The sequence below is a fragment of the Pelodiscus sinensis genome, chromosome 5, assembly GCF_049634645.1.
Source record: "Pelodiscus sinensis isolate JC-2024 chromosome 5, ASM4963464v1, whole genome shotgun sequence".
Taxonomy (NCBI): domain Eukaryota; kingdom Metazoa; phylum Chordata; order Testudines; family Trionychidae; genus Pelodiscus; species Pelodiscus sinensis.
In genome coordinates, this window is record NC_134715.1 from 119,345,007 (window position 1) to 119,489,185 (window position 144,179).

The window sequence follows — 144,179 nt, forward strand, 5'->3', positions numbered from 1 at the left end:
ATCTACCAGAGAAAGATTCCAATTAGAATTTAAATGTGCTCCTCAATAGTAAAATGTAAGAGTTCACAGATACCTGGAGTATAAGGTATCCAGTGAATATTTGTGTATCTTTTCTGTGTTTTTATTATTGTTTCTGATTGTTCCTAATTCTGCCTAGATAATCAATATTTTTGTTCAGATTTGCCTGTTAAGTAACTCCTAAAATATGTGTAAAGTTAAGTAGATTTTGTTCCTATTTGTGGATTTTACCTTCTCCAGACAAAAAGCAATTTCAGTGAAGTTGAAAAGTATGGATTTGGTTTGTGCTACCTCACTCTGACATAAAACTACTAAACCTTTATTGAAATATGTATGATTCCACTATAAACACCCCCTTTATTGAGTGCACCTGGCTAATATAATGGGAAACATATTTGGCTTTCCTAAATAACATAGACCTACATCTTATTACAGAACAGTCTATTTCATATTTAAAATGTTATAATTTTATGCAATGAAAAGAAAAAAAATTCTAGATGGCTGGAGCAATTGCAAAAGCAGTTACGTAGCTGGACATGGATGATGCCATCAGATTGCCTTCTGTAGTTTTTTATCTTGGACATTATTTCCCCGCTGTTGATTACGGGCCCTTCTGGCCACTTCCATAGCAGTCTCATGTCACTTCAGCTTCATTCCAGCAACCTTTCATGCTCCTTGCATCCCCATTCTTAGGACCTCCCTCCGTTTAGTGTTCCTTCTCCTTCCTTTGTTTTCCTTTTAACTAACCCCTTCCTGTTTTCCCTCCTTAGTTCTATTTACGAACACACACATGCACCCACCACGTACACAACTATGTACACATAAATATATAAAATAAAATAATCTAAAACCTACCCAAGCAAACAGAAAAATCCCAACTAGCTAAACATTAAATAACTAAATCATGGAACTGACGTGATGTTTGTAAACCATATTTCCAGTCATGCTGCTTGTATGTACTGTTCCTTTCCTTTACTCTTTGCCTGTCTTGTCTATTTAGACTGAAAATGCTCGAGGGCCATTCCCTCCATCTGTGTTTGTGCAGTGCCTACCTCAACATGGTCCCAGCCGTTGTTAGCCTCTTCAGGTGTGCTGACATTGGAATGAATGAATGAATGAATGAATGAATGAATGAATGAATGAATGAATGAGGCCTTTTTACTACTTCACTCCCACTCAAGCCTCATTCACTTTGGCACACAGAAGAGGAAGGATTATCAGGCAGAGTGTAGGCAAGGTAAAATGCATGAAGGGAAGAGTGGGAGGATAGCAAGAGTGGAAAAGTTAAAATATGGGGAATCCATAGGAGAGTTGAGTAGAAAGTGTTAAGACAAGGAAGAATTTCAAAGCTACACTGTGGTACAGACAATGACATTGTAAACTTTTCAGTGATAGGGGGAAAGGAATCCCATTTGCCCACTCTAAAATCAGAGCCTCTGCTATGTATTAGCAGTATAGGTTCCATGGTACAGAGCTGAACAATTCTCATTCTAGCCAACAGAGGACACTAATGCACAGACACATCAGCCAGTTCATTACATTACTTACCTATCTCAGTGGATGCGACTTCCGCTATGTCTACAATGGGAAGGTTTGGAGACAACAGAGCTGTCGACATGCAGAAGTTGCCAAAAGTGAAAACCAGTCAAATCAGTTTAACTGCCTCACATTGTCAGCATTTCATGGCCACATTGCTAGCTCCCCTGTCAACAGATAGAGCAAAGTGCTGTGGGTAAGCATCCCCCAGTGCAGCATTGTGGGAAGGCAGAGTTGATCCCTGAGCTTCTTGGGATTCCCTCATAGCTCTGAGAGCTCTCTGTGCTAAGCAATGTCAAAGCAGCAAGCAGTCTCTCCAGACGTCCCCCTGCAGCAACAGCCTGCCTGCCGCTGTCTTCCTAATACAGGGCAGAACAGAATCATTCCAATGATTTGTTCTTTGTTTCCAAATGGAGCAGCTCACTCAGCTGTCAGATACTTTCTGGAGCTTTGAGAGGGGAGGGCAAGGCAGCAGAGCTCACAGAACACTGAGCACAAGTATCAGGGCAGGCATTGTGGGATACTGGAGGAAGCCAGTTCTCTTGACAAAACAAGCAGCATAGTACACACTGGCTCTTTGTCAACAATAAAGAGAGGGAAAAGACAGGAGCAGAAGGTTTTTTTCTCCTGACAAACTAGTCTGGTCAATGGTAAATCATGGGTGTTTGAAAGAAGACAGCTGGATTACCCTGGACAATATACCATTGCAATTGATAACAGGAACAGGATAAAAAAATAGAAGAAGCTAAGCTTCCTTTTAAATCTTCATCTATCACTTCCCATGAAATGACAAAACATGCTGACAAAGCAAGGTAAACAATTAGGACCTGAACTGATGCCCCTTGAAATCAATGGAAAGACTCCCATTGATTGAACAGGATATTATATCTGGCCCTTAGTGGTCACAAATGCAGATGTTTGTGCAGAAGCTCTAGAGGAGAATTCAAAAGTTAAGTTCAGGTTTTAATATAAAGGCAGGTGTTTGAAAACAATGAGCAGTCCTGTGGCGCCTTAAGGTACGTCTACACAGCAAGCCGTTATTTCAAAATAATTTCAAGATGGAGGACTTCTTACTCCGACTCCTGTAACCCTCATTTCACAAGGAATAAGAGAAGTCAAAGGAAGAGTGTTCTTCCATGGACTTCGTGCTGTGTAGAGAGCACCAAAAGTTGAGTTTAGCTATTTCGACTTCAGCTACACAATTGACATAGCTTAAGTTGCATAGCTTAATTTGACTTTTGCTCTTCAGTGTAGATGTGTCCTTAGAGACTAATATAAGCTTTTGTGGGCAAAACCCACTTCATCAGCTGATGAGCTAGAGTAGAAATAACAAAAAGTAAGTAATTTATAATAGAAAAAAAGGTACCTATTAATTGTAGGGGCTAATAACCGGTGCTAATGAGGCTAAATGAGCTGGAAAGTGGCCTATGCTTAGCTTTTGATGTAAAAATGCAGTGTTAAAGGCAGGGGAAACTGGGTTTATAATGTGACATCCAGTTAATGTCTTTATTCAAGCCCAGGGAAACAGTATCAAATTTGCAGATGAATTGCAATTCCGCTCTCTCTCCCTCTGTAATTGTCTGGTGAAATTCCTCTGTAGAAGAATGGCTACTTTTAAATCCATTATTGCATGTCCAGATAAGTTAAAATGTTCCCCTACAGGTTTGTGTGTGTTACCATTCTTAATGTCTGATTTGTGTCCATTTATCCTTTGTCATAAAGACTGTCCAGTTTTTCCAATATACATGGCAGGGGACATTGCTGGCACTTGATGGCATAGATCACATTAGAGGATGTGCAGTTGAATGAGTCACTCTGAGTCACAAGATCTTCTTTTCCAAATATGACATCCAATGAAGTGAGGAAAAACTGATTTTGCTTGTGTACTGGAGAGTGACATTGGTTTGCTCTGTCCTGGCAATTCTGATACGTGTATTTCACACTTTTTTGCTGGCGACAATTATCACTCTCCGACTAACAAATATGCTACTCCACACATGTCCCAATGTGACTTCTTTTCTGCCCACAGCTGGATGCTATGTACTGACATGCCCTGTAGCTTTATGTAATATGGATGGTAATCCATTTTCAAATGATAGAATGTGTCTGGCATCACAAGACTGTGTGCATAAGAGGACAGATGACACTAATGTGGACCTAATTCTTTTGTTACCATTGGGAAATCTATTTGAGTTCCAGATTGGACAGCGGAGACAGGAAATGACCTGTAGCATGAGCATTAACTCCTTTGGAAGGTGGACAAGCACAGCTGAGTACACAAGCTCATTTCCTGTCTCCCAGCTGTCTTACTGCTCTGGTGTTCAATGTCATTCACATTGGACACGACTCCTAAGTAGTGTCCCATGGCTCCGCTTGGAATACAAAGCAATGCAATAGGGTCCTGCTGACAGATGACAACATGTAAACCAGAAAACATCCAGAAAGAGAAGTCTCTCTTTCTATTGCTATTTCTATTTTAAGAGAACCTGAATGTCTAGGCAACGACCCAAAATACAAAGCTGGTCTCACACTGCCAATTAAGTGGCCAGTCTAATGTCCACTGAAGTCCATTTGGTTACTGTTCAAGTTCTTTGGGTCATAGTCACCTCTAGACAGCGGATCAGCACAATATCTATTCCTTAAGCCATCTTAAATAGTGTGTAGGACTTACGTTCTAGAGATAAGCTGTCAAATTTTTATGAAGACAGAGTGGTGAGATTATATCTTTTATTAAATAAACCTTCTATTGGTGAAAAAGACTAGCTTTCACTGAGTTCTGAAGATCTGAAAACAACATTTGGATAAGACCCTGTTCTTCTGTTCCTTTGTAACTCTTAACCCAGTTAAACTGTACCATTTTGAACATGCAGAGGGTGAGAACATCAGTGATTGTAAATCAAAGCATCGTTCCACCAAAATCAGTGCATCTATATCAATTTACACCAACCTGAGAATGGGACCCAAAAAGTTCACATTTCTTTCCCATATAGTAAGTGCTGAGGTCTCCTGTCACTTAGCCCAAGGGAAATCTATGTGTTTCAGATGCTTGATTTTTCTTTGGTCTAATTCTTTCTAATAAAAATTGCACAGATGTTTGCCTTGGAGCTTGAAACACCTTTCCAAAAAGTGCTTTTTAGGTAGCTCCACAGCAGTAAATGTTTAATGTGTGGGCTCTTGTGTCAAGCAAATATAATGTGTGTATGTTTTTATTTGAATGTTATTTTCTGAGGAATTAAAGTATATGACTGAACTTGTATCTATTATATTGTTGAGGAGGGAGGTAAAAACTGTCTTCCTGATTCTTAGCTGTAACATTCCACATTTGAACTTAACTGATGCTTTTGAAAATCCCACCCTGAAACTGGTTCTATAAAGTTATAAGTTAATATGGAGCCAACTTTTCAATCGGTGTAATCAGGTGAAAATTCACTGAAAGTTAACGGAGTTGCACCAATTTACATCAGCTGAGAAGTTGGCCCCAGCAGTAAAATCCATCCGTATGCAGAGGACTCAGAAATGGACTATGTGCTAGTTAAGTTTTACATAAGAAGTCTTAAGCAGGACTTAAATGCTGCATGGGCATTATGCTAGCCCTCTGCACAGAGCTGAATTTCAACTAGTACCTCTTAAGCCCCTGAACTGCTTGAAGAATTGGGATTTTTTTTCCCATTGGAACTTTAAAAGAACGAATGTGATCTTCCATTTAATTTTGAAGTTTTTATTGTACACACACACACACACACACACACACACACACACACACACACACACACACGAATCATGTTTCAGTTTTGGGCTCTGCATATCTCACCTTTTTCCCCCGTTCATTTATTTTTCCTCTTTTTTGCATTCATTGGGAAAAATGGGAAAGAGGAAAAAAAAGGAGAGAGAAAATAAAACATTTTTCCCAGACTAGTTTCACTTTCTCTGTCTCCCCCCCCCCCCTTTTTTTCCAATCCAAAAGGTTGGAGGATTTCTTTTTCAGATTCATAGATTCTAAAGTCAGAAAGGACCATTGTGATCCTCTAGTGGTATGCACTTCCCATAAAACTTCCTAAAAATAGCTCCCAGAGAAGATTTTAGAAAAATATCCAATCTTTATTTCAAAATAGTCACTAACGGAGAATCCTCCCTGACTCACGACTAATTGTGACAGTGGTTATTTTAGCTTTAGCTTCCAGTGATTGGATTGTGTCATACCTTCTCTGCTACATTGAAGAGCCCATTAATTAAATATTTATTTTCCAGGAAGATACTTATATACAGTACTCTAATCAGATTGCCCTTCCTTTCTCTGTGTTAAGCTAAATAGATAGAGTTCCTTGAGTCTATCAGCATAAGGGATGTTTTCTAATCCTCTAATCATTCTCATTGCTCTTCCCTGAACTGTCTCCAATTTATCAACATCCTTCTTAAATTGTGAGCACCACAGCTAGACACAGGATTCCAGCAGCAGTTGCACCAGTGCCAAATACAGAGGTTAAAAAAAAAAACTTCTTAGCTATGTCTACACTGAAGGTTTCTTGTGCAAGAACCATTTTGTGCAAGAGTTCTTGCGCAAAAGTTCTTGCACAAGAGCGTGTCTACACTGGTCAAAGCTCATCTCAAAAGTGATGCGCTTTTGCGCAAGAGAGCATCCACACTGGTGGGACGCTCTTGCACAAATACCTCCGGGTATGTCTACACTACCCCCCTAGTTCGAACTAGGGGGGGGTAATGTAGTCATACGGAGTTGCAAATGAAGCCCAGGATTTGAATTTCCCGGGCTTCATTTGCATAAAGCTGGCCGGCGCCATTTTTAAATGCCGGCTAGGTCGGACCCCTGCCGCGCGGCTACACGTGGCACGGACTAGCTAGTTCGGATTAGGCTTCAAACTGGTGGGACCGTCTGGTCCTGGAGCAATGGGACGACCAGCAATGGCTCCAGAACTTCAGGATGCGGAAGCAGACGTTCCTGGATCTGTGTGCCTGGCTCACCCCTGCACTCCTAAGATGCGACACCCAGCTGTGGTCCACCATCCCCTTGAATAAGAGGGTCGCCATTGCCCTATGGAAGCTGGCCACCCTGGACAGCTACTGCTCGGTGGCACACCAGTTAGGGGTAGGCAGGTTCACAGTGGGTGCTGTCTTGATGCAGGTCAGGCTCTCGGGGGGGCTGCACTCCCTGTCCAGGGGAAGGGAAGGCTCCAGGATGGGGGGGGGGGGGGGAACAGGGAGAATGTGGGAATCCCCATCACCCATGGGCTTGTGCCATCCCTCCCTCACATAGCCCTGCTGGCATGGGCGGGGGGGAGGTGGCTCTGGGAAGAGGGGCCCTGGTGTGTTTGGGGGGAGAGAGCATCTCAGGGGGGTGGGCACCCCACAAGAGCTCATGCACCTGCCCTGCCTAATTCTGTGCATTCCCTGTGTTTCTGTGTGCCCTTCGGCGGGTATTCAAAGCCATCAACGACATCCTGCTCAAGAGGGTCATCCGCCTACAGGACGTGGATGCAACCGTGGCTGGCTTTGCTGCCCTGGGGTTCCCCAACTCCAGGGGAGCCGTGGATGGCACCCACATCCCCATCCAGGCACCAGAGCATTGAGCGGCCCACTTCATCAACCGCAAGGGGTACCGGTACTTCTCCATGGTGCTACAGGCCTTTGTGACCACCGTGGCTGCTTCATGGACGTCTATGTGGGGTGGTCGGGCAGGGCACATGATGCCCGCATCTTCAGACAGTCCAGCCTGTATTGTAGGATGGAGAGGGGCACTTTCTTTCTCCAGAGGAAATTGACAGTTGGGGACATCCATGTGCCTCTGTGCATTGTGGGGGATGCAGCCTACCCTCTCATGCCCTGGTTGATGCAGCTGTACACCGGACGCATGGACCCTGGCCGGGAAACATTCAACCAGCACCTAAACTGAGCCTGCAACCAGGTGGAGTGCGCCTTCAGATGGATCAAGGAGAGATTCCGTTGTCTGCTCACCCATCTCAAAATGGGTGAGCAGAACATTGCAGAGGTTGTGGCAGCATGTTTCATGCTGCACAGCATAGTGGAGCAGAAGGGGGAGGCGTTCGTCCCGGGGTGGATGTCAGGTGAGAGCCGGGCATTTGAGCAGCCCCGCACAGCTGCCATCTGGCAGGTGTACCGTGATGGGGTGCGCATCCGGGAGGCCCTCAAGGAGATGTTCTGCCAGATCCACAGTAGGGTCACTTCTGTCTCCCATCCATATCCTCCTCTCATCCCCAACCCTTCCCTCCCCCACTTCCCTAACCTCCCAATAAACACAACTTTTTGTTAAACAAACCCAAAACTGTATTATTTACATGCTGATGAAGGGTGGGCAGTGGGAGGAGTAATATTAGTTCGAACCAAGGGGTTTGGTTTGAAATAACACATCCCGGCATGTACTTCCTGGTTTGAATCAGCTGTTGAGTGGAGTAATGCGCCGGCGAGATCATGCTAATGAAGCACGGGATATTTAAATACCCGCTTCATTAGCAATTTCGGTTGCCTACATTTGCATCCCTAGCTTGAATTTGGGAGCAAGTGTAGACGTACCCCAAGGGATTATGACCACTCTAAGTCAGTAGTCTGTCCTCTTCATTTTTGGGACTTCTCAAATTTTTTTTATCAGTGATGATGTTATGTTTTCTTCAAGTTCACTGATAAAAATGTTAAATTACCATAGGGTAGGTTCTGTCGACGGAACCATGTAAATTAGTTTATTCAGCATAGTCAAAGAAGCAGGGATTTAAATAATCCCCGCTTCATTAAAATAAACATGGCCACCGTGCTGTGCCAATGATCAGCTGATCCAACACAGCGCAGCAGTCTAGACGCGGATCTGTCAGCTGGGGAAGCCTTTGCCGACTGATCCCTTATGCCTCATGAAATGAGGTTTACAGGATCGGTCAGCAAAGGCTTCCCAAGCCAACAGATCCGCGTCTAGACTGCCGTGCTGACTCATATTAGCTGATTGTCAGCACAGCGTGGCGGCCATGTTTATTTTAATGAAGCAGGGATTATTTAAATCCTCGCTTCTTTGACTGTGCCAAATAAACTAATTTACATGGCTCCGTCGACAGAGCCACGTAGTCTAGACACACACGTAGTGCCAAAAACTGATCGCCATGAACCCACTGGAGTTACTTCTGCTTGATGATAATTCTGCAATTACAGTTCCATTCTGAGATCTATTAAGTCATCTAGTTTTTAATCCATTTAATAAATGCCATGTTATATTTATATTATTCTGGGTTTTTTAAATAAAAATATTTTGAGGTATCAAGTCAAATATCTTAAATAAGTCTAGGTATATTTCAGCAACTTTATTATCTTTATAACTAAATTCATAATCTCGTCAAATATATCAAGTTAGTTCAGCAGAATCAATTTTCCATAATCCCTATGTTGATTTACATTAATTATATTACCTCCTTTAGTTCTTTTATGAATCAAGTCTACATTAGGTTTTTAATTTGTGGTTTAAAAAGTGTTAATGCACATGACTGTACATTCTAGTGTTGATGTCACAGAGCCTTTTGTTCTTAGTCTATCTCCAGTCTACCCTATGACTAAGGGCAAACATAGTCATCTCTCTAAGATAGGATTTATGATGCAGCACTTACAAACCCCAACCAGACTCCAGTGTCCATTGAATTAGCCACCGAACACAAACACACAGAGTAAAAGAGACACAACTCTGAAGAGTGCAGATTCTAAACTGATTAGAGCAGTGTTTCTCAACCTTTTTTTATAAAGTACCCCTTTAAAAAAATAAGTACCCCCCAGTACCTACAGTTTACAGACACACACAATTTTTTTCTACCATTGCAACACATTTGTTTAGAGTATATGTGTCGGGGGGAAATGAGACATTTGAAGTGACTTGCCAAGATTACACAGCAGACTTGGGAACAGAATCCAGGTGGTGCCCGGTCCACTTTGCCTCTTGATCGTGTTTTTTAATATTTATTGGTATTATCATAATCTGTTGTGCTAGGTGCTGTACAAACACATGGTTCCTACCACAAGGAGCTGACTTCAGACTAATTAATAATTAATTTTATCTAGTTCATTTGGAACTGTCTTAGTTGCCATCTGTTAGAATACAATGAAAATATTAGCATAGAAATACCTGGTGAGAGTTGGGGTGGCTCAGAATCTCATAGGAATCTGGCAGGAACAAGTCTATAAGTGGTAGAATTTTAGAAACAATTTCCAGCTTGTATGGCTGTACAATATGCTCCAGGAACACAAATCCACAGACACCTTGAGGTTTCTCTGCTTAAACTTTCATGGCATCTGTATCAGACAGTAGATTTGACAGCAGACCTGTTTTCTTTTTTCCATGCCATCTATTAGGTACTGACAGTATTGGAGAAGAAAGGTACTTCTACATTTGGTAGATCTGCTAAGGAGGCCCTTAGGACCCCACACTCTGTTCATTCTAATTGCAACAGCATTGTCTTGTTTCATGAACCTTTCCAGCTCTCTGTTTCCTTTCAAAGTATATTTGTTTTATATCTGACATGTTTATATATGTTAACTGTTTGCTATAGATATCTGTCAGCCCCAACTGGCAGGCCCAAAAAAACATTGTGGCTGTCAGCCAGAGGTACGTTTCTAAAAAAGCACTTAGCTTTTATCACATGATTTTGCACAGAAAGAGAAGGGAGTTAGGGAAGCTACAAGAAATATTAAGCTTTAATTACTGCAGATGAATTTCAGACTAACGTCTATTGTACCTTTCAGATATTAATCCAATAGCTATAAAAAGTTATTTTATAGTCTTAGAAATGATACACAAACATCGGTATACTGTTCACCATAAAAACTGATCTAAGGAGGGAATTGTGCATTATGCTTTTCAAAATATGACATTTATGAGCTGCCTCTGATTGTTTCCAGAATGTTCTTTAATAAAAGGGAAAATGAATATGTTTATGTGTGTGTATATATATGCATCAAATATGGGAATGGGTTGCTGAAAAAGACGCTACTTTTTAAAAAAAGGGTATTTTACCCATGTCAGGGTTTTTTTGTTTGTTTGTTTGTTTGAAATTTACAAAGGGGTGAAAATTCCCTCTGAGCCTAGGTACAACTTCAGATCCAGAATTAAGGCTTAAATGCAACTTGAGTGAGGCATTGGCCTTTTTCCGGACTGCCTCACAGATGTGAATTTCACTAAAAGGGCACATCTACACTGCAGGGTGAAAGTCGAATTAAGATATGCAACTTCAACTATATCAATTGCATAGCTGAGTTGAAATAGGTTAATTTGGCTTTTGGCGCTGCCTACACAGCAGGAAGTTGAAGGAAGACACTTTCTTTGACTTCCTTACTCCTTGTAAAATGAGGGTTACAGGAGTCAGAATAAGAAGTATGCCATCTTGAAATTATTTCAAAATAAGGGCTTGCTGTGCAGATGTGCACTTCGTTATTTCAAAATCATGTCACTTATTTCAAAACAACGCTGCACTATAGATGTGTCCAAAGTGCCCATTCTCTCCTATCAGTGATCTCCACTGCTGGTACTTGGCTAAGTTTGTGGCTGGAATGAAAGAAGCAGACCTTTCAGGCTGAGGCTCTCATTCCGGTAGGTACAGTTCATTCAATTGCCCCTTTTTGTTCATTAATCCAATCCCCTACTGTCACATCTCACTGCTCCGGGTGTGGTGGCATAACCCTGCCTGCTCTCTAGTCCATCTGCCATTGAGCTCTAGCTCTTTATAAGCAAAAGCCTGCTCCAATGAGAGGATGTATTACATTGTCTGGTCATTAGAACTAAACTGTATTTGAGCAGTTGTGCTCACCTTTAAGGCTTGCCTTATTGTATGAGACTAAGGAGGGTAAGATTAGCTCGAGTAGTAGAAGCTTCTATGATTTGAATTGTGGAATCAGGCTTTCTGGTTCCAGCAAGGGTCTAATCTGTTGAACACTTGTGTCTGTGATCTGCAAACCTTGATTTGTTACAAGGCTGCCAGACACATTAAATGTAGGCTCCCTCCCTCTTCTGGACCTCAAAACACTGATAAAAAGCAAGAATGAAACTGAGCGAATGTCTGACAAAACATTTGCAATGAAATCAAGGTTTTCATGAGTCGGAATAATAGCATTAATCACCCTGAGAAATGAATGCTGATCTCAGCAGACCACTGCCCTTGTAATTACTGCATAAAGAACTCATGTTTATATTCCACACTGGCGTGGGTTGAACCACTATGTGGAGTTGGTTCACTTGGCCGGGGCTACTTATGAACACCAGGGTCCAACATGGGAGTGTCAATGTTGAAGGCTGTGTAGCTTCACTGAAGGTTTATGAATCAGTCATATTTCTTGCAAATGGGTCTCTTCCCTTCTAAATCAGGCACTCTGAGGTCAGTGAACCATAGATGTCCATGTATGTTTGAAGAAAGAATAGAAGATTTATGGACAGTGGAAAAATAATTACACTACACGCAGAAAACGATTTGCATTAAGACCTTAATGTGAAGTCAATGAGTATTTTTACTCATTGGTGAGCAAGGGATGGAAATCAGGTTCAGTACAAATGATCTGATTGTTTTTTTTAAAGCTTAAATATCAGTGAGCACTACAGAAATGCCAATAAAATAAGTACATGAATTCAGGATGGGGCACTAAATATATATGTGGAGATGCAGTATGATGGACTATGTGGACAGCACAAATTTCTATACATTATCAAAGTTGAAGACCAGTCAAAAATACTATTTCAGAGAATGTGTAACATAGTTCCAGCATCCACCTTTATATAACACAATTAAATTTCCTTTCCTACTTAACACACCTCTCGGATATGGTGTTCTGTCTCATGTAGTGGCACCAAGACCACTTAGAGCAGGGAATCTTTTATGGGCTGGAACCCATACACAAGTGCGAAGCAAAGCAAAACAAAACCCTCAGAGATGTGGCCCCCAACTGAGAAGCAGGGGGAAAAAAAGACACCCACCTCACTCCCCTCTAGTTCTAGCCCAATGGGGAAGAGGGGGGAAGGTGCTGAGGCTCAGGGCTTACCCAAGAGGGCCAAATTAACTCTTCTGGGGGCCTGGGGCAAGTAGATTTTGAGGGGTCTCCAGGGTTCTGGGGTAGGGACAAAAATGAGGGGTTCAGTATTCAGGAGGGTGCTCCTGGGAGCAGGCTGGGTGTAGGGGTGTGGGGCCTGGGCGGGAAGTAGGGTGCAGGTGTGAGCTGATGGTGGGGGGGTCTGGGCAGGAAGGAGGGTGTAGGAGGGGGTATAGGTGAGGGGTCTGCAGGGGAGAGAGGAAGAGGGCAGGGGATTGAGGTGAGCTCCCAGGGGCCACAGGTGTCTTCACACAACTCTGCGTGCTGCAGAAATGTGCTGTCTGCAGGCACCGCTCTCCCCTCTCCCCTCCCCCCCGCTGCTCGTGTTGGCCATGATTCCCAGCCAATGGGAGTGATGGGGGGAGTGGGGGGCAGTGCCTGCAGGGAATGTTCCTTGCAGTGCCCAGAGCTGCTTCCTTCCCCCTGCCAGGCAGACTCTGAGGGATGGATCCGGCCCGTGGTTTGCCTTGATCGTGTCCACAAGGCTCATGCTTTTCCCCGCACTGCAGGGAGCCAGTGCTAGCGCACCAGCCAGAGCATCCCCTGGGGTATCTGGAGCACCTGCACTGGTTCACCCGTTTGTGTGTGCACTGGATCAAGGCAAGCTGCAGACTGATTCCCCGCAACTGGTTTAGAGGGAGATAAGTAAGAGGTAGGCAGGTTTTTGCTCATGCAATAGAGGCTCATACACTAAGCTCTATGGCTATGTCTACACTGTCCAGTCTTGTGCAAGAATATATGCAAATGAGGCATGGCAATGAATATCGCTGTGCCTCATTTGCATACTTAATGAGACACCATTCTTTGCAAGCAGCTTTTGCGCAAGAAGGAGAAGTCTACACTGCTCCTTTTTGCACAAAAACCCCTTCTTGCACAAGCGCAAGAAAATAAGTGGCAGAACAGCTCTTGTGCAAGAGGGGGTGTTTGTGCATGAAGCAGCAATGTAGACTGCTCTTTCTTGTGCAAAAGCCCTTTGTGCAAAAATGACGGCTCATTAAGTATGCAAATGAGGCACAGAGATTGCATATATTCTTGAGCAAGACTGGGCAGTGTAGACATAGCCTAGAGGTTTGATCCCACCTGCTGGCAACAAGATCTGTGGTTTTACACATAGATCTTAGCAAAACTGCAGAGATTATTATATGAAATCATTTGCAAAAAATAAGAAGAGAAGGATGGTCTTACGACAAAGTCTGTACTGGAACTCCAGGGAGGTAGAGCTGACACTACCATAAGCTCCCTATGTGTTGAGCCCTGTGTGGACACCAATTTCTGCTGGTGCAGATATCTGTAGATAGAAATTGGTATCTGCTGATCTGCCGAGCTCTGCAGCCAAAGGAGAGGAACGAGGTGCCATTGCTCCCAGCACCAGCATCCAGCCATGTAATTTCACTGCTACCAGCCGCATCTGCTCTCTGAGGTTGTATAGTCCCAAGGGCAGGGCTGGAGGCATTACAGCCACTAGGCATTGGGAAGGGCTGCCAACACAGGACACTGGCTCCTGGAGCAACAGTAATATGTTCCTCTTCTTTGGTAGCAGCGCCTTCTGTGGATCAGTAGAAACCGATTTTTATCTGTGGACATCCAGATCCATGGGTAGAAATTTGTATCTGTGCAGGGCTCTACTTCTGTGACTAAAGGTAAAACACTTAATTTCCTTTGCCTGGTTTCTCCATCTGAAAAATGGGAATAATAGGTTTCCTACCCTTGTATATTTAGGTTGTAAAGCCTTCACCTTGAGATTGTCTTTTACTTTGTGTTTGTACAGCACCCAGCATGATGGGGTACTCATCTCAATTGAGGTCTCTAGCTTCTACTTAAATACAGTAGAATTTAAGTGCCCAGCTGGGTTCTCAGTACAGCATCAACCACGGCTTAATGGTCGAGGAGGTGGGGTGGCAATTGTCTATCGAGATACTATCTCACTGGCTAGGGTTGTGGTCCAACAAAGTGTCAGATTCGAGTGTCTGTATTTGATGTTGGGTGGCCAGGATAGGTTGGGTATACTGCTTGTGTACCGCCCACCAAGCTATACGGCAGATGCTCTGCTCGAGCTGGCTGACGTGGTCTTGGACCTGGTATTGAGGACGCCGAGGTTTTTGGTCTTGGGGGGACTTTAATATCCACGCCGAGCTTGTTCTCTCTGGTCCGACCTGAGATTTTATGGATACCATGATCACACTAGGATTATCCCAAGAAATAACTGACCCAACACATGTTGCAGGTCATACACTCAATTTGGTTTTTTGGGCTAAGGGTGATAGACTTCTTGGGATAAGGGATGTGGCTACACTTCCTTTGTCATGGACTGATCACTACCTGGTCAAGTTTAGACTATCTGCTGACCCTCCCCTCCACAGAGGCAGAGGACCAATTAAGATGATCCTCCCTCAGAGGCTGATGGATCCGTAGGGTTTTCTGAGGTCCCTGAGGGATTGTTCAGCCATTATGGCAAATGGTCCTGTAGATACCTTAGTTGATACATGGAACACCGAGATAGCCCGGGCAGTTTATATGATTGCTTCTAAGCGCCCTCTTTGGACCAGTCGAGCCAAGTTTACTCCCTGGTTTTCTGGGGAGCTGATGGCAGCAAAACAGTCTGTGCGACGGCTAGTACACCTCTGGAGGAGAACTAGAGCTGAATCTGATCGTCTGCGGGTTAGAGCTGAACTGCGAGCTTACTCTGTGATGGTGCTGACAGCAAAGAAAAGCTACTTCTCCACCCGTATCACATCCGCACAATGCCATCCAGCGGAATTGTTTTGAGTAGTGCGGGGCCTGTTGCAGTCTGGCACTCATGACGAAATAGAGGAGCCTTTAGCACCCCGCTGCGATCTGTTTGCAAAGCATTTTGCAAATAAGATCGCCCGCATCCGGTTGGATTTAGACTATGGTTGCTATGTAAGTGGGGCACAGAATGTGTTGAGTGCACCACTCAGTCTTTTTTCTCTGGATCAATTTAATCTATTGCAGACTGAGGATGTGGACAAGGTGCTTGGAGGAATGCGACCGACCACATGCTCACTTGACTCCTGCCCTTCATGGCTTATTAAATCTAGCCGAGAAGGGATGACTGGCTGGGTCCAGGGGATTATGAATGCATCTTTTAGATCTGGTATGGTTCCTGCTGCCTTGAAAGAGGCAGTGCTAAAACCGTTACTCAAGAAGACTTCCTTGACCCACATAACCTAAATAACTATCACCCAATTGCTAATATTCCCTTCTTGGGCAAGGTACTTGAGCGGGTGGTGGCGCTGCAACTCCAAGCTTTCTTGAAAGAAACAGACTACTTAGATCCATTTCAGTCTGGCTTTAGGCTTGGTTTTGGAACTGAAGCAGCCTTAGTTGCCCTGGTAGACGATTTACACCGGGAGATAGACAAGGGGAGTGCATCCCTGTTGATTCCCCTAAACCTCTCAGCAGCTTTTGATACCATTGACAATGATATCCTTCTGGGACGCCTGGTGAAGTTGGGTATTGGAGGCACTGTTTTGCAATGGTTCTGGTCCTACCTGTCAGGACGCTTTCAGAAGGTAGAGCTAGGGCGCTGCTATTCGACCCTGTGGTGATTGTGCTATGGGGTCCCGCAAGGTTCCATATTGTTCCCTATGCTCTTTAATATCTACATAAAGCCTCTGGGAGAGGTCATAAGGAGTTTTGGAGGACAGTGCCAGCAATATGCAGATGACACTCAACTCTATTTCCCTGTGACACTAGAACCAGGTGTGGCAGTGACTGATCTAAATCGGTGTCTGGAGGCAGTGATGGTTTGGATGAAGTCAAATAAGCCGAAGTTGAACCCAGATAAGACTGAGGTCCTGTGGATCAGGAGGCCATCTGTTCGTGAATGTGGCATGGTACCTGTTCTAGACGGGGTTACTCTCCCCCTGAAAGAACAGGTACGCAGCTTGGGAGTCCTCCTGGACCCTTTTTTAACATTTGAAAATCAGATTTCTTCGGTGGCCAGGAGCGCCTTTGGGCAACTTTGTTTGATCTGCCAGCTGTGACCCTTACTGAACAAGCATGACTTGGCCACAGTGATCCATGCTCTTGTTATATCCCAACTGGATTACTGTAATGCACTTTCTTTGGGGCTGCCTCTAAACTTCAACTGGTCCAGAATGCGACTGCTCGAGTTTTAACTAACACTAGTTATACAGAGCACATTATGCCAGTGCTTCCTTGGGATATTCGCATGGTGCCAACACTAGCATTGTTTCGGCATCAGGCTAAAGCCACCCTTTTTACTTGTGCTTTTATTAATGTTTGAGTCTGTATGTGTGTGTTCCTCCTCTTTATATGTTTTTAGATGGTTATGTCCCTCTGGGGTCTCATATTTTAAATTTTTATATATATTTGCATTGTTTTTGTTTGTTTTTGTAAGCCATCTTGAATATTTTAAATAGAAAGGAGGGGTAAAATATTTAAATAAATAATAAATATAATAAATATAATAATAATTTCCCATTTTCATTTTGATCCTTCTCATTCCTTCCACCTGAAATCTTCTGTTTTCGCAGCTTTTTCAAACAAACAGTAATTTTTAGCTGTAATAATGTGGGCTTTCTCTTTGTTAAAAAAAACTTGAAAAGGGGCTGATTTTGGAATGAAAACTTGGCCAAAAGATGGACTAATTTTTTAATTTGTGATAAAGCATGGAATCTCACTGAGAATACTTCATGCATTTCCAATTAAAATGGAGTGGGAAGGCTAAGAAAGTTTGAATGCCAGTCGGTGGAGTTGGTCCAATGCAGAGAGAGTTTACATTGCACCGGTTCAAAGTCATGTGGGACTTCCATGTGCCCCTTTGCAGAGCCAGAATTCCTCACAAAGCCCCCAATGGTGCAAGGCCATTTCTCATCTGTAATCTTTTGCCAGTTCACGCAGACATAGAATGCAAACTGTAGCCAGCATCTACTGTTGAACGAAGGAAAGGGGCATGATTGAAAGAGCAAGACTGAAAGTGTAGAATTGTTCCTTCTTTTCTGAATCTGGTATGCCACAGTCCAGCACAGGTCTGTGGCCTGATAGAATCTGAGTCAGAATGTGAGTTGGTGTGTTTTGGTAGAGCAGTGAGCACAAATAAGGAGTGGGGTCTATTTATGTAGGCTCTTTGTCATGGGTCATTATTTTAGAAACAGTTACCTTGGAACAGTCTTTTCATCTGTCCTTAGGCTTATCTGTCTGGAACACTGAATGAAGTGGAGGAGACAGAGGGAGAGGAATAAAAGAGGGGAGGGTAAAGAGATTAGGTGACTAGCAGACAGTTTTGTTTATCTTCTCTAGACTATTAGATTTATTACGTGATATAATGCACTGCACCAGGTCTGCAAAAGTGAGAACAGCACCTAAATAAACAGGCTGGGGTTCTCTGAGAAAGTGATAAGTTAGCTTGCAAGGACTCATTTACAACCATCACACCCCACTGCTTGTTTGTTAGCACAGAACTTCAAGGTCATAACATCCTGTGTTTCTAGTTGTCTGGAGAACATAATAACAGAGATTTTGCTCATTAAAAATATCCAGAGAAGGAACTAACTGTAGGGATTTTTTTTTGTCTGAGCCTGGAGATCTAAAGTGTATTGGGGAGTGGGGGGGGGGGCGGGGGGAGGAGAGAGAGAGAGGTGCTTGCCCAATCTCCTGTCAAGAGAAACTGTTGCATTCAGGATAATAACCAAATAACTTACATTCATAGAGCATCTGTCATCCCAAAGGAACCCCAAAATTTTACAAAGCTTAAAAGTATCTGGTAAAATTATCCCAGATGCTGGATCTGCTGAATATGACTCCATTGTGTATACGTGCGGCTGAAGATGTGGCAATTGTTTCTCCACATGCTTCTGTCAGAGTGAAATTCAGGCCTTGTCTACACTAGAAAGTACTCCCAGTTTAACATAAAGTGTGAGTTTACACTCACTTGTTGGTGAAAAGTGCTATGAAGACACTCTTCTTTTGGTTTAAACCAAGTTTATGCTGATTTGGCTTGAATTGATTAGTCAAAAGTTGCTCTGAAACTGAAATAAGAGTGTCTAAAAAGATGATTGTGCTGGTTTAACTAAATCAGTTTAAAAAGTAATTTAAGGTAAACCAGGGCAACTTTCTGTGCTGCTAAGGCCTCAGTACTGTGCAGAAAGCCTGTGTAAAAATTGTGTTCTGCTTAAGTCCTTAAATATGCAAACTGGGATCTAAGTGGTGCATAAACTCCATGCTGATAGAAATTACTGTGAGAATGCCTTTCAGTTGTGCATGGAACACATTCCATGCTTTATATTAGAATATAGCTCCATCCATATGTTAATGCAGATGACTCTATTGACAGTTATGAGTCCTCTACAAATATTAATCGTTCTTATACAACAGGGGTGGGCAATAATTTTTGATGGGGGCCACTCCAAGATTTTGGAAAGTGGTTGAGGGCCACACTCTTCCATGGTATTAATGGAGGAGGTGTGGGGTCTAGGATGGAGGTTGGGTGCAGAAGGGATCTTGGGGTAAGGGACTGGGGTGCAGGAGGGAGAACGGAGTCTGGAATGGAGTTTGGGTGAAGGCAGCAATTATGACCTAGGGCAGAGAACTGGGGTGCAGGGTTTTAGGATGGGACCTAGGGTAGGAAGGGATTGTAATCTCGGGCAGGATATTGAGGTGCTAGATCTGGGAGGGATATGGGTGCACGTGGCGTAGAGTGGCAGAGTGGGGGACAGAGAGTTGGGGAAGGGAGAGACTAGGGTACCAGAGGCAAGTCTGGCCAGGAGACTTACCAGTCAACAGCCAAACCAGCCTGACTACCTACAGAGCTAAAGGCTTGCAGAGCTTAAAATGTTTCTGCCTGCTCACCCATGTGCTTTAGTGAGTAACTGAGCAGGAGGGTTGTGCTTCATGGCTGCCTGTTATTCAAACAGGCAGCTCCCATTGGCCAGTTTCTGGACAGACACTGGTCAGTGGGATTGTGCTGGGGGCAGGAGCAGCATCTGAATCTTCCCCCTTCACTCTGGACTCATAAAGAGAAAGTGTTCCGCGGCCACATTTCTGAGAGGCGTGTGAGGCTGTGGGGCAAGCAGAGGAGCCTGCCTGGGGTTCCCCACTGCCTCTGCAGGCTGGATTTGGTGTCTTGACAGGCTGGATCCGGCCCGCAGGCTATATTTTTCCAAGGCCTGTTATACAAGCTACCACTTATTAATGGTGTGATGAGGTAGAAAACGTACTAATGCCAGGTATGGCAGGTTTGGTCACAAAGATCCCCTTGACACTGTCACTTGTCCTAACTGTCCTGTGGAGCACTGCAGCACCCTGTCCTTTTGAGCCAGATTCTCCGGTCCTCTCCAGTTGTGGCATAGAGTTGGGAGAAAGCAGAGAAAAACAGACACTGAAATCAGCTCAGTTGTGGGAAGGCTCAGCCACAAGGACTTGACACATCACTCAGGTGCACAGCCCCAATGGGATCAGAACCCAAGATAAATCCATCTTACTTCGCATAAAATTTTATCCAGAGCAAGCTCATAAGTTGTTCACCCCCTTTATCAATAAAAGAAAAATATGTGCAGCTGTTTCTCTCCCAGGTAACAATTACTTACCCTGGGTATATTAATCAATAAATGTGATTTTAATAGGATTTAACTGATTGCAAATAATAGCAGACAAAGTAAGTTACTAAGCAAAATAAAACAAAACACACCAGCTAAGCATAACACTCAAAGACACTTGTTCTATATAACTTCTTACTCTACAGTGGTTCTGATAATTTATTCTTACAAACTGGGAAGCTTCCCAGCTTGGGCCTGATCCTTCTTAATGTTCATTTTCAGATGGTTGCAGCAGACATCTTAGATAATAAAAAGGGGTAGTTGCTTCTGTTGTTTGGATTTCCACTTTTATGTCCCTTTACCAAACCTTTTTGTTCAGTTTAAACTTTTCACATTTCCAGTGGAAAACTACAACATCCAAAATTGGTTCCAGCATTAGGTGATCTGGCCACAAGTCTTGGCAGAACCAACCATAGTCCAGACTTACAGGAAACATAAGGCTATGCACATATCATTGTCCTGAGTACTAGGCCATTAAATTCCCTGTCCTCACATAGCACATCTAGATTAATAAACGGGTTTATACTTTAGGCAAATATAACTTAGATAGGGCCACGATAAGGTGGGTGCATAATTGGCTGGATAACCGTAGTCAGAGAGTAGTTGTTAACGGTTCTAAATCCTGCTGGAAAGGGATAACAAGTGGAGTTCCTCAAGGGTCTGTTTTGGGACCCGTACTGTTTAATATCTTCATCAATGATGTAGATATTGGGATAGAGAGTACGCTTATTAAGTTTGCAGATGATACCAAACTGGGTGGGGTTGCGACTTCTTTGGAGGATAGGGACATAATTCAAAATGACCTTAGCAAGTTAGAGAAATGGTCAGAGGTAAACAGGATGAGGTTTAATAAAGAGAAATGCAAAGTGCTCCACTTAGGAAGGAACAATCAGTTCCATACATACAAGATGGGAAGCGACTGTCTAGGAAGGAGCATGGCGGAAAGGGATCTAGGGGTCATAGTGGACCACAAGTTGAATATGAGTCAACAGTGTGATGCTGTTGCAAAAAAAGCAAATATGATTCTAGGTTGTATCAACAGGTGTGTTGTAAGCAAAACTCGTGAAGTCATTCTGCCGCTCTACTCTGCACTAGTTAGGCCTCAGCTGGAGTACTGTGTCCAGTTCTGGGCGCCACATTTCAAGAAAGATGTGGAGAAATTGGAAAGGGTACAGAGAAGAGCGACAAGAATGATTAAAGGTCTAGAGAACATGACCTATGAAGCCAGGCTTCATGAACTGGGCTTGTTTAGTTTGGAAAAAAGAAGATTAAGGGGGGACATGATAGCGGTTTTCAAATATCTAAAAGGGTGTCACAAGGAGGAAGGAGAAAATTTGTTCCTCTTGGTTTCTGAGGACAGGACAAGGAGTAATGGGCTTAAAGTGCAGCAGGGGAGGTTTAGATTGGACATTAGGAAAAAATTCCTAACTGTCAGGGTGGTCAAATATTGGAATAAATTGCCAAGGGAGGTGGTGGAATCTCCCTCTCTGGAGATATTTAAGAACAGGTTAGATAGACATCTGTCAGGGATGGTGTAGGTGGAGCTTGGTCCTGCCTTGAGGGCGGGGGGCTGGACTCGATGACCTCTTGAGGTCCCTTCCAGTCCTATTATTCTATGATTCTATGATTTATATTTCTAACTTCAAATACAGGAATGATACATGCCCAAAAATAGAATATACACATTCAGCAGATTATAACTTTTTTAATGATATGTCACATAAAGCACCTTCCAGTTATGCATATTTATATTCATGAGCATATTTTCATAAAGAACATGGGATGCTATGTCACAGCAGGTATGTTAGAGAGCCTGCTAGTAGTTTTTCCATTATACCATCAGATTCACATTAAATAGTGCTCGGGTGTGCTACAAGCCATATTTCCTATTCACAGCCACCCTTGACTTCTGTGAGACCACCAGCTCCCTCCTAGTCTAAGCCACATGATTATTTACTATGGAAAAACTGCTAGCAGGAATTTGGAGACCGGGGAGATGGTTCTAGGTTATGGCCGGATAATGTGTAACAGAAAGACTGGGAGTTTTGTAGTAGTGGTGGTGGCAAAATGGGTTTCTTTGCTGCATTGGATTTACTGAATTTGTCCAGGGCTCTTACTATGTAAGGGTATGTCTACACTACCCCGCTAGTTCGAACTAGCGGGGTAATGTATGCATACCGAACGTACAAATGAAGCCCGGGATTTGAATTTCCCGGGCTTTATTTGCATAAGCCGGCCGGCGCTATTTTAAAATGCCGGCTTGTTCGAACCCCGTGCCGCGCAGCTACACGCGGCACGGGCTAGATAGTTCGAACTAGCTAGCCATTCCGAACTATCTGTACGCCTCGTGGAATATGGTGATTCTAGCTCCTTACTGTTTAGGGAGGACTTACAGGTAGAGGGATGGACACACAGACAGATACACAAACACACTCTCTCTAGTTTATTTTTTACTAAGAGAATGTTTGTCTTTTGAAATGTGAGCATTGGAGCTAATCAGAATATTTTGTCAAAGCCAAAACATTTAATGGAGTTGTATAACTTTCAACATAGTTTTCAGTGTGAAAATAGCTGAAACCCAGGATGAACTGTCTAGTAACTTTTGATAGGCTACGCTAGACTGCAGGCTTCTTTCAGAAGAAGCTTTTCCTGAAGCGATCTTCTGGAAAAACTTCTTTCGAAAGAGAGTGTCCACACATCAAAAGCGCATCGAAAAAGCAGTCTGCTTTTTTGAAATATAGTGTTCACATTGATTGGACGCTATCTCGCATTGTGATTACTATGAACAGAGTGGCCACTAGGACACCTGTGCTTTTTCCTGGAGGCCTCTTCTTTCAAAAAAAACCTCCTCTTCCTCGTCCACACACGTCTTTTTCCAAAAGAACTGTTTCAGAAAAAGGATTCTTCTTTGTAGAAAAAGGTTTACTGCTATCAGAACCCCTCCCCCCTGCATTCTTTTGACTTTCTGTCAAAAGAATGCAATTGCAATATGAACGTAAGTGTAGTTTTCCCAAAAAAATGGCTGTTTTTCCCAAATAAAAAAAAATAAAAATTAAAAAAAAATCCCTGGCCTTTTAAATGGATGTTTTGTCAAGATGTGCAGAAATATTCAGAAGACTTTTATTTTCCTTCCTTCATTTTACTTCCATAATTTTGAAATCTCAAAAGCTGTAATGAATCAGAATTGTCTTCTTCAGACCCTTATCAGGTCTGAAGAAGAAAAGAGCATGGTATCCCTTTGAATCACATGAATTATAAGCAAGCAAAGTTTTGTCTGTGCCCCAAACTTGCCAAGCTTCTTATGAAACTAAAATCCTGCAGGGACTCATTCCAAATCAACATCTTGTTGTTGTTGAGTGCTAATGTGCAAATAGATGTGTACATATGCATATAGAATCATAGAATCATAGAACTGGAAGAGACCTCAGAAGGTCATCAAGTCCAGCCCTCTGCTCTAGGCAGGACCAATTCCAACTAAATCAACCCGGCCAGGGCTTTGTCAAGCCGAGACTTAAACACCTCTAGGGATGGAGACTCCACTACTTCCCTAGGTAACCCATTCCAGTGCTTCACCACCCTCCTAGTGAAATAGTTTTTCCTAATATCCCACCACAACTTGAGACCATTGCTCCTTGTTCTGCCATCTGTCACTACTGAGAACAGCCTCTCTCCATCTTCTTTGGAACCTCCCTTCCTGAAGTTGAAGGCTGCTATCAAATCCCCCCTCACTCTTCGCTTCTGCAGACTAAACAGACCCAAGTCCCTCAGCCTCTCCTCATAAGTCATATGCTCCAGCCCCCTAATCATTTTGGTTACCCTCCGCTGGACCCTCTCCAATGCGTCCACATCCTTTTTGTAGTGGGGGGCCCAGAACTGGACACAATACTCCAGATGCGGCCTCACCAAAGCCGAATAAAGGGGAATGATGACATCTCTGGATCTGCTGGCAATGCTCCTCTTAATGCAACCTAATATGCCATTAGCCTTCTTGGCTACAAGGGCACACTGTTGACTCATATCTAGCTTCTCATCCACTGTAACCCCCAGGTCCTTTTCTGCAGAACTGCTACTTAACCGGTTGGTCCCCAGCTTGTGACTATGCTTGGGATTCTTCCATCCCAAGTGCAGGACTCTACACTTGTCCTCGTTGAACCTCATCAGATTTCTTGTGGCCCAATCCTCCAATTTGTCTAAGTCATTCTGTACCCTATCTCTGCCCTTAAGCGTATCTACCTCTCCCCCCAGCTTAGTGTCATCCGCAAACTTGCTGAGGGTGCAATCCATCCCCTCATCCAGATCATTAATAAAGATATTGAACAAAACCGGTCCTAGAACCGAACCTTGGGGCACTCCGCTAGAAACCGACCGCCATCCTGACATCGAGCCATTGATCACTACCCGCTGGGCCCGGCCTTCTAGCCATCTTTCTATCCATCTTACCGTCCATTTATCCAATCCACAATCCCTTAACTTGCTGGCAAGAATATTGTGGGAGACCGTATCAAAAGCCTTGCTAAAGTCAAGGTATATAACATCCACTGACTTCCCCATGTCCACCGAGCCAGTTACCTCATCATAGAAGCTAATCAGATTGGTCAGGCACGACTTGCCCTTTGTGAATCCATGCTGACTATTCCTAATCACTTCCCTCTCATCCAAGTGCCTCAATATGGATTCCTTAAGGATCCCTTCCATGATTTTTCCAGGAACCGAGGTAAGACTGACCGGCCTATAGTTCCCTGGATCATCCTTCTTCCCTTTTTTGAAGATGGGCACTACATTTGCCTTTTTCCAGTCATCAGGGATTTCTCCCGATCTCCACGACTTTTCAAAGATAATAGCCAAAGGCTCCACAATGACATTTGCCAACTCCCTCAGTACCCTCGGATGCACTAAGTCCGGACCCATGGATTTATGTACGTTTAGCTTTTCTAAATAGTTCCTAACCTGTTCTTTACCCACCACGGGCTGTCCATCTTCATCCCATCTTGCATCACTTGGCGCAGAAGTGCAGGAGCCAACCTTGAATACAGAGGCAAAGAAAGCATTGAATACTTCAGCTTTTCCCACATCATCTGTCACTAGGTTACCTCCTTCATCCATTAGGGGCCGCACACCCTCTCTGATCACCTTCTTCTTGTTAACATGCCTGTAGAAACCTTTCTTGTTAACCTTCACATCCTTAGCCAGTCGTAATTCCATTTGCGCTTTCGCCTTCCTGATAACCCCCCGGCATTCTCGAGCTATACCTTTAAACTCCTCCCTGGTCATTTGTCCAAGTTTCCACTCTTTGTAAGCTTCCTTTTTGTGCTTAAGTTCACCAAGGATTTCCCCTGTAAGCCAGTCCGGTCTCCTACCATGTTTGCCTCTCTTGCTACGCGTCGGGATGGTTTCTTTCTGTGCCTTCAATAAGGCTTCTTTAAAATACTGCCAGCTGTCCTGGACTCCTTTCCCCTTCATGTTAACATCCCAGGGGATTCTGCCCATCAGATCTCGGAGGGAGTCAAAATCTGCTTTTTTGAAGCCCAAGGTGTGTATTTTACTACATATGGCAGACTAAATCTGATCTTAGTTACACTGGTGCACCTCATTGAATTCATTTGCACTGAAATGGCTGAGAGCAGAATTTGGCTTGTTGAAAATGAAAATGCATGCAGCTTTCCTACATATCCAATCTAAAGCTAAATAAGTGGCTGCATGTCAATTGTGGCACTTAGAAGAATAAGAATTTAATTTGTATGAGTCTTCATTTTAAGCCCATGCCAACCAGCATACAAGAATACAACTTGGATCTGCATTGTTTATGGTGCAGCTCTGTGACAAAACACTCCGGCTACATCTACACTGGCCCCAAATTCCGGAAAAGGGATGCAAATCAGGTAAGTCAGAATAGGGAAATCCGCAGGGGATTTAAATATCCCCCGCGGATTTAAATAAATATGTCTACCGCTTTTTTTCCAGCTTGGGGAAAAGCCGGAAAAAAGCGTCTAGACTGGCACGATCCTCCGGAATAAAGCCCTTTTCCGGAGGATCTCTTATTCCTACTTTCCGGAGGATCGTGCCAGTCTAGACGCTTTTTTCCGGCTTTTCCCCAAGCCGGAAAAAAAGCAGCGGACATGTTTATTTAAATCCGCGGGGGATATTTAAATCCCCCGCGGATTTCCCTATTCTGACTTACCTGATTTGCATCCCTTTTCCGGAATTTGGGGCCAGTGTAGATGTAGCCTCCTTTTTTTGGCTAGTTTATGCCTTCTTCTGTGGATGTGCCAATTCTGATATTTAAAATAGTCTCTACTCTGTTCATTTATGCACATCTTATTCTATCTCCATCAATTAACCAGCCTTGGAAGTCTGAGGGAAGCATTTTGCTTCCTTTACCAAAGGTTTCCTTTTGTAATGATGGTTGATTCCTTCATACAGGAGATAGCACTGAAAATTAATGAAGAGTATGATTCTAATCTCAGTGACTTTGATTTAAATCTACATTGGTTTCAGTGGATTTCTCATCACATCACACAGGACTTTTTGAGAGCAACTAAGTCCCTGGGAATATACTTGAAGATTCTCTAGATATGGGTAGAATTATCCTTATTTTAATATGGGCTTGAAAACAAAGACTACCATATGCTTAAAGCTGAATGAGCCCGTTGTTACTCACAAAGAGCCCTTGGTTCCTAGGCTTTCACCATGTTTTCTTAAATTTTCTAGGGACAAAGTCCAGCTATTTTAATGAACCTAACTCAATAATTCCTAATCCTAAAGTTAAACACTAACAGCGAGACTCAATCGTTGGCCTCCCAAGTCACAACCAGAATCCATTTGTAAACATTCCTGAAAATAAGGTGTTTTTCCCCTCATGCTTTACCAAGCCTTGAAAACACTAACTTGCTTCTAATATTAATCCTACTATAAACAGATTAGAAGACCCCCACCAACTCAGCCCCCAAAGAATAAACTGCTCTGAAAATGCAGTTAGTGTTGATGCAATTTGAACACTTGTCTTATTTTATTGATGTTTAAAAACTCCAAGTAGTCTGTTGTTTTTAAACAGGGGAGAGAGTTTCATACAGTGTTGGGGAACCAGGAGGGTCTCGTTTTTCTTATTAACCGTAGGTAAGGTTGTGATTGGAAACAGTATATCCAAAGTACTAATATTTGACATCCAATTTTGGGAACAGCAGCTGGGCATCCAGGTGTGCTGTAACACTGTAACTATCCGTAACATGGCTTGAGCTGGAAAGAATGCTTCTAAATCTGAGCACCTACAAACTGGGGGTAGCTTGAATTCATATCTCATTAGGGAGCTGAACTTCACAGATTGGGGTGTCTCCTATCACTAATGCTCTTTGAGGCCTGATCCAAAGCCTTGAAGTGCTGTAAATGGGAATCTTTTCAATAGTGTTAACAGGCTCTGGATCAGGCCCCGTTGGAACTACCCTCAAGCTCTGCAAAGAAAAGTTAATTCAGTAAACTGCAAGGAAGTATTTGGAAAGCAGAATTAATTCCTGTGGCTGCAGTTCATATATTCTATTGCACAGCCACATGGTCTCCTCTACTAACTGAGTGCATTGGGATTCCTCTGGACTTTCAAATGGGACAATGAGAACCCAGTGGCTGACACATGGTAAATTTATGTTGAATATTAAGACAATATAAAGGTGCAGGGAATTCAAAACAGATTTTAACACATTAAAAAAAGTCAGGGAAAGTTCTCCAAAATAAGCTGACCTCACTGGAAAAAGCTTTGGTCTGCATTTGTTGATTAAACTCCCCTCAATCAGATAATGGGTTTTCTTGTGCCATTCATCATCTTTTCAAAATTCAAACAACGGAATATGCCTAATATTGCTGCCAAAAATGGGTAATTTGGGGAATGTGAAATGCTTTATTTTGCAGTGATTTTGCATTATGTTGAGTCAAACAGATTCTTTAAAAGCCTTCTATTAATGATTGAACTATCTGATTTCAGATGACAAGCTGTAATTAAAACTTTGGTACGGGGACACATTTGAAAAACTTTAGGCCCTCATCCTGCAAATGCTGACAGGTAAGTAACTTTGTGTGAACTTGCAGACTCTATTCCCATGAGCTGCTTATAAGCACAAATGATTGCAGGACTGGTGTCTTTTTTGAACTATGCAAAAAACAAAACAAAAAGCTTATGAATGTTATAGAACAGGAACATTCCCAATGCACGAGATGTTTCACCAGATTCTACCTGGTGACTTATCTTCCACCATTACCCATTCTAAAGGTCAATATCCTCATATTTCTACTTGTGCTGGGTCATACTTTATTTCACAGTATGATCCCATTGAACGCAGTGAGGCCAGTCATGGAATAAAATATTGTTTGACATGAGCAGGAGCATGCAAATCTAATAGATATTTATACATGTGAGGATGCATCAAATTTAGTTTCTTGCCTTTAGTCAAAGTTATTACAAACTGGCAAACCTATCCTAAGCTCCTTTGTATGAGCAGTGAAAATAAAGCTAAGCTTTTATATCATGTTTCTCAGCTGTAGATCTCAAAACACTTCAAAAAGAAAGGTAATTACTGTCATTCCCACTGTTCACAGGAATGTTTGTGGGAAGAGAAAGTGCTCATTCAAATACATATTTTGCAGGTGCGTTTATAGAAGAATAGTTTTAAACGTTCCTGTGAATATGTTTTTCATACAGTTGTTCGTGGGAGTGCCATGATTAGAGTCATCCACCAGCTGAGCAGCAGTTGGCAGTTGATTCTAAGTGCTGAGCCTCTTGTAGTGCGGGAGGAGACTTTGTGTGCTTCTCCCTGTCCCCAGGCCTTGATTGGCCTGGGAGTGGGGGGATGAGGGGGGTAGCACACGATGTCGCTCACTCCCTGCCTTCTAGCGCGCTGCTCATCTAACAGGTGACTCTAAGTGCAACACTCCCTTGCAGGGCAGGGGCAGATGTCACATGCTCCCCCGTCCCTAAGCCCTCATTGGCTTAGGGGCAGGGGAGTGTCAGGACCTCTGTGGGGTGGATCAACCTGCTTGTCAGGCCAGATCTGACCCAGAGGCCCTTTTGCCTGCCCCTAGTATATAGACACAGACACTCACTTGCACCTTATTTATATTGGTGTTATAGACAATTGGGGACAAAAATCTGCTCTTCAACATGCACAGCTTCACCCTGCAGGAGTGTGGATATACCTGAAGGCAGAATCTAGGCTTTTATCTCTCTTTCCGGCCACAGTGTTACAGTATCTTTTAAAAAGTACCTGAACCTATTTTCTTTTTTAACAAAAGTAGTCGAAGGAGAGGACGGAGCAAAAGCCCCTTTGGTCTGGGCTATTGTGTCTTACCTTGAATCTTCTATGTAACCTAGAGCTCCCACCAGCATACTTTTATTTTGATATTCAGGAGGACCCCTTGTGACTACAGGACAGACTTGTTTCGAAGCCTCATGTACCCCTGCCTCCATCACTTAATCACCAAGTGCAAGTCACTCTTCCTAGGAGGCCAAAGCATATTAAAGCCCTGACCTTAAGGAACAGAAAAGCGGCCAGCTGTTGGACCTCATGTTGCTGTTTATTATTGCCCTTCATTATCGGATGTTCCAAACGAGCTTTCATCCCCGGGGATCAGTAAAGTAGCAGTTCCACTCCTGACAGCTAGAAATATTTAAAGACGATAAATGATGAGAGTAACTTGTAAGCAAAAAATGATTTAATAACCTCGGTGAATTCCTTCTTCCATACACCAGAAAAGACTGTGGGAGTGGGTGGCTGAGCTGAGGCCATATTTACACAGCAAGAGGGGAACAGAAGCTTACGACTGGTTAACAAATTGCAAAGAGATGTTTATTGTCCTCATCAGTACTAGCCCCTGAAAGCACTATGACTTAGGACCAGTGCTCCCTGTAAGCTGTGCACTTGGCGGCCACCCAGGATAGATTCAAATGCTGCTCAGCTGATTAGCAGAGCACCCACAACTGACAGCATGTGTTTCTACAGGTGGTGCACATTACACATGACTCAGTACATATAATAAAATTTATTCTGTACATGGATGGAGAAAATTAAAGGGAACAATGCTTAGGACACCTCTTTGTGTCGCAGTGCCTCCCTGCTTCCTCCTGACTGGCAGGCAGTAATTGGCTGCTGGCATACATCAGCCATAAATTACTAGCCCCACCTTCTGTGCTGGCTCAGCTACTCTGACTAGCAAATATAAAGAACAAATGCTTTAATATTATGGTGGAGTTCATTCTGGGGGACATGTGATGATGGTCTCAGGCTTCCACTAGTGAAATATCTTTGGCGTTTCTAAAAATGACAGATGATGATTTCCCAACACAAAAAGTACTGAAAACCAACTCAGACCCACGTTATCCCTCATTCTAAGAGATAAAGATGACTGAATCACAGAACCAAAAACTGAGGGCTGTTCTAGGCACAAATGATCCCAGTCTAATTTCATTTGCTATGTGCAAATAGCATATTGTGCTCAACAGTACTATATATAAAAAAGGCCATCTTTCCCAAAGATGGAAATAGCCATGAGCAAAATTGAGTGGGAAGAAATAGTTGAACATAAAATTATGAATTATGATTTGGAATTGTTTAAGAATGCTTTATTAGTTGCCCCCCGGACCTCATAAAACTGCTAGCAAGAAGGAAGGCTTCTTATGTTTAAAAAGATCCTGATTAAGAGGAAAGGTGTAGTCAGTAATTTTTAAAAATAAAACCAGTCTACACCAAATGGGAAAACAGAGATGATGATGGTGATGAGATCATCAGCAGTTAGGAAATGTCGCTAATGGAGTTCCTCAGAGATCGGTCTTGGGACCAATTTCATTTAACATTTTCATTAATGACCTTGGCTAAAATAGTGGGACCATGTGAATAAAATGTGTGGATGACACAAAGTTGGGAGGTATTACCAGGAGGACCAGAATAGCATATGAAAAGATCTGTACTACCTTGAAAACTGGAATTACAAGCTCTGTCTCCATGGGTGCTGTGGGGTGGAAGCATCTATGGAAAAAAGAAGAAGGGAGAAGTAAGCACCCATTGGCAGCCCTGCTGATCTCTCTCCTCAGCACCCCTCCAGTGCCTCTGATCTCTCCTCGGCACCCCTGCAGTGCCTCTGATCTGCCAGCAGGCTCCGATCAGCTCCTACTCGCCGGCAATCAGCTATTCAGTGGAGTGCAGGAAGCGTGGGGAGGAGATGAGTGAAGGCGGGCTGCACTCGAGTGAGAGGGCGGTATGGAGTGAGAAGAGGTGGGGCGAGTAAAGGCTTGGGGAAAGGGCTTGAGTGGGGGCAGAGCCTTGTGCAAAGCAGGAGTTGTGTGCCCCCTGGGAAATCACAAAAGTTGGTGCTTGTAACTGGTGAAATTTAATGATGCAGAGTGTAAGGGGTCATGCACTCTGGGACTAACAACAAGAATTTTTGCTATAAATTAGGGATGTTCTAGTTGGAAGCGATAGGAAAGGAAAACAACCCAGGTGTATTTATTGATCACAGACTGCCTATGAGTGGCCAATGTGACACAGCTATGAGAAAGGCTAATGCAATCTTAGGCTGCATCAGGAGAGGTATTTCCAGTGGAATAGGAAAGTGTTATCACCATTATACCGGGCACTAGTGAAACCTGAATGCTTTGCAATTTTGGTCTCCCAAGTTTAAGAACGACAAACTCAAGCTGGAACAGGGTGATCAGAAGAATGGAAAACTTGGCTTAAGAGGATACTGAATGAGCTTGACTTGTTTGGCCTAACCAAACAAAAGTCGAGGGGGGGGTCTGATGGCTCTCTATAAATACATCGGAGAATTAAATATCAGAGAGGAAGAGGAGTTGTTTAAGTGAAGTACCAGTGTTGATACAAGACGTAATGGATACAGGGGCGGCCTGCGAGCCTAGGCGAGCTAGGCAGCTGCCTAGGGTGCCACTGGCCCGGGCGCCCGATGATGATGTCATGACCATTGACGGCCGTTCAGGCAGGGGCGCCGATTATGCCACCCCGCCTAGGGCGCCAGCTGCTGCAGCCGGCCTTGGGCTGCTCCTGAATGGATATCAGTTGGCCATCAGCAGTTGAATTAGAAGAAGGTTTCTAGGCACCAGAGCAGTGAAGTTTTGGAACAGCCTACCAATGGGACCAAAAATCCAACTGGTTTCAAGACTGAGCTTGAAAAGTTCATGGAGGGGAGCATATGACGAGGCTGCCTACAGTGGCATGAGGCCCTTCCATGATAGGTAGTAACAAATATCCCCAAAGGCCAGAGATGGGACACTAAGGCTATGTCTAGACTGCAGGCTTCTTTCGAAAGAGGCTCTTTTGAAAGCATCTTTCGAAAGATCCTCTTTCGAAAGATCGCGTCTAGACTGCAGGCGGATCTTTCGAAAGAGAAATCCGCTGTTTCGAAAGAGAGCACCCAGTGAGTCTGGATGCTCTCTTTCGAAGACGGCCTCTTTACATTTAAGAATACCTTCTTTCGAAAGAGGAACTTTCGAAAGAAGGCGTTCTTCCTCATGAAATGAGGTTTACCGCCATCGAAAGAAAAGCCGCGTTCTTTCGAAATAATTTCGAAAGAACGCGGCTTGAGTCTGGACGCAGGGGAAGTTTTTTCGGGAAAAGGCTACTTTTCCCGAAAAAACCCCTGAGTCTGGACACGGCCTAAGTGAGGAGGGCGCCAAGTTACTACAGAGAATTCTTTCCCAAGTCTCTGTTTGGTGGATTTTGCTAACATGCTCAGGGTCCAACTGAACTCATTTGGGGAGGAGGGCAGGAAGGCATTTTTCTCCAGATCAGATTGTCAGAGGCTCTGTATTTTTTTCACCTTCCTTTGCAGCATGGAATTGGGGTTACTGGCAAGGTGGTTCTAATGGGGACCTCCAGGGATCTGTTCTTAACCAAATTCTATTCAACATCTTTATCCATGCTCTGAAAGCAAATATAAAACTAAAGATGGGGTGGAGCAGGTCACTTATACAGACTGATCTGGATTGTTTGGTAAAGTGAGCCCTGCTCATTTGGCCAACATAGGGTATGTCTACACTACAAAGTTAATTCGAAATAGCAGCCATTATTTCAAATTAACTGTAATAGTGTCTACACATACAAACCGCTATTTCGAAATTAATTTGAAATAGTGGAGCCCTTATTTCAAATTTGGTAAACCTCGTTCTACGAGGAATAACACCAAATTCGAAATAGCTAATTTGAAATAAGTGCTGTGTGTAACCCTTCTGCCGGGTAGGCCTGGCAGTAACCAGGGCTGGGGTCAATATCTTGGGGTCAATCTCACAAAGAACAGGCTCGAGCCCCCACCCAGTGATCTGGGAAATTCATGTACCCCTGGGCGCCTCTGAGAGGCAATGCTTCCCCACTCGCAAGCACTGAGTGTAGGAAAAGAACATTTAATGAAACAGAGAGAGAATTCATACGGCATTAGCTTGGGGAAAACACCACAAACAGAGTTCATAACCCAAACATGAGCCAAGCCCCCACCCCAGCCAAGAATCGCCTGAAGTCCACAGAGTCCAACTCCCCAAAAGTCTCTGTCCCTGGTCCGTGCCACCCAGAGTCCCAAAGTTCACCCGCAGGGTTTCACCCAAGCTCTGTCCACTCAACTCTGGAAAGGGGGAGGCTTGTTCTTCCGAGACCTCTTACCATGATGGTGGTGTCTCTCCTGCAAGCACTAGTGGCATGGTTTACAGTTCCCACATTTAGGGGTAGCATGATTAGTTACCCCCACAACAGGCCCAAATTATATACAATTCTCCACATTCCATTCCAACACTGACCCTCCATCAGCCCTGGCTGAATGGGATTTACATAGCCACACCTTGGATTCTCTCCTGAGCAGTATTTACATGTCAACAGTTAACAGTTAATTACCTTGTAGAGCTAAACAACTGTAGTGGGCACACCCACCCCTCCTTTTAGCTGGCTGATAGCAAGCAGCAGTTCAGCCCCTGCTTACATTTGTATAAACTTATTTTGAATTAGGGGGCTTCCAGCCTTTCTCAATTTCCCCTGGTGGCCACTCTGGGCCAAAGCAGGAAAACTCCTCTCCTCTCCTCCAGCCTCAGGGCCCTTAAAGGGGCAGACTCTGGCCATTGGGCACGTGCAAGAGCCAGGCCTGCCAGCAGCTGCAGACCCTCAGCCAGTGGCCACAGGATGGCAGCCAGCTCTCCCCCACCCAGTTCCCCAGCACCCAGGGGCCAGCCAGGGGCTGTAGATGGCGCGCATCCTCATGGACTAGTGCGGAGATCATGGACCTCATTGAGGTTTGGGGGGAGGCCCCCAACTTCCATGATCTCCACACTAGGCAGAGGAATGTGGCCGTCTATGGAAAGGCCACAGGTGCACCCAAGAGCAGGTGTGCCTGAAGGTGAAGGAGCTGTGGCAGGCATATGCCAGGACCACCGGGGCGGCACTGCAGCAGGGGCTGACACCTGCCCCTACTTCTCCGACCTCGACCGACTCCTAGGGGGCAGGGCGGTCCGCACCAGCCCGAGAGGCAGCGAGCCGGGACCAGAGAGCCCTGACCAGGGCACACCAGAGGGGCCATTGCCAGCTGTCCCGGCACCAGAGTCGGCAGGGTCGTCCAGGGAGGCCATACCAGGTAAGTTCCAGCACTGTCCGCTACCCAGGGGGGAGGCAGAGAGGGAGACCAGGGACTGCGTGCGTGGGCCATGCCTCCCACGGATCACACAGCCACCTGTGCACGTGTAAGCACGTGCCATGCCTCCCTTGGGAAGGTAGCTCCAGCTGCGTGACACCCAGGGGCCGTGGCTCAATAGGCACATGCATGTGTGAAAAGACCTGACTCGCTCCTGACCTCGGGGCAGGACCCAAAAGAACACTCTCCCTTCACACACCCCCTCTACACAGAGGCAGGAGACATCTCCCCTCTGCCCCGGCCGCACTATACATGGCACAGGGGCATGGGTGCGGTATTGGGGCAGCTCCCAGTCCCGGGGAGATCCAGACATCCTGACCATGGCCTCTGTGCAAGCACATTGGCTCTGACGGTGCAGGGCACGGTTGCCCTCACGTTGGGGGGGCTGGGCATCATCCACTGTGTCCCCAGGGAGAACTCACCACTTCTCTTCTTTCTCTACAGCTGCACCAGCTGCTCGTGCAGAGCACACCACCCCGCCCGGGACATGCTCCAGACCACCAGCACATGGCAGAAGTACTGGGACCAGCATCTGGGGGCCCTGTGAGCCCTGCACCGCACCATCAAGGCCTGGATGCTGAAGGACATGCAGCTCCGCCAGGAGCAGCTTGCTGAGGACCGAGCCATGAACTGTAACCTGCAGGCCCTGCTGCAGAGCATGCTGCCCCATGCCGGTCCTGCGCCTGCTGCCCCCCCAACTACTTTTCCTCCTCCCACTCCTCTTCCCACCTCTTCCTCCTCCTCAATCACCACCCCCCCCACCTCAACCTCCGCACCCTCCTCCCCATCCACCCAGGGACGCCGAGGCCCCCTCCCCAGCCATGCTGAGAGGTGGTTGGCCCGGCGAGACCCCCAGCCCTGAGTGCTGAACTTCCCCTCCCCCTTCTTCCCCTTGCTTCCCCCTTCCAGCTCCCTCCTCCCAGTTTTTCCTCTCCCCTCTCCCACCCTCTCTCCTGCCCTCTCCCGCCTCCTTTCCCCAGTCTCCCCAGAGTTTCATTCCCCCTCCCCAGTTGTGTTAAATAAAGACAGTTTCTATTTTTGAAAATACGTGTCTTTTATTTGACATCAGGAAGGGAGGCTAGAGAGGGGTAAGTGGAAGGACGTGAAGGAGGAATGGGGCACAAGCCCCCGATGGGGAGGACCAGTGTGGCTCTGAGGGCTCCTCAGGGTAGACGCTCTCCCACAGGGCCTCCTGGACAGCCCCCCGATGGATCTCCCGGATGGCAGCCTGCAGCAAGTGCAGCCAGGCTGATGTCAATGACCCCACGAGACGCACCAGCGTGCCCAGGGACAGGTCTGGTTCCATGTTGCAGAGTGCCGTGGTGCTCCGAGTGAGGGCAAGCAGAGCACTCTAGGGCTATGTCTAGACTGCAGGCTTCTTTCGAAAGAGGCTCTTTCGAAAGCATCTTTCGAAAGAGCCTCTTTCGAAAGATCGCGTCTAGACTGCAGGCGGATCTTTCGAAAGAGCAATCCACTTTTTCGAAAGAGAGCACCCAGCAAGTCTGGATGCTCTCTTTCGAGGAAGCCCTATTTACATTGAAGAACGCCTTCTTTCGAAAGAGGAACTTTCGAAAGAAGGCGTTCTTCCTCGTGAAACGAGGTTTACCGCCATCGAAAGAAAAGCCGCGTTCTTTCGAAATAATTTCGAAAGAACGCAGCTTGAGTCTGGACGCAGGGGAAGTTTTTTCGGGAAAAGGCTACTTTTCCCGAAAAAACCCCTGAGTCTGGACACAGCCTGAGATACAAATGCTTTGCTGTCCCTTAGCGAGGTAGACCAGCAAGAGAGAAACCTGAGAATTGTCTGTCTGGGATGGGGAGGGTCAGGTCCCTTTAAGCACAGACCTCAGCTAGCCTGAGGCAGCAGCCCCACACACTAAGTCCAGGCCTGATGCCCTTTTGGCACTGGTTCCGGCCAGCCTTACCTTCGATTCAGGGTCCACTCAATGTGGATGAGTTATTTTGAATGAGAAAAACACTATTTTGAATTAGTTTTTGTCTAGATGCATTATTTTGATTTAGCTTATTTCGAATTAACTAATTTGAAATAAGTTAATTCGAAATAGCGCTGTAGTGTAGACATACCCATACATTTTGAACACCGCCAAATTCAAAGTCATGCATCTAGGAACAAAGAATGCTGGTTACATTTATCATATAGGGGACTATATCCTGGAAAGTGTGGCACTGAAAAGTACAATCTTTTAGTGTATATAACCTGTGGGTTATACACGTTTTTACAAACCCCAATCCCCCGTGGGATATACATATCCGCGGGGTATACAAGTTTATTTTGACTCGCCTGCACTGCGCTCTCCATTCCCCCTGCCTGGAGGAGGTTGGGTTGTGCCTGGCTGCGGCTGCACGGAGCCTGAGCTCGAGCGTGGCTCCCCTCCTGCAGTCTGGCCAGCTCACCTGCACTGTGCTCTACTTCCCCCCCGCTGGCAGCAGGTCTGTGTAATTACCTTAAAGTAGCATATATAACCCGCGGGTTATACACATCCGTATGTTATCTAAAACTTTTTTTACACACTGAGGAAAAAACTGCGGGTTATGCACAGGTGCGGGTTACATATGTGTGCAGGTTATATATGCTAATTTATGGTACTTGACAGTAATGGCAGAAAACTTACATGAATATGAGCTCCCAGCGCAATGCTGTAGCTTAGAAGGTGAATACAAGATGTAACAGTAGGGGAAAATGACACAAGACTAGGGAAACAATATTATTTCTGTATATAGCATTAATGACTCTTACTTTTCAATGCTGCTTCTGTTTCTGGTGTCCATACTTCCAAAAGGATGTTGACCATTTCCGAAAGAAGAGTTCCAAAAAGAGCTACAAGAATGATTCCAGATCTGTCAAAACTGTCTTATAGTAAGAGGCTAATAAAGGTGACTGTTTTGATTATAGAAAATAATGTTATAATGTGTCTTTATAACGGTCTGAAAACAACTACATGGGGAAGAAATTTCTGATAGCATGAAATGCTTTAATCCAGCGTAATGAGATCCTTAGCTGAAGATAGACGAAGTGAGAGTAGAAATAAGGCACACATTTTAAAAGGCTAAAGTAATTGTCCTTTCCCTAGGGATGTAGTTGAGTCTCCATAATTTGCAGTCTGTAAGTCAATATTAGATGTTTTTCTAAAAGATAGGCAATAGCTCAAATGGAAGTTATACCCTTGCTGTGGAAAGTACTGGGTGAGGTTGCATGGTTTATTATGCAGGGAATCAGATTAGATTATCATATCCCCATTCTTGCCCTAAACTGTGTGAAAGTGGAGAGTAGAATCAAGACTCATCCCATCCACCCTCACCCATCACCCTTCCATCCCTACCAACTAGGTCCTGGGAGGGATTAAATGTACAAATTGACGGACTCTTTATTATGTGTCAGACCCAGGCTCCAGATAGCCCATGGGAGTTCTGAGGAAGGTTCTTTTTCTAATTTCTTTGCATGGGCATGTAGTGGGTCACTATGGCAGTGCTATACCAAACACTCAGCACCTCATGCCCTGCAATCTGCAGTATTCTGGATCTGTTTTACACGCTCTGCCTGCAGAACTCCCACTAATTACTGCAAATGGTAGCAGTTTAACAAAAGGGAGCAGTTTAACAGCACTGAAATACAGCTGCCTTGCTCTTTTTAGCTCAGATCCCATGACATCACTAACCTGTAGGAACACATGGTATTTGGGCCTAGTTTACCTTGCTATAAGGGAGTTCCACAGGGCTGAACCTAGAAGAAAGTTGTAATAAATCTTATGTTTAATATCAAAGCCCCAATTCATCAAAACTCTTATTAATCATTATGAGGAGTATTATCATAGCTGGTAAGAGCTATATTCAGGGCCAAGACTCCCTTGTGCTCCACCTCCCCTTTCCCCTCATTCCCCTGCCCTCCCCCCGGCCAGGGTCTGTTCATAGCCAGGGGGCGGGGCTCAGAGGCACTGTCACACCGCACGTCACTGCCCCGCCCCCCTTCGCCTCCCGCCGTGGCGCTCGGCTGAGTTCTGCGCCACTCAGCCAGGCTGCCGCGGGGGAGCAAGCGGCCATTTGGGCTCCCCCGTGGTGGCCTGGCTGAGCGGTGCAGAACTTAGCTGAGCACCACGGCGGGAGGTGAAGGGGGGTGGAGCGGTGACGTACAACGCTCCCCATGCAGCACTCGCAGACCCCAAACGGCTGCTTGCGCTGCTTGCTCTCTTGTGGCGGCCCGGCTGAGAGGTGCAGAAGTCAGCTGAGTGCCACAGCGGGAGGCAACAGTGCCCCTCAGAGTCAAGATGTAATGCTACAGCGTTACAGAGTCACAGACATTGGGCTACTATCTATATGATACTTATTGTCATAAACACTTTCACAACAGTGATAGAAATGTAGCCGTGTTTGTCTGGGGTAGCTGAAGCAAAATGCAGGACAATGTAGCACTTTAAAGACTAACAAGATGGTTTATTAGATGATGAGCTTTCGTGGGCCAGACCCACTTCCTCAGATCAAATAGTGGAAGAAAATAGTCACAACCATATATACCAAAGGATACAATTTAAAAAAATGAACACATATGAAAAGGACAAATCACATTTCAGAACAGGAGGGGGATGCAGCGGGGGGGGGGGGGGGGGAGGAAGGAAGGTAAGTGTCTGTGAATTGATGATATTAGAGGTGGGGAGAGTGGGATGTCTGTGAGCTAATGGTATTAGAGGTGATAATTGGGGAAGCTATCTTGGTAATGGGTAAGATAGTTTGAGTATTTGTTCATTCCTTCCCGGAGAGTGTCGAATTTTAACATGAATGACAGTTCAGAGGATTCCCTTTCAAGTGCAGATGTAAAAGGTCTTTGTAGTAGAATGCAGGTGGTTAAGTCATTGAGAGAGTGTCCTTTCTGGTTAAAATGGCAAGAAACTGTTTTTTCTTTGTGATCTTGTCTGATATCTGTTTTGTGGGCATTAATCCTTTGGCGAAGTGTCTGAGATGTTTGTCCAATGTACATAGCAGACGGACACTTTCGGCACATGATAGCATAAATTATATTTCTGGATGCACAGGAATATGTGTTCTTGATCTTATAACTCACTTGGTTAGGTCCAATAATGGTATCAGCAGAATGAATATGTGGACAAAGCTGGCAACGGGGTTTGTTGCAAGGGAAGGTACCAGGGTTGGTATTAGTGTGGTATGTCCTGTGGTTGTTGGTAAGAACAACAGTTCTTTGTAACAAGACAACGAGAGTGTAGGAATGCATATGAGATTTTGATCAAACATTTTGTATTTGCATCGCGCAAGTAAGAGGAAAATCAAGTCCACATCATCTGTGTGAAGTGTCTAGGTCGAACAGTCACATTACACACTCATTTTTGAACCTGAAACATGGTCAGTTAGAGTACCTCTACACAGTAATTGACGTAGCTCAAGTTGCGTAGCTTATTTAGACTTTAGCCCTGCTGTGTAGACGTGCCCTTAGTGAGAACTTTATTCCTTAAAACTCTTGTGTGGGTAAAGAAAAATGTGTAAATATAAGGGTATGTTTTGGTTTTTGTTTCTTGCTAATATAAATAAGCAATACAAGATTTCAGCCTCATAAAAATGGTTTGAAAAAGCTGTTTCCCTCATTGCACTGGGACCTTGAAGTTGGACTCAACTCAGAGTTCAAAGGGTAAAAGAAGACTTAGCTGCAAGAAGTCTCAACTTATTTATTTTTATTGGGAAATCACATCCATCCATCCATCCAGACTCTGACTCTGCTGTAGTTATTACTATTTCCCACTTGATCCCAGGTGCAGACCCTTTGGATGGACCTCAGTTTGGTTTCCTTAAATTGATTTTTTTTAAATCCATTTTAATGGGTGTGAAGAGAGTCACAAGATATTGTCCCCAGGCATGTTCTTGTTTCCTGAGAATCTTTCCCATTCCAACCTTATTCCCCAGGGGAGCTGGGAGAATATTTATATTGGTTTGGAAGAGAAATACAGATTACTGGTTTTAAAAGTAGTGTTTATCCCACCCTTGCTCTAAGGAGAAACAAACACATGCATCAAATATGTTGACATCTTGTTTTTCATCTTCCTTCAAACCAGCCTTAACCGCATCTTTGCAGATGTGATCGTAATTAGCAAATACCATGAAGTGCCAAGGCTAGTTTAATATTTCATATAAGTTCTCTGATGCAATAGAGAGACGTGTGGACAGTAAATCTGTAACAACTGTAATAAAAGTCAATAAAAGGCAATGGGTTTTGTTCTAAAGCTGAATGTCAGATTAGATTTGCCAAGGTTCAACCAACTCAGGTCAAGTTTTAAATAAACCCAAGATGAGTTCAAGTGAACATGGACTTATTCATCTGTATGGAAATCAAGCAGAACTCACTGGTTTTGTGTGATGTTGACACAAAATTCCAGGAAAAGTTGAGCGGACTTTTGACTGGATTCTTATGTTGGGACTCAAAACTCCCCAGTCCAAATTCAGGACTTGTGAACCCGGCAGAAGTACAAGGCAAACTACCTGCAGCTTTAAAGTCAAGTCTCCTACAACTACAGATAAGCTCATGAAGAATTTTGAGTATGATGAGCAGTGATATGACTGGCCATTCCGGGAAAGGGAGCACAAATTAAAGCAGGTGGTGCCTGGATTTATTTCTCCTAGAAGTAAGAACTTGCTAAGTGTCAGAGATATTAGGATTTGAAGAAACTTGGGCCTGTTGCTTACCAGTGCGCTACACTAAATCAATAAAGGGATCAAGACTATTAATTTACTAAAAGGGTAAAGGGGGAGCTCCCTGGATCTGAAGCTGGTTGGCTTCAAATGAGGAAAGGACTGAAAATTTTATTTGTATGAAGTTTCTAATCCTATTTCCAGAGAAAAAACAGTTTGGATAAATATGGACAAGTAGCCAGCATTTTGCTTTTTATCTCTGCAAACTTTTGCATTCATTTCAATAGGTTTTGAATCAGGCCCTTTGAGTCTAAGTTACAGGGAACCATAGGCATGGGAACTAGGATGTGGGGGAGATGATGCATCCTGGAGCTCCCTGCCTAGTGCCAAGAGTCTCTGCTGCCTTCCCACACTCTGTGGGCATTGCTGCCGACTTTGTGCCTTGGGACCCAACTGCTGCCCCAGGGCTCTTCTGCTGGTTCTGCACCCAATGTCCTGGCTGCTGCCCCATGCGCCCAGGGCTCTGCTGCCAGCCATGCTCACCAGGGGCTCTGCTGCTGGTTCTCGGCCTGGGGTTCCAGCTGCCAGCCCTGCATGCTAGGGAGCTGCTTCAGCTGCATGTGCTGGGGGCTCTGATGCCAGGACTTTGTTCCTGGGTTTAGCTTGGGATGGCAGGACAAGGTAAGGAAGGGGGATGTCAGCACCCCCACTCTGAAAAATGTCCCCGCATCACTGCAGAGAACATAGTCTATCAGTCTTTGGTGACAGGTAGCAAAATGAGTTTTTAAAGTTTGTCTATTTCCCACCTGTTCCCAGACAGGGTTAACTGAATCTTTAAAAAATAAAAGTAGTCCTGGGGCACCTTAGGGACTAACAAATATATACATCATGAGCTTTTGTGGGTGAAACCCATTTTGTTAGTTTCTAAGGTGCTACAGGACTACTCATTGTTTTTAAAGATACAGACTAATACGGCTACCCCTCTGAGACTTTCGCCAGATCTGGAAGGTTGGCTTAAGGTATGTAACTCCAACCATGTAAATAATGTTGCTGGAGTCAACATACCTTAAACCAAGTTTGGTGCGGTCTTCACAGTGGGAGGATGATGGGAACAAACACTCCCATTGGTTTCCCTTACTCCTCGTGGCTGTGAGGAGTACTGGGGCCAACCAGGGGCGCCCTCAGCATTCTATTTAGCAGGTCTTTACTAGACATGCTAAATAGAATGCCAAAAGATTGATCTCTGATGCATAAGTATAGATGTGTCCTCTGTATCTTTTTAAAAATATCTGAAAATGGAGGTGGAATGATAACACCCATACTAGAAAGCTCTGGAAGACTATAGAGTAGCCACAGCATCTCAGTGATTTTATCTAGAAAACCTTACTAATTGTGTTGCAATCAGAGTACTGGGAAAGAATTAAAAAACCAGACTGCAACTCTCTCTCTAGAGCATCTTTAAAACTTATAAAAAATTGTTTAATATTCACAGTACAGTAGCACCAAATACCTTTACCAGGTGCATCCTCAGTTGATGAGTGAGTTATTAGAAATGTTGTTTTAACTACCAAAATCATATTGTAATTTCCTCAAGTGTGTTCATTTTTCATAAGTATGCAGCAAATATTTTGTTGGTGAATTGCTTTATCTGTGTTGATTAGAGTTCTTGCCTTTGAAATATTTCATATTCACTATTCAATCTGCATTGATCAGTTGTGATTGTGCATATATATCACATGGTATTGTTTCTGTTGCCCAATTGGAATCAGTGTGCAACTACTTCTAAGCAAATACCTCTTTCACATGTGAATTTAAAATTCAGTTCCTGTGAGTATTTGTGCAGGTGACTTTGCAGTTTTCTTCCTGTGAGCATTTGTGCCAGGAGAATTCAGCTGCACAGATGTTGGGAAACTGCACATAAAAGGGCTTGAACATGGCTGAAGCAAATTCATTACAAAATTTAAAAGCTTCCTGCAGTTAGGATGGAGTTGACAGCTTTTCCTGACACTCTTGGCCAACTATTCTTTATTTCTGTTGATCCATCTACACTAAATTTACCATTCTCTGGTTACAGGGTAGGGAACTGAACTCTACAAAAGTGACACTTATTTTTTGTAAATATACCAGAGGTGATCCGGGGAAAAACAGACAGTATCAGGTAAATTGGTTGAAATTATAATCAACCACAAGATTATCAGGTGCATGTATAAACATGTGTTGGGGGAAGTGTCAACATGGCTTTTGTAATGAGAAATCATGCCTTAGAATTCTCTGAGGGAGTCAACAAGGAAATGGACAATGGTGCTCTACTTGGTATAGAATAGATGGACTTTCAAAAATCTTTTGGCAAGAACTCACAACATGAGCTTTTAAACAAAGAAAGGTGACATGGGATAAAAAGCTCCATCCTTACATGGGTTAGTAACTTTGTTAACCCTTGTGGATAAGGAAGAAGTGGTGGATGTGGTATACCTAGACTTTAGTAAGGCATTTGACATGGTCTTACATGACCTTTTTATCAATAAACTAGGGAACTGCAACCTAGATGGGGTGACTATAAGGTGGGTGCATAACTGGCTGGATAACTGTTCTCAGAGAGTAGTTATTAACGGTTCACAATCATGCTGGAAGGGCATAACAAGTGGGGTTCCACAAGGGACAGATTTTGGGAAAGGTTTTGGGACAGGTTCTGTTCAATATTTTCATCAGTGATTTAGATGATGGCATAGATAGTACGATTATTAAGTTTGCAGATGATACCAAGCTGGGGGGGGGGGGGGGGGGAGTTGGAAGTGCTTTTGAGGAAAGGGTCAAAATTCAAACTAGAGAAATGGTCTGAGGTAAACAGGATGAAGTTTAATAAGGACAAACGCAAAGTACTCCATTTAGTACACATAAGAAGGAGTAATGCAGAATGTGATCTAGGTCAGAGTGGCCCACAAATTAAATATAAGTCAACAGTGTAACACTGTTGCAGAAAAAGCAAACATGATTCTGGGATGCATTAACAGGAGTGTTGTGAGCAAGACACAAGAAATAATTCTTCCATTCTACTCTGTGCTGATTAGGCCTCAGTTGGAATATTGTGTCCAGTTCTGGGCACCACATTTCAAGAAATATGTGGAGAAATTGGAGAAGTTCCAGAGAAGAGAAACAAGAATGATTAAAGGTCTAGAGAACGTGACCTATGAAAAAGACCGAAAGAATTGGGCTTGTTGAGTTTAGAAAAGAGAAGCCTGAGAGGGGACATGATAGAAGTTTTCAAATATTTAAAAGGGTGTTACAAGGAGGAGGGAGAAAAATTGTTCTCCTTGACCTCTGATGATAGGACAAGAAGCAATGGGCTTAAATTGTAGCAAGGGAGGTTTAGTTTGGATATTAGGAAAAAGTTCCTAAATGTCAGAGTGGTTAAACACTGGAATAAATTGCCTAAGGAGGTTGTGGAATCTCCATTACTGGAGATACTTAAGAGCATGTTGGATAGACATCTATCTGGGATGATCTAAAGTCTAGACAATGCTTGGTCCTGCCCGTGAGGGCAGGGGACTGGACTTGATGCTCTCTAGAGGTCCCTTCCAGTTCTATCATTCAATGATTCTATGATTTTATGGGTTAGTAACTGATTTAAAAATAGGAAACAAAAACTAGGAATAAACGGTCAATTTTCACGATGAAGAGGCATAAATAGTAGGGTCTACCAAGTATCTGTATCAGGACCTGTGCTCTTCAATATATTCATAACTGATGGGGAAAAAAGAGTAAACAATGGGGTGGCGAAGTTTCAGACAGTACAAAATTACTAAAGATAAGTCCAAAATTGACTTGCAAATATTACAAAGGTATTTCACAGAATTGAAGGGGCAACAAAATGGCAGATGAAATTCAATGTTAATAATTGCAATGTAATACACACTGAAAAAGTAATTGTAACTATATATACAAAATTATCGGATCTAAATTAGCTATTACGACTCAAGAAAAGGATATTAGAATCATTGTGGATAGATCTCTGCAAACATCCAGTCAATGTGCAATAGCAGTCAAAAAAACTTACGTTAGGAAACAATAAGTAATCAAACAGAAAACATCGTATTGCCATTATATAAATGTATAGTATGTCCACACCTTGAACATTACATGCAGTTCTGATCATCTAATCTCAAAAAGATATATTGGATGTGGCAAAAGTACAGAAAAAGATAACAAAAATGATTAGGCAGTCCGAACAGCTTTCATATGAGTAGAAATTAAAAGGACTAGGAATCTTCACCTTAGAAATTAAACAAGTAAGGGGGGATATGAGAGAGGTCTATAAAATCATGAATCATATGAAGAAAATGAATAGGGAAGTGTTATTTATCCTTTCACATAACTCAAGAACCAGGGGTCCCCAAATTACATTGATGGGTGGAGATTTGGAACAAGTAAAAGCAAGCATTTCTTCACACAACATACCGTCAATTGGTTGATTTCATTACCAGGGGATGTTGTGAAGGCCAACATAACAACAGGGTTCTAAAAAGAATTGGAAACGTTCTCCAGGAACTTGTCTGTGAATGGTGATTAGCCAAGATGGTCAGGGATGCAAACCCATTCTCCGGGTGTCCCTAAACTTCCAAATGCCAGAAGCTAGGACCAGAGAACATGAGAGCATGGGATCATGTGAAATTGCCCTGCTCTGTTCATTCCCTGAGAAGCATCTACTGTAAATTAGCATCTATAACCTGCAGGTTATACATGTTTTTACAAACCCCTCTCCTCTCCCCCCCGCGTGGTATACATGTCCGCGGGGTATACAAGTTTATTTTTACTCACAAGCAGCTCCCTCACCTGGAGGAGGGTGTGTTGTGCCTGGCTGCAGCTGCGCGGGGCCTGGGCTTGAGAACAGTGAATGTTTTGAGTGGATGAATGCAGGACCTGCGGGCTATATATGTCCGCGGGTAATCTAAGAGGTTTTTTACACAAAAAAGAAAAACTATGGGTTATACATGGGTGCGTGTTATACACAGGTGTGGGTTATAGTCGCTAAACTACGGTAATGCTGGTCAGTGTCTGGCTAGATGTTCCTGTGGTCTGACCCAATATGGCTATTCTTGTATTATGTCCCAAGAGGCTGGCAAAAAAGCATGAATTTATGCAAAACTTGCAGTTTTGAGTTTCAGGACAATGTTGAAACTCATCCCTTGTTCCCTGAAAAGCATCCTTAGATTCTCACCACTTTCAATTGCTTATGGTTGAGCAAATTTGAGTGTGCCTGGATGATTTATGGCTCTGCACAAAATCTCTGCAAACTCAAAGTTGGCTTTGAGATGAAACCAGGTGAAATATCATGGCTTCAGGAGACTTTGTTTGAAGACTTAATATGAAACTTGGAGCAAGAATGCACATGGGCTGAAACTGTAGCAAATAGTTTTGCAGCTTCCTTCAAAGTGAAGCAGCCTAGCTGAGCAATGTATCTGTCAACAGTTCAAGGTAATTAATCAGTTGAGGTATTTACAAACAAAAATAGTTATAACTGGGTCCAATGAGGGCATCCCAGGTTTGTCACTCATGGAATTTCTGCAGCAACATATATATTTCTAGTGCCTGCTTGTATTACTTGGACCAAGCTCTCTTTTCTTTGGTTTTCCACTATGATGTTACAAACTGGAATGACTGGACTTGTAAGAAATACTACCATGTTTTACATAATGTTGGTCCAAAATTGCAATAACTCTAGTGGATGAGGTAGTGCTTGAAACTATTATTAGTCTGTATTGGACTATTAATGTTTTTATTAATGGGTTCCTGTTACTGACTTGTGCTTCCTTGAATTTGCTCAGAAATGACCGTTTCTCTCCTGGCATTAGGATTTGCAATTGTGATTTGTGGAATAAGCAGGCAAGAAACATAATTATCCAATTGCCATGTAAAATATATAGGAAGTCATATGCTTCCCCCCCTTCAATCCTTCAGATAATGCTTAAGAGTAATGTCTAGGGAACAGGAGCTTTCAGTTTCAAAAACAGCAGATCTATCACTCATCAGCATTAGCAGTCTTTTTTATGCATGCTAAACTTTATGAGTCAAATTGCTTTAAATTGATGTATCTCTATTGAAATCAATGGACTAGTGCCCATTGGTACCAACAGAGAATTTTGCCCCAAAATATGCGAGGATGAACTCAGCTTCTTATTATAGATCAGATTTAAACCTTTCCTTTTAGTTAGTATGAGTCAAATCGATCGCCTGAAATGAGACGCTTTAAACAAAGATACATTTAAAAAAATTGTTTTGGGCAAGTTGACTAAAGGCATTAAAAGTAATTGGAAAGGGAAGGAAGAGTGGGGAATACAGGGATCAGAAGGTCCAAAATGCAAAGGAATTTCCACTCCAGAATGTTGTCCAATTTTATTTTTGGCTCATCGTATCTCCAAAACAATTTGATCTATAAACTCCTAATTTGTTTTAATCTGTTGGTTTTGGCAAGGAAATGATGCCTTTGACTAGTTTTGGGGAGTGCAAAGTGAGTTACTTACTAATAGCCATTTACACATTATTTATGAAGACTGCATGATTCGACATGGATGACTGTGGTGAGATCACAACCTCCTGAATACCTGCTCCTGGCCACCAGCCTGCTCCTTCCTAACCTAGGCAGATCCAGGCACCTCCCTTCCAGACTTCGCCTTTTCATGTTCTCCATCAGAGCGATTATATACAGAATGTTCTATGCACCACATGGGCTTTGTGCAGCTTTGTACCATGTCCTCATTGTACACCAAGTCTACCTGGGCTCCCTGCAGCGTTATCCTGAGCTCGCTGTCAGCCTTTCACTCTTGTATTCCCCCATCTTCCAGGAGCCTTCACTGTCCCTGCACTTCCTTCTCCCCAGCCCACCTGGCCTTCTGCTACACCTCTTGTAGCTTCCCCTCACTTCCCTTCTTCAGTAGGTCCTCACTGATCTTTATAGGAGACAGCTGTCTGTCATAAGGCCTGGTAGGGTGGTAGTTCCTGAACTGGACCTCACTCCCCTTAAAGGGCTAGAGGGCAATGTTTCTCAGACTCCATTGCACCATGACCCTTTTTTACCACAAAAATTACTGTATGACCCTGGGCAAGGAGCTTAAGCCTAGGCCTGCCTCTCTAGACTAATATCTTCAGGCTTCAGCTCCAGCCCCAGCCCCAAGTGGTAGGGCTCAGACTGTGGCTTTAGCCCCATGCCCCTGCAAATCTAGCGCTGGCGACCCCATTAAGATGGGACTGTGACCCACTTGGGGGACCCAAAGCAATGTTTGAGAACCTCTGGACTAGGCCCAGCTACAACAATGACCATAATTGTGGGACTGAGCATAGGGAAGTACACACTGAAGTCTGACAGTGGGAGACACACACCAAGATGGGGTATTTTGGGGATGGGATGCACCTATACCCAGTGTTCCCTCTAATTTTTCTATAAATGTTTGGAATACATTTTGTTATGCACACCAAGGCATGTGCAGATGTGCGCTAGCAGTAGAAACACATGCTGCCAATTGTGGAGACTCTGCTAATCAAGTGGGTGGCATCTGAATATCTCCTGAGGGGCTGCCTAAGCACTCCACTTACAGGGAACACTGTCAGTACCTTCATGCCTTGCAAGTGTGACAGCTGTCACCTTGGCCAATAACCCAGGCTATGTCTAGACTGCAGGCTTCTTTCGAAAGAGGCTCTTTCGAAAGCATCTTTTGAAAGAGCCTCTTTCGAAAGATCGCGTCTAGACTGCAGGCGGATCTTTCGAAAGAGAAATCCACTTTTTTGAAAGAGAGCACCCAGCGAGTCTGGATGCTCTCTTTTGAAGACGGCCTCTTTACATTGAAGAACGCCTTCTTTCGAAAGAGGAACTTTCGAAAGAAGGCGTTCTTCCTCGTGAAATGAGGTTTACCGCCATCGAAAGAAAAGCCGCGTTCTTTCGAAATAATTTCGAAAGAACGCGGCTTGAGTCTGGATGCAGGGGAAGTTTTTTTCGGGAAAAGGCTACTTTTCCTGAAAAAACCCCTGAGTCTGGACACGGCCCCAGAGACTGAACCTGGGACTTCCAGAGTTAAAAGCAGAAGCTGCTAAAACTTGGAATAAAGAGCCAAGATTTGCTAGATGGGCTGAAGCAGAAGAATATCCACTGTGGATCTGGCACATAGGGCAACCCGTAGCTCACACTAACCAGTGGGTTAGAGCGACGAGGAGTCCTGTGGCACCTTATAGACTAACTGAAGTGTAGGAGCATAAGCTTTCGTGGGCAAAGACCCACTTCGTCAGATGCAGGTCAGAGAGACACTATGCAGTGGGTTAGAGAGACACTACAGGGAATTCACTCTGAAAAAATTCTCTGATAAGTTTTTAAAAACTAAGGAAATTCCCAGGCAGAACACAATGTTAAGGTGAAGTGAAGTTTGAGCAGCTATAACACTACTCTGTTTTTAAAATACTTTTAATATAATTTTGTATCTTAAAACATATACATTGAAAACTTGGACATTCAAAGTTAAGGACATTAATTTTAGTTTCCAACATTTTTGGATTTTGCCCTTTGTTTGGGTATTTCCAAAGTTTAGGATATTTAAAAAACTAAGTTTATCAGACACATTAAGAGGTGATGTTCTAGCAGCCTATAGTTGCCTACAAGGGATACCAGAAGGGCCTTTTAATCTCCATAGGCATAACAAGTTCCAGTGGCAAGAAATTAGAAAAAAATCAAAGCAGAAATAAGATGTTTATTTTTAGCCAATAAGTATAACTAAGCTTTGGAATACCTTTCTAAGGCATGTGATACATTTTCTCCATAACTTTCAGTCTTTAAATAACAATTGGATGCCTTTCTAAAAGATAGATATTATAGTTCAACCATGAGTTTTTTGCCTCAGTACAGAAATCACTGAATGAAATTCTAGGGCCCATGTTATAGACTAGATAAACACAATGATAACTTAAAATCTATGAATACCTGAGTCTACTAAGGCTTTTTAAAGAATGTCATCTGTTGTTTCTGTTCTACTTTCAATTCAGCTTAATTACTTTTTTGCCTGTTTTTGTCTAGGAAACAGCAGACAAGAATGATGAAAATCCACCAGTACCAGCAAGGAGCAGAATTCTCACAGATTCCACCCACACCTTCATGAAGACATCTCTCTGTGGGTACTTACATGGTGCCAATCACCGTGGTATCTGAGCCTCTCTGGAGTGTCAGACCTGGATGCAAACAGCAGGAGTTCATGGGAATTTTGGTGTGGGAGGATAGGGAGCAGAAGTTGCCACAAAGTCTGTGCATCAAAAGGGAGAGAACAGAAATTACAGGCAGCCTCCTTAGAAGAAGAGAGGTTTGATCAGGGTATTTGGTCCACATATGAAACAAAAGTGACATGCACAAACTTTTCTCATTAAGAGGCAATAATGTCACCACTTTCATGGTTTATGAAGTCACAAGGGCCTCATGTTGGAATTAAAACCCCATAATTCACATTTGTCTGTTATGTTTTCCATATGCAGGCTCCTTATTATTTATAGTCCTGTTTACATTTCATCACAGATAGCTGTGAGTGTGTTTCATGATGTTATTGTTTGCTTCAATCCAGAAAAAAAACATGTCCAAATATGCATGTTTATATCTATGAATGAATACCATGAATATTCCGGGTATGAAGAAGTGGAAAACACAGCTTTGCTCATTGTACATGGTGGCGTGGAATAGATAGTGTAGAGAATCTCCGTGCTTAATTAAACCCTATAATTCTGACTCATTTCAGATTAAGGCAAAGGAAGAGATGGTAGCTCTGGTAGTCCAGAATGCTGTTGTGTGACTATGTCACAGCTGAGCATTAATTGTCCCATCTGAAGACTATTTATCTCATTTCCTCATCACTGGCTCCTCCTGGCTCCTCATAAATTGGATCCAGCTATTAGTAACATCCACTTTTCCTCTCAACGGTGGTCTGAGGTTACAGACAGACTCACTGGGGTTATGGTTTAGTCTTCCTGAAAGTTATGATGTTTTAAGAATCCTGCCTTTTCCCTCTCTCTAGAGATGAATGAATCTCACAAGGTTCGGTGTGGGTTTCAATAAGGACCTAAAATGTACATGCTTATCTGAACCCAAATTGGCAAAATCAGGCTGGAAACCTATGGAGAATTGGCTCTTTCATGAGATTTCTGGCACCCTTGCTTCCTGTCTCTGGAAACAGAAGTGAAAAGAATCTCCTGAACACTTTAGAACCTTGAAGATTCTGGGCCAGAGTTTCAGATGCAGCCACCGTGTATCCAGCAAAATTCAGGAGGGGTGGTCACAGGTAACCTTAAGCCAGCTTTGTGCTTACCCAGATCTTGAGGTCATCTGGCATTGATCTAGTTCTGGTGTGAATATACTCTGGCTGTCAATGCTCCAAGAAGTCAGGACAGCAGCGAGAGACCAATATTCCCTTTAATCTTTTTCCATCCATATATGGATGTTTTCCATCCACATACAGAATAATTTTTTATGTGCACTGAGGTGTATGCGAATAGCAATAGAAACAAGACTTAGCTGTGAGCACTCTGCTACATAAGCTGTCAAGCTGGGACTTAAAAACCTAGTTTTATCCTTGCACACCTTGTGTGTTCAATGCTACATTTGCAGTGAATTTGAATTTCTCCTGAGTGGCTGCACAAGCACACGGCGTACAGGGAACATCGTGGACTCCCTGGGGTAGAGAGACTCCCTGGCACTACCTCCAGAAATGGGGCAGTGGTACCAGAGTCACAAAAGAGTATTCAGTGGTGGGGAAGTTTTCCAGTGACTTTAGGGCAACTGTGTGCCACTGGTGCTGTGCAGAGCTGTCCTGCCATGCATGAATACTAGATTCTCAGTTTGGATTGGAATTCAGTTTATGATTGATTACATATGTACACACAGCAATTAAAAATGGAAATATGCTCAGTAGGTCTGTTCTTGCACACCTTTTGTGTTCAATGCTACACTTGCAGTGAGATTTTCTCTCAAGCTTGGTCTCCCCTGTAGGATAACACTGGCAAGGAAAACATGGGTAATGTTGGTAGCTGTCATCTCTTCCTTGGGCATATTTGATAATCTCTTGACTTCTCCCCACTTTGGTTTTGCCAATACTTTGCCATTTGACTTTCATGATTCCAATCTGAGAATTATACAGAAACCTGTGTGGAAACTTCAATCTATGCTTTAAGGTTTTACAGAGAAATATTGTTTTGGAAACAGCGACTGGTGAGAAAGTATACAAAGAGAAGCGTATAAAAAGGGCAGTTTTCAAGGATACACTTTGAAACAGGAAAAGTCAGGACTGTTAATGAAGTGGAAACTATAAGGGGAACATTTTGTTTTTAAGTGGTATAAATAAATATTTAAATAGATTTCTTGTTTTAGAAAACACTCAAGTTTCAAGTAAGTTAATTATGTATGTAATTACCTAAGGGCTTTGTTTAAAATGGCAATTTTAGTGTACATATAATTCTCTTTGGTGTGATCTGTGAATTCCTATTTCCTCTTGTATATAAGTTTAGTGGAAATTGGCTAGTAGCCATCACTGCCTGAATGCTGCTTACCTTGGTCCCTCCCTCCAGCACATGCCTTGTGTAATGAATTCATTATCCACTTGCAAGCCTGATAGTCCACAAAATGTGAGGTCATGCTGTACAGAGGACACCATTCCATTTTGTGTCTCCCTACATGAGCAAAGCATCGAATCATAGAATACTAGAACGGGAAGGGATCTCAAGAGGTCATCAAGTCCAGTCCCTTGCCCTCCTGGCAGGACCAAGCACCATTTAGATCATCACTGATAGATGTTTGTCTAAACTGCTTTTAAATATCTTCAAGGATGGAGATTTCATAATCTCCTTAGTGCTTATTCCAGTGCTTAACCACCTTGACAGATAGAAATTTTTCCCTAATGTCCAATCTAAACCTTTTTTGCTGTAATTTAAACCCATTGCTTCTTGTCCTCTCATCAGAGGTTAAGGAGTATAATTTTTCTCCCTCCTCCTTGTAACACCTTTTTAAATATTTAAAAACTTCTATCATGTCCCTTCTCAGGCTTCTCTTTTCTAAACTCAACAAGCCCAATTCTTTCAGTCTTCCCTCATAGATCATGTTTTCTAGATCTTTATTCATTTTTGTTGCTCTTCTCTAGACCTTCTCCAATTTCCCCACATCTTTCTTGAAATGTAGTGCCCAGAACTGGACACAGTACTCCAACTGAGGCCTAATCAGTGCAGAGTAGAGCAAAAGAATGACTTCTTGTGTCTTGCTCACAACACTCCTGTTAATGCATCCCAGAATCATGTTTGCTTTTTTTGCAACAGTATTACACTGTTGACTCATAATTAGCTTGTGGTCCACTATGACCCTTAGATCACTTTCTGCAGTACTCCCTCCTAGACAGTCGCTTCCCATTCTGTAAGCAGGAAACTGATTGTTCCTTGATAAGTTGCATACTTTGCATCATTCTGTACAAAAGAGGGCATTGTGGTAAACAGATTCCTTTACCAAGTATGAAGATCAATCCTCTTTCTGGTACAAAAGACAGGACTATGCAGCACTTTAAAGACTAACAAGATGGTTTATTAGGCGATGAGCTTTCGAGGGCCAGACCCACTTCCTCAGATCAAATTGTGGAAGAAAATTGGAATGACCATATATACCAAAGGGATACTGTGACGGGGGAACTTACCCCCGCACTCCCAGCCACGGGGACCGCGGCCCCGCGCCCCACGGGGAAGGTCAGCGGGGGACAGGAACCCAGCCCCGCGTGCCGGAGCCGGCGGGGCAAGGGGAACCCGGCGTGACTGGCGCGCATGCGCAAGACGGCGCGGCTGGAACCCGGCCAGCACTAGGACCCAGGAGCGCAGGGCCGGCGCTCGGAAGGGTGGGGGCCGGCCAGACGCCGAGCGGGGAATTCAAAAGGGGGGAGGAAGGAGCAGCAGGGGAGGCTTGGGGAGAGCAGGGAGGATTCTGCTCTCAGCCTCCTCCGCAGGACCCGAGCAGGACCCCACCGGGAGCGGCGTGGAGCCCAGCAGCAGGAGCTGACTGCGCAGCGGGGACGCCCGGAGCGGAGAGGAGCCGGACGGAGCCAAGCCCCACCAGGGAAGGAACGGCCGGGGAGCGGACCGGAGAGGATCCAGCACCGGAGCCGAGGCAGAGGCAGTGAGGCTGTCGGCCCCGGGAGGACCGACAGGGGGGGCCCGCGTCCAGGGGGACGACAGGATAGAGACCGGGATCGGGAGGTGCCAGGCACACGAAGGCGGGGACCCTCGGACTCGGGGAGGGGCGTGCCCGGTGGCCCCCGAAGAGAGACTCGGTTACACTGGTGGAGAATGTGGGTACTGCCCCAAGGGGAAAAGGGGGTGTAGGAGTAGTATAGTGGGGGTGCTTTAAAAAAAAATATATATATATATATATATATATAAAAAAGAAAAAAAGGGGGGGAGACAGGGGTGCACCGTAGCGGATAGGGGTGCACCGTATGTATGGATGTATAGACCCAAAGGACGAGGTAGATTGAGGGCAACTGGGGTTACGGAGATGGATGCAGGGAAGCTGCTGGAGTGGCTGGCTGATAACCAGCGCCAGCAGCAGCAACAACAAACTCAGCTCCTCCAACAAATGGCTGAGCAACAGAAAGAACAACAAAGGCTGGTGAGGGAGTTAATGGAGCAGCAGCAAGGGCAGGTCGAGCGCTGGCTCCAGGCAGGGTCAAGGGGCCCGACAGGGGCCACGACGGAGGGAGCCGGCGTAGGGGCAGCCCTGGCACTACCCTTGAGGCTAGTGAAAATGACCCCGAGTGACGACCCCGAAGCGTTTCTCATAACGTTTGAAAGAGTGGCCACGGCAGCCAGGTGGCCCGAGGAGAACTGGGCGACCCTGCTGGCCCCATACCTTACGGGCGCTGCGCAAGGGGCCTACAGGGGTCTGGCAGCACGAGACGCTTTACACTATCATAAAGTAAAGGAGGCCATCTTAGACCAGGCAGGGATCACGCCGGAGACGCACCGGCAGAGGTTTAGGACGGAGAAATATCGGCCAGGCGAGCGACCGAGAGCGGTGGTACAGAGGCTCAAAGAGGCGGCCATGAGGTGGCTGGAGCCGGAGAGAAAATCAGCCATGCAAGTCGTGGAGATGGTAGTGTTGGACCAGTTCCTGCAGATCCTGCCCCCAGATAGTCGCCTGTGGGTCCGCCGCCACCAGCCCACTACCCTGGGAGAGGCTACTTCTATATTGGAGAATTACATGGCAGCAGCAGGGGGAGAAGAGAGGGTGGAAAGGGGTCCTGAAGGCCCTGGGGGTCGTGGGGAGCGCGGGAGAGCACGGCCCTCAAGGGCCCGCGGAGGCTGGGGCGCGCCACCCATACCGTGGAAAAGGTGGGGGGAGCCTTCCACCACACCCCCACCGGGACCCCCAAAGGAGAACCTGCCCCGGGAAAAGCCGGCAGTTGCCCCGAGACCCCCGGAGGCACCGACACCCGGCGCCTGTTTCGAGTGTGGGCAAGAGGGACACTTCCGCAGAGACTGCCCGTTCATGGACTGCTCATACGGGAGGGCCCTGATGGCCGACCAACGGGCTAGGAGCAGGGCCGACGACAAGATCACCGTACAGGTAGGCGTGGCAGGGAAGGAGGTATGGGCCCTCGTGGACACAGGGTGCAACCAGACGATGGTCCGGGAAGCGTTGCTGCCCCGAGGAGGTACAATGGGCCCGACAATAGCGATGCAGTGCATCCACGGGGACGTGAAGCACTACCCGACACAATGGGTCCTGATTACAGAGGGGGGCCAACAGCGGAGGTGCCGGGTGGCCGTGGCCCCGGGCCTGGCTTACCCCGTAGTGCTAGGGCGGGACTGGCCAGGACTAACACGACTCCTCCAAGAGTGGGGAAAGGTCCATCCCACCCAGGCGGAGAGGGCGGAGTCACGACCCCACGCAACAACGCCCCCGCGGGAGGCCCAGGCCGGAGACACGCCAAGCATCGATGATAGGGGAAGAGCGACGGCGGACGACCACGAGTTCGTACGGGAGCAGTGCGAGGACGAATCCCTGAAGCATGCATGGGAGCAGGCGGGGAATACGGCGGAACCAGACAGGACCGGCAAGAGGGGACCTCGTTTCGAGGTAAGAGACGACCGACTGTATCGGGTAGTCTGCCCCCCAGAGCAAAGAGGAGAGGTATGGCAGCTGCTGGTGCCAGCCCGGCGGTAGTGGCGAGTGCTGGAGGCAGCGCACGCCAACCCCTGGGCAGGACATTTAGGGAGCGAAAAAACACTGCAGCGCATACTGCAACGGTTTTATTGGCCGGGGGTTCACAAAGAAACCAGAGACTTCTGCGACTCCTGCCCGGAGTGCCAGCGAGTGGCGGGGAAGAGTGTGGCGAGAGCTCCGCTGGTACCCTTGCCAGTAGTGAATGTGCCTTTTAGGAGAATAGCATTGGACCTAGTGGGGCCCCTCGAGAGGTCAAGAAAGGGCAACCGATACATTTTAGTATTGATAGACTACGCCACCCGCTACCCGGAGGCGGTCCCGCTCCGCAGCACGAAGGCCCCGGTCCTGGCCGAGGAGCTGGTTAAGGTATTCTCCCGGGTCGGGTTACCCCAAGAAATATTAACGGACCAGGGGACAAACTTAACAGGGCGAGTCCTAGCGGAGCTTTGCCGCCTACTCCGGGTGAAGCAGCTCCGCACATCCGTATACCACCCCCAAACGGACGGGTTGGTGGAACGTTTTAATAGGACCCTCAAAACCATGCTACGGAAGTTTATAGAACTAGACCCCCGGGATTGGGACCAGTTCCTCCCGGCCCTACTGTTTGCCGTGCGGGAAGTACCCCAAGCTTCTACCGGGTTTTCCCCGTTTGAGTTACTCTATGGGAGACAGCCTCGGGGCATATTGGATCTTATCAAAGAGGAATGGGAAGAACAGCCCCCCAAGGTACAAGGGATGGTCCCGTACATTTTAGGACTACGAGAGAGATTGAGAGCCGTAGGAGAACTGGCCCAGGGTAACCTCCGCAAGGCCCAAGCGAGACAAGCGCGCTACTACAACCGAGGGGCACAGGTGCGGACCTTTGCCCCGGGAGAGCGGGTTCTGCTGCTGCTGCCGTCGGCAGAATCAAAGCTATTAGCAAAATGGCAGGGCCCCTATGAGGTCATCCGGCAAGTAGGTCCCGTGGATTACGAGATCAAACTCCCGGACCGGCGAAAAGGGGCGCAAATCTACCATGTAAACCTGTTAAAAAGATGGAGGGAACGGGAAGGCCTCATGGTCAGTCTGCAGAAGGCGGAGCCGGAATTGGGACCCTGGGGAGGCGACATCAAGGACGCGGAGGAAGAGGCCCCCCTGGGAGCGGAGCTGACGGAGCCCCAGAGGGAGGGGATGAGAAGCCTGCTGCGGGAATTTGCAGACGTGCTGTCGACTCAGCCAGGCAAGACCACGGCAGGGTATCACCATATCCAGACGCCACCCGGACAAAAGATTCGAGAACCCCTCCGCCCGCTACCTCGGAAGATGTGGGACCCCGTGCAGGAGGAGGTAAGCAAGATGCTGTGGATGGGGGTCATACGAGAATCCCGGAGCGCCTGGCGAAGCCCCATCGTGCTCGTCCCCAAGCGGGACGGGACCCTGCGGTTCTGCATCGATTTCCGAAAGGTGAATGCCATCTCCCGAATGGATGCCTACCCGATGCCGCGGGTAGAAGAGTTACTGGAGAGACTGGGGCGGGCACAATACCTGTCGACATTAGATCTGACCAAGGGATATTGGCAGATCCCACTCACGCCCACGTCACAGGCAAAGACTGCCTTCGCCACGCCATCGGGACTGTATCATTTTATCACAATGCCCTTCGGACTAAACGGAGCGGCGGCCACCTTCCAGAGGGTCATGGACCAGGTGTTGCGAGACCATCAGGCATACGCCGCCGCCTATATTGATGATATCATCATTTTCAGTGCATCATGGGAAGAGCACCTGACACACGTCCGAGCGGTCCTACAGGCGTTAAAGGAAGCGCGATTGACAGCCAACCCGGCCAAGTGCACCTTTGGCCAGGCAGAAGTGGCATACCTGGGGTACGTGGTAGGAAGGGGCCACTTGAGGCCGCAAGTGAACAAGATAGCGGCGGTCCAGAACTACCGGGCCCCGACCACGAAGAAGCAGGTGCGGCAGTTCTTGGGGCTGGCCGGATATTACCGCCGATTCATCCCGCAGTTCGCCACCATCGCGACCCCCCTAACAGACCTAACGAGAAAGGGTTACCCGGAAAAAGTGAAGTGGACGGAGCGGTGCGAAGAGGCATTTCAACAGCTGAAGCAGAGGCTTACCTCCGCACCAGTACTAACACAACCCGACTTCACTAAACCCTTCATCGTGCAAACGGACGCGTCCAATTTAGGGGTGGGGGCGGTCCTGGCTCAGGACCAAGGAAAAGGGGATAGACCCATTGTGTACCTGAGCCGCAAACTACTGCCACGAGAACAACAGTATTCCACCATAGAAAAGGAAGCGCTAGCACTTAGGTGGGCGGTAGAAATGCTGAGGTATTACCTCTGGGGCAACACGTTCCGATTAGTGACGGACCATGCACCCTTAACGTGGATGCACAACATGAAAGAGGTTAACCCCCGGGTAATTAGATGGTACCTGTTTTTGCAGCAATATTCATTTATAATAGTCCATCGGGCGGGGCGAGAGCACTCAAACGTAGACTTTCTGTCCCGGTGTGTTGAGAGAGAGGAGGTAAAAAGAGAGACAAGAGAGACTAGGGGGGAGGGGTGTGACGGGGGAACTTACCCCCGCACTCCCAGCCACGGGGACCGCGGCCCCGCGCCCCACGGGGAAGGTCAGCGGGGGACAGGAACCCAGCCCCGCGTGCCGGAGCCGGCGGGGCAAGGGGAACCCGGCGTGACTGGCGCGCATGCGCAAGACGGCGCGGCTGGAACCCGGCCAGCACTAGGACCCAGGAGCGCAGGGCCGGCGCTCGGAAGGGCGGGGGCCGGCCAGACGCCGAGCGGGGAATTCAAAAGGGGGGAGGAAGGAGCAGCAGGGGAGGCTTGGGGAGAGCAGGGAGGATTCTGCTCTCAGCCTCCTCCGCAGGACCCGAGCAGGACCCCACCGGGAGCGGCGTGGAGCCCAGCAGCAGGAGCTGACTGCGCAGCGGGGACGCCCGGAGCGGAGAGGAGCCGGACGGAGCCAAGCCCCACCAGGGAAGGAACGGCCGGGGAGCGGACCGGAGAGGATCCAGCACCGGAGCCGAGGCAGAGGCAGTGAGGCTGTCGGCCCCGGGAGGACCGACAGGGGGGGCCCGCGTCCAGGGGGACGACAGGATAGAGACCGGGATCGGGAGGTGCCAGGCACACGAAGGCGGGGACCCTCGGACTCGGGGAGGGGCGTGCCCGGTGGCCCCCGAAGAGAGACTCGGTTACACTGGTGGAGAATGTGGGTACTGCCCCAAGGGGAAAAGGGGGTGTAGGAGTAGTATAGTGGGGGTGCTTTAAAAAAAAATATATATATATATATATATATAAAAAAGAAAAAAAGGGGGGGAGACAGGGGTGCACCGTAGCGGATAGGGGTGCACCGTATGTATGGATGTATAGACCCAAAGGACGAGGTAGATTGAGGGCAACTGGGGTTACGGAGATGGATGCAGGGAAGCTGCTGGAGTGGCTGGCTGATAACCAGCGCCAGCAGCAGCAACAACAAACTCAGCTCCTCCAACAAATGGCTGAGCAACAGAAAGAACAACAAAGGCTGGTGAGGGAGTTAATGGAGCAGCAGCAAGGGCAGGTCGAGCGCTGGCTCCAGGCAGGGTCAAGGGGCCCGACAGGGGCCACGACGGAGGGAGCCGGCGTAGGGGCAGCCCTGGCACTACCCTTGAGGCTAGTGAAAATGACCCCGAGTGACGACCCCGAAGCGTTTCTCATAACGTTTGAAAGAGTGGCCACGGCAGCCAGGTGGCCCGAGGAGAACTGGGCGACCCTGCTGGCCCCATACCTTACGGGCGCTGCGCAAGGGGCCTACAGGGGTCTGGCAGCACGAGACGCTTTACACTATCATAAAGTAAAGGAGGCCATCTTAGACCAGGCAGGGATCACGCCGGAGACGCACCGGCAGAGGTTTAGGACGGAGAAATATCGGCCAGGCGAGCGACCGAGAGCGGTGGTACAGAGGCTCAAAGAGGCGGCCATGAGGTGGCTGGAGCCGGAGAGAAAATCAGCCATGCAAGTCGTGGAGATGGTAGTGTTGGACCAGTTCCTGCAGATCCTGCCCCCAGATAGTCGCCTGTGGGTCCGCCGCCACCAGCCCACTACCCTGGGAGAGGCTACTTCTATATTGGAGAATTACATGGCAGCAGCAGGGGGAGAAGAGAGGGTGGAAAGGGGTCCTGAAGGCCCTGGGGGTCGTGGGGAGCGCGGGAGAGCACGGCCCTCAAGGGCCCGCGGAGGCTGGGGCGCGCCACCCATACCGTGGAAAAGGTGGGGGGAGCCTTCCACCACACCCCCACCGGGACCCCCAAAGGAGAACCTGCCCCGGGAAAAGCCGGCAGTTGCCCCGAGACCCCCGGAGGCACCGACACCCGGCGCCTGTTTCGAGTGTGGGCAAGAGGGACACTTCCGCAGAGACTGCCCGTTCATGGACTGCTCATACGGGAGGGCCCTGATGGCCGACCAACGGGCTAGGAGCAGGGCCGACGACAAGATCACCGTACAGGTAGGCGTGGCAGGGAAGGAGGTATGGGCCCTCGTGGACACAGGGTGCAACCAGACGATGGTCCGGGAAGCGTTGCTGCCCCGAGGAGGTACAATGGGCCCGACAATAGCGATGCAGTGCATCCACGGGGACGTGAAGCACTACCCGACACAATGGGTCCTGATTACAGAGGGGGGCCAACAGCGGAGGTGCCGGGTGGCCGTGGCCCCGGGCCTGGCTTACCCCGTAGTGCTAGGGCGGGACTGGCCAGGACTAACACGACTCCTCCAAGAGTGGGGAAAGGTCCATCCCACCCAGGCGGAGAGGGCGGAGTCACGACCCCACGCAACAACGCCCCCGCGGGAGGCCCAGGCCGGAGACACGCCAAGCATCGATGATAGGGGAAGAGCGACGGCGGACGACCACGAGTTCGTACGGGAGCAGTGCGAGGACGAATCCCTGAAGCATGCATGGGAGCAGGCGGGGAATACGGCGGAACCAGACAGGACCGGCAAGAGGGGACCTCGTTTCGAGGTAAGAGACGACCGACTGTATCGGGTAGTCTGCCCCCCAGAGCAAAGAGGAGAGGTATGGCAGCTGCTGGTGCCAGCCCGGCGGTAGTGGCGAGTGCTGGAGGCAGCGCACGCCAACCCCTGGGCAGGACATTTAGGGAGCGAAAAAACACTGCAGCGCATACTGCAACGGTTTTATTGGCCGGGGGTTCACAAAGAAACCAGAGACTTCTGCGACTCCTGCCCGGAGTGCCAGCGAGTGGCGGGGAAGAGTGTGGCGAGAGCTCCGCTGGTACCCTTGCCAGTAGTGAATGTGCCTTTTAGGAGAATAGCATTGGACCTAGTGGGGCCCCTCGAGAGGTCAAGAAAGGGCAACCGATACATTTTAGTATTGATAGACTACGCCACCCGCTACCCGGAGGCGGTCCCGCTCCGCAGCACGAAGGCCCCGGTCCTGGCCGAGGAGCTGGTTAAGGTATTCTCCCGGGTCGGGTTACCCCAAGAAATATTAACGGACCAGGGGACAAACTTAACAGGGCGAGTCCTAGCGGAGCTTTGCCGCCTACTCCGGGTGAAGCAGCTCCGCACATCCGTATACCACCCCCAAACGGACGGGTTGGTGGAACGTTTTAATAGGACCCTCAAAACCATGCTACGGAAGTTTATAGAACTAGACCCCCGGGATTGGGACCAGTTCCTCCCGGCCCTACTGTTTGCCGTGCGGGAAGTACCCCAAGCTTCTACCGGGTTTTCCCCGTTTGAGTTACTCTATGGGAGACAGCCTCGGGGCATATTGGATCTTATCAAAGAGGAATGGGAAGAACAGCCCCCCAAGGTACAAGGGATGGTCCCGTACATTTTAGGACTACGAGAGAGATTGAGAGCCGTAGGAGAACTGGCCCAGGGTAACCTCCGCAAGGCCCAAGCGAGACAAGCGCGCTACTACAACCGAGGGGCACAGGTGCGGACCTTTGCCCCGGGAGAGCGGGTTCTGCTGCTGCTGCCGTCGGCAGAATCAAAGCTATTAGCAAAATGGCAGGGCCCCTATGAGGTCATCCGGCAAGTAGGTCCCGTGGATTACGAGATCAAACTCCCGGACCGGCGAAAAGGGGCGCAAATCTACCATGTAAACCTGTTAAAAAGATGGAGGGAACGGGAAGGCCTCATGGTCAGTCTGCAGAAGGCGGAGCCGGAATTGGGACCCTGGGGAGGCGACATCAAGGACGCGGAGGAAGAGGCCCCCCTGGGAGCGGAGCTGACGGAGCCCCAGAGGGAGGGGATGAGAAGCCTGCTGCGGGAATTTGCAGACGTGCTGTCGACTCAGCCAGGCAAGACCACGGCAGGGTATCACCATATCCAGACGCCACCCGGACAAAAGATTCGAGAACCCCTCCGCCCGCTACCTCGGAAGATGTGGGACCCCGTGCAGGAGGAGGTAAGCAAGATGCTGTGGATGGGGGTCATACGAGAATCCCGGAGCGCCTGGCGAAGCCCCATCGTGCTCGTCCCCAAGCGGGACGGGACCCTGCGGTTCTGCATCGATTTCCGAAAGGTGAATGCCATCTCCCGAATGGATGCCTACCCGATGCCGCGGGTAGAAGAGTTACTGGAGAGACTGGGGCGGGCACAATACCTGTCGACATTAGATCTGACCAAGGGATATTGGCAGATCCCACTCACGCCCACGTCACAGGCAAAGACTGCCTTCGCCACGCCATCGGGACTGTATCATTTTATCACAATGCCCTTCGGACTAAACGGAGCGGCGGCCACCTTCCAGAGGGTCATGGACCAGGTGTTGCGAGACCATCAGGCATACGCCGCCGCCTATATTGATGATATCATCATTTTCAGTGCATCATGGGAAGAGCACCTGACACACGTCCGAGCGGTCCTACAGGCGTTAAAGGAAGCGCGATTGACAGCCAACCCGGCCAAGTGCACCTTTGGCCAGGCAGAAGTGGCATACCTGGGGTACGTGGTAGGAAGGGGCCACTTGAGGCCGCAAGTGAACAAGATAGCGGCGGTCCAGAACTACCGGGCCCCGACCACGAAGAAGCAGGTGCGGCAGTTCTTGGGGCTGGCCGGATATTACCGCCGATTCATCCCGCAGTTCGCCACCATCGCGACCCCCCTAACAGACCTAACGAGAAAGGGTTACCCGGAAAAAGTGAAGTGAAGTGGACGGAGCGGTGCGAAGAGGCATTTCAACAGCTGAAGCAGAGGCTTACCTCCGCACCAGTACTAACACAACCCGACTTCACTAAACCCTTCATCGTGCAAACGGACGCGTCCAATTTAGGGGTGGGGGCGGTCCTGGCTCAGGACCAAGGAAAAGGGGATAGACCCATTGTGTACCTGAGCCGCAAACTACTGCCACGAGAACAACAGTATTCCACCATAGAAAAGGAAGCGCTAGCACTTAGGTGGGCGGTAGAAATGCTGAGGTATTACCTCTGGGGCAACACGTTCCGATTAGTGACGGACCATGCACCCTTAACGTGGATGCACAACATGAAAGAGGTTAACCCCCGGGTAATTAGATGGTACCTGTTTTTGCAGCAATATTCATTTATAATAGTCCATCGGGCGGGGCGAGAGCACTCAAACGTAGACTTTCTGTCCCGGTGTGTTGAGAGAGAGGAGGTAAAAAGAGAGACAAGAGAGACTAGGGGGGAGGGGTGTGACGGGGGAACTTACCCCCGCACTCCCAGCCACGGGGACCGCGGCCCCGCGCCCCACGGGGAAGGTCAGCGGGGGACAGGAACCCAGCCCCGCGTGCCGGAGCCGGCGGGGCAAGGGGAACCCGGCGTGACTGGCGCGCATGCGCAAGACGGCGCGGCTGGAACCCGGCCAGCACTAGGACCCAGGAGCGCAGGGCCGGCGCTCGGAAGGGCGGGGGCCGGCCAGACGCCGAGCGGGGAATTCAAAAGGGGGGAGGAAGGAGCAGCAGGGGAGGCTTGGGGAGAGCAGGGAGGATTCTGCTCTCAGCCTCCTCCGCAGGACCCGAGCAGGACCCCACCGGGAGCGGCGTGGAGCCCAGCAGCAGGAGCTGACTGCGCAGCGGGGACGCCCGGAGCGGAGAGGAGCCGGACGGAGCCAAGCCCCACCAGGGAAGGAACGGCCGGGGAGCGGACCGGAGAGGATCCAGCACCGGAGCCGAGGCAGAGGCAGTGAGGCTGTCGGCCCCGGGAGGACCGACAGGGGGGGCCCGCGTCCAGGGGGACGACAGGATAGAGACCGGGATCGGGAGGTGCCAGGCACACGAAGGCGGGGACCCTCGGACTCGGGGAGGGGCGTGCCCGGTGGCCCCCGAAGAGAGACTCGGTTACAGATACAATAAAAAAAAGTGAACACATATAAAATTTACAAATCAGATTTTAGAACGGGGGGGGGGGGCGGGTGAGTGGAGGAGATTAGTGTCTATGAGATAATGATATTAGGGGTGATAATGGGGAAGCTATCTTTGTAATGGGTAAGATAATTAGCATCTTTGTTAAGGCCCATTCGTAAAGTGTTAAATGTAAGCATGAATGACAGTTCTGAGGCTTCCCTTTGTAGTCTGGTGTTAAAGTCTCTTTGAAGCAGGATGCATCTAGTGAGGTCACTTTCTGGTACAATGGGAATTCATCTAACCTTAGTGGTTTCAAAGATTGCATTGCATGTGCATTTCTCTTTGAAGAGATTAAAACGGGAAAAAGATGAAAACCAATCTTATCTGAGGCAGGGCGTCAGAGAAAAGGGAAAAGGCTGGGGTAGCCAGCCCCCAGCACCACTTGGAACACCCCCCTCCCCCACCCTGCTGGCCTTCTGAGTCACCTGGAGCACATGATGCGGGTTTTTGGAGCATGCCGCATATCACTCCTGTGGCAATTTAAAGGGCCTGGAGCTCCAGCTGCCACTGCCCCAGGGCATTTGCCTCCTCTTCTCTCTTTGTCCCCTTCCCCCCTCCCCCCTTCATGGGCCTGAATACTCATAAGGCATCCACTTCTGCATTCCTTGTTCTCAGGTGTCTCTGATAGTCCTTATACAAAGTATAGTCTTCTATTCAGCGGCAGGGAAAGGGGAAATCCCTTCTTGCTATCCAATATATTCAGTGTTGTAGAAAAATATTTAAATTAAAGGGAGAAAACTTTTAAAAATGCAAACTAGTGTGAATTAAAAAAAAGAAAAAAGTTCAAACGTATTCATACTCCATGAAGTTTTCTCATTCCTAATTTATAGCTAACTATACCTTTAAGCACCAATTTAGCAATGACTTAGGGCATGTGCTTAAATTAAGTATGTGCTGAATTTCTTGGTGACTCAGGGCCTTATGGCATTGCCTAGAGAAGTCTGCAACATGTGTGGAGTTCCACCCTCCCAATCAGTGAACCAGAAGACAGTTTGCTTTGGGGAAGAATGATTTCCTGGTGCAAGTTAAACTGACACAAGACAGATTGAAACCCATATTTGAGAGTACACACTAAGTTACAATTGTTCGACTTTCCCAGTTTGTGTGTACAGACTAGCCTTCTGAACTCTGGTCCTATGAATCACATGCAGCCTGGAGGTTGCTGGTGCTGGACATTTTTGAAAATCTGATTCTGATTTAAGATTTTAAAATCTTGCCTTCAAATTATTTTAGTTATGAAAATATTTCTGGTCAGGTTTTTCACTATTAGACTTACTCTACAAACTACATCACCTGTATAACCATAAATGCCTTGTGCTAAGTGCTTTCCACAGGTCCTTTTAGAGATCAGGACAATTAAGCCATTTATCATTTGTTCCAAAATATTCACATTCCTTCTTATCACATTTCTTCTTATTCCTTCTCATCCCTGAAGAAGTTTCCCAGTCAGAGCAGATGGTTTTTTTGTGCTATAATTACTGCAGTCTGAAATTACTAAGATTTTTAAAGTCGTCAGTGCCTAAATTGCTTTTGAAAAATGGTATATAGGTTCCTAAATCACTTAAGCATGTCTTAAAATTGCAAAGGAAACTGGCACCTATCTGCATCTTTAGGCACTTAAACACCTCTGAAAATCTAGCCTAGCAGGATTAATAGGCTTTGGTCTTTCAATGGTTGTTTAAAGAAAGGCTGCACAGATCCTCAGCACACAATCCTGACAATGGCCAATGTGTGTGACCACTCAAACCACTGACAGCCAGTCCATGAATGCATTATAAAGACAGACTGCAGCTGCAGAGAAGTGCAGGGACATGGTGGGTGTATGTTGCTACAGCCAGACACTGATTTAATAGGCTGCTGGAAATTCAGCTTTGAAAAGCCTGCTGTTCCCTGTTTTCATCCTCAGTTTTGTTTACTAATGCTTGACTCATGAGCCATTATGTTTTAAAGTGAAAGTTATCCAGCACAGAAGAATGACAGAAGACAAGATCTGCAGCAAGCAGGCCACAGGGTGGGCAGTGGATAATGTTGAAATGAGAGTTGGAAGGCTTTACTAAGTAGAGAAAGGAGAGTCCTTCCTGCAAAGGAGTATCACAAATACAATGGGTAGATTCTCTGTGTCCTCTGATATTGCATAACTCAATGTAGTTGAAGACCCCTGTGAAATAGGGAACTGAGGCAGAGACAAAGTGACCTGCCTAGGAAGTCTGCAGCTGAACAGAGAGGTCTCCTGAAATCAAGAGTAGCACCCTATCCATGGGGGCCGATTTAGGATTTTTGGTGACCTACGCAGTACTATTAAACTGGTGCCCCTATACCTGATGGCAGCCCGGAGTGGGGGTGAGATGGGGGAGGGATGATGATTTTTTAGAGATGTGATTTTATAATCTTGAGCAACATAGTAATTAATCTGAAAGCAAATTTTAAACTAAGGTCCTGTAGCTTAACACAATAAATTCAGAAACTGAAGGTATGTACCTGGGGTTGGCACATGCCTGTTAAATGGTTTCATTACCACTTACATGGCTCTTTCAGAGGTTCAGTGTTCCGCTAATAGGTTTGGCAGGCCCTTTCACAGTTAAATTAACTAGATCCTCTCCAGAGGAAGCAGAGCCACAGAACAAGGATAGGAAGAGGCAGGTGAGTGGACATTAAGACCCAATGGTGTCCCACATTTTCAGATGTGCTACGCAACTGCATATTTTGCGTATAGGTAAGGACTGCCCCGCCTCCTCACCATTTTTTTGGTCTCCATTTGATGTATATCTTCACAACATGGACCATAACTACTACCAACCCAAACAATATGTGATTCAGCCACAACCTCTAACTTTCTATATGCAAAATTTGTGTGTCCCTTGGCTTGCTCTTGCCTGAGCTTTCATGGAATTATGCTGGTATAACTGAACTGAGGGTGGCCTAGAGAACAGAACCTGGATACTCTTCCTCAGTTGACATTCTTTCTGAAGAAAAACCAAGATAGCAGAAATGTTGCAAACTGGGATTGAGGCAGGCTAGAAAGTTTGGATAGTGCCTGTCAAAAGTGTGCCCGACTCAAGTTTGCACTATTGATCCCCTTTTTAAAAATCAGCCTTAAATTCACTCCCAATTCAAAAAATAGTTGCCATAGAGTTTAGTTTTAGTCACAGAAGAACAATTGCTTTCAAAAGTGATAAATAATGTGATCCAGTCAGTTCCTAGATTTTCATATACTGTCTTACATCTAACTCCAACTCATCTGATAAAGTGCATTTTACCCACAAAAGCCTATGATATAATATACTTGTTAGTCTCTAAGGCAGAGCTACTCCACTTTGGAAGCCCCGGGGACCACAATGATACTCTCAGCACATGCCAAGGGCCGCAACTTAAGTGTGGTTGCATATACATGCAAATATATATGCAAATATACACAAATAGTTTTTCACGCTGATGGGCATGAATACAAAGATTAAGGCAAGACTACACAACACACAGGTCCCATTTAAATTAGTTCTACTGATATTAATAAAATGCAATATTTATCCAATTTCCACCCATATAACAGCACTTTTAATGAGTAAGGACAATCCAGGAATTTAACTACTAAAATGCATATCAACAGAAGACCATTACATGGACTACTTTTTTGTTTTGACTCCTACCTGTGGGCCACAAACAGGCTGCATGCTGAGTAGCCCTACTCTAAGAGTTCGTCTATACTGCATGCTTATTTCAAAATAAGCTATTCCGGAATAGTTATTCCAAAATAGCTTATTTTGAAATAGCACGTCTGCACTGTAGAGAAGCCGCAAAATTAGTCTGAAACAGGCTTCCCTAATGTAGATGTGCTATCTCAGTTTAGAGCCCCAGGACACACCGAGGGGGTATGTCTACACTACCCTCCTAGTTCGAACTAGGAGGGTAATGTAGGCATACTGCACTTGCAAATGAAGCCCGGGATTTGAATTTCCCGGGCTTCATTTGCATAAGCGGGGAGCCGCCATTTTTAAAACCCCGCTGGTTCGAACCCCGTGCAGCGCGGCTACACGGGGCACGAACTAGGTAGTTCAAACTAGGCTTCCTAGTTCGAACTACCGTTACTCCTCGTGAAATGAGGAGTAACGGTAGTTCGAACTAGGAAGCCTAGTTCGAACTACCTAGTTCGTGCCCCGTGTAGCCGCGCTGCACGGGGTTCGAACCAGCGGGGTTTTAAAAATGGCGGCTTCCCGCTTATGCAAATGAAGCCCGGGAAATTCAAATCCCGGGCTTCATTTGCAAGTGCGGTATGCCTACATTACCCCGCTAGTTCGAACTAGCGGGGTAGTGTAGACATACCCAGGAGGAATAACTTAGAATGGCTCTGGTGAGGGGCTATTTCGAAATAGCAGAAGTGGAGCATCTACACACGACTTATTTTAAAATAGCTGTTTTGGAATAGGCATTATTCTTTGTAAAATGAGGTTTACAGAAGTCGGAATAAGCTATCTGTTATTTTGAAATTATTTCAAAATAATGGAATGGCTGTGTAGACGATCACATTGTTATTCCAGAATAACACTAGTTATCTTGAAATAAGGGTGCAATGTAGGTGCACCCCAAGGTGCCAAAGGACTTCTTGTTGTTTTTGCATCTTGCATTTCTTTCTATGTAAGAAACAGATACTTCTGTTATGCACAGGAGGGGGTGGCAGAAGGCCCTCTCTCAGATACCAGTTGCAGAGCTGGAAGATAAATTAAAATGAAATGATGACTGATAGAGAAAGCTAGAACCCAGAGGACATCTGTAATCCTAATGACAAAACAGACCCAGAGGCAGCTTTAAAACCGCTAGTACAACCAGTCTGGAGAGACTTCATAGAAGCAACATGCTCAATGAATATTATTCATAGCTTTGCGTGCCTACAGAACAATGACTGCAATCTCAGGAAAAAGAACAGTCTGATAAAGACCAGGGGCACTTTATTTCTAGTGGCAATGCAACGGGGATTCAGAGGCCGTGTGATTTGGTCAAGTCACTTAACGTCCTCGTGTCATCCATGAAATCAGTGTGAAAACATCCACTTCACAGGGCTCTTACAAAGTTTAGCTGATGGGCTTCTGAACCATTTAGAAATTGAAAGGTGAAAAGCTCTGCCAGAGGGAAGAAGCATTCAGTGTTAAAATGGAACAAGAACTTTGGAACTGTAATGAAACTTAGCTCTAGACTGCCTCTTGGAATTGAAAATGAATGGTGAAAAGTGAACAAGTAACTTATTTTATCCAACAATAATTAAAACATGTTTACTCCATTACTTGTGTGTTTTTGAATATTTAGGGGAACACAGCAAGGTAATTAAAGTCATCTACGTTCTCAAAGGATACCGGTGAATCACAGGTGACTGAAAGACTAAAAAATGAGCACTCTGTCAGTGTTGTATTGATTGCCAAGATATCGGTATGAAAGGCTGGCACTGAAAGATTGTTAGGAAGGAACAATCAGTTTCAAACATATAGAAGGGAAGCGACGGTCTGGGAAGGAGTACAGCAGAAAGGGATCTAGAGGTTATAGTGGACCACAAGTTAAATATGAGTCAGCAGTGTGATGCTGTTGCAAAGAAAGCAAACATGATTCTGGGATGCATTAACAGGTGTGTTGTGAGCAAGACACAAGAAGTCATTCTTCCGCTCTACTCTGAGCTGGTTAGGCCTCAATTGGAGTATTGTGTCCAGTTCTGGGCACCGCATTTCAAGAAAGATGTGGAAAAATTGGAGAGGGTCCAGAGAAGAGCAACGAGAATGATTAAAGGTCTAGAGAACATGACCTATGAGAGAAGGCTGAAGGAATTGGGTTTGTTTAGTTTAGAGAAGAGAAGACTGAGGGGGGACATGATAGCAGTTTTAAGATATCTAAAAGGGTGTCATAAGGAGGAGGGAGAAAACTTGTTCATCTTGGCCTCTGAGGATAGAACAAGAAGCAATGGGCTTAAACTGCAGCAAGGGAGGTTTAGGTTGGACATTAGGAAAAAGTTCCTAACTGTCAGGGTGGTCAAACACTGGAATAAATTGTCCAGGGAGGTTGTGGAATCCCCATCTCTGGAGATATTTAAGAGCAAGTTAGATAAATGTCTACCAGGGATGGTCTAGACAGTATTTGGTCCTGCCACGAGGGCAGGGGACTGGGCTTGATGACCTCTCGAGGTCCCGTCCAGTCCTAGTATTCCATACTATTCTATGATTCTATGAATAAGTGTCATTCGATCAATAAGTGTTGCTCACTCCTTCACATAACACTTGCCACAACACAGGGGTCACCCAGTGACAAAGTCCATAGGATGGTTTGGAATGAAATTGATAAGTGGCAGGTTTAAAACAAACCGAAAGAAGTACTTCTTCACACAAGACACAAACTGTGGAGTTGATTGTTAGGAGATATTGCGAAGGCTAAAATTATAACGAGATTCCAAACAAATACGATAAGTTCATCCATAACTTCGGTCTCCAGACTAACTGCTGTTTCTGACCCTGTGCTATGAGAAATATCCACACTCCCCTTGGGTGTGGAAGTGGGGTTCCCACCCGGGATTGCATCCAATTCTGTATAGAGATGGCTCGTTGTGGGTGCACCACCGGACTGGTTGTTTGCCTCCTTCACCTTCTGGTATGCCTGCTGGAATTCCTTTATCTTGGCTCTGCATAGAGGTTGTCTTGACTTTACCCCTTTGCACAAAGGGCTCGAGAAATGTGACCATATGCATCCCAGTTCCTACGGGTCACTCACTGCTGTGATTGCACCGATTTCTCACCCCACACACTGATGAGATCCAAAAGCTCTGAGGTGCTCCAAGCAGAGGAGTATCTTGAGTGATAGCCACAACTGTTTCCCTGAGAAGATTCCATGAGGACCATTACGCACTGAGCCAGACAGCAGAATTTTTAAAGTTCCAGGGGTTTGCAGGTGGGAGGTTGCATCTGTTTACCTGTTTACATGGCTGCAGAGCAGCGCAGTTCAAAGTGCTGGCCAGAGTGGCTAATCGGGCACTGTGGGAAACATGCTGGAGTTCAATGAACTCAACAAAACCTACTGTTGTTCACACTGCATGGTTGTTGACAGTAAAGGGAAGGAGAGAGACAAAAGTCCTTTGTGGAGGTAGAAGTTTTTTGTCGCCAAAACTGGGGTCTTGTCGTAACTTTTATTTCATTGCAATGGGAATGCTCTCTGGATTTTGTTGCCAAAAAGGGTTGTTTTGGAGATAAAACTTGCTAGTATAAATATGGCCTGAGTTGCAATTCAGAGCTCTAGGCACTAAACTAATTTTTTCTCTAATACGTAAGTTGTTGTCAGGAATATGTATTTGGTAAATATTTTTTCTAAATACTCTGGCCTGGCTCCACACAACGGTTGCAACATTGAGGATCGCAATGTCTAACTTTTAGGTACCTACAAAATCACTGGAAGGTTGCTGTGATCCACAAAGCCTGCTTTAGGTGCCTAGACTCCCAGCCTATACAATGAATGGGGAGAGACAGGCATCTTGGGTTGTGAGCCACAAAAGCCAGCACAGTAAACAGACAGGGAGCTGCTTTAACTACCCAAGGACACATGTTCATGTCTGGGATTTGCGTTAAGCCCTGTCTGACCCTCTCACAGATATAGGTGCTTATGTGGGGCTGTCAGGAGATGCCCATCTCTGTTAGGCTATGTCTACACTGTGGGTGTTTTGCAGAAGAGGAAATGCAAATGGAGCACTCATTTGCATATCTTGCATTCTCATTTGAATATCTTCTTCCAATCCTTTTTGCGGAAGAGATTTTGTGATAAAAAGCCCTGTGAGATGGGGCCATTTGTCGGAAAAAAAAAACTTTTGTGCAAGAGCCTGTAAACCTCATTTTTTTTTCCGACAAATGGCCCAGTCTACACAGGACTTTTTATCACAAAAACCTCTTCTGCAAAAAGGATCAGAAGAAGATATGTAAATGAGAGTGTGAGAGATGCAAGTGAGCGCCCATTCGCATTTCCTCTTCTGCAAAACACTCGCAGTGTAGACATAGCCTTAGCGATCCATAGCAGGGCACTGTTCTTTTGGAGTCAAGTGGCTTAGGCACCTACATTATTTCTTGAGAGAATGAGTTAGGTGCCTGCCTCACTCCACATAAAGTGGCCAGTGGAGCAGGCGTCCACCTCTAGGTGTAGCTTGACTGCTGCATTTCAGGGTAAAGCAGGTGACAGGATGTGCCCCATGCATGCACACGTACCCCTCTCTGCCTCTCTCCCTCCACCCACTATGGTACCTGGGTTACTGGTGCAGGGACTTGACAGGGGAGTCCCAGATGCTGCTGGTGCAGTCACTCTGGCAATGGCTGCTGCAGCTGTGTTGCAGTTGCTGTGGCCACCTCCCTGCTGGGACTGCTGTTACTGCAAAGCTCACCTCACACATTGGGCTCCTGCTCCTGCTCGCCCCGCCGCCACGGGAAGGCTGGCATTCGGACCTAGGAGGCAGCTCCAGCTGCCAAGGCAGCAGGCCGGAGCACAGAACTGCTGGTCCATCCTGCCCCCTCTGCTCCCCATGAGCTGAACCAAGCCAAGGCTGGGGGAGGGGGAGGATCCACGTGGGAAATACAGGGCCCCTCTCCCTACCTGCAGGCCAAGCAGAGTAAGGCCTGCAGGGCAGATTGATGCTGGCAGAAATCAGGGACTGTGGGGAGGCAGTGGCACATAGGGTTGCCAAGTCTCTGGTTTTGAACCGGACGGTCCAGTCAGTATTTGAGCTTTCTGTTCAGGAAACAAAGTGAGAAAATATAAATGAGAAAATATAAATGTCCGGTATTTTCTAAATAAGATGTAATGTAGATTGTGATGTAATGTCAAGTGTGTCTGGTATTTTTGTTGAAACCATCTGGCAACCCCAGTGGCACAGGATGACCCGGCATAATCCCCAACCACGTACCTTGTGTCTGTTTGGGGAGCAATACCCCTCCTAAATTCTGCCCCCCCCCCACTACACCCAGAAATATATGGTCTGTTTCTAAATCATGGCCTGATAATTGAGACAATGCAAATGGAGTCTTACTCTGTGGGACAGAGGCCCAGATTCACAAAGGTACCTAGGTGCCTAAGTATGGGATTTAGGCACCTAAGTCCAATTTGAGGCTCCAGTGTGATCCATAAAACTCCCACACCAGCAAAGCAGGGCACTGCTATCCCCCTTGCCCCTTTTACAGATGAGGAATTGAGGCTCAGATCCTGAAAAGCATTTAGGAGCATATGCAGAGAAAAAACCTTGTGGATTTGGGACGTCTCATATGAAGCCTTTGTCAGAGCAAAGAATTGAAGACAAGACTCATAGGCTACTACAATAATCACAGGACCATTCTTTCTTCCCTCTAGCTAATAACCGGAAAAGAGAGCCTGATAAATAGAGCTGGGTGAATCATTTATTTTTCAGTTTGGTGATAATTAAAAAAAAGCAGCTATGGTTAAACTGAATCTGTAGTTTTGGAATTTTTGGTGAGTTGAAATTTGGGTCTGTTCTAGGAGAGTAAAAATTGAATATTGGAAAATGAGCTGCATTGGCTACCCTTATGCATGCTGCTGCAGAAAGCAGAGCAAGCGGAAGGAGAGAAAGAAAACATATTGCTGAGCTACAGCATAGGAAGGGCTCAGGGCAAAGTGCGGCAGGTTGTTATTGTTATAGCAAGTGGCACAACAACAATAATAACCCACTGTCTCCAGGATACTTACTCCAGTGCTGTTTGTATTCCACAAACCTCCAGACTGGATTTACCTAGTGCAAGGTAATTTGTAACCTGTTGACTTTGTATTTACTTCGAATGAGGTAGTCTTTATGTGGGACTAAGGAAAACAGGAACAGGAACAGGAAAAAAGGGATTCTCTGCCCAGTTGAATCAAGCAGTGGAGAATTGTTTGAAAGAGGCAGACAGGATTCATGATATTGCTTCAAGTTTGGGGGCCAAGTCTGGGGGAGAAAGGGCAACTCCTTTAATGAGAAGGTTTTTTTTTTCCTAACAATTTTAATTATCACTAAAACCTCAGGCCCATTCAAGCTCCTGATAATACCATTAGGCTCTCAGCTGAGACAGGCATTTATTAAAATGCACCCATTCGGCTGGGAATCCAGGCAGATTTCTGTAGTGGTGTCACCGATGGTGCTACGGGTCTCTTGGTTCTCACATTACGTGCCATGAACTCCTACGTGCCACATTATCAAGGCCCAATTAAACCAAGCAGTTGATTAAACAAGCCAATCAGGGTAATTAGTTTAATCAGATTCCCGCTGTAGCCAGCACAGAACTGCTTGTAACAGGCAGTTGAAGAATGAAGTGCACCTCCTTACGCTTTTATTATTATTATTATTTTAATGCCTGAGGTAATTAGAATTAGCTAGTGCGAACCTAAAAACCAAAGGCACACATGGGAGGAGGCGGGGGAAAGACAATATAATGAGGGCGGTGATGTGTGAAGCAAACAGAAAGGAAGACAGGATGTGTGGTAAACAAATGCAGAGGAGGCAGCTCTGTGGAAGACCCCTACAATGTTCAGCTCCACTGTGCTGCTAAAGGGTCTGTCTCAAGTGCCTGGTGACGCCATTGCTTTCTTTTGGGGAAAGAAGGACAGGTTCCTCATTTCTTTCCTATGTCATCATTGTCACAAAAACTTGCATTCCAAACTCTTCATCAAGAGCAATAGGCACATCAACCTGTCTGGGCTAGAATAATGGTCATTAGCTGTATCTTACCTACTCATTAGGTGAATAGAGTGTCCATTACAAGGTTAATTGTAAGTCTAAGCTATTGAGTCACGACTGCCCCTCCAGTATGACAATGCTGAAGGCCTGCTGTGACCTGTGGTAGGCATCCTGTACCACACAATATAGTCTAGTGCCCTGGTATCTTAGGAGGCTGCACATTTCAGTTGAGATGGAGCATGACTGGGTGTTAGAAGGCAGAAATTTCATAACGGGCTGATTTTTATAGGATTTCTGCTATTTTGAGTGGAATTGTCTAATCAACACCCAGTATGAGAGATTTCAGTGCCATCAAATGTCACCTGGAACTTTAGCCCAAACTCCAAACACCACCTTCTAGGGGCTGGGCTGCTTTCTATGTTAATGCATATAAATATTTGCATTCCTTTCATTTCACTTACACTTTCTTTCTGGTTTGACTGTGCTACTTGGTTGTTATCTCCTGCTGTCACTTCTGCACTTTCTTTATGCCACTTTGGTGGATTTGTCTGCTGGGTCACATTTGGCTAGATCTACACTTAAAACACTGCATCAGTGCTGCAGCACCGCTCTGTTGCTCAAGTGAACACACCTACGCCAATGTGAGTCATGGATTTTTCACACCCTGAGTGACATAGTTATATTCATATAGATCTGTAGTGTAGACCTGCTCTTTAACTCTAAAAGAATTTCTGAGTCGCATTGTTCTAAGACAGAGGGGCAGGCCAATAGGCTAAGCTCTGACTGATTTGGGTGTGGAGAAGTAAATTAGCTGAATCAGCTCATCACACAAGAGTCCTCAGAGAAGGGAAGAAGGTACTCTAGGCCACCGCTTGAACCTGCAGAATAGAGGAAGCCAGTCACTAGTGGTCACCCTAAAGCTGAGACCCTACAGTGCTAGAGGGACTAAGTACAGGCTTTTCCATCCCATAAAAAACTTGTTACCACATCTAAGAAGGGTAGACTGGCTGGGCAATAGTGGGAGGGTTTTAAGGTCATGTTGGGACTCTTCCTGTTCCTCTCTCTTTTTCCCAGGAGATGGGGCAACTGTATTAATTGGAGAACTTTGGCCCTTTGGAAATATTCAGTTTAGGGTCTGTGAAGGGGTGAGTAATGGTGTTCTTACTTTATTTGCAAACTAATTCATCCATCTGAACCCTCTCTGCCCCGGTATCTTGGAGTATTCCGGCTTCATTCTGAAATTCTCTTTGGTGCAAAATAAGAGCTTCTAGTATCTTTTCCAAATGAGAAGACACAAGGGGATAATGGGATCCCTGACCCTTCCCTCCAAATGTTCCTTATGCTGAACTGCTGCAAAAAAGCCAGTCCCAGCATCTGCACTGAGAAGCAGCCTCTCTTGAGCTGTCTGCCGTGCAATATCTCAGAAAGTTGCATAATATGTGCAGAACATTAGCAGACCTAGAGAACTTTGTTTATGGCAGGTTTCTCCTGCTGCTCTCAGGAACGAAGGTTACCAGTCACAATTTATTTGCACCACAGAGATAACAGTGGTTTCAACTAGCTGTCCATTCTACTCTCACCAACGGAGTGGTGGGGTGTGGGGCTGAATACTAAATATAACACACTATTGAGTGAGTAACCTGTCCCCCTCTGCACCTGGTCTACTATAGCACCTAGATGAGGGACTTTAGAAACAGAGCCTAAACTGAGTGGTCGATACCTAAATAGCTTTGAGGATCTAGGTCTTTGTCCTTTAGCTCAAGCCATAGAGGTTCATGCTGTAAGTCCTGGCGTCAAATCCTGACGCTAACCAAGAATGATGGCTATTACATTGATCCGTTCATTTAAAAAAATTCTTTACAACTCTCTTGGACAGCTTACATGGCTTTCCCTTGGCTGCCTCTGAGAACAATTTGCTGAGAAATCTTCATGATAGAATCATAGAATACTAGGACTGGAAGGGACCTCGAGAGGTCATCGAGTCCAGTCCCCTGCCCTGTTGGCAGGACCAAATGCTGTCTAGACCATCCCTGATAGACATTTATCTAACCTACTCTTACATATCTCCAGAGATGGAGATTCCACAACCTCCCTGGACAATTTATTCCAGTGTTTGGCTACCCTGACATTTAGGAACTTTTTCCTAATGTCCAACCTAAACCTCCCTTGCTGCAGTTTAAGCCTATTGCTTCTTGTTCTAGCCTCAGAGGCCAAGATGAACAAGTTTTCTCCCTCCTCCTTGTGACACTGAGTTCATGTGGCTTGTTTGGATGTGCCACTGTGGCACCCAAGTTATTAATAAATATTTTATAAACATTTACCTTTTCTCTCTGCTGCCATGTGTCCTCCCCTTGCTCCATCAGCTCCCCTGGCACCTGCTGCCCCCCAACTCCTTACCCTCCTCTGCTGTCCTGACTACTGCCCTTCTCACTGCCCTCAGCCCTCTTGCGACCTGCTCCCTTCCACCAGCCCTTCTCTCCCTCCTGTGCCCACTCCTCAATAGCACCACTCTGATCATGTGAGCTACCCCTCCTCATCCCCTCTTCTAACACCTCCCTCTACACACCTGCCCTGCCTCTCTCCTCTGGTGCTGGTCCCTTCCCTGCAGGTGTCTGCCCTTCTGCTTCACCCCCAGAATCCCCTGGCACCTGCACCTTCCCTTAGCCCTGCACCCTCCTGGTGCCTCCCCCTTCCCTTACTGCCCTCTTTTTCCCTGATGCCCACCCCCTCACCACTTTCTGCCCCCATTCCGCTCATGCCCCTCTGTGCCCTCACACATGACTTGCTCCATCCCCACCTTTCTCATGCCCACCCCTTCTTTCAAGCCTTCTTCCAGCACCTCCCCCTTTTTCCCTAGTCCCCTTATCCTCTCCTCTCTCAGCATCACCCTGTCCCCCCTCCCACTGACATCTCCCCTCCTGTCCTTTTCCTCATTGCCTGCACATGGCCCCCTGGCATTTCTCTCTCCTCCACCCTCTTCCTTGGTGCCTTCCCCTTTCTTCCCCCTTCTTCATCCTCCCTCTCCTGCTCTGCACAAGCCCCTTCCTCTCCCACCCCTTCCCCCTAGTTTCCCCCCTTCCCTTTCCTTCCCGTACCTTCTGCCTTCCACTTTGCAGGGCCAGAGTCTGCGCTCAGGCCCCAGAAGTCCCCGGACTCTGAACCCAGAGCTAGGCCACACGGCACAATGCCGTGCCGAGCAGTTTTAAAGTCCTGGGCCATGACGTCACGTCATGCCCAGGCATCTCCCTGCTCACCTGTAAATACCACGCATGGCAACAGAAGCCGGCAGTGTGCGCCGGCAAGGGGGAGCCAAACTGAAAGCTGCACATGGCAGGGACGGTCCAGGGTTGGGGAGGACGCTGTGGGGCCATGGTGGAAGGACGCGCGGGGGGGCTGGCAGGTGGGGGCCGGGGTCCACTCCAGACAGGGATGGGGGAGAGACCCAGCTCCAAATATTGGTGGAGCAGGACCTCCTGCTCTGAATATTGCTGGAGCATGGGCACCATGAGCCCATATAACTCGCCGCCCATGAGGGGACCTCCCCTGGTCTGGCAAATTCCCTTCTTTAGGATTAGTCAGGTCCCGAGGATGCGGGACCAGGGATGTACAACTTGCATAAAAATCTCAGGATCATAAGTCTCAAAGTGGTTTCACTCTTTTAAAGCTGACTTTTTTTTTTCATTTAAAGTCTCATCCATATTAATCCCCACACCTCCTGCACAGGCACGCATTTACACAGCTTTACGGCTCTATTTAATGAGCACTGAGACACACAACCTCAGAAGGCTAAAGTCCATCAAAATAAGTATTCCCATTCCCCTACATCATCATGTCTTCACATAACATTATTCAGATCCATATCAAATATAGGCCAGAAAGACATTCTTGCAAAACACTTACTGCTCTGTAATTACTTGTATCTAATGAGTTGTCATGTGACATGCAATAGTCCTAATCTTGAGTCTAGCAGCACTGCCCCCTCCTCTGAGAAAATGCCCTAGCTTTGCTGAGCGGATACAGGGAATCCTTCTAGTTTGCTTCTGGGGCCAGTAGAAAATCACTGACCCCTTTAATCAGAAAATTGAGCCTTAAGAGGGGGCGGAGTCCTGCTGCCTCATGGGGCTATTCCTGGAGAATTGCAGCTTATCCATCCCTCCTGGCTCAAGTGTGTGCCCATCACAGCCCTAAGGATCTGTCTTGGGTATTTCCATTGCCTCTATTATACACCACTTGTGAAGGCAAGCTGGCTTGAAAGCACTCTACCTGCCGTGGGACTGTAGCTATTTTATGAGACCGATGAAAGGATTAGCTAATGCTGGTAAAATATCTTGAAGAGGAAAACTTCTGGATCCATACTAGCAGCTTTATTTGCAGCTAACTCCTGCCATAACAGTCCTGCAGCTGCCTGCAGAGCCTGTTTGATCTCTAATGCTCATGAGCTTCAAACCCAGACTAGCTCCATCCCATCGGCGCCTATCGCCAGGGACAAATACATAGCTCACCTTTTTCCTGGGATGACGGGAGGGCCCATGCCCTTCTTGTCATTACATGCTGGGGGAAGTCACCTTAACATTCTCACGTCCATCCGCAGCCGAGTGAGGAGCAGTATCACTCAATACTCCTCTAAAATGTATGCTTCATCACATAGTGCTATGAAAAGGACTCATCCTGTCACCATCTCTCACACTCAGTAAGCACTGCTGAAAACAATTGAGAAGCTATGCAACCTAAGGGTGACAGAATCAGGCCCAAACTGAAGGCAGCTAAGAACAGTGAATACCTGTCTCTACCTCTGCCTACTGTGTGTTATGGATGAAATTGTTTTATGACATAAATACTAGGATAATGTCCCCTGAGCAAGACTATATTAAAAGTTCCAAATCGCCTCCACCCAACACCTCTGGCATATGTTATGCAGCTATTCCTCTTGCATTTTGGAAGGATGGGTAGGACATGGGGCAGGCTGCAGGGGACATAGCTAAATGCAAGATAATAAATTATCTGAGAAGCCAGAAAAGTAACACCACGGTAGCACCCCACTTCTCTAGGAGTTGGCTGTATCAGTGGATTTTCCAGGACACTGAGAGCTTCCAGCAGAAAGCAGGGAATGGGTCGGACAGCAGCATGAGACCAGTCAAGAGTACTGCACTGCAAAGAGCAGTTAAACTATTGCCACAAATGAGCTGCAGTGGTGGGGAGGAGTCCTGGAGATGTGTGCAGAAATGAGAATTCCATGGAGTCTAGATGCTGTGGATCCCTAAGAGAGGGAAGGTGAATTTCTGCTAAAGTCGTATTTCTGCTAAAGCCAAAGGAGCATGACTAAGTCCCCAATCCAGCCAAGCATTTCAATATGGGCTTAACTTTAAGCACGTGAATAGCAACAGAGACTCTTGATTGGGAACTACTAGTGTCAGAAGATTTTGTTACTGGTTTGTCTATGGTATTGTTCATACATATTTCGTCATATTCCACATTTTATGTCAGACCTGAATCACAGCCTTCGGATTGAACTTCCAAACATCCCCAAATGTATAGATGTTTGGATGCAAGGTTGTGGTCTGTAATATGAACCCAGGACCCCCATTTCCTTAAATTCTTTGGCTCTAGGACTTTGGCTCTATGTTTAAATTTATTCTAAACTCCCCTTTTAAAGTAAATACACAACTTCCCAATGGCAGAGTCTTAGAAACTGGACCATCTGCACTGGCATGGTTTGTTACGGGCAAGTTGTACAGTAAGTTGTGTCAACTTTACAAATTCCCACTAATCTTTCCTGAAAGCTTCCAAAGAAATGTGCCAAGTTTTACCCATATGAACACAACTGCATATGCTGCTGCTCTAACGGGCTATCCCTGACCTTGTCCTTGTTGTAACTCACAATATAGAGGAGATATTTGGGACGTTGAGAGAATGAAATGCTCCGGTTTTACATGAAAAAGGGTATTCAATTTTCTAGGCCCAGGAATACAAGTTATTAATCACTTCTCACAAGGAATCTGCAGATGTATGTTAACACTATTCACTGTGACATAGCTGCAAATCAATTAGTTCATTTTGTCCTACCCTGGAGCTGTCTAGCAGACAATGGCAACGTCTTGTGCAAATGCTTTTAAAAAGAAGACACAGGGAGAATAAACCACAAAAGCCATTGGTTCTAACGAGCAATTAGGAAAGTGTGCAGTTTTTTTCTCTTTCTTTCTTCAATTCATTCTGCGGCTCTAAGTCTGAAAGTGATGCTTTTCTTCCCCATTTCCTGTTTGTCAAATGAAGTGCTAATCAGCAGCTCTTGGGGCTGCTTCTAGCCAGCCAGGGTAGGATGAGGTAAGAATGAGTTGAGAAAAGTGGAGAGAGAGTGAAGAATGAAGAACAAACAATGCACACTTATGCTCTTCATGCCTCCCGCTCAATGGGGGCTACACACCCTCCCTATGAAAAGAACCTGCCTAAAAACCTCTCCACGGCACTGAAAGAAATGGCGATGCTCCAGAGAAGAGAAAACTGGCCTGGTAATTGTTACTGATAGAGTTTGACGATGAAATCTGTTTTACCTGCCTTTAAAGCTGAGAGTTGTAGGAAAACTGTTTTCCAACAAAAACTTTAAAAAGCAACTAATAGTCTAGTAGCACCTTAAAGACTGACAAAATATGTAGATGGCATCATGAGCTTTCATGAGCAAAACCCACTTCTTCAGATGACTGGACTATTAGAAGTCGAGATTCTTGGATCTGGACTTCTAATACTCCAGTCATCTGAAGAAGTGGGTTTTGCCCATGAAAGCTCATGATATCATCTACATGTTTTGTCAGTCTTTAAGGTGCTACCAGACTATTTGTCATTTTTTAAGTTTTTCCTGTTACAGACTAACTTGGCTATCTCTCTGATGTTTTCCAAGATACATCCTAGGACTTCCTTATGAACAAATAAGTAGAAGAGTGAAGCAGGTTTGCAACTATCTTCTTTTCACCCTCCAGAAGAGTGAGTTCTTAAAACAAGTATTGCTCACTTAATACAATAAAAAATTCTCTCTCTCCAAGGTGCATGCTAATCCCTAGGGCCTCTTCAGGCAGGGTTATCAGAGTACCCCATAGCAGAGAGATGCTATACATACACAGAGTGTAGCCAGGCTCATGAGTCTTTTGCTAATCTTACAATATTTTGGTATTGGTCTTAAAGCCCCAGCTTCTGGAGTCATGGGGATACCTCAGAATCTCAGCTTTCATGTTAAAAAGATGTTTCAGGACCACATAGTTGTAGAGAAAAGCTTGAAAATGTGATCTCTGAAGGCTCTGAAACCAGAAGGCAACTAACAAGAACCCTGAAGTTGTTGCTAAGCCATTCTCTCTCTCTCTCTCTCTCTCTCTCTCTTTTTTGCATCTAACTCATTTTTGGAGCCCTTCTGTCTGGCAATGCCACTCACATGGATAACAATAGTTCCAGCCTCTAACAGCTCTCAGTCTAATTAGACAAGGCAGACAAAGGATGGAAAAAAGGGGGTATTATTATCCATATTGTATAGATGGGGATTTGAGGCACAGGCAGACTAAGGGCTATGAGATGGTGTACTCTTGTGATGGAGAACACTATGTGATGGACATGTCACCTTGTGGTTAGGGGGGACAATTTCTAGTTAGTACAAGTGGGATTTGTAGGGGAGCTTGAGACCTACTACTCCACCAGGTTCCAGCCCAGGGTTCTGTATGAGTACCAAAAGGCCAGACATGCCAACGTACCTTATGGTTGTCCTCCCTGGGCCACTTTCCTATACCCCACTCTGTGGTCCAAGCTTTACAATCTGTGTCACAAGATATTGAAGAACATAAGAACATATGAACAACCATAGCAGGTCAGAGAAAAGGTCCATCCAGTCCAGTATGCTGTCTGCCGACAGTGGCCAATGCCAGATGCTCCAGAGGAAGGGAACACATCAGGTAATCATTGCATGATCCCTCTCCTGTCATCCATTTCCAGATAAACAGAGACTAGGACACCATTCCTACCCATTCTGTCTAATAGCCATTGATGGAACTAACCTCCATGAATCTATCTAGCTCTTTTTTGAACCCTGTTGAAGTTCTTGTCTTCCCAACATCCTCTGGCAAGGAGTTCCACAAATTGACTGTGCTGAGTGAAGAAAAACTTATTTTTGTTTATTTAAAACCTTCTGCCTAATAATTTCTTTTGGTGACCCCTCGTTCTTATATTGTGGGGATAAATAAATAACTTTTCCTTATTTACGTTTTCCACACCAGTCATGATTTTATATACCTCTATCATATCCCCCCCGTAGTCTCCTATTTTCTAAGCTGAAAAGTCCAAGTCTTTTTAATGTCTCTTCATATGGGACCCGTTCCAAACCCCTAATAATTTTTGTTGCCCTTTTCTGAATCTATTCCAATGCCACTATATCTTTTTTTAGAAGAAGAGACCACATCTGTATGCAGTATTCAAGATGTGGGCGTACTATGGTTTTATATAGAGGCAATAAGATATTCTCTGTCTTATTCTCTATCCCCTTTTTAATGATTCCTAACATTCTACTTGCTTTTTTGACTGCCGCTGCACACGGCATGGATGTTTTCAGAAAACAATCCACAATGACTCCTAGAGCTTTCTCTTGAGTAGCTGTAGCTAAATTAGTCCCCATCATATTGTATGTATAGTTGGGATTATTTTTTCCAATCTGCATTATGTTACATTTATCAACATTAAGAAAAGATATTAACTATACCTTTCATCTGTCTGGGCCTAACAAACAGGTTCCCTTTGTCCTAGAGAAGCTGCTGCAGCATCTCTTTTTAGGAGCTCCTACAGCATGTCCTTCTCCCTTTCTGAGCTCTTTGGCTTCCTATTAAACTCCACCTGTATCTGGAGCATGCTCTGAATGTGTGGCTGGACATAGTCATCTGGACACAGAATTACTCTTCAACCCCTTCAGTCTTAGCCTGGGGTTTATACACACCATCTTGGCTAGATCATCCCCCTTTATTTAGATTGCACAGTTATGCTATAAATATTTTTTTATTATTGGAGTCCTAGTCGTGGGCTAGGAGTTGGACCCCATTGTGCAACTGTAGACTACACAAACAGTGCCGCTGATTTTAAGATACTATGAAATATAAGTAAAGGTAGCAAAATTCAGTTTTTCATTGACTTTCTCAAAGTCACAATAGGAAGTTAGTGGCAAGAACTGGAGACTGCACAAGACCTTCTTATTTCCAGTTGAGTGGCTTAATCACAAGACTGTCCTATTACTCTTTTAGAGAGACAAGTATCTTTTATTGGACCCATTTCTGTTATGAAAGACACGCTGTTGTGCTACAAAGAGCTCTGTAGTGCTTGAAAGCTTGTTTCTCTCACCAACTGAAGCTGGTTCAATTATCGCTACTGTAGCGGGGTTCCCGCTCCACCACAGCGCCCCTGCCGTCTGCTCGGGGAATTATATCTGCCGGCAGGTGGTGCGGTCTCTTCGGGACACTGCCCTCCGGCAATGTCCACAATAGCCTGAGCTTTTCCCCCCCTTCCGGGGGGGGAGGGTTCGTTGTAGGCCAGCAGGCCTTTAGGAGGAGGATCCTCCGCCCTGGTACAATGGATGGCTAGTCCGTCCTATGGCCCTACCGTGCCTTAGAGTAGTCCGAGTCCTAGCCCTTTAAAAGGTCCGTTCCGGATCCTGGCCGGGTGCCAAAACCCTTATACGGATGCCCAGGCCCTCGAGCAGGGCAGGGCAGCAACTGCTGGCCAGACCCCAACGCAAGGCAGGGCCGCAAACAAACCCACAGGTCTGTAGGAGCTCCTAGTTCAAGAGCGGGGCCGGCAGTGCAGCTGCAGCAGTGGCAAGGGGGTGGGAGACTGCCACCCGGTTAGTGGGTGGCAGGGGGGCGCAGGCCCACCCACTCCACTGCGCCCCGGCCCAGGGGCCCTGGATGCAGCCGTTCAGCTGCTACGGGCTCAGCAGGGGCTCCAGCCCGCAACTTGCTGGCCTAGGGCTGTCCTCAGCCCATGCTACCCCCTGGGCCACTCCTCGTCTCCCCCCCCTTCCCCAGTACCTGTAGCCCCAGCGGCCTGTCGGGGAGTTGAAGCCCGCGTCGTCTCCGCAGGGGCCGGCGGCCCAATCCAGGGGTCAAGAGGTCGGAGCTCTGTAGTGTCCCGCGGGGCTTGTCCGGCCCGGCGTTCCCGTACCCACCGGGGGTCCAGCTGGTCCAGCGGCTCGGTCCCGTCCTCTGGGTCCTCGAGTGGTTCAGCTGGCGGGCCAGGCCAGGCCTTAGTAGCCCGGGCAGGGAGTCCCTGGCTGGCCTCTGGGAAGGTGGCCGAGGGCGGCCTAGCCCGGGTCTTAGCCTCCCCAGGCAGGAGCTCCAGCCAGGCCTCTGGGTCCTTCGGAGGCTGGGCCCTCACTGAGCTCTGTGGCAGCCTTCTTATAGTCCTAGCCCCGCCCTTTGACTTCCGGTCAGGTGAGGGGGCGGAGCTAGGCTGGCCCCAAGATGGCTCCCAGAGGGTTTCTTCTGCTTCCGGCTCAGAGGGTGGCCATTCCACCCCTCTACACTACCCACAGGTCTAATATCCTGGAACTGACATGGATAAAATAACACTATTACCCTTTTAACGGCAAACAAAGGGAGGACAAAGGAAAGGAAGAACAAGGGTGATTACTCATTTCATTGTTTGCCTATGTGTGCGCCTTATTGGTTCCATGTTTGTTTTTCCTTTTTTAATATTATTATTGTATTAATACTGAAGGTTAGTTCACTCCAAGGTTTAAAATGGCACTCATGGTGCCATGGTGCCAGACCCACACTGGGAAGGGGCCCGTTATAGACATGTCTAACTCATCCACATGGCTGGGTCTGGCTCTTCACCAGGGACAGTCCAGTACTCCTTGCTGTGTGAGTGGCTCCCAACCAGCGGGTCCCATTTGCCTGTAGGGGGCTCGACACTCAACAGCTGGTCTCTGCCATATGGGCTAGCAGGGCTGCGGGCCACAGTGCCGGTGTGGGTGAGGCTGGACAGGCTCTCAGAGGTTGTGTCCCATGGGGTCTGCCCTGCTCCCCAACATGGCCCCAGCTCTGAGTGGTCTCTGCTTCATGCCATCTGTAGGGTCTGGCCTGCCTCTCTGGCGTTGAACCACTTGGAATCTGTGCAGAGTCCAGGCCAGTCTTGGTTAATGGCAGAGGGAGGCAGCGGTGGGAGCTTGATCAAGGCCCAAGAGAGTCCTGAGGGAGCACAGCAAGGACAAGCTGCTCCCTCTTGGCTGATTGCACCACTCCTGAGAGGCTGGAGTCATCCCTGCTCCAGGACTGGTCCCAGCAGCACAGCTGGTCTGCCTGGTGGACATGATAATCTCCCATCATCAGTGGCAGATTTAGAGTTAGTGTGTCTGAGTGCAGCTTCATTTTTAACCTCTTTGGGGCCCAGCCAAGAAAAAGAACATTCTCTTGTATCTCCTCCCCCCTGTTTCTCATTCTTTTTTCTTCTTGTTCACCCTCCTTCTATACTATAAGCAATAGGAAGTAAATGAAAATAAATGAGGCACCTTGACTGGGGCACGGGAAAGGAGTGCAGGAGTGGGTGCAAGGGTCGGGCTCTGGAGTTTGGGTGCTGGGTGTGGGCTCTGAGCCAGAGTAGAGGGAGTTAGGGTGTGGGAGGGAGGGGGAGATGGTGGGAGATGGTGCTTGCCTGTGGCGTGCAGCTCCAAAAACAACCAGCAAACCCCTCTGGCAGTGGCTCCTAGGCAGGTGTGGGGAGACACGGGGTCTCTGCACCATTGATGACAGTTCCCAGCCAATGAGAGCTGCTGAGTCAGGGCTCAGGGCAGGGATAATGCTCAGAGACAGCCTTAAGGGACTATAGGGACATGCCAGCCACTTCCAGAAGTGGTGTGATACAGAGGGAGGGAGGAAGAGTGGGCAAGGAGCTGCCTTAGCCCTGCTGCTGCTGGCATGTCTCTGCACACCTCTTGACAGGAAGGGACTGCAGGTCTCTGTGTGTGCTGCCCAGAGTAAGGGCAGAACACATAGATATCTCCCCCTCTGCAAAGGGAGTGTAGAGATGTGCCAGCTGCTGACCACATCTGGGAGTGGCATGGGGCCACTGGCCATGGGATGTAGATAGCCTGACAGCATGAGCCTTGCAGCGCTGCTGCATTTTGGGAACCTCCTGTCATCTGGGGTCCCATGCATGGTGTGTTTAATGGTATGTCTGCTCTGGTACCCTCTCTTTTTGGAATCACTGGGCAAGGAGCACTGGGCTTAAGGATAGTCTCCAGGTGAGAGTCTCTGAGGTACATCTACCCTGCACGCTTAGTTTGAAATAAGCTATTCTGGAATAGTTATTCCGAAATAGATTATTTCAAAATAGCACATCTACACTGAAGTGAAACCTCAACATTAGTCCAAGGCAGGCTTCGTTAATGAAGATGTGCTATCTCAATTTAGAGACCCATGAGGCTCTGGGGAGGAATAACTTAGAAAAGCCCTGGTGAGGGCCCGTTTCGAAATAGCAGCAGTGGAGTGTCTACTCACGACTTATTTCGAAATAGCTATTTTGGAATAGGCAGTGTTTCTCGTAGAATGAGGTTTATAGATTTCAGAATAAGCTGTCCATTATTTTGAAATTATTTCGAAATAATGGAACGGCTGTGTAGACGCTCGCATTGTTATTTCGAAATAACGCTAGTTATCACAAAATAACTGTGCAGTGTAGACACACCCTGAGTGAGGTGATGCTGGATATATGGGTCTGAAAGAGTGTTTCTGTGAGAAGTGCTAGGTATAGGGAACTGTGGAGAGTGCTGGGTGGGGTTAGGGGTTTGGTATGCCATAAGGGCCCATCCCCCATGCTGGAAGTGCAAGTCTGGACAAATCAGCGTGTGTCTGGCAGCTGCTAGTTTCTAAACAGTGCCCTCATGCTGGGCTGGGCTGTCTGCACCGTATCCCCAGCTGGCTCTTTGATCTGGGGATCATGCCATGCTCCATTGCAGCTATGGAGGCCCACAAATATGTTTGGTGCCAGGTAAATCTGGCCCTGGGTTGAATTTTATAGCATAAACTGTGTTAAGGTTTCTGTGCGCTTTAGCATAGGGGACTTTTTTAGAGAGACAGCTGAAAGCACTAAGGCTCAGTTTTAAGGCTCAGATTCAAGAAGATAGTTAAGCATATACCTGTGCATCATCCCCCCCCTTGATGACTTGGGGCCTAAATGCTTATATTCTTTGAGACGATAGCTTCTCTTCCTCTTACGTTTTTTCTGCTCTGTGTGAACTACAAGTAAGTAAATATTGTAACGAGATATTCACAAACATCTGTTCAAATACGGTTTGTAAATTTGCTTTGACTGCAACATACAGAACCCTTTGTATTTGTTTTCCATGAACATTCATAGTACTGATTTTTTTTTTTTTTTAACTCAGAAAATGAAAATCTGTTAGATAGTCTCGCAAACGTTTTGAGCTACAGGCTTCCAACACCCATTTTGAAATCTACAACTTTCCTCCTCCTGTTTGGCTCGGTAGCAACTGGAAGTCACTTCTGTCAGATGACTGTTGGGTGGCTCCAATGTATGTTGCTTGGTGATCTCAGTACAGTGCCTAGTGGAGAAATGTGTCCTCCACAAAAATGGCTAGCACAACTGATACTAGTTGGCAGCCTCAACAATCAGGCAGCTATTGAATTGGCATGAAGTGTGAACTGCACATACAGGGTAGACAGTTGGGTGAGGTAGGGTCTGTGGTGTCCATTCTGTATTTCTTAAGATTTGGAGGGTATGTCTACACTACCACCCTAGTTCGAACTAGGGTGGTAATGTAGGCAATCGGAGTTGCAAATGAAGCCTGGGATTTGAATTTCCCGGGCTTCATTTGCATATTGCCGGGCGCTGCCATTTTTAAATGTCCGCTAGTGCAGACTCCATGCCCTGCGGCTACACGCGGCACGGACTAGGTATTTCGGATTAGGCTTCCTATTCCACTGGAACGAGGAATAGGAAGCCTAATCCGAACTACCTAGTCCGTGCCACGTGTAGCCGCGGGGCACGGAGTCCGCACTAGCAGACATTTAAAAATGGCGGCGCCCAGCAATATGCAAATGAAGCCCAGGAAATTCAAATCCTGGGCTTCATTTGCAACTCCGGTTGCCTACATTACCACCCTAGTTCGAACTAGGGTGGTAGTGTAGACATACCCTGAGAATGCCGATCCATCCCTAGGCAGAAGAGTGATGCCCATTTCCAGCCTATATCTTCAATACTTCTATGTCAATGATTCCATTGTATCTGAGTGTCACACACAGGTCTGCCAATTGGCCCACGCAATTGCCCTTGTGATTCGAAAGGGCCCACGGTTCCCAGTTGCTACTATTGGTACTGCATCTGTGGCTGCAGTTGCAAGCCCATCAAATTGCTGATGGAGACCTGTGTGGTGTGCTCTGGGCAGTGCTGTGGTAGAATCATAGGGCTGGAAGAGACCACAAGAGGTTATCAAGTCCAGCCCCCTGCCCAAGGCAGGACCAATCCCAACTAAATCAACACAGCCAGGGCTTTGTCAAGCTGAGACTTAAAAACTTCAAGGGATGGAGATTCCACCACCTCCCTAGGTAACCCATTCCAGTGCTTCACCACCCTCCTAGTGAAATAGTTTTTCCTAATATCCAACCTAGCCCTCCCCCTGTAACTTGAGACCATTGCTCCTTGTTCTGACATCCGTCACTACTGTGAACAGCCTTTCTCCAGCCTCTTTGGAACCTCTCTTCAGGAAGTTGAAGGAAGGCTAGGCCCTGTCCTGCCTCTTCCACTCAAAGCACCACCCCTTTTGGGGGCATGGAGTCAGCTCCTCTACCCTGCTTTGCCTGGGGATTCAACAAGTCTGTTAGCCCCACTGGTCACACACTTCAGTGTATTTATCCTTACAACACTCTTGTCTGGTAGGGAAGTGATAGCATATGTCTCATTATGCTCCTAAGTAACTTAGGCATGTCTGAAAATGTTACTTAGAGAGGCAAAGGCTAAGGATGCATCTAGACAGCACCCTTCAGTCGGAATAAGCTACACAATTTACACTACGCAAATTGCGTAGCTTATTCTGAGTCTAAATCGAAAGAAACAAGGAGTCTTATGGCACCTTATAGACAAACAGATGTATTGGAGCATAAGCTTTCGTGGGCAAAGACCCACTTCATCAGATGCATGTCAAACTGGACAGTCCCTATGTAAAAGAATAAACAGTGCCAAATTTCAAAATAAGGCACTGTTCCGACAAATCCCATAACTCTGTTCCGACAAATCCCATAACTGTTCCTACAAATCCCAAAATCGTGGACTTTTAAAGACGCAGCATTGCTATTTCGGGATACTTCTGGTATCCCGAAAAAGCAATGCCGTCTAGACATACCCCAAGACACACAAAAGAATGAGGTGCTGAATTTCTATTTCAATGGGCTATATCTGAGGGTACCCAACATCCAGGTTTTTCCTTGGACATGACCTCATTTTTGCTGGTCTGCTCACCATCCAGCTGGATTTTTGAACAAAGAATCAAAAATCTGGGATTTTTGCAGAACCCCCTCAGAAAGAGCCACTTTCCAATTGGTCCTTCCACTGCATCCACCACTGATTGGTCCATTCCTCTGCAGCCCTGGCTTCCCAGAGCAGGGAGGGGGTCCCGCATGGAAGGCAGAGTGTCAGGCTGATGCTGGATTTGGCTTTTGTGCCAGCTTCCCTGCCACTGCCCTGCCCCCCACTTCCAATAAGGACCCCCTCCACAGGTACCCTCTCCAGCACCCTCCAAATATTCCTCCCAGAACACACACCTCTCTTGTATCACCCAGGTTCCCTCTGCACCCCCACATAGCTCTCCCAATACCCACACCTCACTCACACTGCCCGGTATCCCCTCCCGGTATGCACACACTCCTTTCCAGCACTCTCCAAATACCTGCTCCTATACCCTGACTATCCCCACAGCTGCCCTCCTTCTCTTCCCCTGCAGCCTTCCCCCTGTATCTTCTTTTTGGGAACTTGAGATATAACCCTGCTTCTGTCACATGTGCATGCTCATAGGAGGCCTGTTGTTGAGCTGGGAGTCCAATCCGGATTTTCTAAGGCTCTAACGCACTAGTACTTTTGTCAGTATAATTTATGTCACACTGGTGTGTGTGTGAAAAAACACACCACAGAGTGACATAAATTACACCAACAGAAGTGCTGGTGTGGCTATAGCTACCACTGCTCGGTAGAGGTGATTTAATTATGTTGGCAAGAAAATTCTCTGCAATTAGCATACAGTGACTATATGGGAGACATTATGGTAGCACAGCTGCATTGGTACAGCTATGCAGCTGTAAAGTCCGTAGTGTAGACATGGCCTACATTTTAGGCTAGTCCCTCCATACTTCCCCTCAAGCAGTGTCTTCTGAACGGACATAAAATGAAATATAATACTGCAATGAGTGGTGGGAATGAACTTTTGCTGAGTTCATTTTTTCCCCTCTCTCATATCTTTATTTGACATATCCTGCATTAAAATACGAGAACATGGAATTTCACATGGATTTAGCACCTGGTTAAACACCACTTAGCTCTTGCTTTGTATATTCTTATTACATAGAATGTTTGCTAATAACACCTTTAATTGCCACTCATTGTTAGGGCTAAGTCATTTCCTTTGGAGATGCCCACTTAAGCATATTCCACAAATGAGTATCTTGACTGAGAGGAATATACTCTGACTAGACCAAGGAATGAGCTATTAAATTTATCTACTACATAATTTTAATAGCCAACTTTAATTCTTCAGCCTAAAAAAAAGAAACCTGAAAATGACTGCAGCCCATAATACCTGTAACTTGCTTATTTTTAACAAATAGTTTCAATAGAACAGAGTTAAGAAAAAAAACACTAACAAATCATTAACCTGTTTTGATTGCTGGGTGGCAGGAGGGGGAGGTGGGACACTGGGGTGTTCACACCTCTTAGTCTTTGCTGCAGGAAAACAGTATACACATTCAGCTTCTTCACAACTGGTAAGTTTTCCAAGGGGGCTAGAAAATTATTTTAAAAGTGAAAGTGGAGATTCTTCAGGGTTTGAATATGGCATGTGAGCTTCACAAACATAGCCAGTAGGTTGGCTTGAACCTCATGCTGGGTGTTTGGGACTTCTGATTTGCAGCTTGATCCTGTATTTTGCTGAACATGTCACATGTGGTGCTGAATGCATCCCACTGAGACTTCTAGTGCGACTGTCTCTGTAATATGGATGTCACCATGAAAAAAAAAGTTGAATGCAAATGTCACAGACTTATCTATTGTTAATAAATTAAGCTAAGCAATGTCAAGCATGTCCAAGATCAAGATGAGTTTAATTCTGTTCAGCTTCCTGAGGAAGTAAGTTATATCTCACAAAAGCTTACGCCCTAATGCCCTAATACATTTGTTAGTCTTTAAAGTGTCCCTGGACTCCTTGTTATCAATCACGAATGGTTTTATTCATGGAATCCATCACTACAAGAAGGTGGACATGAAAGACTGAGGGAACTAGAACTGGATTAACTGGACTACTAAAGATCTCTGCGTGGCCTTGATCTAAAGCCTACTGACGTCAATGAAACGACTTCCTACCTATTGATCTAAAGTCTGCGAAGATAGACTGTTAGGTGGAGATTGTTTTCAAGCTTAATATAAACAGATGGAAAGCAGAACATCTTCTCACTGATCTCCCCCAAAACAGCTTTTCTATTAAATAAAGTAAAAACATTTTCCTTATTTTATCACCCGCTTTCTGGGGCAGCCCTGACCCCCACAGGCAGAGGAGTCCCCAAGGATTCAGTGCCCCCCTTCTAGCCTCTGGGTCTTAGGTTCTTAGTTCTCAACTTCTCCACTTAGTGGTGAGGCGTATAAACCAGTAACTCACCCAATGATATCTAGGATATTACAGTCCTAAAGATCAATATAAACTATGGAGCTGGAAGGAAAGTTGCGGACAAAACATTTGTCAGTGGAAGTGCCAATTTGTCAACATTGGACCATTTCATATATAAAGTTTGGCTTAGATCTGCATTTCTCAAACTGTGGGTCCCAACCCCCCGGGGGGTTGCAGCAACTTGGAGGGGGGGGGGGTCGTGAGCAACTTAGAGGGGGGTCGCAGTATCACAAAGTTTGAGAACCCCCTGCTTAGACTATATTCCACTAGAAATCCAACACGTTTCCTGCCACCTCCTTGGCAGCCTGGCTCTCAAGGCTCCAAGTTCCCTAATAATCCTGTTTCACTGACAATTTTAAAATGTAGGATTTTCATTCTGATTGGAAAACTGGACACCTCAGAATCTTCCATGAAATAGAAATGCCTCCTCAAACTAGAGGTGCCAAGTGTCTGGTTTTTTGACTGGAAGGGACTTGGGTGTGTCAGGTCATTTGTACTGACCAGGCACCAAAACTCTGCTTACTAAGGGTAGGAGGAAGGTACTGGGTCAACCTGCACCAGCCTCATGCGTAGCGTCATCCCTGCATTGTGTGGGCAAGCAGGCAACAGTATCCACAGCAGGCTGCAGCTCCCAGCCCAGGCCCAGAGCAGAGGGAGCCCATCTGGATGGAGTGGGAGGGAGGTGAAAATGATCAAGTGACAAGGCAGGGAGAGAGGAGAGAAGAGTGAATGATTCTGGGGGGAGGAAGGGAAGAGCAGAAAGAGGGGGGCAGGGCCTCAAAGGAAGAGGTGGAGCAGGGGGAGGGGTTCAGTTTTCCAGAACTGGAAAGCTGGCAACCCTGTATCGGATCTAATTGTAATATATAGTGTTTTACTTCCTGAAAGGATAAGGGCTAAGTTCCAAGAAGGGAAAGGAAATAGACAAAAGACTCAAGTAAATTAAATAAATGAGGCCCCAACCAGTCCCACAACAAGAACTAAAAGCCCACAAATTAAATCAATGCAAAGAGAAAGAAAATCCCCTCCCATAGTCCCCAGTCACCCTATGTGGGTGGTGAGCCCAGAGTATGATGTGAAGGGCTGTGATCCCTTGCTGATTTCTCATTCAGCTAAATGGAATCCCTAGTGTCCTCAAACCCTGGCCATCTCCTGGCGCCAGCAGAATCTTGGGGCTTGGTTTCTTCTTTGTGGAGCAGAAGGATCAGGGTCTGTCTAAGGCAGTGTTTCTGAAAGTGTTCTGCGAAATCACTTTCAGAAACACATTGACTGGCCACCCCAGTTTGTTTCTTTACTGGTGCCACGGACCTCGCAGCTCCCATTGGCTCCGGTTCATCCTTTACAGCCAAGGGTAGCAGTGGGAAGTGGCATGGGCTGGACCACTGCTTCCCGTAGTTCCCCTTGGCTGCACAGGGCAAACCAGAACCAATGGGAGCTGCGAGGCTCCATGGCCATGGCGCCAGTAAATAAACAAACCGGGGCAGCCAGTTAATGTGTTTCTCAAAGTGATTTCGTGGAACACTTTCAGAAACACTGTTCTAAGGCCCTTGGACAGAGAGTCAAAATGGCTCTCTCCCCATTTGTTGCATAGAGCAAATGTGAGGCAAAAGCTTCAGCCTGATTCCCAGCAGCAGGCTCTCTCCTGAGCTAGAGTTGCTTTTCTGAAGCCCACAAACTTGCCAGGCCAGGCACAGTTATGCACAGCTATTAGTTAATCTACACATTCAATACATCAGCATGTGCATATTTATCTGCCTCCATTGAGCTTTGCAAACAACAAGCCTTGTAGCTCAACCCCTGGAAATTAGTTTCACAGCTGCAGAGGGTAGCTGTTCTGTTATTTACAGTCCTCGGAGACCTCACTGAAGGCAATGGCACTAGACAAAATAAGTCCTGTAATCCAAAAGCCAGGAAGCTTTAGCACCTGTAGAAACAGTTTTGCATTCCAAGGGGCAAATTATCTCTAATCTCGTTAAATGACTGCACTGCAAAACAATTGCAAAATACTTTCTTCAAATGGCCCATAACCAAACACGAAGGGTCCATTACGACACTGTGTGCGGGGTAGAGAGTAATCCTATAGGAGGATGCAGCTGATCGCAAACAAGGGCTGCAGTCAATTTTAAAAAAGAAAGAAATAAAGCTATAGCTGTTTAAAGAACGGATGCTTCCAATTTTCTAAATTACAATAGCAACTTGTTGCCAAGCAATTACAGTGTTTCATCTGTTTTTTCCTGCTTCCCTCCTCCCCTTTTATTTTTCTTCAGCAGATGCTGTCTCTTCCCTCCACCCCCTGCAATTTACATTTGATAATGAGCAGCCACCAAAGGTGGAAGCATGTGTGTGTGTGTGCGTGAAAGCATAGTTCTTTTCTATTTCCTTTAAATCTGACCCAGGCATATGCAACTTTGAAAGCAATTTTAAACAGCTACTTTATAAACCAGACTACTGGGTGTGAGTTAGCACTTTGGAAAGTCAATATTTAACCCTCACTAAATTCTCTAGGCTAGATCCAGTAGGTAACTGGTAAACTAATGAGAGTCTATTGCACCAGTAAAAAGGATTTTAAAAGGGCATTTAAGTTCTACAAACTTCTTATAGAACCATAATTGCTTAATTCAAACATGCTCTGTAAACACATTAGAATTTCCCCTTCCCCCACATTCTCTCCAGATTTTGGGCAGAAAACAGGGGACTCCTCCTTCTAGTACAGCTGGTGCACTCTGTGAGGCATTGTGCCTATATCTTAGGCTGTCTCTACTGCATACAATTTAGCCCCAATTCAGTAGCTAGAAGTGGCCATTGGAGAGGGTGCTTAAAATGTACCGGCTTTGGCAGTCAACCCTTATTTATTGAAGCACCTCAAACAAGTGCAGGAGTGTCAATAAAACATCAGATTGTTTAATAGGCTTGCTTTCAAATAGTGGATTTCCCACATTTGTAGCTGCTGAAACGCCACAAAGAATATTTCACACTAAAACCAGATTTACCCCTCCTGTGCTTGAGGAGGCCAGCCATAAAAATCAACATAACCACATGCAAGACACCTGCTTGGAGCAGTACATGCTCCTGGCTCACCTAAAAAAGTAGAAAAAGAAAAAGACAATAATAACAATTTGTTGCACATACCCTAAAGCTATATCAGCCAAAAACACCAGGTTGCATTTCTCCATTAGATTGCCTCCTCCCCCTTTCCCATTATGGCTTGGATATTCTGGTCTCATAGGAAATCAGCAGAAAAATATACCTGGCCATGTGAATGGGTCAAATTCTCAGCTGATGTGAACTGACTTAGCACTAGTCAAGCCAGCTATGACATCACACCAGCTGAAGATCTGGCACCCTGGCCAATACAGAGGAGTCCTAAACCAAGGACTTTGATGTGTCTATAGGTTCCTGCAGTGCAATAGTATTCATGAAGGTTTCTCAGAACACTGTGAAAACATTATTAAGAAAGCCAAACAGTGAAAAAGAAGGGTGGGTGAATAATGATGATTTTGCTGACAACTCTTGAAATCATCTTTGGTGAACCACTAAATTAAGATAAGTGAAGCTTTGCCTTTACATATTCAGAAGCACTTTTAAAAAATAGTATCAGACCTGTCTCCTGAATCGCAGCCCAAGAAAGTTTTGAATCAGCCTTTTGATTTCCTATTGCTCTCCCCTCTTTCCTCTTTCTCCCATGCTCATCTCATGTTGTTTCCCCCTTTTCTATTGACCATCCACCTTCTTCTCACCCCAACTGTTTCTCTGAAAGATAAGGGGATTAATGGATTGCTTCCCGGTAAATGTGCCTGCTCACTACAGCACAACAAAACGGTTTTCGCTTCAAGTGTGTGTGTTGTGGCTTCTAGAAAAACAATTCAGATTTATAGCAATATTACTCACAAGAAATATTACATCTGCAGCATGGATGACTCATTTTATTTCATAATTTAGTAATAATAAAGCCTATATTCAGTAATTCTACAGCACTGACTTTCCTTCAGAAGGATGAATTTCATATGATCACTTTATTTATTTGTAAATAGAATGGGGGGAGGGGAAAGGAAGTACCTCTTTCAGGTTACAAGAGGACTAGCAAAGATATTATTCTGCCATGTTGTTATTGCTTAGAAAATGTCTATACTTACATGCCAGAGACTGATGTTCTGGCATTTGATTTAGCAGGTCTAATTAAACTCAAAGATCAAACTTATCAACAAGAACAGTTAGACAATACAGGGTCAAATCCTCGGCAGATGCAATGTGACTGAGTGTCACAATCACTGCAATGGAGCTCTGGCAATTTACACCTCTGAAGATCTGTCTTTTTTGCTTTCTGTGGTGAATGTGTTGACAGTGGCACCTCTGGGTTTTCTATCTTCAGCTGCTGCCTCTGCAGCTTTGAGTCCTCACTCCATGTCCACAGAATGCCTGAGCCAGATAAGGAGGAGAAAGACAAGAACTTGGGATGACACATGTAGTGAGATCCTGCAAATCAGTGCTCCGTTGGCCCATGAGCACAGGGCTGGGGGAGAATGAACAGTGTGGATGGCCTGGAGAAGAAAGAGCAGAGAGGAGACCTGGGAGTCCAAGACCTGGGAGTCCAAGCAGGGAAAGGAGAGGCAGTAGCACCAGGACATGAGAGGGCTTCTCAGGCAGTAACACAGATGCTGAAAACTCTAGAGGATGTGAAGGCTCAACAATTGAAGGCTACCTTCCCTCTGCAGCTCACAGAGAACTCAGTATTTGGACCTTCCCCCACTCCCCCAACATTTCACCTGGAATCAGGGGTTGCCACACCACTCTCATGACCCAGAGAGCAATAATGGACAATCACATATATACAGACATGTGAAAACCATGATTGGTGTATGTATAGGTGAAACGGACATGAAAGTTCTCTTGATTTCTTGTTTTATTAAGTTTCTAATGTATTTGTTTTTAAATTGCATGCGTTCCTTCCCCCTGATTTTGTTAACAGAATGAAATACTATTATTTGGAACAGAATTCTTCTTTATGAGATCACAGTATGTGCTGCCAAGTGCTTAGCAGTTATGAAAGAACCTAAATACTTGTTACTGCACAATGTCACACAACTGATAGGATCATTCTCAAACAAAATTACTAGGTAAATTGACAGTGTTATAGACCTACATACATAGCAGTCACCACACAATTCCTACCAGACCACAAAAGAGTAAAGCCAGGGAGATCCCACTACACAACACTCACTAGTCTGGCTCACGGTTACAGTGTTCTTTTACTGAGCAATATAGCTCCACGTTGAGCCCTTCTAATAATCTTATTATCTGACTGTTCAAATTTAGCTAACTGCTGCTCCATCTCTGCTCTCCACCCCAGCTTTCCCTCCTTTGCTTCACAAATATGATTCAGGGCATAATAGGCAGCTATAATCATTGGAATATTTTTCTGACTGAGGTCCAATCTTGTGAGTAAACAGCACCAGTGACATTTCAAGCAACCAAAAGCGCATTCATTTGTTATTGTGCACCTGCTGAGTCTGTAGTAGAATCATTCCTTGGTTCTTTGTCAAAGTGGCTGGTGAAGGTTTCATGAACCAGGGGAGTGAGACGTATTCTGGATCCCACCAGACCACTATTGGCATTTCAACATTCCCAATGGTAATCCACTGATTGGGGAACAAAGTCCTTGCTTGTAGCTTTTGGAACAGCTCTGTGTTCTTAACGATGCCAGTGCCATGTACTTTCCCTGACCACCTCATGTTCATCTTGGTGAAGCATCCCTGCTGATCCACCAGTGCTTGCATAGCCATAGAAATGTAGCTGTTTCTGTTGATGTACTGGGTAGCAAAGTCTTCTGATGCCCAAAGAGGAATGTATATGTCATCTGTCACCCCATTTTGTTCAGAGGCCCCATCAGCACTGAAAGTAACTGAAAATTTCTTACAGGTACAGTCCTATTGCAACCTGGGACCCTGCCAGCACTTTAAATAGCTCCCACCTGGATTTTGCCACAGCTCAGACAGCTCTTGCTGGAACTGCACACCAGGGCGCACCTGCTTACTTTCACCTCTGGACCCCATTGCTGCACAAACATTCACTTATTTGGGCATAAGTTTTTGGTGTCAGACAAAGTGAGGTTTTGCCTATGAAAGTTTAGGTGCCACAGGACTCCTTGTTGTTTTTGCAGATCCAGACCAATACGGCTACCCTGATAAGGCTTGCTATATATTCACTGTGTCCTGCATGTTGCCCAGAGTCACAGTCCTGTGTAGCAGAAGGCAAGTAATGGCCCTGCACACTTGCATCACCATAGCCCTTCAAGTAGATTTCTCGACTCCATGTTAATTTCTGACTTACCAGTAGTAATCTGGCATAGCAACTTTACACAGGGTGATTTCCTCTCACTTGTCCACTGGCAGGGAATCTCTTATTTGGAGGGATGGAGCGAGCTCAGCACAGAAATTCAAGCCTTGCCCATCCAGGAGTCCTGCAGCAGCTGCTTGTCACCCCAAACCTGCATTACGAAGTGCTGGTTGCTGGATCCCAGAAGTGGTGCTCCGCCATCTGCAACTGCTGCCTAAATACTACTGGCTGACAACCTTGAACTGGTTCTCCCTACAGCTGCCTGTCGTTTCTGTGCCACTGTGAGGCCTGACAGGGGAAGGATTTGTTCACCTTGACTGGCATGCGAGTCGTGCCTGTTTATTCAGCCGGGGTCAGAAGCATTGAGTTGGACTCCAAGGAGTTCAGCCAGGGAAGCCGACAGCCTCTGAGGGCTACTGGGCAAGGTGTATGTGTGTGTGAAGGTAATTAGGGGCTCTGCACTCCCAGAAGGGGCGGATCCTTAGGCAGAAGGGAAGAGGCCATGGTCGTCCAGTCCTCAGTGCTGCCCAGATCGCAGATCCTGCCCCCCCCCCCCCCAGCCCTCAAAGCCACCTGGAGTCCACCACATAGCACTCCAACAGTGATTTAAAGCAGGGATTCCCAAACTTTTTGACACGGGGACCAGTAAATCCATTCACGAACTTTTGGAGGACCAGTAATGTTCATTTGCATATTTGCATATTCATTAATCAAATGATGAATATTCAAATAAGTTGTTTCTGGTCCTCCCAAATCTCCCAGTGCCAGCTTTAGCAAAGCTTTTGATATGGTCACCCACAATATTCTTGCCAGCAAGTTAAGGAATATGGATTGGATAAATGGGCTGTAAGACAGACAGAAAGCTGGCTAGACCAGGGTTTCCCCAAACTTTTTACTTTAATTGGAATCCTTTTTTTTCAGTTCTGCTTTTTGCAGCCCAAAAATATAAACACATGAAAAACAAACTGAGAAAATACCAGACATATAACATGTCTGGTATTTTCTCAGGAGGTAAGTTGTATTATTACTAGATGTATCAGTTTGTAGTTTCAAACTGCCTGGCTGGTAAATGTGCTCAGGCTGCATGAGTGTGTCTACCAGCCAGATAGTTCGCAACTACTCGAGGGGTTTGTGTGTGTGTGTGTGTGGAGGGGGGTGTGGGGGGACGACAGTAGAATCCCTGTGCCAGACTAACTCATGATTTGTGGGTGGAGGGGAGAGGGGAACGGGGTCGGGTCAGTCCCACTCCCTGCAGGCCAATTCATTCCTCCCCCCTGCTCCCCTTGCTACTTCTCTGGCCAGCCCCACTTTCCCCAACCCCCTCCCTGGCAGCCAGTTCTCCCCCGCTTCTCTTCCCAGTCTCCCTTGGCCAGCCCCGCTGCCTGCGGCCACTTCTCCCACCCCCCCCCCCCCCACATCTTCCCCGGCCAGCTCCCTGCCCCCAACCTCACACCCCCCCAGCAGCCCTGCTTCCACCGGCCCCTCAATCTCCTCAGCCTGCCCTGATTCCCCCGTCCAGTTCTGCTTCCGGTGGCCAGCTCTCCCCTCCTCCTCACCCCAGAATCCCCTGGCACCTGCACCTTCCCTTAGCCCTGCACCCTCCTGGTGCCTCCTTTTCCTCTCTTTTTCCCTAATACCCACCCCCTCACCAGTCTCTGCCCCATTCCCCTCCTGCCCCTCTGTGCCCTCACACACAATTTGTTCCATCCTGACTTTCCTCATGCTCCCCCTTCTTACAAGCCTTCTCCCAGCACCTCCCCCTCCAACTCCCAGTGCCCTTCCCCTCTCTCAGCATACCCCTGCCCCCCCTCCCACTGACACCACCCCTCCCGCCCTTTCCCTCATGGTCTGCACTTGGCCCCCTGGCATTTGTCTCTCCTGCACCCTGTCCCTTGGTGCCTTCCCCTCCCAAGCTCCTTCTCCTTCCACCCCTTTTCCCACCCCTCTCCTTTCCTCGCCGCCGCCGCACGAGCCGGTTCCCCCTTCTCCTTCCACGTTGCAGGGCCGGGGTCCACGCTCACGCCCCGTAGGCCGAACCCGGAGCCAGCCAGGCCCCGCCACGTGCCTCCCGCGGGTTTCGAAACCCCGGGCCGTGACATCACGTCATGCCCGGGCGTCCTCCCCGCCCACGTACAATGCCGCGTGTGGGTGGCAGGCGGCGAGGAAGAGCTGCACGCGGCAGAGACGTCCGGGGCCGAGGGGACGCTCTGGGGGCGGGGCCCGCTCCAGGCAGAGCCGGGGAGAGACCCAGCTCCACATAGCGCTGGAGCAGGGCTCGGCTCGTCACTCGCTGGCAGTTCCGGGTGCAGGGACGCGGGGCCCGATTTGACCAAATGGGTCGTACCACCAGGCGCGCTGAGGCCCTGCCTGGTATCGGGCCGCGGACCATATTTGGGAAACGCTGATTTAAAGGGTCTGGAGGTTTGGCCACTACCACTGCTGCAATAGCAGCACCAGTGACCAGGAGCCCCAGGCCCTGAGGCAATTGCCCCTTTGCCTCCTCCGTCGCTGGGCCCAAGTTCAGCACAAATGATCAATGTGTATGGACTATTTTTGCCCACCTGGCTCATTTCACCTTTGGCCACTTAATTTAAAATTCTAGTTCAGCAGCTCAGAAAAATTGAGACTCTGTAATCTCTGACCTCCATTTGTTGTTGCGGTTCCGCCGGTTTTGAGGGTTTAGAACTAAAGGTACATGACTATATAATAGCTAACCAGTAGAGCCCAAGGACTGTTTGCCAGAGGCTGCTCATGTCTGTTACAATGCAAAATACAGGCCCATAGCTTCTATGGCTTATGAAATCCAGTTAAGACACATAGCAGAATCCTTCTCCCAGCAACTGTATTCAGCTGCCTTCTCAGGACCCCCGCATTCTGTATTCATTGCAAGCACTGTCCTACACTTCTGCTCACTGCAAAGTAAGCAGGGCTGTCAGCCCAATTTCTGGATGGAGAGATTTAGAGCTTCAACCAAATTCACTAGATGGCCAGTGGAATGGAATAGAACCATTTAGACCAAATGGCAATTTGATGCAGGATGCCGTGATTGTCGGGGATGTGATATAGTGCTGAGATGTGGGAAGCCATTACATTACTGCCTGAAGAGGATTGTTCAAAAGTGTTATTGTTTTGGTTTACCAAGCATACAGTACATGCTGGGGAGTACGATAAAACAGGGAGCCCCAACCTTCCTTTACCTGAGGCCCCCCAAAATGCTATACAAACTCCATGGCCCACCTGTGCCACAACTGTTTTTCTGCATATGCAGTAGATTAAATGCCTAGGCTGGCATGAGGGTATAGCAAGCAAGGTAATTGTCCAGAAAATTACCCATGCCACAAGGGGCCTCTTGAAGCTAAGGCAAGGTCAACATTAAAAGGGAATGTTGGATCAAGATACACAACTCCAGCTATAGAATTAACATAGCTGCAGTCGACATACCTTGTTTTGCATTTCCCCACCATCCCACATTGAGAGGCCAATGGGAGCAAATGCTTCCCTTATTCCTCACAGAAGCAGGAGTACCAATCACTGACAGGGGCACCCTCTGAGTTTGATTTAGTGAGTCTTAACTAGATTCTCTAAATTGAAGTCTGGAAGATGAATCATGGCAGGTTCGAACTTCCATTTAGTAAAGACATGGCCTAAGTTACTCTGGCTTCAGTTTTCACCCCCATGTGACAGGGCTCAGGCTTTGGCTTTGTGCTCTGGTAATCCAGCAAATTTAATACTAGAGAATCTAATGCCAGACTTGCTGTCTGGTTTATTTTGGTAGACTCTTTGAAACCTACTTGCAGCCCCCCCAAAGAGCTCTGGATTCCTGGTTGAGAACTGTTGCAGTAGAACCCCCCTAGATAGCTGGGTGGTTTGCAGCCTGCACTTAAGGGCACACACTCCTAAAAATGGATTCAGTAAATTAGTGCCCCCCCTGCTTTGATGGAATTATTGGCATTGTTAAGAAATATTCTTAGGGCCAGGGCCAATCGGTGTGGGAGAGGAGGGTGTCAGGATGGCTATTTGGCCTGGGCCTCCAGCTTGAAGGGGGACTCAAAGTTAGAAGCTTGTTAATTTTTTGGCATTTGATACATTTTGCAATTTATTTTTATGCACATTCCTCTCTAACCAAACCGAGACACTCTCACAGCTTAGAGCTGCAAATGTAAGTGAATAAGAGATGTGATTTGGTAAAAGACATACTTTTTTAACTGATATAGATTTTGTCATAACTAGCTCTGTTGACATGGGAAAGTCAGTGGATGTGATATACTTTGACTTTAGCAAATCTTTTGATACGGTCTCCCACAATATTCTTGCCAGCAAGTTAAGGAAGTATGGATTGGATAAATGGATGGTAAGGTAGATAGAAATCTGGCTAGATTGTCGGGCCCAATGGGTAGTGATCAACGACTCGATGTCAGGTTGGCAGTCAGTTTCAACTGGAGTGCCTGAAGGATCGGTTCTAGGACCAGTTTTGTTCAACATCTTTATTAGTGACTGGATGAGGGGATGGATTGCACCCTCAACAGTGTGCCCTTGTAGCCAAGAAGGCTAATGGCATATTGGGGTGCATTAAGAGGAGCATTGCCAGCAGAACTAGAGAAGTGATTATTCCCCTTTATTTGGCACTGGTGAGGCCACATCTGGAGTATTGCATCCAGTTCTGGGTCTCCTACTACAGAAAGGATGTGGATGCAGTGGAAAGGGTCCAGCAGAGGGCGACCAAAATGATTAGGGGGCTGGAGCATGTGACCTACAAGTAGAGGCTGAGAGATTTGGGCTTATTTAGTCTGCAGAAGAGAAGAGTGAGGGGGGATAGCAGCCTTTAACTTCCTGAAGGGAGGTTCCAAAGAGGATGGCGAGAGGCTGTTCACAGTAGTGATGGATGGCAGAACAAGGAGCAATGGTCTCAAGTTACAGTGGGAGAGGTCTAGGTTGGATATTAGAAAAAAATATTTCACTAGGAGGGTGGCGAAGCACTGGAATGGGTTACCTAGGGAGGTGGTGGAATCTTCATCTCTAGGGGTTAAGTCTCAGTTTGACAAAGCCCTGGCTGGGATGATTTAGTTGGGATTGGTCCTTCTTTGGGCAGGGGGCTGGACTTGGTGACCTCTTGAGGTCTCTTCCAGCCCTATGATCCTATGATATTAAAGAATTAAAAATTTTCAACAAAGAAATCTAAAAAAATCTCAGTGATGAGATCATCTATCTCAAACGAATATATTGCACAAACTTTAAAATGGATCGCAAGCCAAAGGAATTGCTTTAAGAACGTGGACTCTCTGGGGTGTTTGCTAATATCACAATTGCATTGCGTATTTTTGTCAGTTTGCCTCTGTAACCCACACATCTACTGGGGGTGGTTCACTCTCCCATGTAGTGACACTTAGCGAGAGAGAGGATGGCTTTGCTTTACAGCCTTAGCTGAAAGGCAGCTGGCTTTTAGGTCAAGTGGTAGAGACTCATGGTCTGCACTCCAGCAGTCCCAGGTTTGGTTCCATCTGCTGGCATTACACCTGCATCAGTAGTTTCAGGTGCATTCACTTTCAATGTGTTAAAGCAGATAAAGAACTATCACCATTCAACTATAGGATAAGAGTGTTTGAATAGGCTTGCCATGCTTAATATCAACAGTGACGTGCAAAAGCTACATTTTCCTCAATAATTAGTACATTTGCACAGAAAAAGGCTAAAAAGCATTTGTTAAATAAAAAAAATCAAATTCTCTCTCTTTTTTGGTGCCTTATTTTGCTTTCATATGTGGTCATTTTAAAATTTGTATTATGTCCAGGGGCCTCTCTGTACCTCTGATGTCAAACAGGGCATGTCAGATGTCACACAGGGAGTCTAGTCCCATAGTTGCGCACTTAGGCTCAGCAGTGCCTAATGTGTTGGCCTAATGGTGTAATTGGGAGAACAACACTCCTGAGTTCTGAACCTGGATGTGACATTTACTGACTCCTGTTCAGATTTGGACCCAGGTGGATTTTTGGGTCCTCCTGAAGTCTGAGTCACAAAACTAGTACAAACATAACATAGACTCATGTAAACAGCACTTTAGGAGAGATAATCCTGTCATACTGACAAATTCCAGGGAATGGCAAGTGTTACAGGGGCAGCTGGGCTCAGCTTTGCTTCAGCTGCAGACACTGACCCTCAGCTGATTTGGACAGAATGGCTTAATTGACATTATTGACACAGCTGCAAAAGGAGAGGGGGAGGCAAAGCTCAGTGGGGAAGATGAAGGAGACAGGGAGTTCCTGCTCTTGGGAAATGGTACAAGAGGTGTCAGAAGAGGTGGTGCTACCACCATGGGGAATAGGAAGTTCCTGTACTGAATTTGGAAACAATGGGCAAGACCCTGGGAGTTTGTGTTGCTTTGAGGAACTATGCACAGGGAAAAAGCAGCAGTGGCTTAAGTTTGTTATTTTCACTTGAGGTTTGCTGGGGGTGAGCCCACTGGTGAAGGAACAATTTTGGGGGTGGGGGTGCTGAGATTAATCCTCTTTTAGACATGTTGTGATTGGGTTGCCAACTCTTTTAGACTGGATGGGAGAGTGCCTGCAAATAGTGTCTAGCAACCCTCACCACCCCAGGCTGGGGACAGCTGCAGAGCCCTGGGCCAGTAGCAGGGCCCTAGGGCCAGTGGGCTGCAGAGTCCATGGCAGGGCCAGTATGCAGTGGGGTCCTGAGAGCTAGCAGAGCCTGTGGGGCTGGTGGGTGACAGACCCATAAAGGCTGGTGGAGCCAGTGAGACTCCAGGGGCTGGCATATCCTGTGGGGGCAGGACCCAGGATGAGGGGGCTGGGAAGACTTTGTGAGAGCCACTGACCTGTGGCTATGCAACATCCAGGGAATGTGTCTGCTCTTCTGACACTCTTTGTAGAAGAATAGATGCACTGTTTCAGAAGCCCTGTCTTCCTCATTTCATGTTTCATGATGGAGGGCAGGGATAGCTCAGTGGTTTGAGCATTGGCCTGCTAAACTCAGGGTTGAGAGTTCAATCCTTGTGGAGGCCATTTAGGGATTTGGGGCAAAAATTTGTCAGGGATGGTACTTGGTCCTGCTGTGAAAGTGGGCAACTGGACTTGATTACCTTTCAAGGTCCCTTCCAGTTCTAGGAGATAGGCAATCTCCATTAATTTAAAAATTTAATTTAATGAGGAAGAAGGGCTTTTCTGAAAGAGGAGGCTTTACTGGAATTTTGCTCAGTGTAGATGGGTCACATTTTGGAAAAGCCTCTTCTGAAAAAACAATTGGAATAAGGTATGCAAATTGCAATTTGCATACCCGTTTCCCAATAAAACTCCATAGTCTAGACATAGCTTGAGGTCTGGAGGAACCAGCTGCAGCACCCACTGCATGCCTACTTCCCATGCCTATGCGTGAACCTTGAGAAGCTTCGAAGCCTGGGGGGGGGGGGGAAATACATGCTGTGGGCCTAAGAAAAGAAAGGCTTGATAATCGACTGAGGAAACAAGGGGTGGTCTCGAGAAGTTTGCCCTCTCATTACAGGCTCCCATACTGGAATCCAGAGAGGAGAGAAAGTATAGGTTCCTTTAAAGGCCCAATGTAAAGGGTGGCTGAAGGCCCCCAAAGAATGGGGGCCAAAGTTGTTTTTGTTGTTTTTATTTACTCTTGAGTTTGTTGTGTTGCCATCCCTCGCCACTGGAAAATCACATCTTAAAAATCAGGAGGAAATTGTAATTTTTTAATGAAATTTGGCTTATCTTCATTTCCCTTCCCATTTCTGAGCTGTGGTGCTCTCAGGCCATTTTTTTTTCAATCTTCCCTCTGCAGCCATGCAAGCTAGAAACAAACCTATTTCATTAATGAAAGCTGAGATTTTTCAAGCAATTGCTTGTTTTCAGCAGTTGGGGCTCGAAGAAACCTCCCCCCCTCCCCAGATATCATGAGTCTCATGATTAAATCAGAACAGTGGGCAACAGTGCTATTTCAATGAGTTTCATGGGATAAGCACTCAAAGCAAATACACACCCAGTACTATAGAACAACTCTTGGTATTAGTTCCTTTCTCCAGTGGTCAAGCTAGACATGGAGTCAAAGAGAGAAGAAGTTGGCTAGCTCTTTTAGGAGGCTCCCAGCACCTCACCAGATAGGACGACGAGGAGTCCTGTGGCACCTTATAGACTAACTGAAGTGTAGGAGCATAAGCTTTCGTGGGCAAAGACCCACTTCGTCAGATGCATGTGACGTGCATCTGACGAAGTGGGTCTTTGCCCACGAAAGCTTATGCTCCTACACTTCAGTTAGTCTATAAGGTGCCACAGGACTCCTCGTCGCTTTTGCAGATTCAGACTAACACGGCTACCCCTCTGATACTTGTCACCAGATAGGGTCCATCTGAAGGACCTCTCAGTGCCACAGGATACAAATAAATAAACCCTAGATTGAAGGGAACAGCCCTAGTCTCAAGTGGATTAGCACAAAATTTTACAGGTGCTGTATGATTCATCTGAATCTGGGGACATGTGAAATACACTGCACATGGGATTCGCTCTCCTTGTGTAACAATACAACCTGACTCCCGGTGTGCTACCAGCATAAAGACATCTGCCAGCCAGGTTCCAGAGATGCATCTAAAATGTACTGGCTGCTTTGAAACTTCAGTGCTAAGGCTGGACATCCAAGTCTTCCATGCTGGTATTCAAGTGGGCAGCTAGGCACATGGAACAAGTCTGAGCTAGAGTTTTTCATTTTCAGAGCATTAATAAACACTGAATGGGAAACACAGATGGGAAACTTTAAGGTTTCAAATTTGCATTTACACTTGAGTTAGTTATGTATTTACAGCTAGTGATTCAAATGTGAACCAGATGAAGGGGACATTTTATGAGGCTCCATGCAGTGCTAGGTAAAATGATCCAGCAGGGCATTTCTTGAGAGAAATTTAAACAAATTAGCTGCGTCTAGACTGTCAAGTTTTTCAAAAACTTGCCAGCTGTCTACACTGGCCACTTGATTTTTGCGCAAAAGCACTGAGGTTCTACTGTCTGAAATCAGTGCTTCTTGTGCAAATGCTTTGATGTTCCCGTTCAGGCAAAAGCCCTTTTCTGGAAATGTTTTTGCGCAAGAGAGCCAATGTAGACAGCTGAAAACTGTTTTGTGCAAAAAAGCCCTGATGACGAAAATGGCGATTGTGGCTTTCTTGTGCAAAACCGCATCTAGATTGACACGGATGCTTTTCCGTGCCAATCTAGACACTCTTCTGCAAATGCTTTTAATGGAAAAGCTTTTCCATTAAAAGCATTTGTGGAAAATCATGCCAGTCTAGACGTAGCCATCGGGTCTAGTGACTTTTTGAATATCTTCCTCAGGCTCAATCTAAGCAGCTCCGACACTGCAGAGTTTGATGGTGTGTGGAAATACCATTGCTCTGTACCACTTGGAGCTGCTCAATTGTGTGTCAGACACTTCTGGCATCTGCTAATGGCAGGCCCACTGACTGGGGAGGGCAAAGAGGGCAGTTGCCCTGGGGTCTGGCAATTCAAAAGGGTCCAGATTGCCAGGCCCTTTAAATCACTACTGCACACTCCAGGCAGCAGGGGGAGGGGAGGCGAGCTACAGTCCACATGGTGCTGAGGGCTGGCTGTCCTGGACCCACCCCTTCCAGGAGTGTGGAACCCCCCAACTTGCCCAGGGGCCCAGTGAAGCTGTTAGCTCCTCTGGCTAATGGTGATTCTTCTTTAACTCTTGGGAGGAGGGGAGGTGGCTTGTGTATTAGTGCAGGAAGGTCTGAGTTCTAGCTCCAGGCAGACAATGACATTTTAAATAGCCATCATTGGGCAGCATGGTGGCATGGAATCTTAGGTGTCCAAAGATGTTACAATATAATTCATTCAAGAGTGAAAAATCCTACCGTTTGAAGTCTCAGCCTCTGGTGCATGAGTGGGGACGAAGCCCCCCAAAATTCAGAGCATGATATGTTTGAACACCAGCCTCGTTCTTCAGAGCAAAAAGGCACATTGTTCGAAAATGGCTACAGATTTGCTGTTGGTGTAGCCAAGTGCATGGGTTGTTCCATGACAGAAGCCTGAAGCTTGTGCTTCCCAGCATTTTTCATTTACTTTATTGCTTTCAGCTGTTTCTTAGTATTAGTTCCCCGTGTAGCTCTATCATTGCTAGTGTCATCCAAGTGAATGTGGCTTAGGCTGATGGGGCCTATGCATCAGTCTTGTTTCTTATGGAACTGTCTGATAGAAAGGCAGAGTCACTTAACTGCTGCCAGATAAACAAAAACAATTGGTGCTATTAAATGCACACAAGCCCCAAATAGCAATGGGTTAGATGTCTTCAAGATCAGCTGCTAACAAAGATTCCTATAGACTCCCACCTCCAATCAGAATCAATATTGCTCACAGCATTCATATTTATTAATACATGCTTAGGTTTGCCTATATGGTTTAACGCACCAGTTAGACTATGTGCCTGGCTTCCAATCATGGTCAGACACAATCCTCTGCTCATTTTGACCTCACCCAGCCCCATTCCAAAAGCTTTCCATGGAGCTGTCTGGAATTGTTTACAGTACATTTATTTTTAAATGCAACCGTCTTTGGGGGAAAGAAAAGAGGAGATTTGAGCTCTCTGGTTAGGACCTCAAAATGAGCTCTGTGCTTTCAAGATGTGATCATTTCAAAGCTGGGGTTGGGGAAGGGGGGAGGAGAAAAATGCCTGGCACTTTCCACACAGGGAGGTAATGTTATGTTTGTGTTGTGCAAAATCCTTGGAGACCCCCAGAGAACTATGAGCTGGAAAGAAACCTAGCCATCCCGGCACTACTGACCCCACAAATGAAACCACACGTTATTTATTTATTTATTTATCTCCCTTGCCAGAGTCTGATTTCATTTTAACCTTTTCTCATACCTTGGTTGAGAAATGTGGTGGCTTTGAGTAAGGCCATTTGGAGCCTATAGGATTTTCAATGGGAAGCATTTTGTATCAAGTAATTATAGGGCTGTACTTCATAATAAAAATGGGACGGGGGGGGGGGGGGGGGGAGGAGAGGAAAGTGCCCACTAAGACTGCACAGCCTGTTTCTATTTGGCTTTTTCATATATAATTATTGAAACAGAAAACACAATCAAAGACTAAACAAAAAGCGAAAAAACAAAACAAACACCCTTATGCAAGGGTTTTAAAGAAGCAATATGCTGAAAAAACACTGAAGAGAATACAGAGACGGGTGAAAGCCAGGGTTAGAAATCTTTAAAAAAATAACTGGATGATTTGGTTGACAAAGGTTTCCTCCCCTCCCCTCCCCTCCCCTTATTTATTCTTGGTATTAGATTTTCTTAGGGTCTCCAGCTGGGTGGGGAACCCATTGTACAAGGCACTATACAAATGCAGTGAGAGGCAGGCCCTGCTTTGGGTAGTTTACACAGCAGACATAACAGCATTAGGAGTCCTGGTACATGATAGTATGTAGCCTATCAAGTTACTTGCCTATCATGCTAATAAAATGGTTCTGTTGATTTAGATTAATTCATTAATATATTAATGGGTAGATTTTGTATAGAGGTAATAGTTAAGAGCTGTAATGCAAAACATCTGCAAAAGGTTGGTCTGCAGCACAATGTGCCCTGCCTGCCCAGTGCCTTAGAATGGAGCAACTGGAGTGGGGGTGGCATATCTACCGGCCAGAGGGCTACACTCAGGGGAGTGGGAGGCAGGCATTGAAAAGCTGCTCTCAGCATTCCCACAGGCCCTTTGTGTTAGCTTGACTGATGCCTGGGTTCAGGTGTAATACACTAGGCCTTATGTCTGCCCATTGCAGTTTGTGAAGACCAACTGAATACTAGCACAGCAGCACTCAACTCCTTGGGGGGCTTTGCCATTGACCTGCCTGGGCACAGGTCCATGCCCTTTCTTGGCTGGATCTTGGTTGTAAATAAGTCTAGAAAGAGATGCAAATTAGAGGTCCTGCTACTTGTACCGGTCTGTGTATATATACTGCTTGATATGGTGCCCATGGCTGGTAAAAAGCCCTGCCTCCCCCCATACAGCCAACCACAAGCCTGTTAGTGCCATGCACTGACTGGGCTGTGTGACAGTCCAGATGCCATAGAATCAGAGAGCTGGAAGAGACCTCAGGAGGTCATCAAGTCCAGCCCCCTACCCAAGGCAGGGCCAATCCCAACTAAATCAACCCAGGCAGGGATTTGTCAAGCCAAGACTTAACCTCTAGGAATGGAGATTCCCAGCATTTCCCTAGGTAACCCATTCCAGTGCTTCACCACCCACCTAGTGAAATGGTTTTTCCTAATATCCAACCTCGACCTCTCCCACTGTAACTTGAGACCATTGCTTCTTGTTCTGCCATCCATCACTACTGTGAACAGCCTTTCTCCATCCTCTTTGGAACCTCTCTTCAGGAAGTTGGAACTGATGGAAGAAAAGATCCGAGGACTGGAGATGCAGGTGGAAACTGGTAGAGTTTAGAAGGGGGTTTGAGCAGATGATGGAGCAAAGTCATGAGGTGGCTGAAGGGGAAAGCTTAGACATGCAGACTGAAGCAGGATCAAAGGCCTCTGAGGGGGGACTGCTGGGCAAAGAAAATGGACAGTGGAAGCATGTAACTATGAGAACCAGGCAGAGGAAAAGATTGGCCAGTGAAGGAGAAATAGAGCTCAAGAACAGGTATGCGGAGTTGGAGAAGGGATACAGCAGGTGGCCACTGAAGGTGGAAAGGCAAGGAAGAAGAGAAGAGTGGCTAGTCCCATACTTAAAGGGGAAGAGTCAATGGAGACAACACCAATAATGAGCACCAGGAAGATACAGGATGGGTTGAAGAAGATTACAAGGGAAGATAGGAATGGAAAGGACTTGCAGCCAGAGGAAACAAGGGATAGACCAGAGAATCGCACTGTCACCAGGAAAAGGCAGGTCTATGTAATTGGGGACTCCTTATTGAGAAGAATAGACAGGCCTGTAACCAGAGCTGATCCACAGAACAGGAGGGTGTGCTGTCTGCCAGGTGCTAAGATACGGGATGTGGAACTAAGGCTGAAGAGGATCCTAAAGGGAGCGGGAAAGAATCCATTGATCATCCTTCATGTAGGAACAAATGATATGGCTAGATTCTCGCTGGAATGAATCAAGGGAGACTAGGCTCAGGTGATTTTCAGTGGGATTCTGCCTATTCCTAGAGAAGGACTACAAAGGTGTGATAGGATTATGATGCTCAATATGTGGCTTAGGCAGTGGTGCTATAAGGAGGGCTTTAGGATGTATGGCCACTGGGAGGCATTCACTGACAGAGGACTGTTCTCTCGGGATGGACTTCACCTAAGTAGGGAAGGAAACACACTTCTAGAATGGAGGCTGGCACAACTGATTAAGAGAGCTTTAAACTAGGAATCTGTGGTAGATGGTTGGGAGATGTCCAGGTAATCTCTACGCCGGATTTTAGCATTGAGAGAGAGGAAAACGAAGTAAGAAAGGATATAGCCAGGGGTAGGAGAATGTACATAAGTAGGAAGGACAGAGTGTATACTAGTCTAATAGGTCATATTGGAGGTACAATGTCCATGCCAAATGGGGTAAAGAATGTGAGTGAGGTGAAAAAGCAAAAATTAAGAAGTTTGTACACCAATGTGAGGAGCCTCGGTAACAAAATGGAGGAACTAGAGCTACTGGTCCAGGAAGTGAAACCAGATATAAGAATAACAGAAACATGGTGAAATACTAGGCATGACTGGAGTACAGGTATTGAAGGGTATGTGCTGTTTAGGAAAGACAGAAATAAAGGTAAAGGTGTTGGAGTAGCATTGTATATTAATGATGAGGTAGATTGCAAAGAATTAAAAAGTGAAGGAATGGAGAAGACAGAGTCTGTCTGGGCAAAAATCACGTTGGGGAAGAAAACTATTAGATCCTCCCCTGGGATAGTGCTTGGGGTGTGCTATAGACCACCAGGATCTAATCTGGATATGGATAGAGACCTCTTTAATGTTTTTAAAGAAGTAAATACTAATGGAAATTGTGTAATCATGGGAGACTTCAACTTTCCAGATATAGACTGGAGAACAAATACTGGTAATAATAATAATAATAGGGCTCAGATTTTCCTAGATGTGATAGCTGATGAATTCCTTCATCAAGTAGTTGTTGAACCAACAAGGGGGGAAGCCATTTTAGATTTGGTTTTGGTGAGTAGTAAGGACCTCATAGAAGAAATGGTTGTAGGGGACAACCTTGGCTCGAGCGATCATGAGATAATTCAATTCAAACTAAATGGAAGGATAAATAAAAATAAACCTGAGACTAGAGTTTATTTCAAAATTTTAATAATTAAGGAAATTAGTTAAGGAAGTGGATTGGACTAAAGAATTTATGGATCTAAAAGTGGAGGAGGCCTGGGATTATTTTAAGTTAAAGTTGCAGAAGCTATCAGAAGCCTGTATCCCAAGAAAGAGGAAAAATGTATAGGTAGGTTTTTTAGACCAAGTTGGATGAGCAAGAATCTCAGGGAGGTGATTAAGAAAAAGCAGAAAGCACATAAGGAGTGGAAGATGGGAGGGATCAGTATGGGAGGGATCAGTAAAGAAAGCTACCTTATTGAGGTTAGAGCATGTAGGGACAAAGTGAGAGAGGCTAAAAGTCAGGTAGAGTTGGACCTTGCAAAGGGAATTAAAACCAATAATAAAAGGTTTTATAGCCATATAAATAGGAAGGAAACAAAAAAGAGGAAGTGGGACTGCTAATCACTGAGGATGGAGTGGAGGTTAAGGATAATCTAGGTATGGCCCAATATCTAAACAAATACTTTGCTTCAGTATTTTATGAGACTAATGAAGAGCTTAGGGATAATGGCAACATAATAAATGGGAATAAGGATATGGAGGTAGATATTACCAAATCCAAGGTAGAAGCCAAACTCGAACATCTTAATGGGAGTAAATCAGGGGGCCCAGATAATCTTCATCCAAGAATAGTAAAGGAACTGGCACATGAAATTGCAAGTCCATTAGCAAAATTTTTTAATGAATCTCTAAACTCACGGGTTGTACCATTTGACTGGAGAAATTGCTAATATAGTTTCTATTTTTAAAAAAGGGAAAAAAAATGACCCGGGTAACTACAGGCCTATTAGTTTGACATCTGTAGTATGCAAGGTCTTGGAAAAAATTTTGAAGGAGAAAGTGGTTAATGGCAATTGGGACAAATTACAAAATGGTTTTACAAAAGGTAGATCGTGCCAAACCAACCTGATCTCCTTCTTTGAGAAAGTAAGATTTTTTTTAGAGAAAGGAAATGCAGTGGATCTAATCTACCTCGATTTCAGTAAGGCATTTGATACAGTACCACATGGGGAATTATTGGTTAAATTGGAAAAGATGGGGATCAATATGAAAATTGAGAGGTGGATAAGGAACTGGTTAAAGGGGTGACTACAGCGAGTCATACTGAAAGGTGAACTGTCAGGCTGGAGAGAGGTTACTAGTGGAGTTCCTCAGGGATCAGTTCTGGGACCATTATTATTTAATCTTTTTATTACTGACCTCAGCACTAAAAGTGGGAGTGTGCTAATAAAGTTTGTGGGTGACACAAAGTTGGGAGGTATTGCCAATTCAGAAAAAGATCGGGATATCATACAGGAAGATCTGGATGATCTTGTAAATTGGAGTAATAGTAATAGGATGAAATTTAATAGTGAGAAGTATAAGGTTATGCATTTAGGAATTAATAACAAGAATTTTAGTTATAAGCTGGGGACACATCAGTTGGAAGTAACAGAAGAGGAGAAGGACTCAGCCAAGTTCCCTGAGTCTCCTTTCATAAGAAAGGTTCTCCATTCCTCAGATAATCCTAGTGGCCCTTCTTTGTACATGTTCCAGTTTGAATTCATCCTTCTTAAATATGGGAGACCAGAACTGCACACAGTATTCCAAATGAGGTCTCACCAATGCCTTGTATAATGGCACTAACACCTCCTTCTCCCTACTGGAAATACCTCACCTAATGCATCCCAAGACTGTATTAGCCTTTTCCACAGCCATGTCACATCTACCTCATTCACCTGATACAGCAGCCTGTAGAAGACACCAACCACAACATCACTGCTGTTGTTTGCACCTCTAAACTTAACCCATAGATTCTCAACAGGCTTTTCTCCCTCTATATACTGGAATTCTGAGCAATCATTGTGCTCTCTGAGGGTATGTCTACACTACCCCGCTAGTTCGAACTAGCGGGGTAATGTAGGCATACCGCACTTGCAAATGAAGCCCGGGATTTGAATTTCCCGGGCTTCATTTGCATAAGCGGGGAGCCGCCATTTTTAAAACCCCGCTGGTTCGAACCCCGTGCAGCGCGGCTACACGGGGCTCGAACTAGGTAGTTCGAACTAGGATTCCTATTCCGAACTACCGGTACACCTCGTAGATGTCCGTGGTTGAAACATGGTCTCACCCAAATACAGATCATAGTTTATTTATGGTTTCCCAGCCAAGGGGCATTAGGGAGAAGAAGATGTAGTCCTTGAAGGGCCAGAATGACAGCTGGTAATGGGAAAGGTGAAGATAATGAGAGAGATGATGGGCTAACACCTAAGATTGTTCTAGAAGGAATGATGTAAGCATATGGTATGGAAATATAGATGTACATTCCCTATCTTATGAAATTAGGATGTTTGTGACAGTGCTAACTATATCAATAAATTATATTTGTAAATATACAAGAGTGTGAGTGTTGCAACTGTGTACATCAGCAGTGTGTCTAGACCAAAGGGTTTTGTTGACAAAAGTCCACTTTTGTTGACAAAGCTATACCTGTGTCTACACTACCACCGAGTTCTGTTGGCATAACATCGACAGAACTCAGCAGTTTTGTCAATGGCGGTAAACCTCATTCTACGAGGAATAATGTCTTTTGTCGACAGAGTTCTGCATCTACACTGTCCTTTGTGGCTACACTCTCATGTCGACAAAGCAAGCCACTTTGTAGACAGAACTGGATGTAGTCTAGACGCTCTTTGTCAACAGAAGCTTTGTTGACAGTACTGTCAACAAAGCCTCTATTGACAAAAGCCTGTAGTCTAGACGTACCCCAGGGTTCCCAATCGTAGTATAATTGAATACTGGGCCTGATCCTGGGACAAAGAACTGGTCAACCCATAAGGTGTGTAATTAGAAATTTAAACATAATCTTAGATCAGGCAACAAGTGTCAACTCCCTTTGCATTAAGATTGGTCAGTCAAGTGCTGGTCCTGATTGCAAGGTCAGAGACAGGCATGGTAGAAACAAAAGCATGGTGATTGATTATCTGCCTCAATCAAAGCTGTATGGCAAAAGTGCTGTCTCTGATTTACACCATAGAAAAGAGATTTGGATGAGGCTTATGGCTTACAAATCACTTTGGGATCCATTGGTCCTAAACACAGGCATGATGTACCGAGTAAAAATTATAATTCTTCATTGAAAAGAGAATCTTGGGAAAAGAGACTTTGGTACAGATTATTTGACAGGACAGAGTGTCACGGGAAATGAAACACTACTGGGTTTTCTTCTTTTCTTTTCTTTTTTTTCATTTTCATTTTCATTTTACTATGCGTGCTGGCCATATGCTCAGCCGGTGCAAGTCTGCACTGCTCCACCTGAGTCAGTGAAATGATGCTAATGTACACCACAGGAGGGTAAGACCCATTAGCTTTTTTACTACCATAAACTCCCAGCCTGTCTTCCACAATGACTTTGCCTCCAAATGCCTGAAGATGTTTTTATTTAGGAATAGTGACAGTTTTCAGCCAATTTGACTCAGTAAACACCCATAGAAATTCAGGTGTTAAACACTCCAGGGCATGAAAAAAATTGAGTTCTGGTGCATGCAGAAAAGCCGAATAACAGAGCAGATGTGAAAGGAAAAATTTATCCCGAGGTAATTTTATCCACTTCCCATTAAAAGTAATATGGGAATACAGTGCTGAGTTCAATGAGAGTAGAAGGAGTCCAGTAGGGTCAGATTTTCAAAGGTATTTAGGCACCTAAAGATGCAGATAGGTGCCTACAGGAGTTTTCAAATGCACCTAAACAAGTTAAATGCTTAACTCTCATTCTTATCTTCATCTAAAAGTACTTGTCTACATGAACAATTTGTTCACAGAAAATTGGTTCACAAGTCCATTTAAAAAAGGATTAGATCAAACACCACTAACAAACTGTGAATGTGCATTAGTAGGGTCCAGATGGCCAACAAGTTTTCAGCTGAACTACAGACCTATGTTGATAAAACAATGTTGCTTAAGGATGTGAAAAATCCACACCCCCTGAGAGATGTAGTTACACCCACCTAACTCTCTCCCCCACTCTGCTGCAGACAGCACTATGTTGGCAGAAGAAAGTTTCTTGCACTGACATAGCTACTGCCTCTTAGGGAGGTGGATTAACTAAACCAACTGGAGAACTCTCTCCCTTCAGTTTACAGCATTTTCCTTAAAGTTATATACAAGTACAGCTGCACCAACACAGAATTTTATGTGTAGATCTGCCCTGCTTAGTCTGAGGCAGGCTAGTGCAAGATAGATTCACTCCTGAGTTTGCTGCCAACTGAATGTTTGTGTAACAAGCTTTGACTACTTTTGAAAGTCTGGTCCTTAGTGCTCTACCCTGTCAACGTTGACTTTGTAATCAGATTGGAGTTGGTAAATCAGGACAGAATTTGGCCTGAAATATGTTTCGGGGATTTTTTTTTTCCTGATGACTGTGGAGATATTAGATACTGACTGCCCACTAAACCAATATCTGTCACCAAAAGGGAGACATGCGACTTTTAAAGTTGGCTGCATTCCTTTAGCATTCTCATGGGAGAAATCAAAGGAAAAAATCTAGAGTGGAAGCATAATTATCTAACATATAAGGAAAACAGGTTAAAAATGTTAGACCCCTTTCATAACAGTCAGACTGCAATTGGCAAATCTATATGAATTTAAAGCTGCCAGGCACAATTTACAAAAACTCCTGAGGTTTGTTGAATTTATAATATAATTCCATCTTAATCCACACACACGAGGCAATTAGATTTATTACTGTCTAAGCAAGCCATAAAAGTCTACCTATAACATTGGTTTTTAAAGAACTGGGACCTACTCCAAAGCCCACTGAAGTCAATAGACAGATCACAGAGACAGGATGGGTGAGATAATATATTTTATGGGAACAACTTCTGTTGAAAGAGAGACAAGTTTCTGAACTTACATATATCTCTTCTAATGTTACCAAAGGTCTTCTGCAGCTCTATGTATCTGAATCTACCCTACTGTCTGGAACAGGTCCCCTGAGCTGGTGTTCTGCCCTACTTATCTGTCGCTCTAGCCATCAAAATTCTCCATTGAGGACTTCTCTCGTAGGGCGAGGATTTGGCCATTATAGAATAAAGATCTCAAATTCACAGAGGTCATGGCTGCCAATGGGGGAAGGGGAAAATAGGGCAGTTGTCTCATGGCTCAGCAATTTAAAAGGGCCGGAGGCTCTGGGTTGCCACCACTGCTACCGTGGCAGCAGAATGCCTGGAGTCCTGGATACTTTAAATTGTCACTGGAGCCCTGCTCGGTGTGATCCAGGCAGTCATGAGGGTTGTCTAAGGGAGGCCAACCCCTATCCCTGCTCCTTATGCCTGAGGCCCTACCCTTTCTGAGGGGCCTGGAGACAATCCCACCCCCCACCACCTCCCACACACACACAAATTGCCCAGGGCCCAGCGAAGTCTGTTGCCAGCCCAGACAGAGGAAAACAAAATTCATGATCTCCTAAAAGTCTGAATCCTGGAGCAAAAGTCCTATTGCTTTTGAATAATGGTAAATAGTATGGCCTAGATTCTCCCATTGATTTCATAGGAATTAGGCACCTAAATACCTTTGAGGATGTAGGTCTACAGTATTAGACCAAAGGGTCCATTATGTTGAATACTCCGGATAATTCTATTGAAATCAACTGTGAATTTGGATAATGCCACTCTGCATGAGTAAGAGTACCAAGAATCTGTCTCTAAATGTTGTCTTTAAAGTCACATTTCCAATGTATTGCTTTGTGAGTTATTATATTTTTATAATGCTACAATTCTTTCCCTACTTGGAAAGCTAATGATAACTAATAAACTTAATTTTCCGTAATATCTCCCATACCAGTGCACGGGCAGGTATTTTGCAGATTTAATAAAAGCTACAGAATTAAATTACAGATAAGTAACAGAGTCACAGATTTATGTTATACAGTACATAATTAACTTATAGTTCTGAGCAGCACAAAAGGGAAAGGAAATCACCAAAACAATAACAAGAAAAAAATCTGTTTCTCCTCTCAAGTATGCAGCTATAAATCAGTAGTAACACCATTGAATTCAAAGAAGTCCCATAAATGTAGAATTGGTGAGAGAGGATGGGCCCTTTTGTTCTTTCTTAAGGTCCTGATCCAAAGGTCATTGAAGTTCGTGGCAGAACTACCACTGACTTCAGTGTGCTTTGGGCCAGGCCTTTACTACATAGGCAGGTTGGATCCCATTTTTATGTTTCTGGTGCTTGCGCCTTAGATATCATACTAATTTATGCTCCTGTCTCTGCCCAAAGCAGACAGCAACTGTTGATTATTTTCTTGCACCAGTATTTCAGTCATCATCAGGAGTCTGTCACTGTGAGGACAGTGTGCAGTGCCAAGAGATCTTTAAGTGAATATAAAACTGTCATGCTCATCTGGCTCCTTTCTAATGGATATAAATGAATCCAGTAGTACATGCCAAGCATTTTATGAACTGTATGGTGTTTTAAAAAATGTGCTGGCTACTAGGTTAGAAACCCCATTCTCCATGCCTTGTGGTTTAGGATATATGTCCTGTACTGGAACACTAGAAATAGCACAGTGTGTTAGTTTAAGCCGTTTAATAAGAATAAGTAGGTTCATGAATTGGCTATGTTCTAGTTCTTCCAAAGCTATGTGACTCCTGTCTGCCTTGAAATGTTCTCTTTAGTGGTTTTAACTGTCAGTACTAATGCTGGGGCCCATTAACTTGTATACTTCAAGATCATCATGAGGGCAAATATTTCTGACATTGAGGAGGGAATTCAAGCGATGATTTGGTGAGTTCCAAACTTGAATCCCTGCAAACTGGCCAGGTATACTCTATTTCCTTCACACTGATGCCATGTGATATTTTAGCTGACATAGTTGTATTAGGAACCAGAATCATGGAAAGCCAGTCTCCAGCCAAAATTTAAAATTACTCCATGGGGGTCACCATCGTTCAAGAATTCAAACATGAACAAGTGCAGGGAAGAGCTACTAATATAATCAGAGGAATGGGGAACCTAACAGTTGTTTAGTTTAGCAAAGCCCAGGCGGGAGAGGGACATTGTTGCTCAGTATTAATACATCAGAGTTGTAAAGACCAAGAAGGGAGAAGAGCTATTTAAGATAAAGTACATCACTGACACAAGGACAAATAGGTATGAACTGGCTGTGAATAAATTTAGGTTGTTTATTAGAAGAAGGTTTCAATACATCAGAGGAGTGAGGGTCTGAGACAGCCTACCCATTGGAGTATTGGAGGCAAAAAGTCTAACAAGCTTTAAGATGGAGCTCAATACATTTGAGTGGTCTGATTAAAAATGAGGTTCCTGTGATATCAGGGGACTGAATTTGATTAATAGGAAGCCCCTTCCAGACTTATATCCCTACTAGTTTTCTCTTTATATAAATTAGAAATAGTAGAAAATGGATTTTCCCCTGAGAACATTTTGAATTTCTGAAATCTGAAAGTTTGGGGATTTGAAAACTGAATTTGAAAACTGAAATCTGAAAGTTTTTGGGTTTTGACTGAAAAAAATGCTGTTTTGGTGAAAATTTGACATTTTCACAGAAAGCAGCTACTATATATAAAATGCATATAATCTAAATCTCAATTTTCTGTCAGAAAAACAGTATCAGCGGAAAATTTTCAACATGCCCTACAGCCACTAGTTTGCACAGCAGCTCTTGAAATAGTATTTTATTTTTTGTATTTATTTTAAGAGCTTGGGCACATTTCTGTTTCTTTTTACACAAATTTCCATAAGAGAAACAAACATAATACTAAAGTTAAGGGGCAAATTGTGGCAGAAGCTAGGAAATTGAGAGGTAAGATTCCTGTATCCTTAGTTAGGACAATTTTTGCAATATAAACTTGTCACGATTGTACTACTTAGTGATTTGAGAAAATCACTCAAAGGGTTAATAATTACTGGGCCAAAGTTATCCCTGGTGTGACTCTACTGAAATCAGTGGAGCAACATCCGTGATTGATATGACCATTATTGTTTATAAGAAATATAAATTCCAACCTAATCCTGTTGGCTCTTATTATACAAGATAGTCTTGTTCACCCAAGAAGTCCTACTGAAGTCAGTCTATTCTAAACATTTAGAAAACACATATCACTGCTCCTTATAGATAGCTGTCCATATAACAACAGAAAAATGAAACCTCACAGAAGTGTTACAGAGATCTAAAATTAAATATGTAAACTAATCAATGTAGGTATTTTAAATACAGAGCAGCATTTAGAAAAGGCAAGGTTATTACAATCTTCTTCCTTCTCCCCCAGACCTGATCCTAGGGTCAGTCAAAGGCCTGATCAATCCTATGGCTTCTCTAAGCTTCTCCAAGGATTTCAGAACTTCTCAGATTCCATTTGGGAAGCAAAGTAAGTGGTCAGATTTTCCAAAGTGCTCAGTATATTAGGGGCTGATGACACATGCCTGATGAGAGCAGGGGAAGGTAGCCAGCTTTAGCAATCTTACGGAGCATGCTCAGTCAGTGCAAGCATGCTTAATACAAGCCAAGCAGCAAATTGGGGAGATATGTGACCCTGCATTCCTCTCCCCCTCCACTCCCATTGTGTTGCTTTTAGTTGAAGCCTTTTGAAAATCAGTCTGTAAGTGTCCAATAGGAAGTGATGGGTGTTGAATTCTTGTCAAAATCTGACCCCTCCTTCTTTTCCCTCCCTCCTTCCAGTCACATTTCTCCCCTCCTCTATCTGTTCATAGGTGTCTTCTATTTTATTACTGTTATCCCCACTCTAACATGCAGTGTCTAAGTGGTATTATCTAATTTTGTATTGTCTGGTTTTGCAGCTATGAAAAGTTGTAAAAATTTTTCATTCCATAATTCTGTTGGAGATCCCATGAAGCAGTCAGTACTTAGAAACATACAAGCTGTAAGTTATTTGCCTTTTTGTACTTTCACTGTCTGCTTCTTTATGGAAATCAATTAAAAATTAACTTTAAAAAATCTGGTCACAACTGTGGACGCCGAGAACTTGAAAATCTGTCAATGTTTGAGTGAGTTGTTATGCTGTGCATTAGTTACTTAGTAACATGAGAAATTCTACTGTACGAAATCAATCATTTAATGACCAGATTAAATGGCAGATGGGGATAGATTAAATTTTTTAATCCTATTATACTAATTAGAAATACGTTTCGGTATCTAAATTGCACCTCTTTTATTGTATCCCTTTTCACATCCTTTGTGTGTCACTTGCCTTCTGACATTTTAAGCTTATCTGGGCAAGCGTGGTCGTATCTTCATGTGTGTTTGTAGAGTGCTTCCCACATGGGGTTTTAATTCTGGCTGATGTTTCCACATATTTAACCCACGTTGGTAAAATAAATATTGAGTAGGCCACCAGTAAGCCTAAGGGTAATAGTGCTGTACTGTCTGATCATGGAGTGAAAGACCTGATCACAGAGTTGAGGGCTGCACTTTGCTTGTATGAGCAGAGTGCCAGCTAATCACCTTTCCACATTGACCCCATGGAAGTCTTTTTGATGGGGTTCCAAATCCACAGGTTGAAAGGAGAAAGGCTGATTGTGGGAGGGCCAGGGGTTGTAACAGGGTGGCTTTCCTCATGGGCTGGAGAGTCTGAGCTCAGTTAGTGCTGATTATAAGATAGGTCCCACCTGAGTAGAATCAGGCACTTTCTTCATGAAAGGAGCTATTTTTAAATGTGAAAAGGCCCCAGATGAGGAAAGAGCTGGAGGGAGAGCGTGGTAGGAAGCTCAGAGCAGGAAGGAAAATTCATGAGGGAGGGAGAAGACCCTGACCAAACAGGGGAGAGACTGGGAGACCCAGAGGGAAAGTAAGAGGTGAGGTAGGGAGCAGACCAGGGAAAGGTACAATATAAGAAAAGGAGCTGACCAATGGGGTAGTACAGGGATCTGGGCTGGAATCCTGAGTAAAAGGTTGGACTCGTTCCCCTACCAATCCCACGAAGCTGGTGTATAAGTGCTCCAAAGTGGTTGTTGAGCCTAGCAAGAAGGCAGTGTGGGTTCTTCCTGTAGGCCAGCCCAACCTTTTCCAGATGGGGACCTGTTTTGACAATTTAGGAAGACCTGGTGACCCAACGCAATTCAAAAACGGGGGAAGGAGGAGAGGCAGAGTCACCAGGGGAGACACTTGGAGACCCTTTTGAAATGTTATGGCGACCCATATTTGGGTCCGGACCCATAGGTTGGGAAACCCTGCTCTAGGCAGTACAGTCACCTCTGAATGCAAGGAGTTTCCTTTAGAGCCATTGTTTTGGCACTCTCAGTGATACCTGCAGGGAATGTGCTTCTGAAGGACTGTATGGTGCTGCAGGATAGTGAGGGGAGGCAATCTGGAAGTACAAAGCACCATTAGATGGCTATGGCCCAGAAGCAAGAAGCAATGGACTTAAATTGCAGCAAGAGAGGGTTAGTTTGGACATTAGGAAAAATGTCAGGATAGTTAAGCACTAGCATAAATTGCCTTGGGAGGTTGTGGAATCTTCATCATTGAAGTGTTTTAAGAACAGATTAGACAAATATGTGTCAGGAATTATCTAGCTTGGTGATCTGACCCAGGTGTACATTTACCCCTGGAGGTAAACAGAGGTTTGCAGGGAGTAACATCAACTCATCTAGATATTTGCTTAGTTTTACAACAGATTACATAAAAAGTGATGGCAGTGCAAATTAACATTTCATACAGACAATAACTTTATGCTGTTCTGTTTGCTATCTTACACGGAAATATAAGTCCAGGTTGACCTTCTCTAGTCTGGCACTTTCTGGTCTGGCAACATCCATGGTTTGGCATGATTTTAGTTAGCCAGATGTCCACTTATCATTGGAGTGGCCAAGTTTCCTGTGGTCCTATGAAGTTTGTCTACAGCTCTTAGAGTTGTCTGGCTCTTAGAGTTCCATGCTGTAATTTAGCTCATAATTACCCCTAAATGTCTTTTAAGAACCCGGTAAGTAATGGAAGTGTTTAGTGGCTAGACGATATTGACCTACCATGGTTTGGCACTGGTCAGGCCCCAAAAATACCAGATTAGAGAGGTTCAACCTGTACAGTATTTACACTGCAGTCAATTTATTTTATAATTATATTGTAAAAATAAGAAAGAAAGAGCCAATTTTTTTAGTAACAGTCTTTAGAGTTAAAACAAACGACTACAAATCAGAAAATATGGGTTACATCCTGAGCTCCGCCCAGGCCCACCGACGGGGAGGAGGCAAAGGGGGCAGCTGCCTTCGGGCCTGGCAATTCAAAAGCAGTGGCAGCTAGAGCCCCAGTCCCTTTAAATTGCTGCCAGAGCCACAGACAGAATGCTCTGGGTGTCATTGAAGGGCTGACGAGAGAGATGAGTCCCCAGCCCTGCCCCTTCTGCCTGAGACTCCACCCCAGAGCACAGAGCCAGGCTCCCCAACCTTGCTCAGTGGGCTGTCAATTCTGTCAGTTCCCCATGCTTTTCTATAGAGTATGTGATCTTGGGTGCATCCATTATATTCTCTGTTTCTTAATTTTTCCATTTGTTAAATGGGGACAGCCTCATCCTCGTGGAATGAGGAGTAACGGTAGTTCGGACTAGGAAGCCTAGTCCTAACTACCTAGTTCGTGCCGCGTGTAGCCGCGCGGCACGAGGTTCAAACGAGCAGGGATTTAAAAATGGCGGCGCCCAGTTTATGCATATGAAACCCGAGAAATTCAAATCCCGGGCTTCATTTGCAAGTGCGGTATGCCTACATTACCCTCCTAGTTCGAACTAGGAGGGTAGTGTAGACATACCCCTACAGATTAACATGGGGGGAGGAGAGGTGATAATGGGAGCAGCAGCAATATTTACTTGACCAAAGCGGGGCCATAAATGAAAGGAACATTTCTTGCTTGTATATGTTGGCAATTGTTTCAATGAGGGCTTTCTTATGAAAGCTAAATTTAATGTCGGGAAAAGCCACATAAAAAGACTGTTGAAATTCATTTATCAAGGCTTTAAATGTGATACCTATTTGGAAAAGCACCTCCTCCTTTCAGAGCAGGGAGATCCACAAATTGCCAATCAGCAAGAGAACTGCAAAAGCAGTAAAAGCATGGAAGTGCAACAGCTAATCAAGGAGGCGTGATAAGGGAGCTGAAATAAAATATAATTGGGAGAGAAATAACAGGCAAAGAAACTTCTAAAAATGAAGAAAAGTGGGCAGTCCATTTTTAGCTGAATTTACTGCTGGTGAAAGGCACCAACCTGAAACCTGCTTCTTGGAAAACGGAATTGGTATAGTAAAGGCAGTGGCATCACATACCTTCCCATACCATCCCGCTTCAACCTTGAAACATTTGCTAAGGATGAGATGCTAATTCATTGCTCAGAACTCATCAAATTTTGAAGTCTGCAGAGGCTGCCAATTAGAGCATCAATCCCCGAGACCACCAATTTGCTCTACATGGACTGTTGGACAGCCATCAGAAGGTAACAACTTCTAGGGCTAGATCTGCCACTGATGTAAGTAGACTTAAGTCTCCTGAGAGCCACAGAGCCATACTGAATTAGCAGCAGTTCAAGCTCTGGCCCTTGGTTTTTCACAATCTGGGCTGGAGTCAAATTGGCACTCTAGACCTGAAAGACTTCATCTCCCATTAGCAATCCTCAGTTACGCAAGGCTTTGTGAGCTATTGAGGGATAATTGCCAGTAGGTTTGGGTGGTGACACATAGGGTGTTGTGTAAAGTTAATACATATTATGTTTCCCTCATAAATTCAGAGGTTAAAGGGAATAGAAACTTTATGCCTTTGTTCTTCCTCCTTTTCCAAAACTGAGTTGGAACATCTCCCTATGTTTTCCAGAACAGCTGAGCATGCCCCTTTCTGGGAGTGATCTAATACGCATTGAATACGGGATGCTTGACGGAGCTTTCATTTGTTACTGCTTGCTCAATGGAGATCAGCAGAGGCACTGACAGCCTCCACAGGCCCCTTGGCAAGGAGGGGTGGGGCCAGATCCTCACTCCCAGAAGGGGTGGAACTGTGGGCAGTCAACCCTCTGCGCAGCCCGGAGTATACCGTGCTGGCCCCTGTAGGTCTTAGAGTAGGGTTGGCAAAAGGGCCTCCATGGGCCAGATCTGGCCCACCAAGTGGGTTGATCTGGCCCCTGGAGGCCCTGCTGCCCCTCTTCCGCCCTCCCTTTGCCCTGCCAGGAGCACACGTGGGAGGAGACTTTGCATGCTTCCCCATCCCCAAACCCTGATTGACCTGGGGCTAGAAGGGGCAGCATGCGAAGTCTCCTCCCACCGCCAGGGACATGGGCACCTAGGGTGATCCTTGTGGGGGGAGGGCAAAGCTGCTCCCCCACCCCAGACCAATCATGGTCTCTGGGTGGGGAAGCAGGGAAGTATCCTGGTCCCGCCCCTTCTGCTTGAGGCCCTGCCCCTTCCGATGCAGCCCAGGGCCACTTCAAAAGTTTCTGAAGTGGCCCCTGGCAAAAAATTATTGCCCACCCCTGCCTTAGAGCCTCCCAGAGCATGACATGCCTTCCCCCCAAGTCCTCAGAGCTGCACAGAGTGCATGGCATGGGGCTTCAGCAGTGATTTAAAGGGACTAGGGCTCTTGCTGCTGCAGTAGAAGCAGTGGTGGCTGGGAGCTCTGGGCTCCTTTGAATCGCTGGGTCTTGGGGCAATTGGCCCCTTGAACAGTAAGCACTAGAGTAATCCCACGGACCTTCAACAACAGGAAGTTGAATAGTCAACAGGAAGAAACCTTAATTAGTTGCTGTTGCATTTACTGCTCGACTGAAGCAGCATTGAGTCCTAGTTCCACACGTGAGCAATGAAACTCATCTTCAGCGTGTGGCAGTCCCACTGAATTCACTGCCCCAAAAGTTCAGTATGTATTTATGTGCTTTGCTGCAGATGGCTTCACACTGTTTCTAATCTAGCACAATGTACAACAGCCACCAATTAGTTCTTTGTTCTGTTGTATATGGCTGCCATTTGTTTGTCGAGATAAAGACTTTTATTCAGTGAAAGGAAACTGGCTAGAGAGAGTGGCAATCTTTTGCTCTCTCTTTGCTAATTTCACTGCTGTTGTGGTAAAGAGCATTTCATTTTACCTGCCTAGCGGAGCATGACGACACAGGAACAATATGACTTATTAAATAGGGCAAACATCAAAACCTGGACACAATGCAAACCATGTGTTTCACCGCAATCTCTATGCCTCTGATGCAATTCAGAAGGTAGTCTGCAGCATTTGCTGAACGTCATACCAGCTTTTATCTGATCATTACTGCTAGCTATACTCCTACATGTGAGCTATTTATTTATTTATTTGGTTATTATGCTAATAAAGGGCAAGTGATAACATAAGCTTATAACTTTTATTTTAAAAAAATCATCTCTAAGATAGGCAAGTGGTCCAGAGGACCAGGACAGCTGTCGTTTAGTACTTTCAAGATAACTTTCAAGTTCTGCACAGCTGGAGCTATTCAGTAGCTTGCTAAGAAATCTTGTACCACTGCCAATGCTCTGCAGCTGCCAAATCTTCCTTTATTAGCAGCCACATTTCTTGCTCTGCCATAGTTGAATGCAAAATGAGTCTGACATTAGTTTTCATTCAACTTTCACAAGTGTGCTAAGATAATCATAATAATCGCTCTGTGTGCATGTTTTATACATCACCCTCTGTATAAACTGATATGTAAACACAGTGTGGGGTGCAAAACACTACAAAATCACTGTTTGTGAGCATCCATCCATTCAGACTCCAGACAACTGTATAGTTTGACGATGTTCGCACCTCTTTTTATTCACTATTTATGATTCTTCACATGAACAGGTCTTTGTGTGAGGGACTGCCTGGTCTTTATAGGTGGCATTCACCCTGTGCAGATGGCCAGCACCACATTTAAGTTCCACTGAAGCCCTATTTTGAGAGAGAACTCCACCATAGCTGGTCCCAAGCCCAGTTGGAAGTGGAGGAGTGTTGGCATCAGGCTGGCAGCTGGCTGTACTGCTTTGCCAAAGAAAGTTTGAAATGAGTCCTTTATGAACCCTCTATGAACTAGGGTGCTCCCTGTGGAAGGAGATGATGAACCAACCCATATAGATGGGCCCATGGCTAGAAGAAGAAAACAGGATTTAGGTGTTGCTTAGGCCAACGGTTTTCAAACTTTTTTTCTCATGACTCAGCTGAAGACAATTTTTGATGCCCGCAACCCAACATAATTTGACCGGAGTGTGGGCTCTGGGGTGGGGCTGAGGATGAGAGCTTTGGGGCATGGGAGGGGACTCCAGCTTTCGGAGGGGTTTAAGGGCTGGGGCAGGAGGGGCTTATTTTGAGCTGCTCCCACTTAGCAGTGCTGCAGGGGTGCTAAGACAACTTCCTGTCTTTCTTGGCATGGCAGTTTCTATGTCCAGAAACAGTCTATGTCCAGAAACAGCCAGCTGCAGGTTCCCAAACAATCGGAGTGCAGAGCTACAGGGCAGGGGCCATTTGCAGGGCTCTGTGCGCTGCCCATACCCCCACGTAGGTGCTGGGCCTGTTGCAGGCTGCTTCTGGGGCACAGTGCGCTCTGTAATGCCAGTACAGGCAGGCAGCCTGCCTTAGCACCCCCACTGGTCACCTGATTCCCCTGCAGCAACAAGGTTTAGTGGTTGACATTCCACGACTTAATACTGGTTCATGACCCATAGTCTGAAAACCATTGGTTTAGGCTTTGCATTGGCTCTCTCTACAGGTGTGAATTTCACCCTAGGCTAACACTCATAGGCTACGTCTACACTACAGTTTTTGCCAGAAGAGGCAATGCAAATGAGGCGCTGATTAGCATTTTGTCACACTTCATTTGCATAATCTATTCTGATCCGTGTTTGCGCAAAGGTTTTTTTCGCACAAACATGCAGTGTGGGCATTTCCTTTTTGCACCAGAACCTTATGCCTCTCCTGGAGCTCTTTCAGAAAAAGGCATGGGCAGACAGGGAAGAGGGAATTCTTTCAAAAGAAGAGGAAAGAGGAAAAAGCATAGATGCCCTGGTAGCCACTCCATCCATTGTAATCACAGCTTAAATGCAAGATAGCGTCCACACTGAATAGACGCTATCTTTCAAAAAAGCAGATCGCTTTTTCGATGTACTTTTGCCGTGTAGCTGAAATAAAAGACAGAACTATGTAGCACTTTAAAGGCTAACAAGATGGTTTATTAGGTGATGAGCTTTCGTGGGCCAGACCCACTTCCTCAGATCAATAGAAATGGGTCTGGCCCACGAAAGCTCATCACATAAGTAAACCATCTTGTTAGTCTTTAAAGTGCTACATAGTTCTGTCTTTTGTTTTAGATACACCAGACTAACACGGCTGCATCTGTATCACTATTTTACTGTGTAGATGCTCTCTCTTGGAAGAAGTTTTTTTGGAAGATCTCTTCTCGAAAAGCTTCTTCCAAAAGCAGCCTGGAGTCTAGACATATCCATACTGCGCATGTGAGCCAAATATATGTGCATGAACTAGTGGCTCTTTAGTCCCTATTTTCTGCTGATTATTTCTGCTTTATCATTTTATCATTCATTACTGCCCAGTTTACTCACACAAACATCCAAAGTACGAGCTAAATGAGAATTGCTGGCCCTCTGCATGGGAGTGAATTTCATCCAAAATGCAAATTTTGCAAACATCCCCAAAGCAGAAAGCTGTTTGTTCATATTCTTTGGACTATACTTACACATACACTTTCAGAAATTGGGATCAGCTTGCCAACAATTCAGAAACAGAAGAAAATTCTACATTCACCAGCTTTAGTGAGGACTGCTATAAATTGCTAGTAACAACAATAAATAATCATAGTCATATAAATGTAGGGCTGGAAAGGCCCTGGAGAGACCATCTGGTCCAGCCTCTTGCACTGAGGCGGAACCAAGTAAACCTAGATCATTACTATTATTATTTTATATATATTAATAGTACCCCAAGGATCTCAAAGTATATTGTAAACATTGATAGTAAGCCACCCAGCACCCCTGTGGTTAGAGAAATATGTATATCCCTTTTTACAGACTGGTAAAAGGACAAAAAAGTTGTGTCCCCAGTCTGTTTCACAGCTGGGAACAGAGCTTAGAAAGATCCTCTGATTCCTATTAATCATACAAGTCTCCCCATAAAAATCAACTCTACTTATTGCACTTGTTGATAACATGCACCTTTAAGGGGCTTTCAGATTTGTTTCCATAGCTGTAAATATTTGTGTTAAATTGTTCATCTGGGATGGGTTCATTTCCAATGAGGTCTCTCTGGACATCCTTCAGCTATGTAAAAGGAATTGCATACAGGGGATAAAGTCAGTATAATACATGTATCTATTCTTTCTTATGGCAGTTCTATCCTTACTCACTCTGACTAAAACTGTAATCCTTACAGGAGATCCTCCATTGACTTCATTCAGGGACAATTTGCACCAATCGAGTATCTGTCTCACTGACTTAATGGGATTTCATAGCTAGTAGAGTGCTAGATTCTGATAACCTCTGTGGCTGTGTCTTCACTGCGAGTTCTTCCAGCAGAAAATATGCTAATGAGGGGCTCATTAGCATAAGTCACACTCTCATTAGAATATTTTCTTCCGTTTCTTTTTGCACAAGGGTTTTTTGCACAAAAAGGAGTGTGAATGAGATTTTTTGGTGCAAAAACCCCATTTTGTGCAAGATCCTTATGCCTGATCTGGAGAGACATAAGGATTTTGCGCAAAATGGGGGTTTTGCACAAAAAAACCCATCCACACTACTTTTTGTGCAAAAACCCCTTGCACAAAAGGAAATGGCAGAAACTATGCTAATGAGTCTCTCATTAGCAAATTTTCTTCCAAAAGAACTCGCCGTGAAGACGAAGGCTGCATGTATAGGGATTGCCAAACAATTTTTATGGCTTTCTTCTACTGGATTAAGCTTTCCCTCTTTTAGGTGAGGCTATATGTACTATATTATACCAGCCTATACTAAACCAGGAACAAAACCCTGCAATCCTGCTGATTATGTATATAGTTAATTCCCCCACTTACAGAGGTTTACTTTAGGCAAAAAGTGAATGCAATTTTGCAAAACAGCATTAGGCCCTCAGCCCTTCTCCTAACATGAGTGTGCAAAGGACAGAAATAAGATGGACAAAGGTAAAATCATGTTGTTATTGTAGACCACTGAGAGAAATTAGATGTTATTAGGCTTACATCACTCTAGTCAACAAATATGGCAAAAGGTACCTAGTTTTCAATGTCATTCAAGCAAATAAAACTTCTGTTATGTTTGTTGGTATGGTCAGGAGAAGCTTGCATAGTAAGGGCCATATTCAACCATCACTCAGTGCTGGTCTACACTACAGGGTAATGTCGACCTAACGTACACAACTCCCCAGCTATGTGAATTGCATAGCTGGAGTCGACGTTCTTTAGCTCGAGTAGCCATGAGGTCTCCACTGTTGGGGGTAGGTGGGAGAAACTCTCCCATCAGCTTTCCTTGCGCTTTTCATTCTGGCAAAGTACTGGAGTCAACAAGAGAATAATTAGCAGTCAATTCAGTGGGTCTTCACTAGACCTGCTAAATCAACCCCCAGGGGATCGATTGATTGCTGCACCAATCCCCGAGTAAGTATAGATATGCCCTTCCCATCAGTGTCCATTTAAGAGTATATATCAGAGAAGAATTTGACCCTGTACCTTTTTTAGCTCATCCATCTGGTAGGGAAAAATTCTGACAACAAATATCTTGATGTCTCCTGTGGTGAATAACATCCTGCAATTGGTGTGTCCAGCTGTTCAAACTCAGTAATGCAGAGAAAAGAAATAAATGCAACAAGCAGAACATTTTAAGGGAACACATTTATCTGAACAAATGCTGGAAAGCTGTTTTCATGGGAAAAAGCAGCTTAGCTCTATCCACACATGGCTGAACAGCTAGTCATTTTAGAATGAGCACTTATTCCAGGTATGCCCTTCACTATTACATTTTCAGCTGCTTTTCTTTGTCCAACAAAGACACTTGTTGCAATGGACATCCTTTTGAATAGGAGTGAAATTCCATCAGACTTCAAATGATGCCTTCCAATGATATTCAAAATAAACGGCAGGAATGTTCCCGAATGTAGCACAAAGCTCTGTAACATTGCAAGGAGAGAGATGGTTTCTAATTGCAGCCCAAGCCTGGGTTCTTTGTGTGTGTGTGTGTTTTATTTTACAGCAATTTCTGTTTTATTTTGTAACAGCGAACACCTCCATGCTACATATGTTTTCCTGCAGTCTATGAAAATTAATGTACTGTAACATTATGGCTGAAATTTAAATGGGGAATTGGCACCAGAATCAGGAAACAGGCAACATTCGCTGATTATAGAAACATGCAGATCACCTTTTCTCACTTACGCAACATAAAAAGAGAAGAAACCCTTAATGGATTTTGTGGCTTTATATTGTTGAGGTCATAGCAATATATGGTTATATTATATTTTTCTGATTCTAGACTTAAGGATTCACATCGCTGGCTCCTTCTGGTGATGATTTCTCTCTAATGACTAAATATGGAATTCCTCTAAAAATGCATCTTCTTAAATACTGTTTTATTCAGTAGCTATATTGAGAATCTATCATTCTTATTTTCATTCAGAAATTGTTTCAGGTTATTTCATAGGCCTGGTAATGGGATATAGAGACTTTGATCTCCAAGACCTGATCTATACCTAGTTTTTGTACCAGCCTAACTGTGTCAGCTAGGGATGTGATTTTTTTTTTCACTGACATAGTTACCAGTAGAGCTCGTCATGTGGACAGAGCTATACTCCTTATTCTCATACTGGTAGTACATAGAGCATTTTTACAGTATGGATGCTATAGCTTCCTACATGGATGGAAAGGATTTTTCCATCAACCCAGGTAATCTGCTTGCCCATTCAGTGTTAGTTTGATCAACAGAAGAATTTTCCCATTGACCTAGCCATGACTACACTGGGGTGTGAATTTTTCACATCTGTGAGTGACAGACCTAGCTTTCTCTAAATTGTAAGCATAGACCAGGGCTTATTCCCCTTGCCATTCTGAAATAAGCTATCCCAGTGTAATAACTTTTATACTATTACAGCTGAATGTACACTAGTGGGGATTGTGTTGCTTTAACTATATCGATACAGGAAAGAGCTATAATCTTAAGTGTAAATAAGGCCTTAAGGTAAGTCTACACTGCAATTAGGAATATGAGTTATAGCTTGTTTAGGGTAGCATTAGAGGAGGTTTTGGAACAAATTGAAAAATTTAACAGTAACAAGTCTCCGGGACCAGATGGCATTCACCCAAGAGGTCTGAAAAATCAAATGTGAAATTGTGGAACTATTAACTCTGGTTTGTAACCTATCCTTTAAATCAGCTTCTGTACCTAATGACTGGAAGATAGATAACGTCATGCCAATATTTAAAAAGGACTCTACAGGTGTTCATGACAATTATAGACTGGTAAGTCTAACGTCAGTACTGGGCAAGTTAGTTGAAACTATAGTAAAGAATAAAATTGTCAGACACATAGATGAACAAAGTTTATTGAGGGAAAGTCAACATGGTTTCTGTAAAGGGAAATCATGCCTTAGTAATCTACTAGACTTCTTTGACGGGGTCAACAAACATGTGGACAATGGGGATCTAGTGGAAATAATATACTTAGATTTCCAGAAATCCTTTGACAAGGTCCCTCACCAAAGGTTCTTATGTAAAGTAAGTTGTCATGGGATAAGAGGAAAAGTCCTTTCAGGATTCCCCAATGGTCTGTCCTGGGACTAATCCTATTCAACTTATTTATAAATGATCTAGAGAAAGGGGTAAACAGTGAGGTGGCAAAATTTGCAGATGGAACCAAACTGCTCAAGATAGTTAAGACCAAAGCAGACTGAGAAGAGCTTCCAAAAGATCTTATCAAATAAGTGATTGGGCAACAAAATGGCAAATGAAATTTAATATTGATAAATGTAAATTAATGTATGTTGGAAAACATAATCCCAACTATACATACAATATGATGGGTTACTACAACTACTCAAGACAGAGCTCTTGGAGTCATTGTGGATAGTTCTCTGAAAACATACACTAAGGCTACGTCTACACTGGCCCCTTTTCCGAAAGGGGCATGTTAATTTCAGAGATCGTAATAGGGAAATCCGCGGGGGATTTAAATATCCCCCGCGGCATTTAAATAAAAATGTCCGCCGCTTTTTTCCGGCTTTTAGAAAAGCCGGAAAAGAGCGTCTACACTGGTCCCAATCCTCCGGAAAAAGCGCCCTTCAAAGTAGGAATAAGATCCTCCGGAAAAGGGCAATCCGCGGGGGATTTAAATAAGATCCTCCGGAAAAGGGCACTTTTTCCGGAGGATCGGGGCCAGTGTAGATGCTCTTTTCCGGCTTTTCTAAAAGCCGGAAAAAAGCGGCGGACATTTTTATTTAAATGCCGTGGGGGATATTTAAATCCCCCGCGGATTTCCCTATTACGACCTCTGAAATTAACATGCCCCTTCCGGAAAAGGGGCCAATGTAGACGAGCCCTTAGTGTGCAGTGGCAGTCAAAAAAGCAAATAGTATGTTAGGAGTCATTTAAAAAGAGAGAGCGAATAAGACAGAGAATATCTTATTGCCTTTATAAAACCATGGTATGCCCACATCTTGAATACTGCATACACATGTGGTCACCTCATCTCAAAGAAATATATATTGGCATTGGCAAAGGTTCAGAAAAGGGCAACAAAACTGATTAGGGGTTTGGAACAGGTTCCATATCATAGAATCATAGAATATTAGAAATGGAAGCGACCTTGAGATCATTGAGTCCAATCCCCTGCCCTCACAGCAGGACCAAGCACAGTCTAGATCATCCCTGACAGGTGTCTTGTCTAACCTGCTCTTAAATATCTCCATTGATGGAGATTCCACACCCCCCCTAGGCAATTTATTCCAGGCTGTGTCTAGACTGCATCCCTTTTCCGTAAAAGGGATGCAAATTAGACACATCACAATTGCAAATGAAGCGGGAATTTAAATCCCCCCGCTTCATTTGCATAAACATGGCTGCCGCTTTTTTCCGGCTCGGAGCTTTGCCGGAAAAAAGCTCCAGTCTAGATGGGGATCTTTCAGAAAATAAAGCCTTTTCCGAAAGATCCCTTATTCCTCTTAAAATAAGGAATAAGAGGAATAAGGGATCTTTCGGAAAAGGCTTTATTTTCTGAAAGATCCCCGTCTAGACTGGTGCTTTTTTCCGGCAAAGCTCCGAGCCAGGAAAAAGCGGCAGCCATGTTTATGCAAATGAAGCGGGGGGATTTAAATCCCCGCTTCATTTGCAATTGCGATATGTCTAATTTGCATCCCTTTTACGGAAAAGGGATGCAGTCTAGACACAGCCCCAGTGTTTACCACCCTGAAGTTTTTCCTGATGCCCAGTCTAAACCTCCCTTGCTGTAATTTCAGCCCATTACTTCTTGTCCTATCCTCAGAGAGAATGAAGAGAGATTAAAAAGACTTTTCATCTTAAAAAAGGGGAGACTAAGGGTACGTCTAGACTGAGTTGCTATTTCAGGATATCGGAAGTATCCCGAAATAGCAACACTGTGTCTTTAAAAGCTCCCACTATTTCCTAAAATAGTGGGTGCACACTTCCAGCATTCCTGTAACCCTCGTTCCACAAGTGTTAAGAGATTTGTCAGAATAGTGCCTTATTTTGAAATCTCATGCTGTGAGGACAGCGCCAAATTTCAAAATAAGCTCTTTTGACTTAGACTCGGAATAAACTATGCAATTTGCATAGTGCAAATTGTGTAGCTTATTCTGACAGAAGTGCTCTGTCTAGACACACCCTCAGGGGGGGATATGATAGAAGTCTATAAAATCATGACTAATGTGGAAAAGGTAAATAAGGAAAAGTTATTCACTTATTCCCACAATGTAAGAAGTAGGGGTCACCAAATGAAATTAATAGGCATCAGGTTTAAAACAAACAAAACGATTTTTTATTTACTCAGCACGGTCAACCTGTGGAACTCCTTACTAGAGGATGTTGTAAAGACTAGGACTTTAACAGAGTTCAAAAAACAGCTAGTTTGATTCAAGGAGGTTAGGTCTATCAATGGCTATTAGCCAGGATGAGTAGGAAAGGTATCCCTAGCTTCTGTTTGTCTGGAAATGGATGACTGGAGAAGGATCACGTGATGATTATCTGTTGTGTTCCCGCCCTCTGGGGCATCTAGTATTGGCCACTGTTGGCAGACAGAATTCTGGGCTAGATGGACCTTTGGTTTGACCCAGTATTCCCATTCTTATGTTCTTATGTTCTTATGATGATTACCAGGACTTGCCAAACTGTGGCAAGCCCTGCTCACCAGCCGCGCTGTCCGGTGATCTGCACATGCGCAGATCGTTCTGCACATGTGCAGATTGCCCAAACCTGGCTCTTCCGGGTTGTAATCTACACGCCACAGGTAAGTAGATTGCATTATTTGTCGAGCCCTGATGATTACCAGCATCTAGTTAGCTTGCTCAAAATAATAGCAGCACCACAGGCTTCACCATGGACTACACAAGCAAGTATTTACCTAGCAGATACAAGCAGGTTTGTGCAGCACAGTGGGGCTCTGCTCTCTGATCAGAGCTGCTGTCATTCAAACTATGAATAATATGTAACACATACGCCTCCCACCAGAAGGTCAGAAATACCAGCGGCCTATAACTGCAGTGAAAAGTTATCCTGCCAGTTTAAAAACAAATACTCAAAAAGGCGTAGTGGCTATTTTGCAACATATTTCAAAAAATAAATCATTCTTTACAGTGATTTACATGCAGGTCCTTGGGAGATCCTTTATGACTAGACTCATAATTACAAGTATAACTGATGTTAATTTCTTGTTTCAATTACTAAGGCAGGCTGCCAGCATCTTCTGTGACAAACTGATTTGAATGCTATTACAGTTTCATTTCTGCTGTTGTGTATTAAATACTTTATTGCCTAAATATGTGAAGTGGCACTAATGTCCCATGCATTGTGACGGGGTGAAAACATCCATGCATTTCCAGGCCATGGAAACTCAGTATGCACTGTTGTCCCAGGCTATATCACCACCTTCTCTGAGGATGGTACATTTCTAATGACATACTTTTTTGTTTAGGTCAATCCAGCTGACTGAAGTCCCTTCTTCCCAGAATAGAGAGTACCAGTGAGTTTACAGAATCATCTGTGACTGCAGCAGGGCGGGAGTGGGGGGAGGTGTGTGTGGGGAGATATCAATATTGTATAATGCAGTGGTGTGTGTGTGTGTGTGTGTGTTAGTTACAGGTCCCACTCTGTGCTGCTTCACAGAGGATATGAGTTAAGAAGCCACCTGCAGGGCCTTGGGCTCTTGAACTCATTCTCTTCTGTCACAGCTCATTCTATTAGCTCTGGAGGTCCCGACTTCAATCCCCAGGGTGCTGAGCAAGAAGTAACCTGCACAACTAGACATGTTTGCCATCTGCTTTAGTGAAGCTTGGTCCTATATGCTTTATTGAGAGTTGAAGACAGTGACCAGCTCAGAGTAGGAGGGGGCACTACAGGAACTCCAATTTAGGGAAAACATTTGTTTAAATCCCTTTGAAATCATATTAAGCACATGCTTAACTGCTTTCCTGGACACAGATGAATATAAGCACACTCTTAAGAAATTACTGCAGTCAATGTCAGGATCTTTCAAAGGGGAAGGGGACTGGTGGGTTCAATCAGTTTCAAAAGGAAACCAGAAACCTTATTCCTAATTTGTAGGGAGTTATAGATTTGTTTCAAAACTTGCAAGCACTGTGGACTAGTACAGCATTTAAACAAGAAAATGAATGAAATGAGACACCAAATGAAAACAGCAACTCCCATATGTAGAAAAGATCAATTACATTTTTCTTCCACATGTTAAGTTCTAGAGAGCAATATGGTAACAAAAAATCATTAGGTAATTGAAATAAGCATATATCATCAGTGGAGATATTGGGTTACCCCAATGTCATCACCTGGAAGCCTGTCATTTTTAAATGGCTTTTCAGTACTAAGGGCAGAGTTTTGTTCTGTCTGTATAGTCCCAGCTCCATTTAATTTGGCAGGACACATGCTATCCATCTGTGCGTCTGGGGTACTTCCTACTGAATGCGTCAAAAAGCAACATTTCCTGTAGACATTCTTCAGAGCTGTCAAAAACAGCTCTGTAATTTATTGATCCAACCTGATAAAGTTAAATGGGTTCAGCTGTAAATCAAAGCAAATTTCATAAGAACTGGGTGCAGTATTAAAGTAACTGTGTGGTAAACTCAACAAACAAACAAAGCAGCGCAGAAGGAAAACACGCATAACATTATGAACTGGCTAAAAACAGTAAGACAGTCATTGATAAGTACATCTCTGTAGTTTTTTAAAAATAAATCCCTTATTATTAAACTCTATAGTAGAGAGATTTAGAGTAAAATTCACTCTGTGCAGAAATGGGACTGCTCATATATGAAGACAGAGGGAAAAAAAGCATTGAGAACTTCAGCTTTTTTGACTTCCTCTATCACTAGGTTACCTCTCTCATCTCGTAAGGGCCCCACACCCTCTCTGATCACCCTCTTATTGCTAACATGCCTGTAGAAACACTTCATTACTCTTCACATCCCTTGCTAGTTGCAATTCCAATTGCCCTTTGGCGTTCTTGATTACCCCCTAAATGCTCGAGCAATATATTAGTCCTTTTCCCTGTTCATCTGTCCAAGTTTCCACTTCTTCTAATCTTCCTTTTTGTGTTGAAGCTCACCAAGGATTTCATTGTTAAGCCAACTGGTCGCCTACCATATTTGCTTTTCTTACTGTGCATTGGAGTGCCTTCAGTAGCGCTTCTTTAAAATACAGCCAGCTCTCCTGGACTCCTTTCCCCTTCATGGTAGCATCCCAGGGGATCCTGCCCATCAGGTCTCTAAGAGTATGTCTACACTACAGCACTAATTCGAACTAACTTAGTTCGAATTAGTTAATTCGAACTAAGCTAATTCGAACTAGTGCATCTAGACTAAAAAATTAGTTCGAATTAGCGTTTTGCTAATTCGAACTAGCATGTCCACACTGAGTGGACCCTGAACCGAGGTTAAGGCTGGTCGGAAGCAGTGCCGGCAGGGCATCAGATTAGGACTTAGAGTGCTGCCTCAGGCTAGCCTCAGGCTATGCTTAAAGGGACCCGACCCCCACCCCAGACAGACAGTTCTCAGGGGTTCCCTGCTTGCAAAGCAGTCCTGGCTTGGAGTCACAGGACTCGGCCATCAGCCCGGCTGCACTTGCCGCAGGCTGCCATCCGGAGGGGGGGGGGGGGGGGTCAATCAAGGGGCTTCAGGAGAGCTTCCACCCCGAGAAGCCCACAGAGCCACCCCAATCCTCCCCATCTGGGGCTCGTACCCCATTCCTCCCTCACCTCCTTCCACTTACCCCTCCCTAGCTCCCCTTCCTGATGTACAAAATAAAGGACATGTGTGTTCAAAAATAGAAACTCTCTTTATGGAACAAAACTTGGGGAAACTGGGAAAAGGAGGTGGGAGAGGGGAAGAGAGAGGGTGGGAGAGGGGAGGGCAACTAAAATGATCAGGGGTTTGGAACTGGTCCCATATGAAGAGAGGCTAAAGAGACTGGGACTTCTCAGCTTAGAAAAGAGAAGACTGAGGGGGGATATGATAGAGGTCTCTAAAAGCATGAGTGGTGTGGAGAGGGTGCATAAAGAAATGTTCTTCATTAGTTCCCATAATAGAAGGACTAGAGGACACCAAATGAAATGAATGGGTAGCAGGCATCAAACTAATAACAGAAAGTTCTTCTTCACAAAGCAAATAATCAACCTGTGGAACTCCTTGCTGCAGGAGGCTGTGAAGGCTAGAACTAGAACAGAGTTTAAAGAGAAGTTAGATAAAGTCATGGAGGTTGGGTCCATGGAGTGCTATTAGCCAGGTGGTAGAAATGGTGTCCCTGGCCTCTGTTTGTGGAAGGCTGGAGATGGATGGCACGAGACAAATGGCTTGGTCATTGTTTCGGTCCATCCCCTCCAGGGTCCCTAGTGTTGGCCACTGTCGGCAGACAGGCTACTGGGCTAGATGGACCTTTGGTCTGACCCAGTACGGACATTCTAAGCTCAGGGCTCAGGGTCGGGGGTCTCAGTGGACCACCTTGATTTTCATGCAAATCTGCTCCCGGGTGGCCAGGCTGGCAGCTCTCCTGCCCTAAACGGCCACTTTCCTGTGCCTAGTGCGGAGGTCGTGGATGAGGTCCACGATCTCCGCACTAGACCAGGCGGACGCCCGCCTCTTGCGGACCCGGGCAGTGTCCCGGGAGCCGCCAGCCTGGTCCTGGGAAGAGACGGAGGGCTGGGTGGCAGCGGGTGGCTGCCTCAAACCGTGCCAGGTGCAGGGTCTGCTGGCTGGGTGCTGGCAGGCTTGCACCTGGCACGGGCACCATAGTCAGCTGGTGCCCCTTTAAGGGCTCCGGGGCCAGGAGGGGGGCAGATGAGTTTCCCTGGTGGTGCCCAGAGTGGCCACCAGGGAAAGCTGGGGAGGGCTAGCCACCCACTAGTTCGAATTAAGTGGCTACACAGCCCTTAATTCGAACTAGCTAATTTGAACTAGGCGTTAGTCCTCGTAAAATGAGGTTTACCTAGTTCGAATTAAGCGCTCCGCTAGTTCGAATTAAGTTCGAACTAGCGGAGCGCTAGTGTAGCACCTATCAAAGTTAATTCGAACTAACGTCTGTTAGTTCGAATTAACTTTGTAGTGTAGACATACCCTAAACGAGTCAAAGTCTATTTTTCTGAAGTCCAGGGTCTGTATTTGCTGCTCTCCTTTCTTCCTTTTGTCAGGATCCTGAAATCTACCATCTCATGATCACTGCTTACCAGGTTGCTACCCACATTTACTTCCCCTACTAATACCTAAGTTTTTTGTGAGCCTCCGGTCAAGCTGCTCATGGCCCCTAGTTGGTTCTTTCAGCACCTGTACCCAGGAAGTTGTCCCTTATAGTCTCCAAAAACTTCCTGGATTGTCTGTGTACTGCTATATTGGTTTCCTAACAGATGTCAGGGTGATTAAAGTCCTCCATGAGAACCAGGGCCTGTGATGTGGAAGCTTGTTAGTTTTCTGAAGAAAGCCTCATTCACCTGATCAGGTGGTCTATAGTAGACACAGATCACGACATCACCCCTGTTGTTCCCACCTCTAAACATAACCCAAAGACTCTCAACAGGCTTTTCTGCTTTATACTGGAGCTCTGAGCAATCATACTGCTCTCTTTCATACAGTGCAACTCCACCTTTTCTCCTCCGCCTGTCCTTCCTGAACAATTTATACCCTCCCATGACAGTGCTCCAATCACGTGAGTCATTCTAGCACGTCTCTGTTGTTCCAATCAAATCATAGTTCTTTGACTGTGCCAGGACTTTTAATTCTTCCTGCTTATTTCCCATAGGGAGTGGTCCACAGGAGTATGTCTGTGGAATATGGTAGTCTTATGATGAGTACTCCCAAATCCCTGGTGCAAAGCAGCAACAATGCATGTCCTGAACCACATAGGATTATTTTCTTTCTCAAGTGCTGATCTACAGGGAGAGGTAGTACATTTCTGGGTACATAACTGGTTGGATGGTCATTCACAGAGAGTAGTTATCAAGGGTTCACAGTCATTCTGGAAGGGCATAACAAGTGGAGTTCTGCAGGGATCAGTTTTGGCACAAGTTCTGTTCAATATTTTCATTGATGATTTAGATAATGGCACAGAGAGTACAGTTATAAAGTTTGTGAATGATACCAAATTGGGAGGGGTTTCAAGTGCTTTGGAGGAGAAAGTCAAAATTCGAAAAGATCTGGACAAACTAAAGAAATGGTCTAAGGTAAATAAGATAAAATTCAATACGGACAAATGTAGAGTACTCCACCTAGGAAGGAACAATCCATTGCACACATACAAAATTGGAAGTGACTGTCTATGAAGGTGCCAACTCTGTCCACACATCTACACAAGTGACATCATCACAGGACCTAACCATATAAGCCAAATCAGAGGCTCATACAGCTGCACATCCACTAATGTGATATATGATATCAAATACCAGCAATGCCCCTCTGCCATGTATATTGGCCAAACTGGACAGTCTCTATGACAAAGGATTAGTGGACACAAATCGGATATTTGAAATAACACACAGAAACCTGTTGGGGAACATTTTAACTTGTCTGGACACTCACTAATGGATCTAAAGGCGGTTATCCTCTTACAAAGTAATTTCAGGAACCAGCTAGAGAGAGAGAGTCTGCGGAACTAGCCTTCATATGCAACTTTGACACATTGACCCAAGGAATGAACAAAGACATATCTTGGCCATTATATGCAACACCCAAATGACATCAAAAGCGAAGTATTGGGCACGTACAGACCACTCTATTCGCCTCATTTAGCATAGACACTTTAATTGACAGGTATTTTCCTTCCTTCTCATCCCTCTTTTTCTGCTGTATATTTGTACCTCTGGACTCCTTGCTCCATATTTGTCATCTGAAGAAGTGGATTGTGCCCATGAAAGCTTATGATACTATCTATATTTTTTAGTTAGTCTCTAAGGTGCTACAGTACTATTCATAATTCTGGGACGTATTAACATGAGTGTTGCAAGCAAGACACAAGAAGCAATTATTCCGCTTTACTCTGTGCTGATTAGCTGTCATGTGCCAGTGGCTCCATGGATATAGTATATGTCTAGATTATGTTTTCCATCTGACAGTACTGTCAGGCCTTCCTTGGCTGAAGAACTGTGGTTACAGTTGTATGGCACCAAATTTAGGAACCACAGACAGCCTATTAATGTACCAGTGTGAAAAGAAACA